The sequence below is a fragment of the Oryctolagus cuniculus genome, chromosome 8, assembly GCF_051225735.1.
Source record: "Oryctolagus cuniculus isolate XC-2025 breed Fujian yellow rabbit chromosome 8, ASM5122573v1, whole genome shotgun sequence".
NCBI lineage: Eukaryota > Metazoa > Chordata > Mammalia > Lagomorpha > Leporidae > Oryctolagus > Oryctolagus cuniculus.
Window position 1 is genome coordinate 73,388,249 of NC_142874.1, and position 121,896 is coordinate 73,510,144.

At 40.5% G+C, this 121,896-nt stretch overlaps 1 protein-coding gene across 1 annotated transcript; it reads left to right on the top strand.

The window, feature by feature from the left end:
- Positions 1-44,725: 44,725 nt before the first annotated feature.
- QRFPR (pyroglutamylated RFamide peptide receptor) lies at positions 44,726-102,825 on the top strand. Its single transcript, XM_051819817.3, has 6 exons — positions 44,726-45,355; positions 86,559-86,717; positions 95,331-95,392; positions 98,048-98,283; positions 99,725-99,822; positions 100,923-102,825. Exons 1-6 carry the CDS (start codon positions 45,016-45,018, stop codon positions 101,321-101,323), a joined length of 1,296 nt encoding a protein of 431 aa, XP_051675777.1. The 5' UTR covers positions 44,726-45,015; the 3' UTR covers positions 101,324-102,825.
- Positions 102,826-121,896: the final 19,071 nt, after the last annotated feature.

Consider the following 121,896-nt stretch of genomic DNA (forward strand, 5'->3'; position numbering starts at 1 on the left):
CACTGTATAACTCTGCCTGTCAAAAAAAAAAAAAAAAATGATGTCATTTAATCTTGGGAAAGTGTGTCTTGAAGAAACTATTATCTTTATCAAATGTTGCCAAAAAGAGGCAGGCGTTGTGGCACAGCAGGTTAACCTGCCACTTGCAGTGCCTGCATCCCATATTTAAGTGCTGCTTCAAGTTCTGCTTCCAATCCAGCTCCCTGCTGATGTACCTAAGAAGGCAGTGAAAGATAGCCAAAGAGCTTGGGCTCTTTGAGGGAGACCAGAATGGATAGAATTCCTGGGTTCTAGCTTTGGCCAGATCTAACCCTGGCTGTTTTCAGTCTTTGGGGGAGTGAACCAGTAGATATAAGATTTTTTCTTCTTTTCTTTCCTTTTCTTTTTTCTTTCCCTTTCTTCTCTCTTTCTTACCCTCCCTCCCACCCTCCCTCCCTCTCTCCTTCCTTCCTTCCTTCCTGTCATCTATTTATGATCAAAAAACCCTATTGCTATATAACTAAGCCACTTGCAACATAATCAAAAAACTTCAATTTTTTTTTTTTTGACAGGCAGAGTGGACAGTGAGAGAGAGAGACAGAGAGAAAGGTTTTCCTTTGCCATTGGTTCACCCTCCAGTGGCCGCTGCGGCCGGCGCACTACGCTGATCCGATGGCAGGAGCCAGGTACTTATCCTGGTCTCCCATGGGGTGCAGGGCCCAAGGACTTGGGCCATCCTCCACTGCACTCCCTGGCCACAGCAGAGAGCTGGCCTGGAAGAGTGGCAACCGGGACAGAATCCGGCGCCCCGCCCGGGACTAGAACCCGGTGTGCTGGGGCCGCAAGGCGGAGGATTAGCCTAGTGAGCCGCGGCGCCGGCCTTCAATTGTTTTTAAAAGGTGAAACTATCATCCAAGAGCAGCAGGGTTGGCTCTAGAACTGAGAGCAGAATGAAGTCAAGTGGGGCTGGCACAGAAGAGAGGAAAACATAGGTACAATGTGCTCATGGTAGTGGGACACAGATAATATCAGTTAGGATTCACTCCTGAGTAGAGATCTATGTCAAACTGAAATTCTGGAAACGTTTCAGCCCTGCTAGGCCTGAGCAAATTACATTAAGGAATCAAAAGGAAGGAGCTTAGAAAGCATATGAAGCAAGAGACAAGAGTGTCAGGAGCATGGTAGACTGTTTCCAAAGGTGGCCTTAGCAACTTCCCATTCCTAATGTCTTTTTAAAATAATTAGGCTATTGCATTCCTCTCTTCAGGCGATGTTGTTTGAATCTGGTTATGTATTGTGACTTTCTCTGATCAATAGAATGTGTGGAAGTGAGACTGTTTAACTTCTGAGACCAGGCCTGAAGAACCCCTGCAACTTGCATCTGTGCCCCAGGAGCTCTGAATCATCATTTAGAGAAGTCCAACTGCCCTTCTGAAAACTATATGAAGATTAAAAAGGACCTGGAGTTGGAAGGTCATAAGAAAAGAGAATTTCTGGAGAATAAAATCTCACAGTGAGAGAGAAGTTATAGAAACCCAGCCATCTTAACTGAGGGGCCAAACCCAACTTGGATCTTCCGATCTAAGATGCATTTATGTAAATAGACCCAGTATACACTATGAGAAACAGAGACAACCTGTCCCAGTGGAATCATTCCCAGCTAACCCACGAGGTCATGACCAAATAATGCATTCTGTGTAAACATTGTGTTTGGGGGTGGTTGGTTTTGCCGCACTAGACAACCATTACATGATGGTATCACTTCTGGGATAGGCAGGCACTTTGGAAGAAGGAAATAGCTCTGAATATTTGGTAGTGAAGAGAGGAACAGGGTGAATAAAGACAAAAGGTCCTGCAGAGGGGGCCAGCGCTATGGCGCAGCAGGTTACCGCCCTGGCCTGAAGCACCGCCATCTCATATGGGGGCCGGTTCTAGTCTTGGCTGCTCCACTTCCAATCCAGCTCTCTGCTGTGGCCTGGGATAGAAGTAGAAGATGGCCCAAGTCCTTGGGCCCCTGCACCTGCGTGGGAGACTCAGAGGAAGCTCCTGGCTCCTGGCTTCGGATCGGCGCAGCTCCAGCCTTCACGGCCAATTGGGGAGTGAACCATTGGATGGAAGACTTTCTCTCTCTCTCTCTCTCTCTCTCTCTCTCTCTCTCTGCCTCTCTTCACTCTGTGTAACTCTGACTTTCAAATAAATAAATAAGGTCCTGTAGAAACAAGAGAAAAACAAAAACAACAACAACAACAAAAATACAGAACAGAGATCCAAGATGGCTGAATAGTGAGAAGCTGCACTGAATTCAGCCACATAAATATACCAAAAAACAAAGGAAGGAACACATTCTCAGGGCACTGATTGATAGAAACTCTCGATAGAGAATGGACAAAATAAAAGAGAGACTTTGTGGTTCAGCGAGGAGAGAGGATAGATGCATCACTGCCAGCTGTGCCACCAGCCACTCCTGCATGTATGTGAATGGCTTCTGGCTGGGATATGCCATCTTTCCGAGATAAGGCAAGATAAGGAAGATGCCAGGAGATAGGAAAAATATAGTCCAAGTCCTAAAAGGAAGAAAAAATTGTCAACCCAGAATATTTTACCCAGTGAAACACTCATTCATAAATGAAGGTTTAATAACGTTCTTTCAAGACAAGAAAATTTGAAATAATTTGTCACCACCCAGCCAGCCTTACCAGCAGCATTAACTGAGGGAGAGTTCCAGTGTTCTGACTTCAAGTCAAGTCTGGGGAGCTGACAGGGGTTACAGTGACTACTTGGAGCCAAAGAGGGAAGCCACAGTGCTTCCTCCCTCTCCCCAGCCAAAGCACTGGACTCAGTTTACTGTGGTAGAGTTGCTGCTGAACTCTGTTCTGACTCAGGGGATGGCAGGTTGGCAGGTTGTTCTGCTGCTGCTACCAGCACACCCCAGGGCCAGAGCGACGTTTAGCGTGGAGAACAGAACCTCTGCTCCCTGTGGCTGTAGGAGTTCCTAGCAAAAGCCTCAGAGCTGAGGAAATCGCAGGCTGTGGCTTGGCCCCTGTTTATTCATCCAGCCTGACTGTGGAGACTCAGAGCGCCCTGCACACTGGGGCTGATCTCACAGCAGGTGCAGGAGACGCGCTATGGAGCAAATTGCTGCTCAGGACAGTGTGCACTCCTGGATGGATGAAATGTTCTGGCACTGTGAGCCCACTTTAAGCTATGAATCAGTTGGTTCACTGTGGCACAGAGAAAAGCTGGGACTCTGAACACACTAGCCGACTCCAACATCCCTTCCACTCACTCTTTATAGTCAGAGCATTTCACCACACCCATCTTGGGTGTCACTCTGGACTCACTCTGCACCCAAAAACAGTGGCTAGAGCTTGTTAGCCCCACCCAGAATACACCCCTAGAGTTCACATGTAAGCCTGAGGAGTTCCACAGAGCCCCAGAGGCAAATTTCTAGGAATGCAGCCTTCTGTCCAAAAAAAAAAAAAAAAAAAAGAAACCATCCTTCGGATGATACAGAAACAAAACATCCCTCAGATGTGCAAAAATCAATGTAGAAACACAAGAAACATGAACAAGGAAGGCAATATGAGTCCTTAAGAGAACAGCATACTACATTAATATTGGTTGTGAAGAACAGAAGATTGCTGAAATGCCTGCAGAAGAATTCAAAAGAATGATTGTAAGGTTGCTCAAAAATACAAAGAAACAGTTAAGTGAAATTAGGTAATCAGTATATGACATTGATGAGAAATTCACCAAAGAGATAGGCATTCGGATCTGGCTGAAAAGCCCATGAGAGTATTTCAGGCATGGAAAGCCAAGACACTCTGGCAAAAGATCTCTGTGAGTGAGATCCTAGTGGAAAGAACAGGTCTTCAAAGAAGGAGGTACCTTTCTCTGAAGGGAGGAGAGAGCCTCCACTTTGACTATGACCTTGTCTAAACAAGATAAGAATTGGAGAACTCAGAGGGCTTCCATAGCCTTGGAAACTCATGACTGGAGCATAGGGAGATTACTGATGCCATAGACAGGCGTGTCAATTGGTAAAGTCAACAACAGGAGTCACTGTGCACTTACTCCTCATGTAGGATCTCTGTCCTTAATGTGCTGTGCATTGAGATTTAATGCTATAACGAGTACTCAAACAATATATTTCACTTTGTGTTTCTATGGGGGTGCAAACTGTTGAAATCCTTACTTAATGCATACTAAACTGATCCTCTGTAAAAAAAAAAAAAAAAAAAAAAAAAAACAGAAAGGAATTATCAACTCCCAACTTGACTCTCACTGGGATTAAACATGACAATAGGTCTGATCTGATTTCATCATCATTTAAAAAAATCATCTATTATTTTTCACTTTATGTTTCTGTGTGGGAGCAAACTGTTGAAATCCTTACTTAATGTATGCTGGGCTGATCTTCTGTATATTAAGATTATCGAGAATGAATCTTGATGTGAATGGAAGGGGAGAGGGAGTGGGAAAGGGGAGGGTTGTGGGTGAGAGGGACAGTATGGGGGGGAAGCCATTGTAATCCATAAATCGTACTTTGGAAATTTATATTCATTAAATAAAAGTTAAAAAAAAAGATGAAGAAAAGAAAAAAAAAGAGATATTATTCAGAAAAAGCAAAAAAAAAAAAAGAAAGTAAAACATGAAGAGAATATCCTAAAATTTGTAAGAAAAGAACACTGTATCAACTTTAAAGGAGCTCCTAAAAGATTGATAGCATCTTCCTCAACAGAATCCCTATAGGCCAGGAGATAGGAAAAATATAGTCCAAGTCCTAAAAGGAAGAAAAAAATTGTCAACCCAGAATATTTTACCCAGTGAAACTCTCATTCATAAATGAAGGTATAATAACGTTCTTTCAAGACAAGAAAATTTGAAATAATTTGTCACCACCCCGCAAGCCTTACAAATGATACTTAAGGATATACTATACATAGAAACAGAGAAAGACAATCAGCATCAGGAAGAAATGTGAAGGCAGAAAACCTCTTGGTGAAAGATCAAAGGAGATTCAAAACAAACAGTAGGACTATTTATGGAAAAGTGGCAAGACAAAGTCATTGCTTTCCAATAATAAGCTGGATTGTAAATGGACTGAATTCCCCAATTAAAATATATAGACTGGGGCCAGCATTGTGGCACAGCAGGTTATGCCACTGCCTGTGATGCTGGCATCCCACATGATTGCTGCACTTCTCACCCAGTTCCCTGCTAATGTGCCTGGGAAAGGAACAGAAGTTGGTCCAAGTGCTTGATCCCCTGCTAATTCATGTTGGGAACCTAGATGGAGTTCCTGGTTCCTGGCTTCAGTTTGCTCCAGACTAATTTTCGTGGCCATTTGAGGAATAAACAAGTATATGGAAGCTTGCTCTCTCTCTCTTCCCCTCTTGCTCTGAAACTCCGACTTTCAAATGAATAAAGCATTTTAAAAATTATGCAGTGAAATAAGCAAGACCCAGAAAGACAAGTATCATGTTATTCCTTATTGTGAAAGTTATATAGAGAGCATAAAAATTATCTGTGTGTCATATCATTTGGTATTTAGTTTTCAATATTGCTTCACTGAAACATACCATGTAGTTGACAATCTACTCTTTCCTTCATGTTAGAAAATAAAGAGGGGGAATAGTGAGGACTTGGGGTATTAGTAATGTTTTATTCTTAATTTGGATATTGGTTTTGAGTGTGCTCAGAGGTGGAAAAAAAAGAAACTCATTTACCTGTATACTAGAGGTATTTCTTGGTATGAATACCATATTTCAATAAAATGTTTAATTAAAATATACATGAATTTTTAAAAATACTTTTAAGATCAGAAACAAAAAGAAGTCAGAAGGCGCTAAATTGCAACTTTAAGGTGGATGGCTAATGCCTTCTCATCAAAACTCACACAAATGTGCCCTTGTTTGAGGCAAGGAATGAACAGGAGTGTTGTCGTGGTGGAGAAAATCCATCTGGTGAAGCTCCCCCAGCATTTTTCTGCTAAGGCTTTGGCTTTCTCAGAACATTTTCATAATAAGCAGACATTATCATTCCTTGGGCCTCCAGAAAGTCAACAAGCAAAATGCCTTGAGCATTCCCTAAACAGTTGCTATGACCTTTGCTGCTGACTGGTCCACTTTTCAAACCGATGTATTAATCATCTTACTTCCTCATGTGAAATCCTTTTGAGACATTCTATAAAAAGTTAGTATGAGTTCATTTTAATGTGAAAAATTTTGAAATCCATGTATAGTTATTATGTATACACATTTTCCATGAAGTTTTTGAAGATACCTCATAAATACTTGGTGCTGTTTCTAAACTTTCTATTCTGTTTATAAATATGTTGATCTATTGGTATGATTTCCATTATCCTTTGAAAATTGTTGTTGATTTATGTTTTTTCAATGGCAATAGAAAGCTACTTTGTTAACTGAAATACCTTTCTTTCAAAAAGTGTGCAAGAATGCATTAGTACCTTTAAATCCCAGAGTCCAAAAAATACTGTTTTGTTAATACATTTGGTTAATGTGCACAGCATAGGTATTTCACTTTATTTCCTACTGTGCTGTTCTATTTTAAAAATAAAAATAATCAGAATAAATTTTTAAAAGAGAAAAATGCAAGGCAACAAAAGTACCACTTATTAAAGAAGCTGCATTTTATTATAACAACATTATCCAATACCCTTAATATAAGAAATTGAGTTAGTCATCTAAATTCGCTGGCCAATTCTGGTCTAAGAAATGGCAACACAAACAAATAGGAACAGAAACAGGAAACCATACCTAAAAATGCTCCTCACCCACTAATAGTTTTGATAATTATAGAGCAGAACATGACTACCAAAACATTTTGGTGAATGATAGCCAGAGATATAGACAAAGAGAAGAAAACTGAAGCAGAGAAACACTGTCACACAATTTTCTAAATTGAATTTAATGTCAACAAACAACAAATGACAGATATGAAAGGAGAGCATAAAGTATAATTTCAAAGGCTGAAAATAGAAATGGAAAGAAAAGCAAGATGAAAATATACATAGATGCAGGCCAGAATCAGGAAAGAAACTGAAAAACGACAAACATTTCAGAATGAACACTAAACTACAGAGTATTCAAGGGAGAATGAATGGGGACTAAATAACAACAAGTATTGGAAGATGAGAGGGGAAACAGAATTAAAGAATTAAACTCCGGGCAGGCATTTAGCCTTGCATTTGAGGCAGCAGTGCCCGATATTGGAGTGCCAGGGTTCGATGCGCAGCTCTTGCTGCAAACCGCAGCTTCTTGCTGATACAGACTCTGAGAGACCGCAGTCGTGGCTTAAGTAGCTGGGTTTCTGCCACCCACATTGGTCCTGGTTCAAGTTTCTCTCTCCTGGCTTCAGTCCAGTGCAGTCCCAGCAGTTGCAGGTATTTGGGGGAGTGAACGAGCAAATATCAACTCTTTCTCTCCGTGTGTCCCTGTCTCTCTCTTTTAATCTCTGTCTTTGCATCTCAAATAAATACATAAATAATCAAAACAATTAAATGTAATAAAGAAATATTTTTAAAAAAGAATGAACATGATAGATATAGAAGACAGGGAAAGAAGATCCTGTCTACGTAATATACTATTTTACATATGTATATGTATGTATTTATATATATTTCTGCATCCCTGAAAATAAGACATATACATATACAATTGAGAATATTTAAACTATAAATTTAAATCTAAATAGAACTTTCCAACACATACACACACACACACTCATACTTAAACCTACATGTTGAAAGTGTCATTGTTTCCATCAGGTAGTTGACTATTGGCTACTCATAGCCTCATAAAACTGGGACTTCAAAGATGTTGAAAAAAGAACACTCTGGACTTTCAAGGAAATAGATGAAATCCCTTAGAAAGGAAATCAAGAAAATCAAGTGGGTTTAAGAGTGCAATTCAGCATGGGAGACCAAGATAAGCACCTGGCTCCTGCCTTCGGATCAGCGTGGTGCGCCGGCCGCAGCACGCTGGCCGCGGCAGCCATTGGAGGGTGAACCAAAGGCAAAGGGAGACCTTTCTCTCTGTCTCTCTCTCTCACTGTCCACTCTGCCTGTTAAAAAAAAAAAAGAGTGCAATTCAGTAGCAACATACTAAGTAAGATAATGAGGTTTATATCAAGGCCCTAAAAAATAGTTTTAAAAATACAAGTACTGGAGGATGTATTTTATTTATATATCCTTAAAGAATTCACTACAATAGAAGTTGAACTTCATCAGGGTTGATCAGGGAAACTTCTCCAAAACCTGGTAATATGCATATCCGACTAAAACATACAGAGGTAGAAGAAAATCATAAATATTATATTCTTTAACAACTAAAACATAGAAAAGGGAAAGAGGAAGATAGATTAATTCACGAATTGGCCCATAAGTAACCCATAAATAAATAGTTAAATTTATTAGGTTTAAACAATATCGTTTAAGAGTAAAACCATAAGTAAAGAAAAAAAGCAAGGCTAGGGAATTGTATAAGGTTTTAGGATAGAAACCATCATTACAACAAAAATATGCACCTTCCTAAAAGCCAAAATATTTTTTTTTTATTTTTGACAGGCAGAGTGGACAGTGACAGACAGAGAGAAAGGTCTTCCTTTGCTGTTGGTTCACCCTCCAATGGCCGCCGCGGCCGGTGCTGCGGCCAGTGCATCGCGCTGATCCGAAGCCAGGAGCCAGGTGCTTTTCCTGGTCTCCCATGTGGGTACAGAGCCCAAGGACTTGGGCCATCCTCCACTGCACTCCCCAGCCACAGCAGAGAGCTGGCCTGGAAGAGGGGCAACCGGGACAGAATCCAGCGCCCCAACTGGGACTAGAACTCTGTGTGCCGACGCCGCAAGGCGGAGGATTAGCCTACTGAGCCACAGTGCCGGCCCAAAAAGCCAAAATATTTAAACAAAACAAACTATCTAATAAAAGCACAGGGAATATAACATGAAGTAATTGAAAAGATAGAGAAAAATTGTTTACATTAATAAATGCAAATGAATTCAATTTGCCTTTAAATTATAATTCATTTAAAAGCAAAGTCCAGCTGCATGTCACACACAGAAGACAAACTTAAAAGGAAATGAGTTAGGAAGTCAGGAAATAAAGGGGTAGACAGTCTATAAGGCAAAGGCAAAGGAAAGCACTTTATGGTCTTGACATTTAACCACACAGAAGTTGGCCACCTCATTAACAGAGATAAATTGAAGCTCTTATTTACAGTGGAGATACAAAGTTGTGGATATATATGCACCATATAATGCATAAAATATCTATATAAAGCAGAAATTATACAGAGGAAAAGACAGATGTGCCTTAAAAAGTGGAGATTGCAGGAAACTCTCTCAGTCCAAGATAAGTCAAGTGAACATTAACTAAGTGAGAATATCTGAGATATGAGCAGCATAATAAATAGTGGAGACTTTTTCAGCACACACATATATATATATGTAATTTTGAACAATAATAAAGAACATAGCCTTCTATTCTCACGTACATGAACTAATTAAAAATTTACCATGTAGAACTGTTACCTGGGGGGTTGAGCAAGACAGCTGAGTAAGACACTCCAGTGATAATCTCCCTACAGACACCAAACTAGACACACTTAACACCTTCACTAGAGCTAAAGAAGCCAGGTAAGAGACCACAGTGACTGGTTTCAGTATAATGATAAGAAGGCCGGCGCCGCGGCTCACTAGGCTAATCCTCCACCAGCGGTGCCGGCACACCGGGTTCTAGTCCCGGTCGGGGCGCTGGATTCTGTCCCGGTTGCCCCTCTTCCAGGCCAGCCCTCTGCTGTGGCCCGGGAGTGCAGTGGAGGATGGCCCAGGTGCTTGGGCCCTGCACCCCATGGGAGACCAGGAAAAGCACCTGGCTCCTGCCTTCGGATCAGCGCGGTGCGCTGGCCGCAGCGCGCCGGCCGCGGCAGCCATTGGAGGGTGAACCAACGGCAAAAGGAAGACCTTTCTCTCTGTCTCTCTCTCTCACTGTCCACTCTGCCTGTCAAAAAAAAAAAAAAAAAAAAAAAAAAAAAAAAAAAAAAAAAAGACACGCTGAAGAAATCAGGGAGGAAAGGGTTGCCTGTGCCGTTCATCCCCTAACTCCGAGCATCACAACATGGAAAAAGATACCTCCCAGTTGGGAGTCCAGATATTAGACTTGATACATAGTACCCTGGCCATGTGTGGGTCTAAGCCACACCCCTGAGAATACACACGTTTCTGTGGCACTGAGAACCTGGTGTGACCCAGCTTAGCGTCAGACTAGGCAATCAAGAGACGGTCTCTAGTAGCCACTCCAACCATGGGAAGACAATTAGGAATAAGACTCCATGTGCTTAGGAGAGGGTTAGGAAAATTAGCTCAAAACTATGGCTTGGAACTCAGTGGCAGGCTGGTGCAAACTAACAGTGGGACAATCCTAATGGTACCTGTCTGCAGGCCAGCAGCACCCGTGGAGGGAAACTCTGAACCTGTTCAAGTGCCAGATGGAAACCCACATCTCTGGTCAATTCACTGACCCAGTCAATGCTACTCAGCATCACCTGTGCATGATAGCAGTGTCCTTGGGTCATAACTATCTCAGTTGCAGGAAACCAGTAGTAGTTTGGGCCTTGGTCTTACCCCTACAGTGCACTAATCTTAACCGGCTTTGGACTCCGGGTATGATCTAGTATTGTAGTGTTTGCAGCCCTGGAACTGCCTACTTTGTCTCTCCCTCAACCCTAGGCAGCACAACATGGAGAGAGTAATTGGTTGCTGGTAGAGAGATGTGTGCCAAGTCATCGCATAGGAACTCAGGGGCTGGCCACTCCACGGTGAGGCACAGAACTGGACAGAATCCCATGATGCTTGACCAAAGGTCAGTGACTGTGCATGAGGTATTTGGCATACCTGGGCCCAGGGTAGAGGCTTGTGGAGACAAAATATCCCTTTTACACACTCCCCAGTTAATTTTGAACAATCCCCCAACTGTGGATTGGAATGGACTGGAACTTGGGGCCGTTCTCTAGTGCTAAATGGCAACAACAAACAAAGAGTAGATTTGGAATAAACCTGGACTTAGGGTTGTATCTAGTTCTGATATAGCAGAAGTCCCACAAACAAAAACCAAAACCGAAGAACAGACTACTTAGGATAGGAACAAACAAAGCCAGAGGATGAAGCCTGAAATAAACACCTAATTCTTCAGTGCCCAGATAATGTCATATGCCAACAAGTATCACTTCAGTCTAGAGCACTGTAAATTATTTGCCTTCACCTTTGTTTAGAAAAAAAGATTTGTTTATTTATTTAGGCAAACTGACACACACAGAGAAAGGGAGAGCAAGAGACAGAGAAATCTCATCCACTAGTTTCTCTCAGATGTGATCATAAAAGCCAGGGCTGGGACAGACAGAAGCAAGGATTCAGGAACACCATCTGAGTCTCCCACATGTGTGGCAGAGGCCCAAGTACTTGTGCCATCTTTTGCTGCCTTCCCAGATGCATTACCAGGGAGCTGGATCAGAAGTGTAACAGCTGAGATTTGAACTGGTGCTCCAATTTGGAATGCTGGCATGGCAAGCAGCAGCTCAACCTGCTGCACGATAATGCTCAGCCACTGTTAGTATTTTTATCTTCAAATTCTGTTTCTTTTCCTATCCTTATGATCGATGTTATGTTGCTACCACTTGAAAATGCCTTGCCATAACTAAAAATATTTTTAAACCACATGCTATTCACAAAATAAAAATTTATAATAGATACACCAAAAATAATAAGCAAGGAATTAAAACACAATGCTAGATAAAAAAATCATTTAACCACAAAGGAAGACTATAACAGAGATAGAAAGAAAGAACTACAATAAAAGAAGAAAACAAGTGTCAAATGGGAGTAGTAAGACCTTATCTATTACTAATTGCCTTAAAATTAAATAGATGAAGTTTTCCAGTTAAAAGATGTAATGTGACTAAGATGATTAAAAAAAATAAAAAGACCCAGCTGTATTCTGCTTACAAGGATACAACGATCCCCACTTTTACCACTTCTATTCAACATATACTGGAGGTCCTAATAAAGTAATTGGACAGGAGAAAGAAATGAAGGGCACCCACATTGGAAAAGAGGAAGTCAAATTGTCACTGTTTGCAGATGACATGATTTTATATGCAGAAAACCCCAGGGAGTCTCCCAAAATACTATTGGAGCTTATAAATGATTTCAGCAAAGTTGCAAAACACAAAATAAACATACAAAAATCAGTAGTATTGCTATACACCAATAACAAATTATTTGAAAAAGAAATAAAGAATACAACTTTAATCTAACAGTAACCAAACATATATCTAGGAATAAATTTAATGAACCAATGTTAACTATAAAACATTGATAAAAGAATTTGAAGAGGACACAAAGAAATGGAAAGACATCTTGTGTTCATAAACTGAAAGAATAAATGCTGCTAGAATGTCCTTACTACCCAAAGTGATGATTCACTGCAGTTCCTATCAAAATACCAATATCTCCCTTCTCAGAACTAGAAATGACCATCTAAAAGTTGTATGGGGCCACAAAAGAACCCAAATACCAAGTCAATCTTGAGCAAAAACAAACAAACAAACAAACAAACAAAAAAACAAAAACAAACAAAAAAAAAACCCGGAGGCCTTGCTCTACATGAATTCAAGATAAAGCAGAGAGCTATAGTATCAAAATGTTGTTTTAGCATAAAAACAGATACATATGCAGAGGAACAGAAAAGATAGCCTAAAACTAAATTCCCATATCCACAGCTAGTCTTCAACAAAGAAGTTAGGAGCACACAGTGGAAAAATAACATGTTTTACTTTTCTTTTTTTTCTTTAAATGGTGCTGGGAAAATTGAGTTAAATATCTACAGACAATAGTAAGATACTAGAATCCTATTTCTCACTATATATAAAACTCTACTCAAATGGATTAAAATCTAAAATTTAAGGCATGAAACTGAAACTACCAGAAGAAAACAAAGGAACAATTCTTCAGGACTTGGTAATGAGGAAAATTTATAGCCATAAATATTTGTGTCAATAGAATTAAAACTAAACATCTGACTCAGGAAGGTGAAAAAGAATATCAAAATAAACTAAATGAGCAAATAATAGAGTAGGTCTGGTTCTCTGAAAATATTACAGTGAAAACTACTCATAAGGGACTGGAGTTGTGACACAGTGGGTTAAAATGCCACTTGCAGCATAGGCAATCCATATTGGAGTTCCGATATGAGTGCCAGCTGCTCCACTTCCAATCCAGGTGCCTGGGCTTCTGCCACCCATGTGCAAGATCCAGATGGAGTTCCAGTCTCCTGGCTTCAGTCCAGGTCAGTCCCAGCTGTTGCAGTCATTTGGGGAGTGAACTAGTGGATGGAAGATCTATCTCCATCTCACTCTCTCACTCTTTCCCCCCCACACCTCCAACTTTCAAATAAATAAATCTTTTTAAAAAGAACAAAATTAATCAATTTTCTTATTCAAGTAAAAATGGGGAAAATAAATACATAAAGTAATAAATGAGGAAGGAGAAATTGCATAAATTATACAACTTTACATACATGTATTTGACATTTTAATGAGCTGGACAATTTTTTTTGAAAATATTGTTTTTTTAATTTTTATTTAATGAATATAAATTTCCAAAGTACAGCTTATGAATTACAATGGCTTTTCCACCCTATAACTTCCCTCCCACCCACAACCCTCCCATCTCCCGCTCCCTCTCCCATTCCATTCACATCAAGATTCATTTTCAATTCTCTTTATATACAGAAGACCAATTTAGTATATATGAAGCAAAGATTTCAACAGTTTGCACCCACACAGAAACACAAAGTGTAAAGTACTGTTTGAATACTAGTTATAGCATTAACTCATGATGTACAGCACATTAAGGACAGAGATCCCACATGAAGAGTAAGTGCACAGTGACTCCTGTTGTTGACTTAACAAGTTGACACTCTTGTTTATGATGTCAATAATCAGCCTAGGCTCTTGTCATGAGTTGCCAAGGCTATGGAAGCCTTTTGAGTTCACCAACCCTGATCTTTTTTAGACGAGGTCATAGTCAAAGTGGAAGTTCTCTCCTCCCTTCAGAGAAAGGTACCTCCTTCTTTGATGGCCCTGTTCTTTCCACTGGGATCTCACTCGCAGAGATCTTCCATTTAGGTTTTTTTTTTTTTTTTTTTTTGCCAGTGCCTTGGCTTTCCATGCCTGTGAGACTCTCATGGGCTCTTCAGCCAGATCCGAATGCCTTAAGGGCTGATTCTGAGGCCAGAGTGCTGTTTAGGACATCTGCCATTCTATGAGTCTGCTGTGTATCCCGCTTCCCATGTTGGAGCGTTCTCTCCTTCTTAATTCTATCAGCTAGTATTAATAGACACTAGTCTTGTTTGTGTGATCCCTTTGACTCTTAGAGCTATCAGTGTGACCAATTGTGAACTGAAATTGATCACTTGGACTAGTGAGATGGCATTGGTACATGCCACCTTGATGGGATTGTATTGGGATCCCCTGGCATGATTCTAACTCCACCTTTTGGGGCAAGTCCGATTGAGCATGTCCCAAATTGTACATCTCCTCCCTCTCTTATTCCCACTCTTATATTTAACAGGGATCACTTTTCAGTTAAATTTAAACACCTAAGAATAATTGTGTGTTAATTACAGAGTTCAACCAACAGTAGTAAGTAGATCCAAAATAATACTAAAAGAGATAAAGTATTAAGTTGAGCTGGACAATTTTCTAGGAAAATACAATGTATCAAAACTGATGTTCATAGAGATAAAAAGTTTTAAAAACCAATTTCCATAGAATATATAGAAAATTCTAAGAGTTATTCATGCATCCCCTACCCAAAGCAGCAGGCCCTTATGATTTCACAGGTGCATCTGCCAAGGCTTTGAAGACTAGATAATGCAAATGCAAAGTAAATTTTTGTGATAAAGTAAAATAAGTAAACATCTAAATTATTTTTAATAAGAAAAGCTTGGGTGGCACCGCGGCTCACTAGGCTAATCCTCCACCTTGCGGCACCGGCACACTGGGTTCTAGTCCCGGTCGGGGCGCCGGATTCTGTCCCGGTTGCCCCTCTTCCAGGCCAGCTCTCTGCTGTGGCCAGGGAGTGCAATGGAGGATGGCCCAAGTACTTGGGCTCTGCACCCCATGGGAGACCAGGAGAAGTACCTGGCTCCTGCCATCAGATCAGCATGGTGTGCCGGCCACAGCGTGGTGCACTGGCCACAGCGGCCATTGGAGGGTGAACCAACGGCAAAGGAAGACCTTTCTCTCTGTCTCTCTCTCTCACTGTCCACTCTGCCTGTCAAAAAAAAAAATAAGAAAAGCTTAACTTTGACATCTGATAAAACATTTTTTTCACAAATATAGATTAAAAATCCTTAAAAATTAGTGTTGGCAAAAAGAATTCACTAGTATATTAAGCAATCATGGAGCAAGTTGGTTTTCTTTAATTTTTGCAAGAATTTTTCTATATTAGGAAATCTATTAATATAACATTATTATTAGATAAAAGAAAAAAATAAGGTCATCCCATAGATGTTAAAAATGTATAGATAAATGAAAATATCCATTCTTGATAAATTAATAAATGTGAAAAGTGATGAATAACTGTGGATTCTCACTTAACAGGGGGAAAGTTAGAAGCATCCCTTCTGTACTGGTGAGCCTTTAGTTATTTAACATATCCTAGGGGAGCTCTTTAGCAAGGAATGAGTTTTATTTTGGCTTATAGTTTTGGAAAGTCACATACCAAGACTGGGTGACCCCATTAGTCTTGTGTATGATTCAAAACACATACAGAAAGACAATCACATGGTGAGCTAAGAAATAGAATGACACAGGGATTGTAGTGACTCTACCCTAACAACCTAGCCCACTATAGCACTTCCAAGATACCACCTTCAGACACCATAATCCAATTAAGTTCTATCTTTGATCCATTAATATCAGGGAGGGAGACCCTAAAAGTATTTCTCAAATCATAATACCTGCCAAAGCCAGTAGCAAATGTATTTATTTAGATTTTGTAGCCAATTGAGTTTACTGAACAGGAACCTTAGCCTCCAACCTTGCAAAAAAGCCATAAAACACAATTCAGAATACATTTACTTATCATCAAACATTATCCCTAAATTATACCATATACTATGTTATGTATTAGGAATAAGATTATTGAAAAAAATCTAGTTCTGGTTGGCAGAACTTTTTCAACCTCATGAAGAACAAGGGCCTAAATCTTCCCAAGTCAAAATTTCCCAGATTAGGAGACACATTAGAATTACCTGGGTGGTTATAAACTTCACCCGTCTCCAGGCCTCACCTGTTGGGATTCAGATCTAGTTAAAATGTGATTGGGTAACTCTACTATGCAGCACTATCTTAAAGGTGTTTGTGTAACGGTAATGGAAGGAAAAGCCTGTGGTGGAGACAATGGTAGCAGAAATGGTACCAAAAGAGAAAGATTTTAGGCAGTGGACATGAAAAGATAGAACATTGGAGTGGAAGACAAAGTCCAGAAGTATACCTAGGTACATATATATGGAAATCTAGCGCTTACCAAAGGTGGGCTTTTGAATTATTAGTTTGGGATAATTGGTGGCTTCTGAGAAAAAGAGAAAGTTAGATCTATACTACACTATACCTTTGATTAAATCTCAAGTAGATCGGAAAAGTAAATATTAGAAATGAAATTTTACAAGTTCTAACATTACACATGGGTAAATTTCTTTTACTTCTTAGGACTGAAGAAAGTCTAAGTGTGACTTCTTAAAATTGTAATCAAATACATAAAGTATAATATTATTTTCATCATGCTCCATATAGATGCCTTGAAAACTCTGTTTACTCAAGATTGCCTTAAAATAGAATATTTTCTATCTGAGCTGTGTTATATAAACACCAAGAAGCACTGGATTCTGTTTGTCCTACTCTTTTACTATAAATTCTAATACATGATTTTTGATTAGACTTTCTCTTTTTTAGGAAGTTAAAAAGCAACCAGTTTGAAATATTTGTAGTAATATAGTAATAGGTAATGATTTTATAAATTTTACTTTTGCAAAGAATAATTATACTTTGTTTTTTGACAGTGCCCAAATATTCCAATTCAGAGTAATAAAATCTCTAAGGATAGCATGATTATGAGATTTTATAATTATGATTTTATTCTTTTACTTCAGTGTTCACATTTACATTTAACATATTTTTGGGAGCTAAAGCTTATACAGAATTCACATACACATACCTTTCACTGAGAGACATGATCTAAAACTTATATCTGTAAGAAAATTGTCTACATATCTTTAAAGGGTAGGAAAAAAGTATTTCTCCTATTAGAGATAATAAAATATTTAGAAGCTATGATAATAGTTCTACCATGCCTGAGTAGTTATTTTATTAATTCATGGATGTGGCTAATACTTGTGTGCTACTGACTGGAATGTTTTGACATATATCTAAAAAATATACTTAAATTTAAACCTGTTTCCCCATTATAGCCTCCAGTGCTATTTCAAGATATAATGTTATCACATGGGCAGTTAAACATTTAGAATTAGGTTTGGGAATGTAGTCACACAACAGAAACTCATATTGTTAAGATAGTTGAAGAGTAATTGTGGCATTAGGATTCTACAAACACTTGTTCTCCCTTCTCAAAATATGGCAAAAATTAGGATAAGCCATTCAAGACAAAAGGTTTCTGAACCAGACTTAAAGTTAATTTTCTTTACCACCAATCCATCAAAATGAGTACGGCCAAGAGAACATTATTATTAAAAGCTATATTGTGAAGTCAAGTTAGCGCTAACCATTATGACCTATGGTTTGTTTCCTATGAAGCAATTTCCTTGTTATCATAGAGGAAAGACTTGTCTTTTTTGCTAGGCTACATAAGTGCTTTGTATGTTGTATTTTAGTAGGGTTTATTGCCAGACTGACTGGCTGATTCTGACAGGTCATTTTGCCCTATCTTGGAAATAAGACTATGGTAATTTTCTATTGGAAAACCTGAAGTCCAGATAGAGTATAAAAGTAAGTTGGAAATGATTGCTCCTAAGAGTTCACTGCAAATATTGTTTAAATTCCAGTTAATGAGGAAGCATCTGTCTTTAGATGGAGCTGCAAAGGAGTGGGTAGGATCAAGACAGCAGGTGGAACTAGACATCCTTGCACTGCTAGCCCAGGGTTCTAGCACCCTGACTCTGTCGCTCTTTACTGGGTTCAAAAGATTTTTCTCTACTGGGGGAATCTTTTAAAAGTTCATGGAAAATGAGTATTATGAAAAAGCTGTGCATGGATTTCAAGATCGTTTTCTTCAAAGTAAACTTATATTTTGCTTTCATCTTTTTCAAGAGCTTTTTGAAATACTTTTATGTATGTTCACAAGTAAACTCTGAAAGCACTAAATCTTTCAGGCACCCTATAAACCCAATAGAATGTAGATTATCTGAGGTAGCTTAGACTGTAGATAGCACTGTTTCTTTGCTGTCTTTTTTTGAATTAAAAATTTTGTGTATCTGACAGAGCCAGAGATAGAGAGCTGAAGAGCTTCCCTTTGCTAGTTCACTCCCCAAATGCTCTCAATGTCCAGAGATGGGCTGAAGCTGAGAGCTTGGAACTCAGCAAGGTCTCCCACATGGGAGTTAGGAGCCAAATTGCTTGAACACTCACCTCCTTCTTCCAAGGTCTGTATTAGCTGGAGTAAGGAGCCAGGTGTTGGAATAGAACCCCAGAACTCTGAAGTGAGACACAGGTATACTAACCTGCCTCTTCATTGGTAGGCCAAATCCCCACTCTTTTTGTCAGTTTTTATCCTCTTCATGCTCATGACACTAACCAAAATTATTTTCTCAAGCTAGACATTTATTACTATGTGTTCAGAAATTAAAAAGGAGAGAACGTTCCAACATCAGAAGCAGTCCACACAGCAGACTTATAGAAAGACAAATGCCCTAAACAGCACTCTGACCTCAGAACCAGCCCTTAAGGCTTCCTGGTCTGGCTGAAAAGCCCATGAGAGCATTTCAGGCATGGAAAGCCAAGATACTGTGGCAAAAAAATATTCTACACAAAGGAGATCTCTGTGATTGAGATCTCAAAGGAAAGAGATGGCCAGCAAAGAAAGATGTACTTTTCTCCAAAGGGAGGAGAGAACTTCCACTTTGCTTATGGCCTTGTCTAAATACTGAAGGAGTTTGTGGATTCAAAAGGCTTTCATAGCCTAGGAGCTCATATGAAGAACCTTGGGTGGTCACTGTCCTCAATGAGTTATATTATGAGAGTTAGCTGTGGTACTTGTTTTCAAACAGTTTTTTTGTGTATGTGCTTGTGTGTGCAAATTGTTGAAATCTTTACTTAGTATAGAGTTGGTCTTCTGTGTCCAAAGTTACTTGAAAATGAATCTTAATCTGAATGGGACTGGGAAGGGGAGGAGGGGTAGGAGTATGGGTGGGAGGGCAGGTTTAGTGGGAAGAATAACTATATTCCTAAAGTTGTACATATGAAATTTGTATTCCTTAAAAATAATAAAAATAAGAAAGATTTTAAAATAAAAAAATTGCAAATATAAAACAGCTTAAATAGGGTTTAAGTATAAAAATTCAGTCCAGGACATCGGGTATGTCCCCTGCCCATAGGGAATTCTTTTAAGACCAAGGAGAAGGTTGCAGTACAGATCTAGCTGGGGTTACAGTCCTGATCCTTCTTTTCCTATTTGAATAATCCAGTGCTGATTAGCAGAATTAACCTAGGTGGTTCTAAAGCTTAGGGCAAAAGACAGCTGGTTGGAGTCACTGCTGAGGACCAGAATCTTAGATGGGTAACTGAAATTGGAAGATAAAGGAAGGGAAAGTGGAGAGAGGCATGGATCTCTACAGATCATCAACCACATGTTTATATTCTTGTCACCCTTGGTAGTTGGAGATCTCCAGGGTTTAGGATAAGACTACACATGCAAAACTGGTAAAATAACTATAATAACAGGAATAAGTTATACTCTAACAAACTAAGATTTCCGTTTCCCCTTATGTTTTCTAGCACCTACAATTAAAAAAAAATGAGCTCAAATGCCTGGAAATTTTGTGGATGAGTGTATGCATGTGTGTGTACTTGTAGGCATACATGCACAGACGCAGTGTGTGAAACCTGGCTATTCCTTAACCACCTATATCAGGTATCAAAAATCTTGAATGTTCATACTGATGATTTGCACTCATCTTAGAAATCGACTGGTTTGAACTTAGGACAGTTCAGTGACAGACATCTTGGTAAGGGCAAAATTGCAAGAGAAATTTCTCTTAACTTCTCTGACTATTCAGGATTAGGGGTATGCTTCAATCTCTAAAATTACTTTTGTGTTGAGTAAGCCTGCAGAATGCTGGGTATAATTTGTTTACTTAATTGTATTTTTAAATATTTGTAAGGACAAGTACAAATTTCTTATAAAAATTCAAATTTACATTAAAAAGTTCAAAGTAACAGCTTTACTTTATTTCCTCCTCGTTCCCACTTTAGAGCGGTAGTTGCTGTTAAGATGTCTAAGTGAATCAATTGGATTTAGAGTTGAATTCTTAAAAGTAGTATATTAAAATTTAAACAAAAATACACACTGCAGCCATTACTCTGAGAAAACAAGTTTTTAAAAATTCCCAAATTAACTTCGTGCTTTATGAGTACAAAACAAGTATATTTGTGAATACAGAATGTAGGAAATTAGCTTTTACACTCTGGGACTGCAAACGATGATGGATGGGATTGGGAGAGGTACTTTAGACTGTGTTAAAGCCTATTTTCACTAATTACTGCCATTACTAAAAGCCATTCTCTGGATCTTAGATTAAATTTAACAACAGTGGCTCATATTTATTGAGTTTTTATCCTGTATCAGGTACAATACAAGGGCTTTACATGAAATGATTAAATAATTGCCTATGAGGAAGATACCATGATGATCTCAATTTGTGATGAGGACAGGGAGACAGAGATGAGAAACCCCCTCAAATTCTATGTGAAATAAATAAGATATGAACCCTGGCAATTTGACTTTATATCTTTAATAATGATGCATAAAAAATTTCTCCCTGTCTCCTTAGGAGAAGATACAAAGAAAAAATAATAATGTTTATGAAAGTATTCCAACATTGTAAAGCAATACATATGGTTATATGATGCATATGTTCAGATGCTAGAAATGATAATGAATGCGAAAAATGAAGGCAGCATTTTATCACTGTGTTCCAAAATGTACTTGGAATATCAAACCATTTTTTTCTTCACTTAAAGTGGTGGATAAATGTTTTAGTTAGATATATTTATGTGAACAAAGACAAATAGCCAATGAAGCAATTTTACCGTATATGTTTAAATATTGCTATTTTGGAAAATTAAGTAAAATATGAAATTAGGATTAAAAACTGTTTAGTGCAAATATTTTCCACTATTTTATTTTACTCCATACAAATATGCTTCTATTCTCTAAGGAAGAATGAGAACTTGCTGATTGAAAATGATGATAGTTTGCTTAGAATCTGGATGAGGACAATGAGCATAATATAAAAATAATGTGTGACTTTTTCCTGTCTTATTTCCAGTGGCTTGGGAGCCCACTAGGATTATCACCATAAGCAAGGAAATAGATATGGATAATGATTTAAAAGGGAAACTTCATGTCTAGAAAATAAAGTTTAGTAGGATGGGTTGTGCAGTCTTGGCACAATTTCCAATAGCCCTGATTCCACGGGCTGCCAGTCCATATTGGATGAACTCAGTAGACAACAGGCATTAGCATCCTCAAGGCCAACCCAAAGCAATCATTCATTCATCAAACTTAAGCATTCATTCTTTGAGTTTTAAAATTAGAATAAGATGAAATTTCAGCAGCTTTTAATGCAATACCCATTTTTTACATGATGATTTTAATATAAATCTCCCCGTCAATTCTAGCTGGAAAGAAAAGAGTAGCGAGAGGAGAAGCTCCAGTGAAGGCAGCATGGCTCTAGACCTAATGCTTTTCTTTTAAAAAAAAAATTATTTATTTCTGTGAAGGACAGAGAGAGAGAGAGGGATCTTCCTTTTGCTGGTTCACTCTTCAAATGGCCACAGTGGCAAGGGCTGGGCCCAGGGCAAGCCAGGAGCTAGAACTCCATCAGGGTCTCCCACATGGGTGTAGGGACCCAAGCACACCAGCCATCCTCTGCTGCCTTCCCAGATGCTTTATCAGGGATATGAATCAGAAGTGGAGCAGCAAGGTCTTGAACTAGCACCCACATGGGATGCTAGTTCACAGGCAGTGGCTTTACTGCTATGCCACAAGGCTGGCCCCGTAATGCTTTTCATAAAGATCCCCATGTTTCCTGGGATCTATGCTAAGGAAGCTTCTTACAGTGCTTGTCTTATACACATTAAAAATTAAAAAAATTAAAAACGTCAGTTTGGTGGGGTGGGGTGGTGGGTGACAGCATTGTGGTAAAGTGGGTTAAGCTACCACCTACAACACGAGCAGCCCATATCAGAGTGCCAGTTCAAGTCTTGGCTGCTCTGCTTCAAATATGTTAATATGCCCAGTGAAGCAGTAGAAGATGGACCAGGTGCTTGGAGCCCTGCTACACCCACATGAGAGATCCAGATGGACTTCCGGGCTCCTGTCTTCAGCCTGGCTCAACCCTGGCTGTTGTGGCCATTTGGGCAGATGGAACCATTCCCCCTCTCCTTTTTCCTCTCCCTCTCCCTTTCCTTTCCCCTCCCTCCCTCCATCTCTCCTTCTGTCTCCCTATCTCTCCCTCTCCCTCTGTCTCTCTGACTCTCTCTTAGTTACTCTGCCTTTCAAATAAGTAAAATAAATATTTTTTACTGTATATGGGTGAAATGGTCATTTTTCCATTCAGTTGTTTGTAGCCATTGTCTCTATCCCCACTAGGGTCTTAGCTCGAGGATCAAGTAAAAAGCATACTTGTTAAACTTTTTATTTGGTGAAGTATTAAGCCTTTTCACTGCAGTGTAAATATAAAATATATTATCTCAAAAACTAAAAAAAAAAAGCAGAAAAGGAGATGGAAGGAGGTTTGGAGACAGAGGAGGGAGGGAGAGAGGAAGGGAATATCACGTTTTTAGAATTGTATCTACAAATCACATTGAATGTTTAAAAACTAAAATTTTTGAAAAAATAAACACAAGTGGGGAAAGGAATGTCAATTGCATGTACCAACCAGAATCCTGGTGCTGTCCTGCATTTCTTCCCTATTGAGAGAGGTGCTGGTTAGGAGCATCTTCTTACTGTTATGTTCCTTAACCATTTTCTAAGAGATAGTGTCAACCATGTGTTGCTACTACATCTGCCCATATAGTCACTGGCCCATCAGAGACATTGATTTTATCCAGTTAACCAGAATACTTAGGTTGCAGGATGCCGCTGGGGGGAATCCATGAACACTTTGACCTCAAGGTACAGATACAGTTGAATTTGAGGCTCTACTCTGTGTAACAGAGAACTGCTGGCTCCCTAGGACTATGTGGCCCCAGCTGGCATTGATTTGGCTTTGGTGATAGACGCTGACCAAGACTTAATGTAAAGAACTATCTCTGTACCCTGAGGATTGCTAACCCCACAGCATTGAGAAGCATGCATACCTATGAATTCATGGCTCATGGTGCATCTCTTCCCAGACTTTGTAAAAGCTAACTATTAAACACAAGATTAAAAAAAAAATACTGGAAACTCAACTATCCAGTCAAAGGAATGCAAACATTGGATATAGTTTTCAGGATGAATCACATGTGCTGTTTGGCATTTTGGAAATCCAAAGATTTTTTTTTTTTGTACAGTCTATTTCATGTTACAAGGCAGTAACAGGCAAATCATACCCTTTTTGTGTCACTGTCATCCCAGAAATCTCCTAATAGGCTATTGTTAACACAATCTTCACTCAGGCAGATGGAAATAATTCTGAAAGAACCACTGCTTATCTTACTTTCTTCACTTCGGAATGTCAGGGTTGGGGTTTTAATTATCAGACACGATGTCCCTGGCTCACACATCAATACATAACAGAGTCAGAAAGGAATTTCTAATTTGTACTGCTGTGAAGATTTCTTTACTTAAGAAGCATTCCTGTGGCAGCATGAAGGCATTCTTGTAGGTGATTTATCAATATGAATTTGCTTAATCCCTAGGATAGTTTCTCAAGAAGAAGTGCTTTAATGGTTTCTACTTTATGGCTGAAGAAACTGAGCCCAAGTTTCCCCAATCAGTATGTGAGAGATCCAGGATTCAAACTGATGGCATCTGAACCCATCAGCTTACTTGTACAGGTGGCGTGCTGCCGAAACTGAATTTGAGAGAACTTCAAAAATTCATGGAAAACAGTTAAAAGATACATTTATTTTTGTACAAAAATAGTTTGATGTCCTAGAGTAGTTTTTTCATGATATACATTTTCCATAAACTTTTGGAAGTGCTCTTGTTTAATCCGTGATGGACATTACACGTATAAGCAAAACGTGTGACACAGAGCAGTTAGAGTGAGTGTGAATTGCCTCTGCTTTTCTCACTAAGAATAGTGATAGCCTCTAACCACTACGCCTAACCAACACTTCCTGTGTCACTGCCTGTCCAATGTAACAGTAGCTGCTCACTCCAGAAGTCCTTATACAAATTATAGAAAACGCCTCTGCTTTTGCTGACAGTGCCAAATCGATCTTTCAGTAGCATATGATCCATTTCTTCAGAAAAGATTGCTTCCATTCAAAACACTTCACAAAATTCTGTATGCCTGCCTTGCTGACTAACCTCAGGGAATCTGCAGCTCTCTGACCCTCCAATCTGAACATTGTCTCTGCATACTATTTCCTGGCCGTGTTCTCTTCCTGATCTTCAGTTTCTACTGCGTTAATGGGCAAAGCACTTTACTCTCCCTTTGTACTAAAGAACTATTTGCCACTCAGGCTCTAAGTTGAAATCTGATTTTCTTTTCCACAATACTTGGATTTTCTAGACAGTGTGCTATCAGTAACTATTTTTGTGAAAGCACCACCAAAGTGGCCCTGGGAGAAGTGCTGTTTAAACTAGTACTGTGTAGGTGACAGTAACATAGAAACATTAGCAGTTATATATTACCCTCATCACAAACCAACCCAGAGGGATTATAGGGGCTTCTGATCATAATTTCTGCATTAAATCAGCACAACATTCCAGGAAAGCAGACTTTCCCACTTGTGGTTCCCTTGACAAAGTGCTTGCTGTGTGGATCCCTCTCTCCATTAGCTTGGCAGCTGTTTGTTGGTTGGTACTATTTCATGGACATTCTCATAGCATGAGAATCCACAAAGCAAACATTATGGATTCAACACTATCACCTCCCAAAATTTGGCCACAAAGCTCATTGTTTCCAATCAGTTCTGTGTCTGCAGTTTAATTAGCTACCATTAGTGACTAAATTAGACTCATTTGTGATTTTATTATAAAAATTATCTATTTAATTCAACAAAATGCTCTCAATACTTAAACCAATGAAGTTATTATTTACATTAGTGGTTCTCCAACTTGATTACCCATTGGAGTTGTTAGAGAAGCTTTCCAATAGTTGATGCCCACGCTACTTCCAAATTAGTTACTTCAGTGTCAGATTCAGATATCACACTTGTTAAAGTTCCCTGGATGATTTCAGTGTGCAGTTGAATTTGAGAAGTATCAAATACATGGAGTTTTTTAAAAATTATAATGTAATTTAATAAGGCATAATAACAGGGAACATTTGTTATATTGTTCTAACTGTACACCAGGGCAGTGCAGAGCAATATAACAAGTACTCCTTAAAGTTTTATTTTATCTGTGTAATCTGCATTTTGTGAATATAAATTCATTTAACTTTCACTGTAAAATGTGATACTATTTATTGTTATTTCATGTTATAGTTGAAGAAAATAAGGAACAGTTATTAAACAGTTTGGTTAAAATTGCTCACATTAAAAGTGACAGGGTCGAGATTTTTCCTCTGTTGATATGACTATTAAACCCCTATATTATTCTGCCTCCTGCTGAATTTTTGTATTTTTCAAAAAGACTTATTTACTTATTTGAAAGATGGAGAGAGGGAGAGATAACTTCCGTGTGCTAGTTTAATCCCAAAGTGGCTGCAACAGCTGGGACTGGACTGGGTTGAAATCAGGAGGCAGGAACGCCATCCTCGTCTCCCATATGGGTGTTGGGGCCCAAGTACTTAGGCCATCCACTGCTGTTTGCCCAGGCCCTTTTGCAGGGAGCTGGATGGGAAGCAGAAAAGCTGGGACTTGAACTGGCACTCTGAGATGGGATGCTGGCACTGCAGATGGCAGTGTAGCTCAATGGACCACAACATTAGCCCCAAATTTCTGTGTTTTTAAGCAGTGTGGTTGTAGCAGCTATAGCAGTTGGTGTTCATAGAGCACTTATTATGAACTGAAATTCACTTCTACATGTTTACATAGAAATGAGAGACTTCCTGAGCAAATGTCATTTCTTACTAGTAACTGCCTGATATAAGGCTTTTTTTTTCCTCTGCTCTCAGAATAAATCTCTCCCTCTCGCCTACTGTCCCATTGTTAGGGAACTTGTAAGTTGCCCACTAGAAGCTCTTCCTTAGGCACCTTGCCTTACTCCCCCCAAGCTAATTGCCTTCCCGGCATTCATAGTTTACCTCCCTTCAGCTTCCTTGACTACTCATTTCTAAAGAAACAAACTACTCATGGCAGATTCCAGGAAGAGAACTTGCCTTACTTGGCTGTGTAGTAGGAGGCAGAGAGGGCCTCTCCTAGCCTTAGACCCTGAAAAGCAGGGGACCTCTGATCGCCCCCCTTTTACTTGGCACCTTCAGGTGCTTCTTGATTTCCACCAGGGTTATGTTCTCAGAACCCCATCATCAGTTGGAAATATTGTAAATCCAGGTTATTACCCCTACTCATGGACCATCAGAGCTCAGCCACACAGCATGATGCAGTGTTGCGTGTTTCCACTCATGATCGTGTGGTTGAGTGGGAGCTATGGCTCAGTCCACTGCTCTTTGTGGAGACAGTATCACGGGGCATATGGCTACCCACAGAAAACACCAAAACTCAAGCTTTGAAGGCTGATTTCTATTGAATACATATCACTTTTGCACCACCCTAAAGTCAAAAAATCAGTAAGTGCAGCCATTGGCTATGAGTGTCTATACTGCCTTGTAATGAATGGCTGGGTTTCCTGTCATGAGGCCCCCTTTAGGCCCTACAGCTGGAGCTCTTTCACTGCAGCCAAGCTGATACCAATAAACCTGGCTGCAGTCCCAGGCATCAAAGAGTCGCTCAGTGTAAAGTTGGCATATACAGTACATAGTCTTTGATTGTATTTTGACCTTTAGCCCACTCTCAAATAGCCTTTTTTTAAAATTACTTCTGCAACCAAACTCTCTAACAGTTTTAAAAATTGCTTCTGATTTTCTCTTCTCCATGTTAATCTTTACTCTCAATCTTCTGGCACACACCCCGACCACAGATAATGATTATTTCCTATTCATTTAAGCCCTACTGGAGTCTGATATCCGAGTCCCTAATTCCAGCTCTCAGCCTGCCACTCTATCTGCCTGACACACGTTGCCTGGTCTCACAGTCCTACACCTATTGCCAGGAGACTCTGATTCCATTTGCCTACCTCCCTTGAGACTTCTCACTTTAATTCTTCCTGTGTCCCCATGACCTCCACCCTGGAGTTCCAGTGTGTTTCTGGCTGTTGGCCTTTTCTGGCCTGACTTATCCCAAGGGCCACGTAAGCCTGAGGTTTGGCAGCCTTTTCTCCAGTGGAGCTGGAGTTTCTGGAAAATTATTTAGCCCACATGGAATTTTACATTTTAACGAGCTATGTCACAGTCTTCTAGCCAGTTATTGCACCTGTCTCAGGATGGTTGCCAGAGACTACTCATTAGTAAGGGACCCAAGTCTTTTTTTAGTAAAAACATCACCAAAAGCCCCATTGAAATCAAACACAAGCAGGCATACAATATTCCTTAGGGAATATTCTTAAAAATTCCTAAAAGCTAATATTCCTTAGCTTTCCTTCCCCTGCACAGTCCCTCCTCCAATTCCATCATCACTGACCACTCTCCACCCCTACACATCTCTTCCTTATAGCCCTCATCTGTCACGTTCAGTATCCATTTGGCAAACATTCTTCAGGATGTTCTGCAGGTTAGAGTAACTGAATCACTTTTAATTAGATTAGAATCCCTGTAAATAAGGTCTGGGCATTCATGGTGGCGTTTAGAGCTCCACAGTTGGTTTTATGACGGACACTTTAGACTGTCTCCAAGCCTAAGAATCTGTCTTAGGACAATTTAGACCTCTGTTTTTTTCTTATAAAGGTAAGAAAGCATTATTTCTGCCATTTGGGGCCTGTGAAGACCTACTGGGATCAGGACTTCTAAAAGGCAAAAATGTCTGAAAGACTGTGGTGCAAGGCCATTTTTGCTGGATAAAAGGAGCATATAAGAATCTCTTAAAATTGAAGGTGCTTATGCCTGAGATGATACTGAATTCTATCTGGGCAAGAAATGTGCTTACATGTTCTAAGCAGATGATGCACAGTGACTTCTGGTGGCAAACCTAAGAAAACCAAAGTAACCTGGGGAAAGGTAAGTGGCATGGTTCATGCCAAATTCTGAAACCATCAGACACATAATCCTCGTGATGCTGTATCCCTCAAGTATTTAAACTGTTGAAAAGTAAATAAAAGTGGGTCTCTTCCCTTGTTAAAAGAAGTGAAAATTAGATTGCATCTAATTTATCATTTTATTCCAAATATCTAATAACATAGCCTGTGGCATATCTGAGGAAAAACATCTATTTGAATATTAAATAAATGCAATTCTGAAGTATGTTTATGAGTTTTCCTAAGAATAGAGGCTAGGATTCCTGTCAACTAAACACAGTAGGCTTGCAAACTGAAACAAATGCATTCTGAGTGCATTCATATTCAATTACAAAAGTTTCAGATCTTGACAGTTTAAAAAACACTTATTTTCCTATTATTGGAAAGGCACAGAGACACAGAGGGGGACATACATACACACATGGTGTGGGGATGAGGGCTGGCATAGAAACAGAGACAGAGAGATATCTTCTGTCTACTGATACTCCTCAGGTGGCCATGATAGTCAGGGCAGGACCAGGCTGAAGCCAGGAGACCGGAACACAATCTAGGTCTCCTGTGTTGGGGGGCAGGACCCAAGTACTTCAGTCATCATCTGTTGCCTTCCAAGACGTGCATTTGCTGAACTGGAAGCAGAAGATCTGTGACTCTAACTAGGTGATGCAAAATGGACTGTGCCCAGCACAGTCTTTACATTCTTGATATATCTTTCAAAAATATTTTAAATATTTTGTCTTTCTCTTTCTGTGTATAGGAAAAGCTGAAAAATATCAAAGCAAAGAAATAAAAGTCTTGTACCACCCAGAATTAAACTATCAACCCTTTGTTTTCTGTCCATTTACTGTCTCTCTCTCTCTCTCTCTATATATATATATATATGCTACATATTTAAATTGTAACATATATTTTATAAATATAATAATATTATATTAATCTAGTGATAAGGTCTAGGTGTCCCAGAAGGGTCCAATGTGTTAAAGACTTGGTTCCCAAGGTGGTGGTATTGGGATATGCTAGAACCTTTAAGAGGTGGGGCCTCATGGGAGGTCCTTAGGTCATTGGTGGCATGAGGCAGTTCTTAGGTGTCTCCTTGGTAGTTCTCAAGAAAGAGTGGTTATCAAAAGAGCAAGTCTGGTTCTCTCTCTCTTTCTCTCTCTCTCACTCTCACTCTCACTCTCACTCTCACTCTCACTCTGTTTCCTGGTTTGTGACATGATCACTTGCTCTGACATGTGCTCCTACCATCTGCCATGAAGTCTTTATAGCCTCCAAAACTGTGTTAAAGAAATCTCTTTAACACAGTAAAGTTAGCTGCCTCAGGCATTTTGTTATGGTAAGAACTGCCCAATACATCTGGCTACTTAAAAAAAAATAATGTGGCTATTTGGGCAAAATTTGTTCTCACCAAAAAAACATACTGACAATCTCTCTCCCTTTATTAAGCCATTTGATAATTCTACTGGAGCTGGCCTAAATTCAGTTTTTAAAAATTCCCCATTTTCCTTTTAAAGATATTGGGAATTTACTCACATCTCATGGTCATTGCTTTTCTTGGACTTCTGAATTTCAAAAGATTTTTAGGCATGGTTCTTCAGTCAAGCTGGTTAAATTCTCCTCATGGTTTACCATTACATAGACTGTTGCCAACCTCTGTGCAGAATGGAGCAGTGCACTTGGACAGCTGAACAGCCCAACCGAGCCCCTTCTCCTTCCCCTCCTAACACATCTGCCCTGGCAGACACCTCCCATCCCAAGCATACAGATCTCGTTTCAGTCACCAGCAGAGATAATCTCATTTCTCTCAATTTACTCCACACTTCCTGTCCAAAGCCTAACAAAGACCTGAATGATTATATATACTATATACTATATATACTATAATTTACTATATACTATATATATACTATAATTTATGAGACCTGAATGATTATTTACTCACTAAGCTTCTCCTGTTGGGTCGAACCATCAGAAGGCAGCATACCTGCTCCCTTTAGAAATCACTTCAGTGAAATATAACCTGAATTATGTCATCTACTTACATTGAGTGTGTATTGGGAATGGATACATGAGAATTTCCATTGCTGTTGAAAACATGATCCATTAGTTATTTCACCGTTTCTTATTTAAAGACTAATGTGGTACATTCCTTGCAGTGGTCAGAGCTAGAAAATGTTGGTCTCTTTTGTCATGTCAGAACTTTAGATAATGGGGACTGCAATGCTCCCTTCTATTTTCCGTTATATTGGCCCTGATTCCTGAGCTGTCACAAGCTGATAGCTAAGTGCTCTACTCAGGCGCTGTAACTTCTGGTTTGAAGATCTGTTTGGCTTTCCTTATGTCTCCTTCCCTCTCTTCTCCCCCTTGTTTTTTTTCCTAATGGTTATACTTTCTTGGTTAGTAGTGAAGACATTATGGACTTCCTAGAGTGACTGCCTGGATTTTTGAGAAACAAACTATTAGTTTATAGCTGGGTGTACTCTATGCCTCCCTTTCTCATTTATAAAAGGAGGATAACAAGCACACCTACTTCATATGATTATTGTGAAAATTAAATAAAACAATGTAGGTTAAAGATTATTCAATAAATGTTATATTTTTTGTAGTCATCTTCTTTGTAAAAGTGTCATAAAACGCAGCAAACATGAAATTTGCATTTTAATCACTTGCATGTTAAATGCCCTCATGTTGTTCAACCAATTTACAAAACTTTTTTTTTTTTTATTTTGTAAAACTGAAACTCTTTATCCATCAAACAATAACTGCATCCCTGCCTCCTCCCAGTCTCCAGCAACCATCATTCTGCTTTTGTCTCCATTATTTGACTAATTTAGGTACTTCATATTAGTGGAATCACACAGTATTTATGTTTATATTCGTGTGATAAGAAGAAATTTTTATAGCATGATGTACTCTAGGTTTATTGATCTTTGAGCATATTGTCAGAATTTCTTTTTAAGGATGGATATTATTTTATGGTGCATATATAGTATAAAACATTCATAGACACTTGAGTTGCTGCCACCTTTTAGCTGTTGTGAACAATGCAGCTGTAGACTTTGTCTTCTATCCTTTTAGCTACATACCTAGAAGTGGAATTGCTGTAGCATATGGTGATTCTGTTTTTCGTTTGTTTGTTGTTTGTTTTGAGGCAACTCCTGCTTTATTCCATAATGACTGTACCAATTTACCTTCCTTCTAACAATGTACAAGGATTTCCTTTCCTCCACATCCTATCACTTTTCTTTCTTGATAATGGTCATTGCAACAAATATGAGATGATAACTCATTGTGGTTTGCATTTCCTTAACTCTTGTGTGCTTGTTGGCCATTTGTGTATCTTCTGTGGAGAAATGTCTGTTCAAGAACTTTCCTATTTCTTAATTGGATTTGGTTGTTAAAATACAGGAGTTCTTTTTATACTATGGATATTAGCTCTTTATCTGATAAATGGCTTACAAATGTTTTCTCCCATTCTGTAGGCTGCTTTTTCACTGTTGGATGTACATTTAAAATTTAATTTTTATTTAGTCCCATTTATCTGCTTTTACCTCTGGTGTCTAGCCTTTTTGTGTCACTCTCAAGAAATCATTACCATATCCAATGTGATTACAGTTTTCTTCTGTTTTTTTCCTAAGATTTTTATAGTTTTGGCTCTCATGTTGGATCTTTGATCCATTTTTAGTTAATTTTTGTATATAGTACTTGGTAAGGATCTGTAAGGATCTACCATCATTCTTTTACATGTGAGTATCCAGTTTTCCTGGCAACATTTGTTGAAAAAAATTGTCCTTTCTTCATTGAATGGTCCTGGCACTCTTGTCAAAAATTACTCGAACACATATCTGATGGTTTATTTCTAGGCTTTCTGCCTTACTCCATTTATTCCATATGTATGTCTCTATGCCAATGCTACGTTGTTGTGATTATAATTTTGTAGTAAGTTCTAAAATTAGTATGTGTAAAACCTCCAACTTCGTTCTTTTTCAAGATTGTTTTGGCTATTCCTTGAAATTCTACATGAATTTTATGGTGGATGTTTCAATTTCTGCAGAAAGAAAGGAAGAAAGAGAGAGAGAGAGGAGAGAGAGGAAGGAAGAAAAGAAAGAGAAAGTCACAGGGATTTTGACAGGGATTGTATCATTGGCACCCATAATATTAATTCCTGTAATATGTGAACATGGATGTCTTCACATTCATGACAGCTTCAATTTCTTCATTAACATTCTATAGTTTTCGGTATACAAGTCTTTTGCCTCCTTTGTCAAGTGTTTTATTCCTAAGTGTTTTATTCTTTTTGATGCTATTGCAAATGGAGCTGTATTTTAACATCCTTTTTAGATTGTTCACTACCAGTGCATGGAAATGCACTGAAAATTTTTTGTGTTGATTTTGCTATTTTGCTGAATTTGCTTATTAGTTCTAAGAGGATATGGAGACAATCAAGTGCAATTATTTTTTAACCCTAAATTACTCCCAATTCCCTCTTATGGTAATTAATGCTTATATAAAAGTATCCAGGATATGCAATTATATGATCTTCCCCTCTCTCTCTGTTTAGCTAGAAACATATTATGCAAAAAAAAAATTTTTTCCTCACCTTTCTGAAATCACTGTCCTTTCAAGTTTTTGTAACTATTCACATACTTCCTTTAATTAAATGAATATTTCAAATTTTAATGATTTAGTTTCTATGAGTGATTTGATTATTGTGTACAACCCTTGCTATTTTCTTTTTTTAAAAAATTGATTTAAAAATTTATTTATTGAAAAGAACAGTTAGAAAGAGAGAGAGAGGGAGGGAGGGAGAGAGAGAGAGAGAGAGCTTACATCTGCTGGTTCACTCCCCAAGTTGCTGCAGGAGTAGGGGCTGGGTCAAACTGAAGCAAGGAGTGTGGGGAGCAACTCGGACTAGACTAAGTTACTGGAATTAAGACTTATTCTATGCATCTGCTCTCCCACAATATGGCGCTGAGAAGGGAAACAGCTTCTACACAGCTGCCTCCAGTTCAACCAATAAACAGCAGGACCTGCTCCTGATTGGAGGAGAGCAGCGTACTCGGCGTGTGGGTAGCAGAGTTGGGATTGGTGAAGAGGACTATAAAGGAGGAGAGAGACAACATGCACAAGGAACATCTAAAGGGAACATCTAAGGGGAACATCTATCTGAAGGAACACCTGTGCAGCCCCCGAGAGAGCCGGCCGGCGGTGTGCCGCTCCCCCGCGGAAGTGGGGAATGTGGCAGGGGGAACTGCCCTTCCACGGAGGTGGAAGGGACGGTAGCCAACCCGGGAAGAACCAGCAGCAAACCCGGGGAGGGCCGAGCAGACAGAAGAACAGCGCAGGGTCCTGTGTCGTTCCTCCACGAAGACGGGGAGCGACAAGGAGCATGGAACTCCATCTGGAGCTCCCACTTGGGTGGCAGAGATCCAAACACTAGGGCTATCTTCTGCTGCTTTACAGGCATATTAGCAGGGTGCTGGATCAAAAATGGAAGAACTTGGACTTAAATTGGTGCTCATATGGGATGCTGGTATCACAAGTAGTACCTTGTTGCCAGTGCAGTCCTTAGCTATTACCTGCTGGACTATGATTTTTTATTTTTTTTTTAATTTCCAACTCTTTATTTAGTGGAGGTGATGACCTATGACTATAATATAACTTAAAAATGTAAACTTGTTGAAGTGAAATGGACACTATGAGAAACAATGACTTGATCAGCTCTTGTCCTGACGGTTGATGTACAATGTAATACTTTATCCATTTTAGTATTTTTTTTTTGTTCTAGTACCATTGGTTGAACTCTGTATTTAACACACAATTATTCTTTTTATTAATTTTTTTTAACTTTTATTTAATGAATATAAATTTCCAAAGTACAGCTTATGGATTACAATGGCTTCCCCCCCCCCATAACGTCCCTCCAACCCGCAACCCTCCCCTTATCCATTCCCTCTCCCCTTCCATTCACATCAAGATGCATTTTCTATTCTCTTTATATACAGAAGATCAGTTTAGCATACATTAAGTAAAGATTTCAACAGTTTGCTCCCACACAGAAACATAAAGTGAAAAATACTGTTTGAGTACTAGTTATAGCATTAAATCTCAATGTATAGCACACTAAGGACAGAGATCCCACATGAGGAGTAAGTGCACAGTGACTCCTGTTGTTGACTTAACAAATTGACACTCTTGTTTATGGCCTCAGTAATCACCCTAGGCTCTTGTCATGAGCTGCCAAGGCTATGGAAGCCCCCTGAGTTTACCGACTCTGATCATATTTAGACAAGGCCATGGTCAAAGTGGAAGTTCTCTCCTCCCTTCAGAGAAAGGTACCTCCTTCTTTGATGACCTATTCTTTCCACTGGGATCTCACTCGTGGAGATCTTTCATTTAGGTTTTTTTTTTTTTCCCCAGAGTGTCTTGGCTTTCCATGCCTGAAATACTCTCATGGGCATTTCAGCCAGATCCGCATGCCTTAAGGGCTGATTTTGAGGCCAGAGTGCTGTTAGGACATTTGCCATTCTATGGGTCTGCTGTGTATCTCACTTCCCATGTTGGATCATTCTCTCCCTTTTTGATTCTATCAGCTAGTATTTGCAGACACTATTCTTGTTTATGTGATCCCTTTGGTTCTTAGTCCCATCATTACGATCAATTGTGAACTGAAATTGATCACTGGGACTAGTGAGATGGCATATTCTTAGGTGTTTAAATTTTAACTGAAAAGTGATCCCTGTTAGGAATTTGGAAAACATTATGTTGAGTGAAATAAGCCAATCCCAAAGGGACAAATACCATATGTTCTCCCTGATAGGTGACACCTAACTGAGCACCAAAAAGGAAGCCTGTTAAAGTGAAATTAACACTATGAGAAACAGTGACTTGATCAGCCCTTGCCCTGACTGTTGATGAAAAACTTAATACGTTATCCCTCTTAGTATTTTTTTTTGTTTGTTCTACTTAATACTTTTGGTTGAATACTGTAATCAATACACAATTCTTCTTAAGTGCTGAAACTTAACTGAAAAGTGATCGCTGTTAAATATAAGAGCGGGAATAAGAGAGGGAAGAGATGTGCAATTCAGGACATGCTCAAGCTGGCTTACCTCAAACGGTAGAGTTAGAAACATACCAGGGGATTCCAATTCAATCCCATCAAGGTGGCATGTACCAATGCCATCTCACTAGTCCCAGTGATCAGTTTCTGTTCACAATTGATCATAATGATGGGACTAAGAACCAAAGGGATCACATAAACAAGAATAGTGTCTGCAAATACTAGCTGATAGAATCAAAAAGGGAGAGAATGATCCAACATGGGAAGTGAGATACACAGCAGACCCATAGAATAGCAGATGTCCTAAACAGCACTCTGGCCTCAGAATCAGCCCTTAAGGCATGCGGATCCGGCTGAAAAGCCCATGAGAGTATTTCAGGCATGGAAAGCCAAGGCACTCTGGGGAAAAAAAAAAAAAACAAACCTAAATGAAAGATCTCCACGAGTGAGATCCCAGTGGAAAGAACGGGTCATCAAAGAAGGAGGTACCTTTCTCTGAAGGGAGGAGAGAACTTCCACTTTGACCATGGCCTTGTCTAAAAATGATCAGAGTCATTGAACTCAGGGGGCTTCCATAGCCTTGGCAGCTCATGACAAGAGCCTAGGGTGATTACTGAGGCCATAAACAAGAGTGTCAATTTGTTAAGTCAACAACAGGAGTCACTGTGCACTTACTCCTCATGTGGGATCTCTGTCCTTAGTGTGCTATACATTGAGATTTAATGCTATAACTAGTACTCAAACAGTATTTTTCACTTTATGTTTCTGTGTGGGAGCAAACTGTTGAAATCTTTACTTAATGTATGCTAAACTGATCTTCTGTATATAAAGAGAATAGAAAATGCATCTTGATGTGAATGGAAGGGGAGAGGGAATGGATAAGGGGAGGGTTGCGGGTTGGAGGGACGTTATGGGGGGGGAGGGAAGCCATTGTAATCCATAAGCTGTACTTTGGAAATTTATATTCATTAAATAAAAGTTAAAAAAATGTTATCCAAAAAAAAAACCCAAATAACATATTTGTAAAGAAGAGAGAAAATGAGCTCCCTGAAAGCTGAACTTTTTTTTTTTTTTTTTTTTTGACAGGCAGAGTGGACAGTGAGAGAGAGAGAAAGGTCTTCCTTTTGCCGTTGGTTCACCCTTCAATGGCCGCCGCGGCCAGCGTGCTGCAGTCGGCGCACCATTCTGATCCGATGGCAGGAGCCAGGTACTTCTCCTGGTCTCCCATGGGGTGCAGGGCCCAAGTACTTGGGCCATCCTCCACTGCACTCCCTGGCCATAGCAGAGAGCTGGCCTGGAAGAGGGGCAACCGGGACAGAATCTGGCGCCCCAACCGGGACTAGAACCTGGTGCGCCGGCACCGCAAGGCAAGGATTAGCCCAGTGAGCTGTGGCGCCGGCCTTGAACTCTCCTTTTTTAAAAGATTTGTTTATTTATTTGAAAGTCAGAGTTACACAGAGAGAGGAGAGGCAGAGAGAGAGAGAGAGAGAGAGAGAGAGAGAGGTGTTCCATCCGATGGTTCACTCCTCAGATTTCTGTCCACAATGGCTTGAGCTGTGCCGATCTGAAGACAGGATCCTCTTCCCAGTCTCACATGTGGGTGCAGGGGCCCAAGGACTTGGGCCACCCTCCTCTGCTTTCCCAGGCCATGTTAGAGAGCTGGACAGAAAGTGGAGCAGCCAGGTCTCGAACCGGTGCCCATATGGGATGCCAGGGCTTCAGGCTAGGGCATTAACCCACTGTACCACAGTGCTGGCCCCTGAACTGTTATTACATCCTTGTGATCATGTATGTGTCACGAGTGTCTACTGCTTTGGATTAGCTGTAGCTCTAGCCATAGCGGCCATTTTTGGGGTGAACCAACGGAAGGAAGACCTTTCTCTATGTCTCTCTCTCTCACTGTCTATAACTCTGTCAGATAATAAAAAAATAAATAAAAAAAAGAATCTGTATTCCTCACTATGGCATTTTCGGGAAGTCAGTTCTAGTTGGAGGTGTTTGAGTCATGGGGGTAGAGCCCTCATGGGTGGATTAATGCCTTTCTCATGGAATGAGTTAAATATTAAAGGACTTTGGCTCCCATTTCTCCCTTCCTCACATGCTCACTTGCCCTCTGCTTTCTGCCGTGAAGTAAAGCAGCACTTGGCTCTCATGAGAAGCTAAACATATGCCATGGTCTTAGACTTGCATCATCCAGAAACTCCAGAGCCAAAGTAAACCTTTTCCTTTATAAATAGCTCAGGATCAAGTGTTCTGTTAGAGCAACGGACATGGACTAAGATGGCCTGTCGAGCTGCATGACAGTAGACACTCACGACAATTATTCAGGGCAACACTAATTCTATAGGACAGAATTGATATTGGTGCGGCTATGCTTCTCCAATCAGCTTGAAGGTCATGTAGCTAGGATAGCTTTCTAGGTGGTCCTAAAGGGCCTGGGCCACACCCAGGAACTGTTTACCTGATTGGCAATTACAGGGCCCTTTAACAGGGAGCAGGGTGGAGGGGGGAGTGCCTGGCGCTCCTGCCACCTGTCAGCAGTCAGGTCCTGGGGTCCTTCCCAGGAAGCATGGTGTGCAACACCCTCTCAACCTTCCGCATGTAAAAAGGCAAGCAGACTCCCCACCAGGTACAGGATCATCCACATATAGCAACATATATCCACACAGCACAAGGGATTAGATATGGTAATACCAGAATTACTCTGGCCTCTAAGACAGTTCTGAGATTTTTCCTCTGGGTCATGCAGTTCTGTTGCTGGCCTGCCTTGTTTGCTCTCAACACCAATGTACAGAGTGAAGGAGGAATTGTCGTCTACCCCTGTGCCACCTATATTATTTGAGAGTTGCCCTCTTGAACCCAAATCTTCAGTTCCCAACCCAGAGAACTGGTTTATAGATGTGAACCATTGCTCTTACAAGAGGCTTTATTACAGAATAAAGGGTGAAAAATCAGGTCTTTTGATGGGCTTTGTCCCTGCCTTGTAACTGAATATCAGTCAACATTGTGCTTAAAAACTCGACTGCCACAGACCACTTCAGGTTTTTTCCTCCCTTGTACTCCCCCTTCTATTTCTATGCCACTCTGGCTGGAGGTCTTTCATTCTAATAAAGCTTGCTTTTAAATCTAAAAGAGAGAGAGAGAGAGAGAGAGAGAGAGAGAGAGAGAGAAAGGGGCTATTATTGTGCTAACAATATCAGTACTTCTTCCCTTAGGCTTCCTTCAATAGTTACAATATTATCTTTTATTTATAACTTTTTGATTCAGAATTTTCTATATAGCAGTTTGACATTGTTATGTTCTTTCTAAAAATCTTTACAACACTACCAGATGAGGCATCTGTTTTATAGTAACATGCCAGTAGACATTAATTTTGGGTAACACCTTTCAATCCATGGAAGTAGCTGTACATTATAATACTTACACTATTATTTAAATGCTAAAGACTGGAAAGCAGTGATGGTGGTAATAATGGAGTAGAAATGATAAAAACCATATTCTATGAAATTTTGTAACTTCTTTCTCAATATCAGGAGCTATCAACTTGCATTACCAAAAAAAAAAAAAAAGCCCTTCTATTACAAAAGCAGGCAGGTAAATTTTCAAAATAAAATTTTAAATTTTTATGTTGTTGGACTTCCATTCTTGTCTGGCAGTAATGCAGTGCTACCCTCTATTTCTTTACCAGAAATGTCTCAGTGAAGGTTAGTAAAATGAGAATTAATTCATATCCAGAATCTCAAAACCTAATATCTCAGTTTCCTAGTTTTAGCAGAAAAATGACTCATTAAACCAATAAGCAGCAACATTTCAGTCCAAAAAGATATTGGTCAATATGAACACCAAGATAACAGAGGTATTGGAATTACCTGGTATGGATTTTGAAGTAGCCATGATAAAATCATTTCAACAATTATAGACTTTACAAGTAAACAAATTACACTTTACAGACTTTAAACAAGTAAATAGTCTCAACAATAAAATGGAAGACAGAAATAAGAACCAAAAAGAAATTTTAGAACTGAAAAGATAAAGTATAAAACACAATATCTATTCCTTTCAAATGTCCATGGAGAACATGCCAAAAAAGATAATATCCCTGGCTATAAAACACACTGAAAAGGACAATGATCATATGGATTATGTTCTTTGACGACAGTGGAGTCAAACTGAAATCAGATAGAAAAATTATCAAACACTGAAAACTAACATTTTAAAATAATTGATGGATCAACAAAAAATTTAAAATGCATTAAAAATACATTGAACTGAGTGAAAATGTAAATATAATGTATCCAAGCCTGTGAGACATATCAATGGCAGTGCCAAGAGGGAAATTTGTAGCACTAAGTGCCTACATTAGACAGCAGGAAAAGACTTGCGTGGATAATTTACGATTCCATTCCAAGAAACTATAAAAAGAGCAGCAAAATAAATTGAAAACAAGTATAAGGAAGAAAACAACAAGGAAAAGAGGAAATATTAATGAAATTGAAGTGGAAAAACAATAGAGAAAATCATTAACGCTAATAACTGGTCCTTTGTAAACATCATTAAGATTGCCAAGCCTCTAACAAGATGGTAGAGGAAGAGATAAAAATTAGCGAATCATAAACACTTCAGATATTAAAAGGATAATAAGAGAATGCTATTACTAATTCTATACACTGAAATTTGATAGATGAAATAATTTGAGGGCCGGTGCCACAGCTCACTAAGCTAATCCTCTGCCTGCGATGCCGGTACTCCGGGTTCTAGTCCCAGTTGGGGCACTGGTTCTGTCCCTGTTGCTCCTCTTCCAGGCCAGCTCTCCGAAGGCAGTGGAGGATGGGCCCTGCACCTGCATGGGAGACCAGGAGGAAGCACCTGGCTCCTGGCTTAGGATCAGCACAGTTCCGGCCATAGCAGCCATTTGAGGGGTGAACCAACGGAAGGAAGACCTCTCTCTCTGTCTCTCTCTCTCACTGTCTAACTCTGCCTGTCAAAGGAAGGAAGGAAGGAAGGAAGGAAGGAAGGAAGGAAGGAAGAAAGAGTTAACTTCTGAAAAAAAAAAAAAACCTCCAGGTCCAGATGGCATTATTAAAGAATTCTTGCAGACATTTAAAGAAAAGTTAACACAAATTTTACACAATCTTTTCCAGAAAACAAAATCAGAGGGAGCACTTCCTAATTCATTCTAGGAATCAATTATTATTTGTATAACCAAATCAGATAAGTACAAAAAGAAAAAGCTTAATAATAAATATCCTTTAAGAGAGACTCAGAAATTATGAAAATGTATAATTAATAGAATCCAGCAATTATAAAAGGGATTATAGACCCTGACCAACTGGGACTTATTTCAGATATTAAAGGTTGATTCAGTATTCAAAAGTCAATTAATATAATCCACCACATTAGCAAACTGAAGAAGAAAAACCACCTGATTATGTCAGTTGGTGCAGAATAAATGTTTGATGAAATCCAATGCCATTCATAAACTCTCTAAACAATTTAGGACTAGAGAGGATCTTTCTCAATTTTATAAGGAACTTCTGCAACTAATGTCATGCTTAATTACAAAAGAGAACTAAATACTTCCCCTTAACACTGGGGAAAAGGCAAGGATGTCCACTCTCATCACTGTCATTCAAGACAGTAATGGATTCTCTATAATCATTGCAATAAAGAAAAAAAAGGAAATAAAATATACATGAGTCAGAAAGGAAAAAATAAAACTGCCCCTCTTCTTAGATGACATGAGTGTCTACGTAGAAAATTCTCAAGAAGTTTACAAAAATAAGCCTCTGAATGTTGAGCTTATTAGCATTGCAGGATTCAGTATCATCATACAAAATAAATCACATTTCTATATGGTAGTCATGAACACAAATAAAATTCTGTATGTAAATGCTCCAAACAAATAAGCTACCATCATGGACGATATAGTGACATTTCAATCAATGATGGACCACATATACAATGCTGGTCCCATAAGATTATGATGGAGCCGAAGAATTCCCATCATGTGGTGACATGGTAGCCATTGTAACTTAGTATCTTAATGCATTTTATGTGTTTGTAGTGATCCTGCTGTAAACAAACCTACAGCACTGCCACTCTTATGAAAATATAGCACATACAATTATGTGCAGTACATGATCTTTAATAATGACAATAAGTACTGATGCTACTGACTTATGTATGCATAATTTAATACTTTTAATCTTCATTTTAGAGTATACTCCTGCTTATAATAATAAGTAAAAGTTTACTGTAAAACAGGATACTGTGTTACATCTGGCAGCAGCAACCTCATACATTTATACATCTAATGTTTTCATGAAAAAGCCACATTAAAGGATTGATACAATATTTGCACAGTGATGGAATTCCCTAAATGTATTTCTCAAAACCATATCCACATCATTAATCAATGCATGACTATACTCAGGTTCAAATCTAACAAATTAGGTACAGGACTTATATGATGAAAACTAGAAATGCCTTTGAAATAAACCAAAGAAGATTAAAATACAAGTGTGCTTCAAAAAGGAAGTAAAATTTGAATTATGGTGGCTGGTGATGTAGTGTAGTACACTAAGTACACTAAGTAGTAAACTAAGCCTCCACCTGTGGTGCCAGCATCCCAATTTTCCTATCCTGGCTGCTCCTCTTCTAGTCCAGCTCTCTGGTATGGCCTGGTCAAAACAGTAGAAGATGGCCCAAGTGTTTGGGTCCCTGCACCCACATCGGAGACCCAGAAGAAGCTCCTAGCTCCTGGCTTTGGATTGGTCTAGCTCCAGCCATTGCAGACATTTGGAGAGTAAACCAATCTGGATGGAAGACCTTTCTCTGTCTCTCACTCTCTCTCTCTGTAATGCTACCTCTCAAATTAATAAATTAATCTTTTAAAAAATGCATTATGAAATTAGAAGGTAAGATTATTTTAGTGTAAAAAGTTTGAATTCTGTGCCTAGTTTTTTTTTTTTAATAATGTGCACTTTCCAAGAACTTTCTGAGGGCCCCACATATTTGGAGAAACAATCTGCTCAACGTGGTAAAGATGTCAGTTCCAATCAAAATCCCAGCAAGGATTCTGTACACATAGACAAGCTTTTTGTAAAATTGTATGACTAAGCATGGAGACTACAGATGCTCCAATAATTTTGAAAACTAAGAGTAAAGTAAGAGAAACCAGTCTTAAAACTAAAAAGAACCCCAACTTGACAGCAAATGAACCAGATCATTCAAGGAGAAAATGGACAAAATCCTCAGAAGACATATCATTGAAGGAGGCACTGATGGTCTACAGACACAGGAGAAGTTCAATATCGTAGCCACTAGGGAAAGGCAAAATAAGACCCCAGTGAAGTGTCACTGCACACCTATTAGAATGGCAGAAAAGGAAAAAGAAAATAACACTACTGAGTGCTGGCAAGGATATGGAGATGTTGAATCTCTGATGCATTGCTGGCAGACAGGTCAAGTGTTAAAGCCATTTTGGAAAGTAGATTGGCAATTTCTTGCAAATTAAACATACACATCACAGACTCAACAACTGAATTTCTTGGCCTTTTACATTTAAATGAAAACTGTATAGGGGCCAGCTGCCATCGTGCTGCAGTGGGTAAAGTCCATGCTAGCTGCAGGTAACTCGAATGAGCACTGGTTTGTGTCCCCGCTGCTCTGCTCCTGACCCAGCTTCTTACTAATGACCTAGAAAAAGCAGCAGAAGATGACCCAAGTGCTTGGGCCTCTACCACTCTCATGGGAGACCCTGATGGTGTTCCTGGCTCCAGCCTGGCCAGACCCACTCATTCGGGCCATCTGGGGAGTGAGCCAGTGGATGGAAGATCTTTCTCTCTCTCTTTCCCTCTCTCTCTCTGTGCAACTCTTTCAAATAAATAAATAATTTTTAAAAAGACTGTGTACACAAAACGCTGCACATGGTTCTGTACAGCAGCTTGACTTGTAAAAAGCTCAGTCTGGAAATAACCCTAATGTCCTGCAATAGGTGCATGGTTAAGTAGACTGTGCTGCACTGCCAGACACAAAAGGAACAGCTGTTAATGCAGGCAACAACGTGAATGAATTTAAAGGGCATTATGTTGAATGAAAAAAAATATCAAAAGGTTACATAGGATATGATTCCTTTTACATACCCTGTGGGAAAAGACTAGAGATGGAGAACAGATTAGTAACTGCCAGGAGTTACATTTGGTAGAAAGAGGGACTGGACTGCCTATAAAGAGGTTGCAGGAGGGAGATCTTTGTGGCTATTTAAGAGTTTTAATTTTGGTGGTAGTTACATACAGTGAGGCAGAACTCCACAGCCGCATCGTACCTACGTGCAATTCCGGGTAGCAGCACGTAACCAACGGGGCAACCTCCACAAGACCTCACCCTACTCTCTTGGCAACTTTCTACATGCAAAAATTATGTTAAACTACAGAAAATGAATAAAACCTCTTTGTGCCTGGGGTAGCTGTGGCCCATACTATTTCTCAAAAAGAGAAACCATGAGACCGTGGGAGAGCCCACTATCCATTTTTCCCCCCAGAAACCTTTTATTTAAGGAATACAAACTTCATGCTTTTCATAAATACAACTTTAGGAACATAGTGATTTTTCTCACCATACTCACCCTCCCACCCCTCTACCTCCTCTTTCTCCTATTCCCATTCTTATTTTTTGCTAAGATCAATTTTCAATTAACTTTATACACATAGAATTAACGGTACTAAGTAAAGGCTTCAACAAATTGTATGAAAAAAAAAAAAAAGACTGTTCCTCAAAAGTGGAGAAAAAGGGCTGTTCAAAGGCATTCTTAGAACAGAAAGGTGCCTATATCAGAAAGGTGGAGACTGCGGTTGCCTTCCCTTGCTTGTAGGGAGGGGCGCGGAAGCGGTGCACGCACTGCGGGAGCCAGGAGCTCAGTGGCGGTGGCCCAGGTCAGCCCCACCCTCCGCCTCTCCCAGAGCGAGCGCCCGGTACTGCCTGGCCAGAAACCAGAGGCGCTCCCGGCCTCGCAGGGGCGCAGCGCTCACCTGGGGAGGGAGAAGAACTTTCTTTAAACCGCAAACATTTTTGGTCAGTGGGATTCAGTGTGCGGTGATTTGACTTCCCGCTGGATCCCGTCTCCACTTTCCTGCTTCCAAAGCTGCAGGTGCAGCTGGGCGCCGCCGCGGGAGTGAAGCGGCTGCCGGCTTGGTGACCCCGCCGTGTACCTTGCGCCCAGACGCGGATGGACAGGCACTAGGGAGCGGTGCTACGGCCCGTGGCGAAAACACGGCATGCAGGCGCTCAACATCACCCCAGAGCGGTTCTCCCAGCTGCTGCGGGACCACAACCTTACCCGCGAGCAGTTCATCGCGCTGTACGGGCTGCGGCCGCTGGTGTACACGCCCGAGCTACCCGGGCGCGCCAAGCTGGCCTTGGTGCTGACCGGCGTGCTCATCTTCGCCCTGGCGCTCTTTGGCAACGCGCTGGTGGTCTATGTGGTAACCCGCAGCAAGGCCATGCGCACCGTCACCAACATCTTCATCTGCTCCTTAGCGCTCAGCGACCTGCTCATCGCCTTCTTCTGTATCCCGGTCACCATGCTCCAGAACATCTCCGACAACTGGCTGGGGGGTAAGAGTTGGCTCCACGCTCCTTGGCCAGGAACCCGCGCTCTGGGGTCCCCAACAGCACACTCTGCGCTCACACACCACCCTTGTTCCTCTCTGACACTTCCCTCCGTAAGACATGCATCCTGTGCCTTTTCTTAGAACTTTCCCACCTGTGGTCACTTGGAGATAAGTTATTTTGGGTGGGGTGGGGGGGTGTCAGTTCTCATTTGGTCCAGCGTTTCCTCCTTGTCCCGGAGAGGCACGGGTCAGAGAAAGATTTTGAAAACGTCCCGAAAGTGAGGTGAGGAGTCGCACTCTCTCCCACTTATTTCTGCTCCCATTCTCATCATTGCCAGATTTTGCCCCCTATTTTTTAAAATGAAAGTAAAACATTTCAAATAATTTTTTTAAATTTGATTTAAAAATCTCATTTCTCTCATTCCCCTAACTTCCAGTGGCTTTCCAGTTGCTTGTGTGGCTACCAGTAAGTACAAGAATATATATGGACCCACAAACTTTTTAAAACAAATAGAATCCATTTGTGGAAAAATGTGTTGGATTAGCTCTTCTGAAAAGTCATGTGAAGTCACACAAACAAAAGGGCACAGAAGGCATATCCCCACCAGAATTTATTCTCTTTCCTTAGAGAGGCAGCAGGAGAGAGCCACTGGGTTAGGAGTGTGTAACCACTAGGGGAAAGAATAGGTGCTGTGCTTCTCCAAATCAGCTCTTTTCAGAGACTGCTAGAGTGTTTCCTGAGGTATCCTCACCGCTGCTCACAGAGCACCTTGGTGAGGAGCTGGGGGATGTGCCCCGTTTACACAGATGTATGTATCCTTGTGGATACTTCAAAATTCTCAGAAAGTAGTTGGGAATATGAGACAAAGGAGACCTTATTCCTTCAGGCTCTGTCATTTACAACCTTTGAACTCTCAGAGGGCTGCTTTGTCACCGCCATTCTAAGTGGGATCCGCACTTATTTCTCTGGCGTGTTTTTTGTTTGTTTGGTTGGTTGGGTTTTTTTTTTTGTTTGTTTGTTTCTTACCTGTTAACCTACATTGAGTTATTGTTCCTGGGTCAAGATACTAAAATCTCCTGTTCCCGTCTCATTTATAATGTAAGTATTTCCCAAAAGAACATTAAACATGGAGCACAATAGCCTTGACTTGAAAATGACACAGAATGTGGGATATTGTAAATTGTTATGGGACTTCTTATACACTCAGATTAAGTCTTTGCGTTTGGGCATTTTAAAATTGTCCAGTGCAACCAACTCAATAGAATTAGTGGGAGAACAGTGTTTTGATCATCACAAACTTGTTTTTTAAGAAAGAGAAGCAACAGTTATGTTGTACCTGTTTGTGAAGGCAGTGGTGTGAAGTCTGTGTGTACTGCTGGATGATTTTAGCATCATTGGAAAAGGTGAACATGACTAAATGAAGTGTGTCCGAAGACCTGGAAGACTACTTTGGTTCTAATGCACATTAATTCTGCATGCCTGAGTTTCATGTGTTCAATAAAGCATTAGGGATTAGAGAAGTTGGACAGTACGGTGAGGCAGACATGTTAGCAGCCAGCTGTTCTGAGGAATGGTACCCAGAGGGCCACAGAGTGAATCTCCAAGGCTTCTGTAGGCACTGCCAAGGTTGGTCTCAAGATTTCTCTTCTCCTTACATCCTCTTCGTGGGGGAACATTTCACTTGAGCTTGGAAATACCAAGAGAGGGTAATGTGTTGCTTGTGTGTTTTGTAGGGTTAATGAGAGCATAAAATGTGTCTGTGAAAACGCTTTAGAAAAATTTAGTCAAACCATGAAATCCTACAGTATTAGTTATTTTCATGGAGTGTTTAACTGGAGTGTCTTAATGTTAATCTAGGACCAAAGAAGAGGAGAGAGCCTGCAGAGAGGCTGGGGCTAGGTATGGAAAGAGAATCAAGTTACATGTTATAGAGTAGAATAATAATTACAGAATTCCTTGATAAATTAAAAAAGGGAGTTCCAGAGAAATGTAATTTAACAGGGAAAATTAGCGCATATAGTTTTTTATGTTATAAAGCTACTGACAATGTTCTTTATGGCAAACCATTGTAGCCTGGGAATGCAGAAATGAATAAATCTCGTCTTCACTCTTGAAGGCCTCAGAGAATAAGAGATACCTTTGATGAGCAAGAATAGGATTTTATAGAAGAGGATCTGCTTTGGCATAGGCACATGGAAATCAGGAAGGAGTCCCTAAGTGGGTGGTGTTTATTCAAGCTGTGCTTTGAAGAACAGCTGAGACTGCTTTCGGCAGAGAGGAATGGAGTATGTGTGTTCTGGGATCATATCCACAGTTGAGAAGAAAGAAAGAAAGATGATGGGTTCTAAGAACACTGTGTAAGGCAGTTCACCAACAGTGTATGTGTGGGGAATAGTGGGAAATGAGGCAGAGAGGTGGGTTAGTGTAACTGGGGAAGAGAATTTATATTGAAATGATGGGAAACCTAAAATGTGAATGCCATTCAGATGCCTTTAGGGAGAAGGTGAAGATCACCAGGAGGTAGAAGTAGCAAAAAGAAGACTCTCCCCTCTCCATAGAGGCTGGATAGCTGCCTGCAGGGGTGGCTGAGGTGGTGGTGGCAGTGGCTGTGGCCCTGGGGGCAGGGCTCTAGTGGTGTCACATCTTCTCTAGAGGTTGATATTGTTTCTTTCTCCACTTGCCACCCCCCATGGAGAAACGCTGAGAGTACGGACTTCTGTTGGCTTCTAACTGAAATTGAACAGGTAAAGTGGAATTGGGTAAAAGAAAAATAATTCAGGACTCTGAGTTTGTGACTTCTCTGCAAAGTCTCGCCTTGTCAGAAATCCCTGACAGTGGTTGGGCTGTAAAAGACTGGCTTTCTATCAGACCACATGTATCTCTTGCTAGGGATCATCAACACCTCCTGGGTCAGAACCCACCTGTTCACTAGATCACCAGGTAATCCATTTGCATATTATAGTCTGACAAGAACTCAAGTAGCTAATGGTTCTCTCGCCTGGCTACACGGAGTCTTCCGAAGGGCTTTAAACAGGTGTCTGTGCCAGTGCCAGTTTAGACCAGTTAAATGTGTACTGACTCACAGAGCCCACTAGTCATCGTTCAGATTGGCCCCAATGGGGGTATTTATTTCGTGAAAATCAGCAGCTACAAAGTAGGCCTAGTAAAAGATTTGAACAGTCATTTTCCTACACACCAGTGATCAATGACATTGAGGATCCTTGTGACAAGTGTGATAAAATTTATCTCTAAACATTCAACTTATATATATGAACTGATCCACAGCATCTAAGAGTTGCCTAACATGAAGGCAGCTGGAATATAAGCCCTCTTATGCACCTTGTGTTACCCTTACATTAGCAGCTTGTCTTTTATTTGCCAGTTGACTCTCACATCACTCCCCAGGACTTCTTCCAGCATGGCTAGAAGGAGTTGGTGATTCTGTGACCCAAATGCTGTAGCTAACATATGCTTCGGACTTTTCTTTCATCCATAATGAGAATATAGGGTTGTGTTGCCATGATATTTGGGAGTCAGGCCTGGGAAGTTCTGTATGTTCTCTCCTCTGATCTACTTGTTCAGATACCAGCAGTGATTTTTCTCTTTTGCCCTCTTAGGGCAACCAAATTTGCCTATCCCTATCTGCAGCCTGCTTCTCATTTTTAAAAGATATGTATTTATTTGAAAGGCAGTGTTACAAAGAAACAGAGGCAGAGAGAGAGAGAGAGAGATCTTCCATCTACGGGCTTACTCCCCACATGGCCGCGAAGGCCAGAGCTGGCCTGATCCGAAGCTAGAAGCCATGAGCTTCTTCTTCCAGGTCTCCCACATGGGTGCAGGAAGCACTTGGGCCATCTTCAACTGCTTTCCCAAGCCAAAGCAGAGAGCTGGATCAGAAGTGAAGGAGCTGGGACTCCAGGCGGCTACTTTACCCATATGCCACAATGCTGGCCCCTGTTTCTTCTCATTTTGACTTACAATCCCTCCTTGTGTTCTCTCTCTTCACATATCTGCATGCTCCTCCACATTCCATCGTAAAATGTGTTCTCTTTATCCCAGTTGAATTCAGAACAAATTCGGTTAATTAATGAGGATTGATTGGTTTTACTTCTGACCACTGCTGCAGAACACTGCCTTCTATGTTTCCATAAACTTCTATGTCTTTTTTGTTTGTTCTGTATTTGTCTTTATGTTCTACCTTTTGATGATTTTCACACTTGCTCTTATTTTTTCAAGTGAGTGTCTGATGAAGTTTAGTATGCAATGTCTTTTCTTTTATCATTAATTTTTGCATGGAGGCTATGATTAGGATTCCAATTGCTTGGCTAATGAATCTGAAATCAATATGTAATCATTATCTTAAGCCATAGTCTTTCACCAGATCTGAGGACAAGTCATTTACACATGATATCAGCATCTGAGTCTCTCATATTTTTTTTGCCCAGAGTCTAAGCTGTTATTAATGATGCTATGAGTCTTTTTTATATTCAGCAATTCCTAGGTAGCTATCATGGGTTGGGGGATATTGCAGGTGTTGAGAAAGCTGTATCCTTGTGGAGCAGCCAGGATTCTGTTAGGTCAAGAAGGGGACGGAAACAGCCGAAGGAGTGATGGGGAATTCAGGAGATTTTGTAGATATCAGAGTTGCAGGGTGCAAAATGCAAACCTTGGGTAGTAGGGAGCCTTGGGTAAGATTGGAGAATATCCAGAACCTGATGGGTTTCAGTCCAAGAGTCTAGGGAGGGTCTAGGAGAGTAGAACTCAAGATATCTTGATTTCAATGAAAACTTAAGGCAGAAGGGGGTTAATTCTGAAGACATCTGAGAAGGTAGAAAACTGTGTCTAATCGTTGCCTCCTTTGTGACTGAGCATTGCTAAGTTGAACTGTGGAGTACTTGGAGGAGAGTGTTGCATTAGTGGTCTTGTTAGGAGCCAGCATGGTTCTGTGCTGACTTTCACCCTGCCGTGGGTACAGCTAGAGTCAAGGCAAGGAATGGTTTTCTCTGCGGGTGCACATAGAGTTCTGTGGCTTTTCACACAATCCTGCTGTGGGCAATGAAAAGAATTTTCCAAATGGTAGCTGACAAATGGACTTAAAGCAATTCCAGAAGAGGAGTTCCAAAAATATCCTAAGTAATGGCAGCACCACTGGGAGAAATGCACAGCCTTATACACTTACACATATGAAGAATACTTGCTTGGATAAGAAAATTAACTTCTTAGAAGTTGATGAGAGAATTCTCCATTGGGTGGTGCTTCTCAATCTTGGTAATACGTGGAAATCCACTGAGCAGTTGTTAAAAACACACATACCTGGTTCTCACTCTGAGGGATTCTAGTTTAATCAGTCTGAGTGTGATGACTGGTATAGCATTCTCAAAATTTCCCCAAATTAAAAAAGACTGCAGCCAAGTTTGAGAACCACTGATGTAGTGTAAATGCTGACAGCATCAACATTAGGGCCACTAAAAAGGCTGAAGGAAACAATGGATGTGCAGTTTTTAAATGGCACAGTGCTAACCACATGTACCAGCTCAGTATAGGCATGATAGTCTGAAAAGGAGCAATGGGAATCAGCTAGCCTGGAAAATGCAGAAGTGGGTTGTACAAGAAGGAGTCCAACAGGAACTCAGAGGCAATTATCCCGTGTGTTGTCTGTTACATCTTTGCAAATGCCATTTGGAAAGGCATAACATGATGAAGAGGTAGGAATATAAGGCATACAAGGAAAGACTAGAAACTGTTCTCTTGTCTAGAGCCTAGAATTCCAGCTGTAAATGAGCACACCTCATGATAAAGTTTTCCAACCCGGTTTACTCAGGGTCCATGACAGGTGTCAGTGTGTGATGGAGTAGGTGAGACTCCCTAGCTTTGTCAGAACAGAACCCATCTCTGTTTTAGTAAGTCAGGTTTATTTTTTTAAAAGGATTTTACATTATATGACCAGGATTTTACTAGAAAGAAGGGAGAGAAAGAAATGGCATTTACTGTACACAGCATGAAAAGTTAGGTGTAGTTTTGAACTTCAGAGATGATAAATTGTGAAATGGGTTACAGGAAATTGTTGAATGTTTATTTGATGAAAAGATCTTAATTTTGGGGGGTAGTTTAGAGTGAAAGACTCAACCTGAAATTTCTAAAGTTCCATTTTATTGTTCTTTCTGTGATTAGAAAGCATCATTTACAATTATTATCATAATTTTCCCTTTTCTGTAATATTTCAGAGTTGCTAGGGAAATTCAAATGTGATGAAATCAATGTAAAATTGAAAGTACTGTGGGCTTTAGAAAAATCTTTTAACAGGAGTAATCAAAGCTACAGATAAAGAGTAGTGTCTTTAAAGTGGAGAAATATATATAAGAAATCAAAGAGAGGCCCAACAGTGATTGTACTTTAGAAGTAAAACCAGGAACTGTGCCACAGGGTTAGCCTCTGGGTAACATTCTATAGAATCAATTTTATGCACACTTTTGAAAGAAAAGATGCAGTAAGTCAGGAAAATCACTAAATTCTCGTGAGAGGTGAGAGGGTGACAGTAGCAGCAATGGGATTCATGGAAAGATCACAATTACCTAGACCAGCAGTGGCTTACATTTAAAATAATGAAAGGAAAGAATTTAGCAATAAGAAAGTGAAATTTTTTCACTGTACACTTAGGACGCATAAACAGAATCCTATTTTTAATTTGCTTTTCTAGAACATAGCTCAGCATGTTCCTTGGCCGATGGCTGGCTTATTAGAATTCTTGTTTACAAGCAGAGAAACTCAGCTTAAGCCCACAACCCATATTGTATAGGAGTGGCTGGCTTCAAGTCCCAGCCCCTCTTCCCATTCTTGCAATGCTCACTCAGAGGGGCAGCAGGTTACTGCTCAAGTACTTGGGTAGCTGCCACCTACACAGTGCACCAGGATTGAAGTCCCAGTTCCTGACTATTGCAGGCATTTGAAGTGTGAACCCAGTGAGTGGGAGATTGTTCTCTGTCTTTCATAGAAATAGACTTTGTTTTAAAAAGGCTAAAATCATACGTTTCATGTTATATGTTTTACCACAATGTAAATAATTTAAAATAAAATTCCTGAGCTCAGAACGTGAGAGAAGATACTTTCTGAAAATTCTGGGAGGATTCCCTCCAGTTTAGTCTCTATTTCTGATAGAACCAATCATTGTGGTCCAAGCTGTGAAATCCTCTGCTGATGCCTTGGTCGTGTGCCCCATAGTGATGGGTGCCTTGGGGGAGACAGGGAGGAGGATCATGGAGGGGGTCAGAGAGGGAGGGCAGAATCACTCCTACCTGAATGACCTGGACAGAGTAGGTTCACTATGGGAAAATACAGGGGACGCTCCATCAAGGCACTCTGGCACCCCACGTGTCTCCACAGAAACCACACAGGGAAGGCTTAACCACTGGCTCACCTCCTCACAGTTTCTTAACCCTGTCTCATGGAGACTGACTGGTTCTCAAACTCTGCTTAGTTTGGTTTAGGTTGAGCCCAGGACCTTCCACCTTGTATCCACTGAAGGCGCAGCTACAGGCTGGTGTGCACATCTGTAAGATTGCTTGGCTGTGGTTTACAGATGGCTGCTCCCCAGCAGAGTGACCCGTTACCCATGCTGGCTGTCAGTTTGCCCTTCAGATTTGGGGTCTTGCCTGTGGGACAAGGGACAGAGGAAGCTGACACTGTTTTGGTCTTGCTTTCTTGTATATATAAGTAATAAACGTACTGATCCATTTGGGCCCATTGTCTCTTGACTGACTGTATGGAAGTGTGAAAGCTTATGTTCCCCTTAGCCTCGAAACTTTGGGCACACTTGACCACCAGACAGGAAGTCCTCCTGGAGGAAGGCATGTGGGGCAAACAGATCTGTTTCATGGAGTCTGCCTCATATTTCTACTGTACTGAGTCCAGCTAATGGGAACTATAAACTCCCTGAGCTTATGTCCTCTATCTTTGATGTCTTCCCCTATCGCCTAAGCCCTGAACTAGGGTTTTCAGGATGAAGCAGATCAAAGAACGTTTCCTTGTCTAACCTTTCCTCATCTGAAATGGTGTGGGCATCTCCCTCTGCTGCTCCCATTATGTTTATATGTGGGTGCTTCAAAAGTTTCATGGAACCATAGATTTCAAATTAAACTTATGTTTTAATTCCATTTTCCATGAACTTTTTAAAGTGCCCCTGTACACTTCAAGATAGACCAGCTTCCATCCTGCCAGTGTCCCCTGGTGCTGGGACTGGACCCTCTCTCTCTGCTGAGGAATTATTAGAAAGCCTTGAATAGGCTTCAGGACTTCTTTTCAGGTCCTCTCAGTCTGCATCTCTAAAAAAGATTCAACAGAAGCTAAACCCATTTCTTTTCCTATTGTAAAATCAAGATGCCAAGTGATTAATTCTAAAGTACTCAAGTAACTCATTATTTTTATCTTTCTTTGCAAAACTAAATTCATTCTTCCTGTTGCTGGGTTTCTGAGAGGTACATTTCCCATCTCACAGGGAGAGCATTGACCTGTTAAGTATAATAGAAATCTTAAAAGATAACGTGTTCTTATATCCTAGAAGAAATAGAAAGATAAAAAGACAGTTTTGTGTAGTGGAAATGAACACATATGGTGGACTCAGTCCTAGGTTCTAATCTTGTTCCACCATTTATTAGTTACTGTGTTAACTCAGTTGTAAGTTACATTGCCTGGTGTCAAATCTGCTGTTAGCAGAACAAGCAGAGAAATCATAAAAATAATGTCTCCTGCTGCCCCCCCGTGGTCAATGCAGCAGCAGCCTTTATGACAAAGATGTCAATTAGTATTATGTTATGCTGTATTTTAAGAATATTAATGCATATCCAATTCTTAGGATATCCTGTGTGATTTCAATCTGAAGTATACAGTATTCATAAATTTTCACCCATAAAAATCTCAATCGAAAGTCTCTTTTAACACATTTCTGAAAAGGCATTAACATTTGCAGAAGTTTCCCATATGGAATTGAGACATATTTAATACCTGTAAATGTTGCAGTTTGGTAAACACAGTGAGAATTTAGGACAATTATTTAATTTCTCTTTGCTGTACTTTCCTTATCTGTAAATTTTGGGAAACTTGTGTTTACCTTGCAAGGCTGCTGTGAGAGTGAATGACCCCGGTTGTAAAAATGATATGGCATTTAGCAGTTACCCAATGAGTAAAGGCTGTTGTTGCTGTTCACAGCTTCAAGCTATCACTGTTTAAGGTGTTACGGCCATTTGTATGTAGAATAGATTTATATCCAGTAAGGATGGTATACAGTTTTAAAAAAACTCAAATTATCTCTAATACATGAAGTATACATTTATACAAAATGGCTAATACTGAAATCCCTTTTTGGTTAATATTGAAATGTTGAACAGTTTTCATGAAAATTAGCATTTCTGTACACATCAAAAAAGTACTTCATGGCCGGCACCGCGGCTCACTAGGCTAATCCTCCGCCTAGCGGCGCCGGCACACTGGGTTCTAGTCCCGGTCGGGGCTCCAGATTCTGTCCCGGTTGCCCCTCTTCCAGGCCAGCTCTCTGCTGTGGCCAGGGAGTGCAGTGGAGGATGGCCCAGGTGCTTGGGCCCGGCACCCCATGGGAGACCAGGAAAAGCACCTGGCTCCTGGCTCCTGGCTCCTGGCTCCTGGCTCCTGCCATCGGATCAGCGAGGTACGCCGGCCACGGCGGCCATTGGAGGGTGAACCAACGGCAAAGGAAGACCTTTCTCTCTGTCTCTCTCTCTCACTGTCCACTCTGCCTGTCAAAAAAAAAAAAAATTTAAAAAAAAAAGTACTTCATTTATTTCAGATGCAGTGCTATGTTTCTAGAAAAGGATAAGGTGGTTAAAAAAAAAGAAAGGAAAGAAAAGAAAGAAAGAATTTTTCAGACTGACACTGATTTTGTAGCTCCTTACAAGGCTCTGTGTTTTTCCAAAGCCACCCACGATGCTAGGCACAATGATGCCGTGCCAGTATTAATACAAAGCTGTCCTACTAACTCATGCCCCTGTCTTGTAATTTAAGGTTTCTTCCAGCCTCCATATTTCACCCTCCATTGTGAGCACGTGCAGCTAGTTATCATGTGGACATTCTGGTTATCTAGCTCATGGCATGGAAAGATGTATGAGGACACCTCAGTTTGGCCACCAAGGTCAGGGCCACTGTGAAGCAGTGATGTCAGTTCTGTGATTGTTGTCTTTTTCCCATGATGCTGTTAGTAGTGTGGTGGGATCTGGTCAATCTTGAACACTTGAGCCTTGCTCTGTGTATCACAGAAGGGGGAATAATAAAGTTGAAATGGATGCCAGTCTCTCAACATGGAGCTTACCATGTGCCAGGCATAATACAACCCTCATGTTACAGATAAGAAAATAGTTGCTCAAACAGAAGGTGTTAGTGAGTCAATTGTCGACTCTGCACAATAAATGCTCAAAATTTAGAGAATTAGAGCAATCTTTGCTCGTGGCTCTGCAGGGCACAGTTTCAGCCTGGCTCGCCTGGGTGGTTCCCATGCTAGCCTCTCTGCGGTCACTCATCTGGTGCCCTGATGGGGGCTTATTGCTTTAGGGGACATCAGCAAGGGCCAGGCCCTCTCTCTCTGCCCCCTGCAGTTCCTCCCCCAGGACTTAATGAAATAAAACAAAATTCTGAGCAAGATATAGATCCTGTAAAAACTTCATATTACCTGTAAATAAAATCATCAGGTATAAAATAGAGATCTCATTTTGTTTGCAAAATAGTAAAGCAGCTGGTTAATTCAGTGAACACATTCAATTAGATTTTCAGTATTGAACAGATAATGTGTCTGCATTTGATGACTTTGGAGACATGATTAGTTTGCTTGCTCTTTTTTTGTCTTCCTCTACTAGAATATATACTCCATAAGGTCTAAGACTGGTCTGTTTTGTTTGTTGCGCACTCAGTTTGTGGCTTAGCACATAAGAAATTCTCAATAGCCTGTAGGAGACTCTCAAAATTTTTTGGAATGAATTAGTGGATATTATTTCACTTGTCAGTGTAATAATGTCTGGAGCTTTTTTGGAATCAGATGTATTTATTTTAGTGACATACATAAGAGTGAGATTATTTCTTGGATATATGAGTATTATGTTTGTCCTTTTTTGGTTGCAAAGAACAAAAATTCAATTTACCTCAAGTAATTGGAGCCATGACAAACTATTTTGTGGAAGAATGAAAAGAAGGATCTCTTTTGCATTTGAGGACAGTAGTATGTTGGCCTCATGGAAACCGAATGGTGCCCAAAGCAGCAGGTCTGGAAAGTCAGCATGAAGAACTGGTGTCTCCCCAAGGCTCTGCCATGACTGTGACGCTGCTCTTCTCCAGCAGTGAGCAAATCCTGATTGCTTTTACTGCAACAGTGTGTTTTTGTCTGTTTATTCTGTATTTTTATTACCTCATCTTTTGCCTTCCTCTTTACTCTTTGTACACTAAATAAATCATGGTGTTCCAGGTGGCCTATGCCATAGATAGTGTCAAATTGAAGGAGACAGTACAGTGACCAGTTCTAGTGCAAAATAATTTTAAACTTTAATTATTTGTAACAGTATTTAAAATGTTCATGAAAAATGGAATTTATTTTTTTATTTTTATTTTTTGACAGGCAGAGTGGACAGTGAGAGAGAGAGACAGAGAGAAAGGTCTTCCTTTGCCGTTGGTTCACCCTCAATGGCTGCCACGGCCGGTGTGCTGCGGCTGGCGCACCGCGCTGATCCGATGGCAGGAGCCAGGTACTTCTCCTGGTCTCCCATGGGGTGCAGGGCCCAAGCACTTGGGCCATCCTCCACTGCACTTCCCTGGCCACAGCAGAGAGCTGGCCTGGAAGAGGGGCAACTGGGACAGAATCCGGCGCCCCGACCGGGACTAGAACCAAGTGTGCCAGCGTCGCAAGGCGGAGGATTAGCCTAGTGAGCCGCGGTGCTGGCCGAAAAACGGAATTTAAAAATCAGTTTGAATGCAAAGCAATTTGAGATCATGCAAATGAGACATCTTCACAAAGACCATGGACAATGTATATTATGAAAAAACTATGAATTTCAAAAATATTTTGCACTAAAGTAAATTTATTTTTAATTCAGTTTTTCTATGTGCATTTTTAAATATCTTTTAAACAAATATTCAGATTTCATTAATTACTTAAAAATTATTCTTTTCCAGCTGAGACACAAATTTTTATTTGGTTGATTGAATGTAACTTAAACATATTAAGTATTTGTAGCTACAGTGCATTTTATTGGTTGTTAGCAACAGTGTTCATGTTCTAAGAGCTCAGAAGAATAAAATCTCTTTCTCCCATTTCATTCAGCTCTTTCTGTTATAATTATTGGCACTGTGCAAAATTCTGTCTCACTTTGTAAGGTCTTTGTGTCTTTCCAGACCACCCCAGACTACAGTAGACCAGTATTAACACAAAATTGTGACTGATATCCCTGTCTTGTAATGCAGAACCTCAAGATCCCTCCTCTCTTTTGTTTCAAATGCCTCATCCTATCCAGCTGAATTTCCTTGATTATGAACAAGTTTAACCAGTTATCTTTTGGACCTCCCCTCTATTCTAGCACAAGCTTTTCTCTTTATGTTCTCTTTCTCTCTCTTCCTTCTTTCCTTCCTTTCTTTTTCCTCCCCTTCCTTCCCCTCTTCCTCCCTCTCTTCCCCCTTACTCCCTCTCTCCCTCCCTCCCTCCCTTCCTTTATTCCTACTTTCATCTATTATCTATCTGTCTATCTATCTGTCTGTCTATCTAGGCTCCATCATCTCTATATGTATCTTACTCATACAAATATCCCATCCCAATTTCTTGATACCTACTCTCACTGATGCTGTACAATCTGGCTAATTAATTGCTAGTAGAGGAAAATACTTAGCAAGCATTTCCCTTAGTTAAGGAGTGAACAGAGGAAGAGAGACAGGAGCTAGGGAAACTCATACAGTAAGAAACTTCATTCTTGTTATATTTATTTGTTTTTAGATTTTTTATATTTATTTACTTTTTATTTTTGACAGGCAGAGTGGACAGTGAGAGAGAGAGAGAGACAGAGAGAAAGGTCTTCCTTTACCATTGGTTCACCCTCCAATGGCCGCTGCGGCCGGCACACTGCATTGTCTTGATTACTATATGCCACATTGTCTTGATTACTATAACTTTATGATAAGCCTTACAGTTAGTTAGGAAGTGTCAGTTACCTACCTTTGTTTTTTTTTTTTTAAGGGAAAGGGTTTATCGGGGGAAGCCAAAAGACCGGAGGGAAGGGGCCAAGAAGGAAAAGAGGGAGAAGGAAAGCATAAGAGAGAGAGCGAGAGAGAGAGACCAAGAGACAGAGAAAGAGATTGAGAGACAGAGAGGGAGAGAGAGATCAAGAGACACACAGAGAGAAAGAGTGCCACGTGTTCAGGAATAGGTCCTCTTAAAACTTTGCCAGGGGGCAGGCAGGGAAGTAGGAGCAGCAAATCATATTAGGGTGGGGTGGAGCTGACACTGGTGGTTGGGCCATGGGTCGGTCACCTGGCTGCCAGCAATGTGGCAGGGGCTAGAGCCTGAGATGGTGCCTAGGACATAGATTGTACCTTAAATAAGACTGCGCCATTTTACTAACATTCCCCCCTTTTGGGTTTTATAAAGCAAGAGTTGTATGGGATTACATTAGCCCCAAAAGTCCAGAAGTGGTAGAGGGATGATGATCTGTCTTCAGAACTACTTCCTGCTGACATGGGGCAATGAGGTACTCTTTGCCGGCATGGGGTGATGTCTCAAGCCACTGTCTCCTGGGTGGGGAGCCAAGTACATCCCTGTAGCAGCATTTGGTTGACCACCTGGTTGGTGAAGTCCTTGGTTTGTTCCATTATCAACTCCTGTAAACACTTAAACATACATGGTAGTATAAAAGACAGGGTGAGAATAGCAACCAATGATCCTAAGAGTGGCATTAACCAAGTAATGAGAGGATTTCGTAGAGGAGAGGAAATGAGGTGGGTGGTCTCTGGACCCTTGTGAGGACAGTTTGATGGACGTGATTTAAAGCTGACCCCAAACAAGATCGATAGAAAAGTCATTCATCTTTTGCAGGTAAAGGGGTTTGTCTGTAGAGAAATTCTGAACAATCATACAACATTATGTGGGGGAGAGGACCATCAATACACACAGGTTGGGAGCAGAGCCATTGATGTTAGAATAGAGGCTATGATTACAAAAGAATGAGGACCCAGTTGGGCTAGACAGGGTCTAGAATAAAGAGCAGAGTCATTATTGGAGAATCTAAGAGAGCTGCTCTCTAAACACGAATAAGTTTTCTGATTGAGAGGCAAATAGAACCTGACAGAAGGGGCCTGATAGTAATTAGGTGGGCTTTAAGGCCTTGCCAGTTATGAGGCCCAGACCTATCCATCTCTTCACATGGGGTGGGAACCTCCTTGGGGAAGGCACCCTGTTGACTTTCATTACCTAGCTGGCCTGGGAGGAGAGCTGGCCAGGTAAAGGCAGGTGGCATCTTCTGCCTGCAATGTTACTGAACCTACTTGGCCATCCCCTCAGCAACAGTGGTTACTTTGGAAGCTGGGCCGAGTGAAGGGCTTTCAGCTTGGAGCCAGCAAGATCTGTGGCTCTGACCTTGGCATCCCTTCGACTCCAGGGCAGTTCCATTTCCAGTGATCCAACTCTTGGCTGGCAGAGCTGCCAGGGCTCTTCATAAGCTGACTTCTGTTGAAGTCCTGACTTTCCACATTGAAAAGCGATGCAGTCTACCTTTGTTCTTTCCTTCAATATTGAGTTAGCTATTCTGATTCTCTTGCTCCTCCATAAAACTTTAAGAGCAATATGTTAATATCCAGAAAATCCATAACTTGCTGGGACTTTGTCTTTCTCATAAAAAACATGCCCAAAACAGACTTTGTCCATAGTTAAAGTGTCTCTGACCTTGTCCTTCTCTCTGTAGATGAAGGTGTGTAATAAGCATACGTTCTTTTATTTTTAAGAATTTATTTATTCAAGAGATAGAGCTACAGACACAGAGAAGGAGAGACAGAAAGGTCTTCCATCTGCTGGTTCACTCCCCAAATGGCTGCAACAGCTAGAGTTGGACTGATCTGAAGCCAGGAGCCAGGAGCTTCTGGTCCTTCCACGCAGGTGCAGGGGCCCAAGCACTGGGCCACCTTCCACAACCCTCCCAGGCCATAGCAGACAGCGGGATAGGAAGAAGAGCAGCTGGGACATGAACTGGCACTCATATGGGGTGCTGGCTTAGCCCACTACACCAGAGCACTGGCCCCATAAACATATATATTCTTTTAAAGAGAGAAAATTAAGAAGTACACATTTTTTTTTTATCATTTTCAGAAAATCTTGACTTAAAAGATGTTACTGATGGATGGGAAAATGACTACATGAAAAAGGAATTTGATCACCTTTCTTTAAAAACCTTAAGGAAGGGGCCTGTGCTGTGGCATAGAGGGTAAAGCCGCCGCCTGCAGTGCTGTCATCCCATATGGGTGCCGATTTGAGTTATGGCTGCTCCACTTCTGATCCAGTTCTCTTCTGTGGCCTGGGGAAGCAGTAGAAGATGGCCCAAGTCCTTGGGCCCCTGCACCAGTGTGGGAGACCTGGAAGAAGCTCCTGGCTCCTGGCTTTGGATTGGCGCAGCTCTGGCCATTGTGGCCATCTGGGTAGTAAACCAGCAGATAGAAGACCTCTCTCTGTCTCTCCTCTCTGTGTAACTCTGACTTTCAAATAAATAAATAAATCTTAAAAAAAACCTTAAGGAAATCTTTAACATAAAAAATTCAGAGACTTAGGAGCCAAACTGTATACTGGGCTATGTGAGCTCTGAATGGCTTTTATACATTTTTCTTTCACCAGGTTCAGCTCTAGGTAGAGGCAATGCACAATATTTCATTCCATGGTAATTACTGGCTTTTTGTTTGAAAAGTTCCGGATATACAGAGGAAAGTAAAATAGGCTGTTTCATTGGCAGCAAGAAAATATCTTATTTTGGATCAGACAATACTGATCTGAAAAGGAAGCAAGAGCTCAATGTAGGAGGCAAAGGAGAAAGGACAATAAGGAAAGGAGAAGCTGCTCCTTTTCCAATAAACAATTCTGCCTCCAGTGCAACACTTCATAGGTCAAGTGGCTGGAGTGCCAGGTTGTAGCTCATTACCTTGGTAACAAAAATACTTGCTCCTAGGAAATAAAGTTCTCTAGAGGCAACATAGAAAGTCTCCATCTTGTTGTATATGTTTTTTTGTTTTGTTTTGCTACTTCAAATGTGGTCTGTGGGCCACCAACATGAGAATCACATGAAAACAACTTAGAAATATTATCTCCAGGAGGCTGGCATTATGGCAGAGCAGATTAAGCCACTGAGTCTAACATTGGCATTCCATGTAGGAGCACTGGTTAGAGTTCCGGCTGCTCTTCTTCCTGTCTGGCTCCCTGCTAATGTGCCTGGGAAGGCAGTAATGATGGCCCAAATAGTTGGGCCCCTGCCATCCACATGGGAGACCCAGATGGAGTTCCTGGCTCCTGGCTTCGACCTAGATCAACCTTGGCTGTTGTGACATTTGGGAAGTGAACCAGCAGATGGAAAATCTTTCTCATTTTATCTCTCTTGTCTTCCTCTCCTTCCTTTTCCCTATACCCCTCCTCCTCCCCTTCTACCTCCCTTTCCCTGCTTCTGTGTTTCAAAATAGATAAGTCCAAAGTTTATATATGTATAATATATATATATATATACAAAGTTTATATAAAGCCCTGTTGAGTAGAGTTATTGCACACAGAAATCAAGTTGTCAGGAAAATGCAATTGATTCTATATGCCTGAAGTGGTGTGGGATGAAGCCAGAAGACATATGTCATGTAGAGCCTTTTGTGTTATGTTAAAGAGTTTGAAGCTCGTTTTGGAGCAGAGGCAGCACTAGTCTGAGGCAACCTATTAGTGCATCATGAAGGCATTTGGTTACTTCACAGTGTAAAAAATCCTGAAATGTATTAGAATAGAAAATTCTATGGTAAAACTTTTGGATGCCTCCTACCCACATATCTATCTGTGTGTGTGTGTGTGATGATTTTTGTCAAAACCCCTTGAGGGGAATCAGGCTATGATCAGTTTGGTTGATCAGAAGCAACTTAAATGCATGAGAACTCAGCAGAGGTGTGAGCATGGTCCACTGCCACACAGTGGTGGTACTATGCTTTAGCCAGCTCTCATCACTGGGTTACCAAATTGGAGGAATTAATATTGCAATTTATAAGGTACACAACTAATGGAAAATTGATTTACCCATGGTTAGTTACTAATAAAACAATTAGTTTTTCTATCTTGTAATGCCCATGTGGGGTTGAGACTCTGCCACAAGCAGACTATTGAGATTAGATCGTGCCTGAAGATGGCAAGCGATCACTGAGTGGAAGAATGGCTCTCATCTTAACAGAATTATTGCCTGGGGCCTCATGGCTCTGTGATTCTTTTGGTGACTGCAATAAGTAGAAAATTTAGTTACTGAAACAAATGTCATGTACTCCTCTGGGAAATATATTTTAATTTTTTTTTACTGCTAAGTGCAGAGATTACTGTCTTGTAATACAGGAGCTTCACTGCTCAAAGAAGTTGTAGAGAAATCCTATGCAACAATATTTGAAAACAAATGCTGTTTAGAAAAACAGGGAAAGAAGCAGGGTTATGCCAAGAGGATAGAGAGAGATGCGGAAAAGAAGGGAAATGGTGGTAACTCACTATCTTCCAAGTCCAACTATTTATACAGGTAAAGAATAGAATTATAATGGAAGTAAAATAAGTTTATTTGACTCAGAAAGTTTTGAAATAAATACATGGTTTGTTCATAACATGTATTTTCCTTGTACTTTTTTTTAAAAAAGATTTATTTTATTTATTCGAAAGACAGAGTTACAGAGAGAGAAAAGAGGCAGAGAGAGAGAGGTCCTCTATCCACTGGTTCACTCCCCAGATGGCCACAATCGCCAGAGCTGCACCAATCTGAAGCCAGGTGCCAGGAGCCCCCTCCGGGTCCCCAACACAGGTGCAGGGGCCCAAGGACTTGGGGCATCCTACACCACTATTCCAGGCCACAGCAGAGAGCTGGATCGGAAGAGGAACAGCCAGGACTAGAACCGGTGCCCATATGGGATGCCGGAGCTGCAGGCTGGAGCTTTAACCTGCTGTGTCACAGCGCCAGTCCCTCATGTATGTTTTGAAGACACATAATTTTTTTGGCAAGTAGTAAAGTAATTTATTTACTTGAGAGGCAGAGAGTCAGAAAAGAGAGAGAAAGGAAGAGAGAGCTCCCGTACACTGGTTCATTCCCCAACTGCCCACCACGGTCAAGGTTGGGCCAGCTGAAGCCCAGTGATGAGAACTCTATCAAGGTTTCTCATGTGGGTGAAAGGGACTTAACTCCTTGAGCCATCACTGCTGCTTCCCAGAGTCTGCATTGGCTGGAAGCTGGAATCTGGAGCCAGAGCCAGAATCCAACCCAGGCATTTGTGCTATGTAACATAGGTAGGCATCTCAACTGCCAATGCCTGCTCCAGCAAAGTAATTTAAGAGAAATTGTACTTATGCTTCCAAACCATTGAAACACCTTCAATACTTAGTTCTTTCCTAAGGCACTTTCTCCTCACTGCTCATGAAGAGCTTGTGGTTTGGGGGCTGCTTTTCATGTTGGCTAACAGCTCAGACTGGCTTCATCACTTACTAGATAGGACCTTGGGCAAGCTACTTTATTACTTTCTGTTGCTTCCTACAGATGGAGATATTGCCACTTATCTTTTATTGCTGCCATGAGGACTTCATGCATTAATGCTTATTAGAACAATACTGAGCATATGGCAAACACCCAAAATGTTACCAGAGTGGAAGTTAGCCTTTTAACTTAGAACCTCATCATCACTATGGTTCAATCATGACCTAGGCCAGTTATGGTATGTTTAAGACATAAACAAGGACAAAGGATGAAACTGCAGAGAGAGAATTTTGCAGATGGCTGCAAAAGTCCAGAAGTAAATAAGATCAGGGCAGGGAAAGAGATGTAGATTAATCATCTACAAAACACAAACTCATGACTAATGAGTTGGTCAAAGAAAAATGAAAGTGATTGAAACATACAGAGACAAAGAATGGAAAAGAAGGGGAAAGAAAAAAAAAACAAAAGAGAAACTGCAAGTAAAAAACCTATGTGTAAATTAGCACCCATTTTACTTATTATCTGTTTGAATGGATTGAGCTATTTTGTGCCAGCCCATGAGAACTGGTAGTGTACATTTCTTCCCAACTCCCAGGTCATTGATACCCTGTTGACAGTTGAAAATCAGCCATTTCATGGGAGTATTTACCCAGAGAAATTGGCAAACACTGTGAATCAAGGGCTATTTCTCCCCTTTTTGATTTGGAGACCTAGATGTTAACATTTAACAGCACCCTGTTTCAGGTTTCCCCTGTAATATAGACAATAAGCAATACAAAATAGCATTCTGTGTATTGCCCATTGTCATTGCTTTTCTTTGGTCCTGTCTCAACTTTAACCTAGCATTTTTAAAGGTATCTTGACCCTATTATCCTTGTCTATATTCAGACAGAATTCTTTGGAGTACTATTTTGTAATTATGTGTTTATTTGTGTATTTATTGTTTTATGTATGTATTTATTGTTTTATGCCTGCACTCCTTCCAGGAAGAAGAGCAAGGACAAGTGTGTATTCTTTGCATAGCCTATATTCAAAGAGTCTAGAGAGTAAGTGAACAAACGCATGCGTGACTAGGAAGATAGACTATAAAATATAAAAAGCAGTGTGGCAGACTTCTCAAAGCCCCTGACCTTGCAGTGGGAAGTGTTATTAGAAAGGCAGACCTTTAAGTGAAGGCTTTCTCCAGCTCGGTGCTTCTCAAACTTTGCTGCATATTAAAATCACCTGGAATCTTCCAAAGTCCTAACATTCAAGGCATACACCATAAATCAGAATATCTGAGCGGGATCTAGGAATCAGTTTGAAAACACTTCTGGGGACCGGCACTGTGGCTCACTTGGTTAATCCTCTGCCTGTGGCGCCGGCATCCCATATGGGCACCAGGTTCTAGTCCTGGTTGCTCCTCTTCCAGTCCAGCTCTCTGCTATGGCCCAGGAAGGCAGTGGAGGATGGCCCAAGTGTTCAGGCCCCTGCATCTACATGGGAGACCTGGAGGAGGCATCTGGCTCCTGGCTTAGGATCAGCACAGTTCTGGCTGTAGCGGCCACTTGAGGGGTGAACCAATGGAAGGAAGACCTTTCTCTGTCTCTCTCTCTCTCATTGTCATAACTCTACCTGTCAAATAAATAAATAAATAAGCCAATTCTGTTTATTCTAGAACTAGTATTTGATAGGCCCTGGAACCTGGGGCTGGATATTGGAATTCCCGGTGCACTTGTCCTTGTTGTCTGGAAGGGATCTAAATATCCTCTTGGAAGCAACTGCTGGAAACATAACTACCATCAAGCAAGGATATGCTGGTTTGAAGTCTTAATTGCGACTTTAAAAATGGTTATTTCACCTTGTCCTTCTTGCAAATGCTTTTGTATGTATGTCTTTCTTTTTCTCCTCTGCGTTCCCTATTTTCTTACTTTTGCTTTCAGACTCTCTCAGGATTTCAGGTTCATAGAGTTGAATTAATTAATATGTTTCATTATCATCTAGACAATAATCATCTCTTGTTTCACACAAACACTTTAAAACCCCCATGCCCTGCTTTTATTTTTCAACCCTGCTACATAGTGATTATAATCATGTGTTTGATATGTACCCTAAAATTTTTATATCCTTGTTGTGTATGTAACTGCCATTTTAACTGGTAGGCCAAATGCCTGCTCCAGCAAAGTAATTTAAGAGAAATCGTACTTATGCTTCCAAACCATTGAAACACCTTGAATACTTAGTTCTTTCTTAAGGCATTTTGAATTGTTATTTTGTTCAGTGCTTTTTATTTAGTTTTTTTTTTTTTTTTTAGAAAAAACTTTTCATTTAATTGTTTGAAAGGTGGAGAGAAAGAAAGCTCCCGTCTTTTTGATTCATCCTCCAAACATCCCCAACAGCCACGGCTCGGCCAAGTTGAAGCTAGGAATCAGGAATTCAAGCTGGGCCTCCCACATGGATGGTGGGCACCCAAGTACTTGAGCCATCACCTGCTGCCTCCCAAGGTGTGCATTAATAGGAAGCTGGAATTTGGAGCAGAGTTGGGACTTGATCTCTGATATGGGATTTGAGCATCTTAACTGCCTTGCCAAATGCCTGCCCCTCCGGTTTTTTTTTTTTTTTTTTTTTTAATTTGACAGATAGAGTTAGACAGTGAGAGAGACAGACAGAGGGAAAGGTCTTACTTCTGTTGGTTCTACCCCTAAATGGCCGCTACGGCTGGTGCGCTGCACCAATCTGAAGCCAGTAGCCAGGTGCTTCCTCCTGGTCTCCCATGCGGGTGCAGGGCCCAAGCGCCTGGGCCATCCTCCACTGCCTTCCCGGGCCACAACAGAGAGCTGGACTGAAAGAGGAGCAACCGGGACTAGAACCCAGCGTCCATATGGGATGCCGGCGCCACAGGCGGAGGAATAACCAAGTGAGCCATGGCGCTGGCCCATTCAGTACTGTTTTTTAACATCTACTTTGCTGTAGTTATCTAAAACTCTTACTGTTGTCAGGTGATTTATCTAGTTATTTCACAATGGGCTATTTTTACATTCTGGGAATAATGGAGCCCATTATTTTTGATTTCTACATTATTGTCCTAATGTTTAACCTGGGATCATTTTATTCTAATATTTGAAAGTCTAATTTTTGTTCTCAGTGGAGAGTGGAAAACAATTCAGTTATCTAAAATAGCATTTTAGTTATTAGAATAATGCAAATTAGAAGAAAAATTTCAAAGTAGATGTAATTTTACTCCTGTGTACTTGTTTCCTGGCACACATAAGCATAGATAGTTCTTATACAGTAATTGAAGGAAGCATTCTGAAGAGTACAGGATTACTATGAGCTGTGCTCAACCAGGTATAAACCTCAAGATTTTTTATTTATGAGGCCCACAATGCAGAAATCTACTCATCCTAAATCCAAGCTTTCCGAGGGACAACTGTAGCCCATATACACAAAGCCTGGTCTCCCATGCGGGTGCAGGGCCCAAGGACCTGGGCCATCCTCCACTGCACTCCCCAGGCCACAGCTGAGAGCTGGACTGGAAGAGGGGCAACCAGGACAGAATCCGACGCCCTGACCGGGACTAGAACCCGGGATGCCGGCACCACAGGTGGAGGATTAGCCCCGTGAACTGTGGCGCAGGCCAAGTATCTGCATTTGAATCCTGGCTCTGGTTCTGAACTCCAGCTTTCTGACATGGAAGGCAGCAGTGATGCCTCAGTTGGATTCCTGCAACCTTTATGGGAGACCCAGATTGCATATCTGACCCTGGCCTAGTGCCAGGTTAGTGAAACTTGGGGAGTGAACTAGCAGATGGGAGCTCTCTCTGTGTGTATGCCTCTCAAATAAACAAAAATTTTGAAAATTAAAAATTAAAAAATCCAAGTAGGTGTTGGGAGGTGGGCAGAGACTGTCTTGTAATAAGCCTTCCACATTTAAACACATTCACACAATTCTTTGATTACAAATGGTTTTTAAGAAGAAGAGATAAAGAGATTGACTTTGTAACTGAAAAGCTTCTAAGAAAGAAATCTCCAGCTTTGGTGTTTTCACTGTAGTATTCTACCAAACATTTAAAAAAGAAGATGTCAATTTTGTACAAACTTGAAGAAGATAAAATGGCAGAGAATGCATCCCAGTTAATTTTATGACACTTTTTTAAAACTTTTATTTAATAAATGTAAATTTTGAAAGTACAACTTTTATATTATAGCAGTTTTTCCCCCATAACTTCCCTACCACCTGCAACCATCCCATCACCTACTCACTCTCCCATCCCATTCTTCATCAAGATTCATTTTCAGTTATCTTTATATACAGAAGATCAACTTAGTATATACTAAGTAAAGATTTCAACAGTTTGCACCCACACAGATACACAAAGTATTAAGTACTGTTTGAGTACTAGTTTTACCATTAATTCGCATAGTACAACCCATTAAGGACAGAGATCCTACATGGGGAGTAGGTGCCCCGTGACTCCTGTTGTTGATTTAACAATTGACACTCTTATTTATGATGTCAGTAATCACCCGAGGCTCTTGTCATGAGCTACCAAGGCTATGGAAGACTCTTGAGTTCACCAGCTCAGATCTTATTTAGACAAGGCAATAGTCAAAAGTGGAAGTTCTCTCCTCCCTTCAGAGAAAGGTACCTCCTTCTTTGATGGCCCATTCTTTCCACTGGGATCTCACTCACTGAGATCTTTCATTTAGGTCATTTTTTTTGCCTCAGTGTCTTGGCTTTCCATGCCTGAGAAACTCTCATGGGCTTTTTAGCTGTATGCAAATGCCTTAAGGGAATGATTCTGAGCACAGGGTGCTGTTTAGGGCATTTGCCATTCTATGAGTCTGCTGTGCATCCTGCTTCCCATGTTGGATTGTTCTCTCCTTTTTAATTCTATCACTTATTATTAGCAGACACTGGTATGACACTTTTTTTAAAAGATTTATTTGTTTATTTGAAAGTCAGAGTTACACAGAGAGAGGAGAGGCAGAGAGAGAGAGAGAGAGAATGAGAGGTCTTGCATCTGCTGGGTCACTCCCCAGTTGGCTGCAATGACTGGAGCTGTGCTGATCTGAATAGGAGTCAGGAGCTTCTTCGGGGTATCCCACATGAGTTCATGCGCTCAAGGACTTGGGCCATCTTCCACTACTTTCCCAGGCCATAGTAGAGAGCTGGATCAGAAGTGGAGCAGCCAGGATTTGAACCATCGCCCATATGGGATGTTGGCACTGCAGGCAGCACTTTTACCCACTATGCCACAGCGCCAGCCCTGAGACTTTTTTTTTTTTGCCCTTACCTTAAGCCAGATGAAGACAGTACCAAAAAAAAAAAAAAAAAAAAAAAAAAAAAAAAAAAAAAAAAACACTGCAGAACAGTATCTCTCATGAATTTAGACACAAAAATCCTCAATATATTAATGGGTAAAATAAAAATGCATAGAAAGGATTTTACACAATGACTAAGTGAGTTTTATCCCAGGTGTACAAAGATGGTTCAACTTTCAAAAGTGGAATATGGTCATGTCAGTTGATGCCAGAAAAGCAAAGCAAAAGGGGAATGAACAAGCCTAGGCAAGATCTCTCTCTCTCTCTCTCTCTCTCTCTCTCTCTCTGTGTGTGTGCATTTTTCAGATAAAAATGAAAATAAATACAGTTTTTTAAATTTCATGAAAAAATGCTATGAATTATAAAAAAGCTATGAATTTCAAAAAGATTTGCACCAACATAAAGCTATCTTTTGATTCCATTTTTCCACAGACATGTGGAAGTACCAGCATAGAGCAATAAAGTTCCCAAATCACAGAATAACTTAAGAGTGCTTTGTAATGGTCTTATGCTAAATAGAAATAATTATCAGAGGGCTGGGATTCTGGAAGAGGAAAAAACCACATGCCTCTCTCAAAATATTTAGTAGTTATGATTCTCATCTTCAGTCTATACAGTTTAAATTGGCAGATTTTTGATGGATGTTGTGTAAGTCCATTTTGGGGGTTGTAACCTCTTCTTTAAAGTTGCAGATGGTTTGCATGTTGGAATCCCAGCAAATTAAACTAGATGCAGTTGGAGCTGCTGGAGTAGAAACAGGGCTGGAGCTTGAGCCCACCAGCCTTCTCCGCATTGGGTCTGCCCTTCCATTCTCTGCAGCTCCTGAAGCTTCATGTAGAAGTACAGTACTTAAAACAGTGATTAGAAACCACCAGCCAGGAACCTTCTGTTGAAGAATTCCAGAGTTCTTTCCCCCGTGCGTCTTAATCATGACTTGTGGAATGATTACAATTTTACTTATATTTCACGTGTTAACTCTCCCACTATAGGATGTGGTTAAGGGGGAATGAGGGAATGAATAGGGTTCAGGATTTGATAAATGTGTTCATTGCCAGCTGATTATGAAGCACATAATTTATCAGGTCACTATTTCAGATAGTGGTTGCATACAGTAGCACTTTTATTTTAAGCTTGTTTATTATATTTAATGTTTATTTCTTTTCATCTATTTGAAAGGCAGAGCAAGACAGAGGGAAGAAGGGAGGAGAGGAGGGAGGGAGGGAGGAATGGAGGGAGAGAGAAAGAAAGAGAGAGAGAGAGAGAAACACTTCCATTCACTAGTTCACTTCCCCAAATGACACAACAGCCAAAGTTGGGCAGGCCAATGCCAGAATCCTGGAACTCCATCCATGTTTCCCACAAACATGGCAGGATCCTGAGCACTTGCACCATCATCTTCTGCCTCCCAGGATGAAGTAGCAGGAAGCTGGATGGGAAGTGGAGCAACTGGGACTCCAACACTCAGATATGGGATGTGTGCAGCATCCCAAGCAGTTGCTTAACCCATTGTGTCACAACACTCACCCTGCCTTTCTTTTATAAAATAGAAAATGTCTATTCTTTTTATTTTTTACCACCCTTCAAACAAATTCTTCACAGAGTGGTTATTATCATTAGAGACTTTTATGCAATTTTAGCTCATAATGTCACTTTCTAAATTAATAGAACAATGTTTTTAATATCTTCTACAAATGGATACTTCATTGCTTTCACCCTGTCCTTACATGTAGATTCCTTTTAAAGTCACTATGACACTAGGTAGACTATAAACACTAATCAAAATGATTTCAGTTCCCCAGCATCATAGTTTGAAATGATGAGATTTTGAATCATTTGAATTATTTAGACTATCTCTGTGTGAGGTAGGCAGAATGATAAGATATTGAACACCATTCTCATTACAAGCAAAGGATTTATATTTTAAGAAAAAGATAAGTTAGAGATAAAAATTAAAAATAGTAGGTATGGCCGGCGCCGCGGCTCACTAGGCTAATCCTCCGCCTTGCGGTGCCGGCACACCGGGTTCTAGTCCCGGTCGGGGCGCTAGATTCTGTCCAGGTTGCCCCTCTTCCAGGCCAGCTCTCTGCTGTGGCCAGGGAGTGCAGTGGAGGATGGCCCAAGTGCTTGGGTCCTGCACCCCATGGGAGACCAGGAGAAGCACCTGTCTCCTGCCATCGGATCAGCGCGGTGCGCCGGCCGTGGCGGCCATTGGAGGGTGAACCAACGGCAAAGGAAGACCTTTCTCTCTGTCTCCCTCTCTCACTGTCCACTCTGCCTGTCAAAAAAAAAAAAAAATAGTAGGAATTAGCCAGCGCTGCAGCTCAATAGGCTAATCCTCTGCCTGCAGCGCCAGTACCCCCGGTTCTAGTCCCGGTCGGGGCGCCGGATTCTGTCCCTGTTGCCCCTCTTCCAGGCCAGCCCTCTGCTATGGCCTGGGAGTGCAGTAGAGGATGGCCCAAGTCCTTGGGCCCTGCACCCACATGGGAGACCAGGAGAAGCACCTGGCTCCTGGCTTCGGATCAGCGAGGTGCACTGGCCGCAGCGCGTCAGCCACAACGGCCATTGGAGGGTGAACCAACGGCAAAGGAAGACCATTTTCTCTGTCTCTCTCTCTCTCTCTCACTGTCCACTCTGCCTGTCAAAATAAATAAATAAATAAATAAATAAATAAATAAATAAATAAAGTAGGTATTAAACCAAAGCATATGTTTCCTATCTAGTATGTAAAAAAAAATCTATTGTGGTTTCTTATGCAAGAGTTAGAAGAAATGGAGGTAAATTACTGTAGTAGGAGTTAACAGTATACACAGAAGGAATATCATCAAGATGGTATAAATATATATGCTACATTTTAGGAAACCTACCTTCTAGGAAAAAGGTGGTAAAAAAAAAGAAGTATATCAAAGAAGTTACTTGATTACAAGCAACTGTAGATAACTAGGTAGCTTAAGAGCAGGAGGCATCTTGGAAGGATGTTGGAGGTTCACAGGTTTAGTGTGAAGCTGGTGGAGTGGAACAATAGCAGACATGGGTCCAAGACTGCTCAGAGGAGAGCAGAGATCCTAAGCGGAGATTTGTGAGCACTTGTGGTCTGGGGAGCACATGACCACACCCTTCCCAAACCTTCCTTCCGGCTGCATATCACTCTTTCCAACCTGGGGAGAAGCTTGCCTATTCCTACCTTGTTTTCTTCAGTAAGCTGTCTCTTCCCTGCCCACAGTGTGGGAGATCAACGTTCCAGAACCAATAGCATTAAGAGGAATATAGCTAGATTCTAGATCATTACAATATGAGCAATTTCCATTGCAGGCAGGCCTTAAAAAACATAACTCTTATATTAAAATCAGAAAATCCTATGAGGAAAAGAAAGAGAAAGCCGAAGAAACCAGTGTCCTGCACAAGGCATTTATGATGAACCCATTTTAAAAATTGCCATTTGTGGGAAGCAATGTCAAAAAAGGACACATTCTTGGAAAATAGATTAGACCTATGTAGTTTATGTGAATGGGTAGGCTAGTGTGTAGAGCAGGCTAACTGAAGAACCACAGAGAGAGGTAAGAAAGAGCTGAGAAAGAAAGGGAAGTTCTGTGACTGAAACTTGGTGGAGGATAGACAAAACCAAAAACTCTTCAGTGCCTGTTTTGCTTTAGGCTTCTAGAACTTGAAAAATGATCTCCCCATTGAAAAGGACAAAGATGATTAGAATGGAAATAAAAACCCAAGATAGGCGAGTAGATAGTAAGAGAGCATCTACCTGTAGGGTTTTTCAAATGAGGAGACAGGACACGGGAGCCTCCATTCTAAGAGTGCACCCCTGGATAGCCATGTGCTCCCACTTTTATTTAGAGGATACCATCAAGTCCACAAGTCAGCAGGCACGTAGGCTAGGTTATACATCAACTTAAGGATTTGGGAAAAGGAATTTAGTCTGGTGGTCTAAAATAGGGATTGGAGCTGTGTTGTAAATCTTCAGGGGCAAGCCCATTTAGATGCTCCTGCAAATTTACAAAGTCTTGAAAATATTCCAGGTACCAATTAATTTCCATTAGCCCCCTGCTCCTCTTGCCACATTCCTTTGGGGAGGGTGTACCCATCCTCAGCCTATTTTGGCTTGAGCAGAAACTGTGGCCATGCATTTATGCAGCATCACTACACTACCTGTTTTTGAAAGAACTCAAATCTACACCCCAGATAAATTATATGCCAGAACATTGAAGAAACTTGGAGGTCCAATCAGGGAAACACTGTCAGTAATTATTTAAAGTTGGTTGGAGATATGTTAGAAATAATGAGTTGGGCAAATATTGTCTGTGTTTATTACATGGGTAAGATGACAGAATACCGAACTACAGCTTAATGCAGAATTCTCAAGTGAGTTATTAAGTAGATGATTTGTGAACCTGTAAACAAGAAAACTCCCTCATTGTGTGGGTGCATTAAGATAAATGAGAGTGATGGAACAGAAAGAACTGGAGCCAGATGACCTGGACTCATGCTCTTTCTGTCAATTCATAGCTATGCAGACATGAACGTTTCATCTAACTCCTTCGAATTGCATTATCTTTATCCAAAATATTAGGCAATTAAATTAAATGGGGTTTAATGATTAGATTAGCCACAAAGACTACATCAGCCTTGTGTACTTAATTTACCTCAGTTCTTTTACTTGGGCTATCCAATGATGAGAGAGCTGCCATTTATGCAAGAACACATTCTGTGCTGGCTGTTTTTTCTTATTTTATGAAATACATAAGTCCTATGACAGATGATTATTAACCCCATCTTATAAATGATGAAATTGAGACTCAGAGTGGCTACCTAATAGATCTGATGAGTCAGGGTCAGAGTGTAACTTGGTATCAGGGAATCAGTCAACAAGTCAACTATGCTGTTATCATAGGCAAAATAAATATAATTAAAAGGGGTAACACTGTAATGAGATAATCTACACTGCAACAAAAATTCTTATTTATTTGGATAGTTATATTTGAAATAGAATGATACTGGACCCATGTACATTTTGTGAAAAGTTTCTTCCCATGTTCCTTTAGCCTTGAACAGCCAACATTTTTCTAAACAATTTGGTCGGAAGAATAGGGAAAAAAATATGATCAAATTTGCAAGAGAAGAAATGAAAAACCTCTGAGAAATATACAGATTAGTAATTTACTCATATATTCATTTATTCAGGTATTCCATCCAAAACAGGATTTGAAGTTAGCTAATCACTCACTGTATAATAGATATTCAAGCAGTGAGATTAATAACATTGAAAGTAAATCTTCTCTCTTGGCATCTTAACTATCTTTCTAAACAAGGGAGACCGACCTGCTGAACCAAACTGGAGGAATTGGATCATAGCACTTCAAGTCTGCAATAAAATATGACCACCAATGAAGCACAATAGAAAGAATAAAAAAAGTCAAAGAGGAAGAAGAATTTGTGGTGGAAGAATGCCAGACTGACATGTACTGAATGGGAAGGCTGAGTATTTCCTGAAGAGGAAGGGATTTCCAGATGCCAACAGTTCCTAGGAACCTGAGGAAGATTTATATTGTTCACAGTTAATGGAATCATTTCTTAGTTCTTAAAAAGCTGGTAAGGAGAAAGATGGCACAAAATGAAAATCTTTCTCTGATAGTGAATCTGATGATAATAAATCAAAGAAAGAGATGCTGCTGACAAAACAACTGGCTTTGCCAGAGGTCTTGATTCTTATCAAATAACTGGTATCCTAGACAGCAGTAGAGAATTGATGTTCCTCATGGAATGGAAAGATGCAGGTGAGGCTGATGTGGTACTGGCCAAAGAACCATACAGAAAGTATCCTCAGTTTGTAATGGCATTTTATGAAGAGGGAATGACATGGCATTCTTGTCTAGGAGATGATAAAGCTCAGTAGTCTAGATTTGAGTTTTAAATTCACTAGTGAGAAGAAATAGTGGCTTTTAATGAAGATCAAATTTGATTTTTTTATTTGTATTTATTTATTTTTTTATTTTTTGACAGGCAGAGTGGACAGTGAGAGAGAGACAGAGAGAAAGGTCTTCCTTTGCTGTTGGTTCACCCTCCAATGGCCGCCGCGGCCGGCACACTGCGGCCGGTGCACCGCGCTGATCTGATGGCAGGAGCCAGGTACTTCTCCTGGTCTCCCATGGGATGCAGGGCCCAAGGACTTGGGCCATCCTCCACTGCACTCCCTGGCCACAACAGAGAGCTGGCCTGGAAGAGGGGCAACCGGGACAGAATCCGGCGCCCTGACCAGGACTAGAACCCGGTGTACCGGCACCGCAAGGCAGAGGATTAGCCTAGTGAGTCACGGCGCCGGCCAAATTTGATTTTGAAAGTGGTATCGGGAGTGCTGTGGGGATATTGTGGAGTTTTGTTTTGTATCAGTAGTACTGGTCACTTCCAACAGTAAAATAAAAGCTTTCTACAAGCACAAGCCTTAACTTTGAACAGGTTTGAGATTTGGAAAACTGGAATAGGGAATGGGAAAATATAACATTGGATCTTGGGTTGCCATTTGGAACTCCCAAAAAGGATTTTAAAAAGGAGTATCTAGAGTGATCTTTAAATATATTTTCCCCCTAAGTTATTGGATAGGAAGTGAAAGAATCTGGAGTGAACACAAATTTCTGTTGTTTCAGTTCATTTCAAGTAAATTGCACATTCAACAGAAGTAACACAAAGGCCAGCACAGAAGACTTTCATAAACATATTTAAGAAGAATGTGTTCCTTACCTTTAAAATAAATAGAGTTTTAAAATAAAATAACAAAAACCAAATCCTGTCTCTGCTCCCAACAACAGCTTCCGCTAATGTGCACCCTGGGAGGCAGCAGATGATGACTCAAGTAATTGGGTCCTTGTCAACAAGATGAGAAACCCAGTGTGACTTCTTAGCACCTGGCATCAGTCTGGCCCAGCACTGGTTGTTGTAAGAATTTGGAGACTGAATCAACAGAAGGGAGAGCTCTCTTATCTCTGCACCTTTCTATCTCTTTTTCCGTACCTTTGAAATGACCTAAATGAATACAATCTTTAAAGCTAAATTTTTAAATAAAATAAAGAAGTATGTGTTCAGATCCAGGGTGGCAATATAGTTCCACAATTTCTGTCTAGCATAGGGCATGAGCATGGTGGATTCCCTTCTCTGTGGTCCACGGAGTTAAAAGATCCAAAAAGTGATCAATTTCAGTTCACAATTGATCATAATGAAAGGACTAAGAGTCAAAGGGAGCACATAAACAAGTCTAGTATCTGCTAACACTAACCGATAGAATAAATAAAGGGGAGAGTGATCCAACATGGGAAGTGAGATACTCAGCAGACTCATAGAATGGTGGATGTCCTAAATAGCACTCTGGCCTCAGAATCAGCCCTAAAGGCACTCGGATCTGGCTGAAAAGCCCATGAGAGTATTTCAGGCATGGAAAGCCAAGACACTCTGGCAAAAAGATCTCTGTGAGTGAGATCCCAGTGGAAAGAACAGGTCTTCAAAGAGGGAGGTGCCTTTCTCTGAAGGGAGGAGAGAACCTCCACTTTGACTATGACCTTGTCTAAACAAGATAAGAGTCGGAGAACTCAAGGGGCTTCCATAGCCTTGGAAACTCATGACTGGTGCATAGGGAGATTACTGATGCCATAAACAGGAGTGTCAATTTGTAAAGTCAACAACAGGAGTCACTGTGCACTTACTCCTCATGTAGGATCTCTGTCCTTAATGTGCTGTACACTGAGGCTTAATGCTATAACGAGTACTCAAACAGTATATTTCACTTTGTGTTTCTATGGGGGTGCAAACTGTTGAAATCTTTACTTAATGTACACTAAACTGATCTTCTGTTAAAAAAAAAAAAAAAAAAAAAAAGAAACTATCAATTCCCAACTTGACTCTCACTGGGATTAAACATGACAATAGGTCTGATCTGATTTCATCATCATTTAAAAAAAAATCATCTATTATTTTTCACTTTATGTTTCTGTGTGGGAACAAACTGTTGAAATCCTTACTTAAGGTATACTAAGCTGATCTTCTGTATACTAAGATAATCGAAAATGAATCTTGATGTGAATGGAAGGGGAGAGGGAGTGGGAAAGGGGAGGGTGGTGGGTGGGAGGGACGGTATGGGGGGGAAAGCCATTGTAACCCATGAGACGTACTTTGGAAATTTATATTCATTAAATAAAAGATAAAAAAAAAAAAAAAAAGATCCAAAAGGCCTTTCAAGTGAGGGACGATTCAAGGTACTAGGAAAGAAAAGACTTAGGAGTGACATGAAAGCTTCTTTCAAATGTATGAGGATCAGCTGTTTAGGAAGGGTAGTTGGTTCATTCTGAGACTCTCTGAAAAATAATAGAAATGGATAGAATTGTACACTTCCCACTTTCTACAATTTTCAACCTTCTCCAAAGTTGAGTGGGGTGCTTTTGGAGGTTAAAAGCCTCCTGGGCATTCATTCGCTTCATTTCTACGAATATTTGTCAAGGGTCTACTAGGCACTACTTTAAATGCTGAGAATACACAGTGAAGAAAATAAAAATTCTTGCTCTTTGGGTGTTTACATTTTACTAAGGATAGGAACACTTTTAATAAATAATAATAGGAAGATATTAGTAAAATTTAAATATACTATCAATGTGTTAAAGGGTAAAAGAGTTATGGAAAAAGAGTGAGTAGAATAAGAGAGATGATGAATGGGAAGAGATGGAATAAGACAGGCTGCCATTACAAATATGGTTGTTAGAAATGTGGGCCTCATTGAAAGGGGGACTATATTCAGGTTCTCCAGAGAAACAGGAAAGAGAGAGAGAGAGAGAGAGACAGACAGACAGACATAGACATTAAAAGGAAGTACCTCATAGATGAACAGTCTAACAATCTACTGTCTGCAAGCTAGAGGCCCAGAAAGCCCAATGAAGTAGCTCCAGTTCAAACCCAAGGGCCTGAACTGGAGAAGCCAATGAAGTAAGTCCACATAGTCCACATCTCAGTCTGAAGACTTAAGAGCTACTAGCCCTGCTGTCTAAAGTTAGGAGAAGATGATATTCTCAGGTCAAGCAGAGAGCAAATTCAGTCTTGCTCTGCCTTTTTGTTGTATTTGGTTACTCATTGGATTGGTTGACTCCCCACCTGCATTGTGAAGACAACCTTCTCAACTCAGTGTGTGGATTTACACATCCAGAAAGTTCATTTTACCACTTGTCTGGGTATCTACTAGCCCAGTCAACTGAACACATAATGTTAACTTGACATATAACCACCCTGGTGACATCTGAGCAAAGACTTCAGTTAAGGATATAAGAGTAGATGGCGGAATAGAGAGGGAGGGAGCACAGCGAAGCTCCACTAAGGGAAAGTTCAAAGAGGGATGAAAATTTGTAGTTTTTAAGCCCTTCCTCAAACTGAGGTGTTGGGGTGGACACGCGGGGAGGACGCGGACGCCTGGGACTCAGGACACCAGCAGGAGCTTGTACGCACCAGCGCTGGAGGCCGAGGTGAGACGGGGCACTCGCCCAGCACCGCGGCACAGCTGCCGCCGCCCCTCCCCCAACACATCCTGGGACGGACACTGGGACGTGCACGACTGAGTGGGAGAGGAAATAGAGAACGGGAACAGAGTGAGTGGCGCCGGCGGAGAGAGTGCACGATTCAGGGACACTAATTGAGAAATTGAGAGACTGAGTAAGCCAGTGTCTCTTGGCGCCTCCCCGGAGCTCCAGCGGGCGGGAAGCAGCCATTTTGTTTGTTTACATTCGGGCTTAAAGGAGAACTATCTTTGCCTCCACACTAACCTTCGGAGGCGGAGCCCAAAGGTGGAGCTGAGGGTGCTCGAGGGAGGGCAGCCCGAAGCCCTGAGACCCGACTACTCAAGTTACTGAATAGCGCCTCCTGGTGGGGAAAAAGCACAGGATCCAGAGCTGCAGTGGGCAGAGAGCAGCCATCCTGTCTGTTTACCTGCGGGCTGTGTAGAGCAGCCTGGTTACACAGGATATTGGTAGAGACTCACAGCAGCCTATAGTAGAGGGAAATCAACCCGAAAAATCACCCAGACGGAATGCCAAAAAACAAAACCAAAAACCAAAAAAACATAGAAGATAATATAAATTTGCCAATGGAGCAGGCTAAACCAACAGAGGCAGAAGAAGAAGAAGTTGAAAACATGCCAGAAAAAGAATTCAGAAAATTAATAATCAGAATACTTAGAAATAATGAGAAACAGTGTCAAGAGCTGAATGAAAAACAAGCCCAAGGATTAGAGATCTCAAAGAGAAGCCAGAATGAGATACTAGAACTGAAAAACTCAATTGACCATATAAAAAACACCATGGAATCCCTCGGAAATCAAACAGATGAAATAGAAGACCGAATATCAGAATTCGAAGACAAACTTCCAGAAATAATACAGTCAGTTCAATCGCAGGAAGAAGAAATTAAAAAATTAAAAAACACAGTCGGAGACCTGCAAGATTCAATCAAACGGTGTAATGTTCGGATAATAGGAGTCCCTGAGGGGGTGGAAAGAGAGAATGGATTAGACGGTGTCGTCAATGAAATAATATCAGAAAACTTTAAACAAAGACAGCTGGATAACAACACACAAATACAACAGATAACCAAGACCCCAAACAGAGTAGACCAGAAGAGAAATTCACCACGACACATTGTGGCAACACTCAGTTCAGTGACACACAAAGAACAAATCCTAAAATGTGCCAGAGAAAAGCGACAAATCACATTCAGGGGTAAGTCAATCAGACTCACCCCAGACTTCTCATCGCAAACACTACAGGCAAGGAGACAATGGCATGATATATTCCAAGTTTTAAAAGACAAACAATGCCAACCTAGAATACTATATCCTGCAAAGCTATCATTTGTGAATGAAGGGGAAATAAAGATCTTCCACGACAAACAGAAACTGAAAGAATTTGTATCCATGCGTCCAACCCTACAACACTTGCTCAAAGACGTGCTGCACACAGAAATACAAAAACAAGAACTTCACTGCAAAAAAAAAGCGAATGTAGAGTAACCCACAAACAAAGTTCAAAATACGTAAACAGCTCGTTTCAGGAAACATGAAGGGAAAAAGACAGTACTTAACAGTAATCACACTGAATGTGAATGGTCTTAATTCCATGACAAAGAGGCACAGACTAGCGGATTGGATAAAACAAGAGGATCCAACTATATGCTGCCTTCAGGAGACACACCTCATCAGCAAAGATGCATGCAGACTGAAAGTGAAAGGATGGAAAAAGATACTCCAAGCTAATGGAAATCAAAAAAGAGCTGGTGTGGCCATCCTAATATCGGACAAAATAGACTTTAACATAAAAACTATTAAAAGAGACAGAGAAGGGCACTATATAATGATTAAAGGATCTATCCAACAGGAAGACATTACTATTATAAATGTATACGCACCTAATTACAGGGAGCCTGGCTACCTGAAAGAATTACTAAAGGATTTAAAGGGAGATATAGACTCAAATACAATAGTAACAGGGGACTTCAACACCCCACTCTCACCAATGGACAGATCAACCAGACAGAAATTCAACAAGGAAACAACTGAGCTAATTGACGCCATAGACCAAATAGACCTAATAGATATCTTCAGAACCCTCCACCCCACAGACACAGAGTTCACGTATTTCTCCCCAGTACATGGAACATTCTCTAGGATTGACCATATACTAGGCCATAAAGGGAGCCTCAACAAGTTCAAAAAAATTGAAGCTATACCATGCAGCTTCTCAGACCATAGTGCAGTGAAACTTGAAATCAACAACCCAAGAATCTCTACACCATATGCAAATATATGGAGAATGGACAACATGATCCTAAATGAACAGTGGGTCATCGAAGAAATTAAAAGAGAAATCAAAAGATTTCTAGAAACAAATGAAAATGATAACACAACCTATCAAAACCTGTGGGAAACAGCAAAAGCAGTGCTAAGAGGAAAGTTTATAGCAATTAGTGCCTACATCAAGAAGCTGGAAAGGAACCAAACAAATGAACTCTCTATGCACCTCAAGGAACTAGAAAAACAGCAGCAAATCAAGCCCAAATCCAAAAGGAGGAAAGAAATACTAAAGATCAGAGAAGAAATAAGCAGAATTGAAACCAAAAAAAACAATACAAAAGATCAACAAAACCAGGAGCTGGTTCTTTGAAAAAATAAACAAAATTGACACACCATTGGCCCAACTAACCAAAAAAAGGAGAGAGAAGACCCAAATCTGTAAAATCAAAGATAGTAATGGAAATGTAACAACTGACACAATAGAAATAAAAAGAATCATCAGAAACTACTACAAAGAGATGTATGCTAACAAATTGGGGAACCTGGAAGAAATGGATAGATTCCTGGACAAATGCAACCTTCCTAAACTGAGCCATGAAGATATAGAAAATCTAAACAGACCCATAACCATGGAAGAAATTGAATCAGTAATAAACGCACTACCGAAAAAGAAGAGCCCAGGACCGGATGGCTTCACTGCCGAATTTTACCAGGCATTTAGAGAACAACTAACCCCAGTTCTTCTCAAATTATTCCAAACGATTGAAAGAGAGGGAATCCTCCCAAATTCCTTCTACGAAGCCAATATCACCTTAATTCCTAAGCCCGGAAAAGACACAGCAGAGAAAGAAAACTACAGACCTATCTCCCTGATGAACATAGATGCAAAAATACTCAATAAAATTCTGGCAAACCGAATCCAACTACACATCAGAAAGATCATTCACCTGGACCAAGTGGGATTTATCCCTGGTATGCAGGGATGGTTCAATATTCGAAAGTCAATCAACGTAATCCAGCACATTAACAAATTGAGAAACAAAAATCATATGGTTATCTCAATAGATGCAGAGAAAGCATTTGACAAAATACAACACCCATTCATGATGAAAACCCTAAGCAAATTGGGGCTAGAAGGAACATTCCTCAACACAATTAAGTCAATCTATGATAAACCAAAGGCCAGCATCATATTGAATGGGGAAAAGTTGGAGGCATTTCCATTGAGAACTGGCACCAGACAGGGATGCCCACTCTCACCATTGCTATTCGATATAGTCCTAGAAGTCTTAGCCAGAGCCATCAGGCAAGAAAAAGAAATTAAAGGGATACAAATGGGAAAGGAGGAAGTCAAACTATCCCTGTTTGCAGATGACATGATACTATATATAGAGGACCCAATAAACTCCTATAAGAGGCTACTGAAACTCATAGAAGAGTTTGGTAAAGTAGCAGGATACAAAGTCAACGCTCAGAAATCAACAGCCTTTGTATACACAGACAATGCCAGGGCCGAGGAAGAACTACTAAGATCAATCCCATTCACAATAGCCACAAAAACAATAAAGTACCTTGGAATAAATTTAACCAAGGAGGTCAAAGACCTCTATGATGAAAATTACAAAACACTAAAGAAAGAAATAGAAGACGACACAAAAAAATGGAAAAACCTGCCATGCTCATGGATTGGAAGAATCAATATCATCAAAATGTCCATTCTCCCAAAAGCAATTTACAAGTTCAATGCAATACCAATCAAAATACCAAAGTCATTCTTCAAAGACCTAGAAAAAACGATGCTGAAATTCATATGGAGAAACAGGAGACCCAGAATAGCTAAAGCAATCCTTTACAATAAAAACAAGGCCGGAGGCATCACAATTCCAGACTTCAAAGCATACTACAGGGCAGTTATAATCAAAACAGCCTGGTACTGGTACAAAAACAGATGGATAGACCAATGGAACAGAATAGAATCACCGGAGATCAATCCAAACATCTATAACCAACTCATATTTGACAAAGGACCTAAAACCAACCCCTGGAACAAGGACAGCCTCTTCAACAAATGGTGCTGGGAAAACTGGATGTCCACATGCCGCAGTATGAAGCAAGACCCCTACCTTACACCTTATACAAAAATCCACTCAACATGGATCAAAGAACTAGAGTTGCGCCACGACACCATGAAACTAATTGAGAGCATAGGGGAAACCCTTCAAGATATTGGAATAGGCGAAGAATTCCTGGAGAAGACCCCACAGGCACGGGTAATCAAAGATAAAATAAACAAATGGGATTACCTAAAATTGAAGAGTTTCTTAACAGCAAAGGAAACAGTCAGGAAAGCGAAGAGGCAACCAACAGAATGGGAGACGTTATTCGCAAACTACACAACAGATAAAGGATTAACAACTAGAATCTACACAATGATCAAAAAACACCACAGAATCAAAACAAACAACCCAATAAAAAAATGGGCCAAGGACCTTAACAGGCATTTTTCAAAAGAGGAAATCCAAATGGCCAACAGGCACATGAAAAAATGCTCAGGATCCCTAGCCATCAGGGAAATGCAGATCAAAACCACAATGAGATACCACCTCACTCCAGTTAGATTGGCTTACATACAGAAATCAACCAACAACAGATGCTGGCGAGGATGTGGAGAAAAGGGGACACTAATCCACTGTTGGTGGGAATGCAAGCTGGTAAAGCCACTATGGAAGACAGTCTGGAGAGTCCTCAGAAACCTGAACATAGCACTACCACAGGACCCAGCCATCCCACTCCTTGGAATATACCCAAATGGAATTAAAGGGGTGAAAAAAGCCATTTGCACCTCAATATTTGTTGCAGCTCAATTCACAATAGCTAAGACATGGAATCAACCTAAATGTCCATCAACGGATGACTGGATAAAGAAACTATGGGATATGTACTCTATGGAACACTATACAGCAGTAAAAAACAACGAAATCCGGGCATTCACAACAAAATGGAGGAAGCTGGAAAACATCATGCTGAGTGAAATAAGCCAGTCCAAAAGGGATAAATATCACATGTTCTCCCTGATTGATGGCAACTAAACGAGCACCTACAATGATACCCATTGAAGTGAAATGGACACTATGAGAGACAATGACATGAGCAGCCCTTGTCTAGACTGTTGAGGAAAAACTTACTATTTTGTTCCTTTAGTATTTTTGTTGTTGTTGTTGTTGTTGCTCGGTATGCTCTACACAAGACCACTGGTTGAACTCTGCAATCAATGCACAACCATTCTTAAGCGTTTAAAAATTAATAGGAAATTGATCTCTGTGGAACATGGGAGTGGGAATAAGAGAGGGAGGAGATATATAGGACGGCACATATTCAATCAGACCTACCTCCAATGGTGGAACTGGAAATGTGCCAGGGGATTTCAACTCAATCTTACCAAGGAGGCAGGTTCCAATGCCAGCACACTTGGTAAAGAGACAAATATAAATACACAACTGATCCAAAAGATAGGGTAAGTGTCGAAGAGAGTACACAAATAAGACCAGTGTAAGCAAATAATGAAAGATAGAATCAAAAGGGTTGAGAATGATCCTGCGGGGGAAGCAGGTCACACAGCAGACTCATAGAATGGCAAATGCCCAAAACAGCACTCCTGCCTCAGAATCAACCCTTGGGACATTCGGATCTGACTAAAAGGTCCATGAGAGTCTCGCAGGCATGGAAAGCCATGACATGGTGGCAAAAAACAATCTAAATGAAGGATCTTGGCGAACAACACTCCAGCAGAAGGATCAGGCCATCAAGGAGAGAGGCGCCTTTCTCTGAAGGGAGGAAGGAACCTCCACTGTGATATGGCCTTGACTAAACAAATTCAGAGTTGCTGAACTCAAGGGGCCTCCATAGCCTAGACAGCTCATAGCAAGAGTCTCGGGTGATTGCTGACGTCATAAATAAGAGTGCCAATTGTTAAATCAACAACGGGAGTCACTGGGTTCATGCTCCCTTCGCAGGATCTCTGTCCTTAATATGTTTATCTATGAAACTCAAAAACAACACTACTAGTCGAACAATACCCTATACCTGGTTCGGTTGTGTGAGTGCAACCTGTTGAAATCCCTGCTTAGTATATACTAAATTGATCTTCGGTATATGAAGGTAACTGAAAATGAAACGTGATGAAGGGGGGAGAGGGGAGAGGAAGTGGGTGAGGGGAGGGCCACGGGAGGGAGGGAGGTCGGGGGGAAGCCACAACAATGCAAAAGATGCGTTTTATATTCTACTTAAAACTATTGGTTGAGCTCTGTAATTAATACACAATTACTCTTAGGTGTTTAATTAATGCTATAACTAGTACTCAAATAGTATTTTACACTTTATGTTTCTGTGTGGGAGCAAAATGTGGTAATCTTTACTTAACATACGCTAAATTGATCTTCTGTATATAAAGATAATTGAAAATTAATTGTGATGTGAAGGGGAAGGGAAGAGGGAGTGGGAGAGGGGAGCGTTGTGGATGGGAGGGAAGACACGGGGTGGGGGGAGGAGGCTATTGTGGTCCATAAGCTGTACTTTGGAAATTTATGCTCATTAAATAAATTTAAAAAAATAAAAAAAAAAGGATATAAGAGTGTTACCTTAAGGAACAGTATGCCTACTTGGAATGAGAAGGAGAAGCTGCGTAAATGCTTGTGCAGGAAATATGCAAGCAAGTAGGCTTCCTCTGGAGGTATCTGAGTAGAGTTGGCAGAACCTTTTTGAGAGAAATTGAAGAAAGCACCCCTGCTTTGGGGGCAAACTTGGACTGCATGACATCTGAGCTGTCTTAATTCTTTATATTCTCTGAGTTCAGTGTTCTCTTGTAGTCAGAGATGTTTAATTTGGAGCGATGAGCAGGATAGATTCAGGAGCTTGACATTTCGGCATTATAGGAAGTAAAATCAGTTAATATCAGTTTATATAGTCTTGAGCAGGAAGTTAAAGAAGGATTAGAAAATAAAAAGAAATCTGGGAGTTTTTGATGGGAATTATTCTTCTGTTGTAATTTGACAGGGTACCAAAACAGGAAAATGATCAGAGGTACTTTTGTAGTTTAGATACCAGGCATTCAGTTCATGCTTACTTTGATCTTCCCCAAGCAAAAGTCGCATTGATTTTTTGAAAATGTAGCATCAGTGTCTAGATATTCATGTATCTGATTTGCCTTATTGTGCACAGTTACACATTTAGAAACTTAAAATCCTAGTTATAATGTGTCTATAATTATAGTTCAGAAACTTTTGAACAAGAACTCATAATTAACTGTGATCATTATAAAGAGACAAAAATTTTACTCTTTCTGATATATGACTTTTCTTCTTTCTTCGCTATAGGTGCCTTCATTTGCAAGATGGTTCCCTTTGTCCAGTCTACTGCTGTTGTAACAGAAATTCTCACTATGACCTGCATTGCTGTGGAAAGGCACCAAGGACTCGTTCACCCCTTTAAAATGAAGTGGCAGTACACCAACCAAAGGGCTTTCACAATGCTAGGTGAGGCCACCAGGTGTGCCCTTCTCAGTGCCAACGCTGTTTTTCACTGCAGAGCAAAAAGAACCATATTTATCACAGAGCAGAGTAGCTTCTTGTCTAGCTTATGGACATTGGGGTGTAATTTGAGAGTTTCAGTTCTCTCTTTATTGGACTCCTTTAGACCTACACTGGTACTGAAAATCTATGATTTTGTGTGTACTTCTTCAGTTTGTTTTAAATTTTTAAGAACTTTATTCAGCAAATCTATGATAACCCACCACTAGTGTTATTGCCACATTAACTTTACTTTGTAAGATTTATTTTAGGAGCCAGTGCTATGGTGCAGCGGGTTAACACCCTGGCCTGAAGCGCCAGCATCCCATATGGGTGCTGGTTCTAGTCTTGGCTGCTCCTCTTCTGATCCAGCTCTCTGCTATGGCTTGAGAAAACAGTAGAAGATGGCCCAAGTCCTTGGGCCTCTGCATCCGCGTGGGAGACCCAGAAGAAGGTCCTGGTTCCTGGCTTCAGATTAGCGCAGCTCTGGCCATTGTGGCCATCTAGGGAGTGAAACAGCAGATGGAGACCTCTCTCTCTCTCTGCCTCTCCTTTCTCTTTAAAAACAAGATTTATTTTATTTATTTGAAAGAGTTTCAGAGAGAGGTAGAGCCAGAGACAGAGGTCTTCTATCCACTGGTTCACTCCCCAAATGACCATAATGGCCAGAGCTGAGCTGATCTGAAGCCAGGGACCTGGAGCTTCTTCCAGGTCTCCCACACGGGTGCAGGGGCCCAAGGACTTGGGCCATCTCCCACTGCTTTCCCAGGCCATAGCAGAGAGTTGGATTGGAAATGGAACAGCTGGACCCAAACCAGTGCTCAGATGGGATGCTGGCACTGCATGTGGCAGCTTTACCTGCTCGCTATACCACAGCGCAAGCCCTGCTTTAACCAGCTGCACCACAGTGCTGACCCCACATTAACTTTCTTTTTTTTTTCTGACAGGCAGAGTTAGACAGTGAGAGCCAGAGAGACAGAGAGGAAGGTCTTCCTTCCATTGGTTCACCCCTCAAATGGCTGCTTCGGCTGGCCCACTGCGCGGATCCGAAGCCAGGAGCCAGGTGCTTCCTTCTGGTCTCCTATGTGGGTGCAGGGCCCAAGCACTTGGGCCATCCTCCACTGCACTCCCTGGCCACAACAGAGAGCTGGCCTGGAAGAGGGGCAACCAGGACAGAATCCGGCGCCCCGACCGGGACTAGAACCCGGGGTGCTGGTGCCACAAGCAGAGGATTAGACAAGTGAGCTGCAGCACCAACCCACATTAACTTTCAGTATGATTACTAAACTTCCCTCCTGGGATCAGAAGGCTCTAAGCTAACCAAGGGAGGTATATGCTGACAGTGGGACAAGAAATGTAATTTAAAATGTAGAAAATAGGAGTGCTGACCAAAGATAGGCCTGGTGGTAAGTGTATAATACCACAAGGTCACAGAATGTGTGAGGATATTAGGTACTAACCTCAGGAGATGCTTGACAAAGATAATACCACCCACTTCATAATTTTGCTTCAGGCATTTGTGGATCCTCAGCTTGCCATGTTTCTGATTCAGCAAGTCATGATGAACACATATTTTATGGCAAATGACAAATTTGAAGCAAAGTCCTAAAGCCTTGCACAGAAAAATGGAAACATTTTTATTTCAGTAATTACAATTGAGTCATCAAAAACCTATTGTGCTTCACTGTGATTTAAATTAGTTATAGCCAAGTAATTAGAAGATAGTAAGCAACTAATGTAATGATCAAAGAAAGCATTTTTTTTCTATCCTACTGGAGAAAAAGAATAAACATTTAATTCTTCTGTAAGAATTCAACCAGCACTGATTGGATTTTAGTTACCATAAGAACCTCCAAAGGCTTTGCGATGCCAAATTCATTTTTAGTTTGAAATGAATTGGTAAATCAGTAGGGGGGAATTGTGAGTGTTGGTCAATCATTTTCAAATTTGTGACACATCTTCCCTGCAAAATAATTCAAAGATTTCTGACCTTTTAATAATTGAAATCCTTCTAGCATCAGAACATCTGAAAACTGCCTGTGGTTGTGAAAAGTGGATAAGGAAAGGAATGCATGCAGGAGAGGAGTTATTAAAAACCAAAAGAGAATTAAAGAAAGAGGGTTTCAGCATCTAAAAGCAAAGTTGTTAATAGACGGTCAAAGTGGTTCCTACTCACAAAAGTCATAGGAAGACAAGAAGGCTTTAAAATAAAGTAGACCCATCTCCTCCCAGGGCCTCTTGTCCATTGTTTCCTGCCACCTGTGTTACACTGGCACTCAGTCCTGAAAGTCTGTATGTCATGCCCCAGACCTTGCAGCGGAGGTATGCCATCTGAGCATCCCATCCGAGCACTGGTTTGGGTCCAGCTGTTCCATTTCCAATCCAACTCTCTGCTATGGCCTGGGAAAGCAGTGGGAGATGGCCCAAGTCCTTGGGCCCCTGCACCCGTGTGGGAGACCTGGAAGAAGCTCCAGGTCCCTGGCTTCAGATCAGCTCAGCTCTGGCCATTATGGTCATTTGGGGAGTGAACCAGTGGATAGAAGACCTCTGTCTCTGGCTTTACCTCTCTCTGAAACTCTGTCTTTCAAATAGAGTGATCAGAAGTGACCACTGATGGCACGATCATGTCCATCCAGCCCTAGACAGGCTGACACTGGACAGTTAGGGGCCTAGGAGGGTTGGCAGTGAGTTAGGTCAGTTATACTCTGTGCCTCCAGAGTTTGTACTAATGATTAAAAAAATGATTGGACCTAACAACTCTGCATGATTGTATATGATGACAGAGAGAGTGTGAAAGGGGTGAGAGGCCTGCGCCGCAGCTCACTAAGCTAATCCTCTGCCTTGCGGTGCCGGCACACCGGGTTCTAGTCCCGGTTGGGGCACCGGATACTGTCCCGGTTGCCCCTCTTCCAGGCCAGCTCTCTGCTGTGGCCAGGGAGTGCAGGGGAGGATGGCCCAAGTGCTTGGGCCCTGCACCCCATGGGAGACCAGGAGAAGTACCTGGCTCCTGCCATCGGATCAGCGCGGTGCGCCAGCCGCGGCGGCCATTGGAGGGTGAACCAATGGCAAAGGAAGACCTTTCCCTCTCTCTCTCTCACTGTCCACTCTGCCTCTCAAAAAAAAAAAAAAAAAAAAGAAAGAAAGAAAGAAAAGAAAGGGGTGAGAGGGAGAGAGAGAGGAAACTGACTTATGTGCTCACTGATCCAGGATCATTGGATCTTGTTGACTTTACCTAGACACTGCCAGTTATGTATTTCTTTATAATAAATCTTAATTATGGCTAATTTGAGACTCAAGTCCTGGAAATCCAAAAACAATGCATTGTTTGCTAGATAATTCCACCCAATATAGAAAGAACGAGTAGAATTTGAGCTGAGAAAATTTCCCCTAAATCAAAATTGGTGTTCTTGGTTTTGTCTTCCTCTTGGTTTGTGATGATTCATAGGTTGAATGCCCCATGGAACTTAATTTCATTTTTTAAAAAGATTTATTTATTTATTTGACAGTAAGAGTTACACAGACAGAGGAGAGGCGGGGGGGGGGGGGGTCTTCCATCTGATGGTTCACTCCCCAGTTGGCCACAATGGCCAGAGCTGCACCAATCTGAAGCCAAGAGCCAGGAGCCAGGAGCTTCTTCTTCCGGATCTACCACATGGGTTCAGGGGCCCAATGACTTGGGCTGTCTTCTACTGCTTTCCCAGGCCATAACAGAGAGCTGGATCAGAAGCGGAGCAGCTGGGTCTCGAACCGGTGCCCATAAGGGATGCCTGTGCTTCAGGCCAGGGCATTAGGCCACTGTGCCACAGCATTGGCCCCAAATTATTTTTTACTTTGTCAAGAGCACATCATTAGAGCAACTCCTCTCAACTTGTAGAGGATAGGGAATGTGGAAAGAGCACCTAGTTTCTGAAGTTATTTGTATTTATTTTCCAGATAAAGCAATTCCCATATTTTGATGTTGAAGAACACTGCAGTTTGGATTTTTAAAAATTTTGATTAATGTTAAAAAAAAACAATTTTATGCATATGAGAGGTACAGCTCTAAGAAAACAACCACACTTCTCTCACTCATCTTCTCTACCGATCCTCCTTCCTCCCTCCCTCTCTTCTTTAATTTCTGCAAAGACAAATACTCACAGGCTTAATTCACCAATAATCATATCCAATGAATAAAAAGTAGGAAGACCGCAGTTCCATAGGGGTGTAAACAAGTGCTAAAATGACAATCATATTCCAAAAATGACCATTTCATTCCTATGCAGTTTTTTGGTATTCTGTATTAACTTCCACACATCACAGAAAACATATGACATTTGTCTTTTTGACACTGGCTTATTTTGGATTTTAAAAAGAAGTGATGGGTATGGCACTGTGGCATAGCGAGTAAAGCTGCCGCCTGCAGTGTTGACATCCCATATGGGCACCAATTCAAGTCCCAGCCACTCCACTTCTGACCCAGCTCTCTGCTATGACCTGGGAAAGCAGAAGATAGCCCAAGTCCTTGGGCCCCTGCACCCATGTGGGAGACCCAGAAGAAACTCCTGGCTCCTGGCTTTGGATCAGCCTAGCTCCGGCCATTGTGGCCATCTGGGGAGTGAACCAGCTGATGGAAGACCTCTCTCTATCACTGGCTCTGATGCTGACTATCTATAACTCTGCCTTTCAAATAAAAAATATATTTTTTAAAAAAATGGTGTAGGCTGGTCTTTGTCATGTTTAGAAGTTATTCATTTAAGAAACATGGATGGGCTCTTGCTGAGGACTGGGAATTTTCCTTGAAATCTTATTTGAAGAAGCAAACAAATAATAAATGCCATTGTCCTTGCCCTCAAGGAGTTCAGAGGAAGTTACGAAGAAATGAGCAAGAGTAATAAAGGTGCTTCACTGGAGGGCACATGTTCACTTGGGAATGGTATAGCCTGCAAGGGTTCCCTAGAGAAGGTGACTCTTGAGCCACAACCTGCAAGATGAATATATAGGTAGACAATGGGTGTGGACTGGCCAATCGATAGTAAAAGCAGGGTAGATGGCATGGAGTAGCACAGTACATTCATTGAATCAAATGCTGTTAGGTCTTTCAGTAAAGTACTGGAGTGGGATGAACTGAAATAGGAGAGAGGGAGGCAAATGAAATTGTAGAGAATCCCATGGACAAAGCCTTGGGATTTAGTTTTATGCCATAAGTAGTTCTCCTAGAACATAATTAAAGAGTTTCAAGTGTACAAATGCATTTTTATTTACATACATTTCATAAATACAGCTTTAGGTACATAGTAATCCTTCCTACTGTACCCACCCTCCCACCCACACTCCCACCACTCTTTCTCTCCCCGCTCCTGTTCTCAGTCTTGTTTTTCACTAATATCTATTTTCATTTAACTTTATACACAGAAGGCTAACTCTATTCTAGGTAAAAATTTCAGCACTTTGTATGAGAGAGAAAAAGAAAGAAAAAAATCAAAACAAACAAAAACATAAAATCCCTAAAAACAAAACCAAACAAACAAACAAAAACAAGAACAAAAGCTATTTCTCAACAGTCCAGACAAGGACTGTTCAAAGTCACTACATACCAGTAGTAATTTAGCTTTTCTTTTCTTTTCTTTTCTTTTCTTTTTTTTTTTGAAACTTAATTATCTTTAAAGAGGAACCCAAGAATGATACATCTTTTGTGAGTACTTATATATAATTTGTGTGACATAAGAATATCCTCCATTTAATACACTAAAATGAAGTAATTCTTTGAGAATTACTTTTACTATTAAGTCTCATAATACAGCTTTTTGAAGACAGAGGTCCTGAATGGGAAGTTAGAGCACAGCGACTCCTGTGTTTATTTAATAGTTAACACTCTTCTGTATGACATCAGTGATTACCTAAGGCTCTTGACAAGAGCTGCCTAGGCCCTGGAAGCCTCTTGATTCCACAAACTTCTTCAGTATTTTTACAGGGCCATAGGCAAAGTAGAAGCTCTCTCCTCCCTTCAGAGGAAAGTACATCCTTCTTTGGTGGCTGTTTCTTTCCAATGGGAAAGAAGAGTTCCTTCATGTAGAACATTTTTGCCTCAGTGTCTTGGCTTTCTATGCCTGAAATGCTCCCCTGGGCTTTTCAGACAGACCAGAATGCTTTAAGGGATGATTCTAGGCCGGCACTGTGGTTCACTAGGCTAATCCTCCGCCTTGCGGTGACGGCACACCGGGTTCTAGTCCCGGTCAGGGCGCTGGATTCTGTCGCAGTTGCCCCTCTTCCAGGCCAGCTCTCTGCTGTGGCTAGGCAGTGCAATGGAGGATGGCCCAAGTGCTTGGGCCCTGCATCCCATAGGAGACCAGGAGAAGCACCTGGCTCCTGGCTTTGGATCAGTGAGGTGCGCCGGCCGCTGCGCACCGGCTGCAGTGCGCCGGCCGCGGAGGCCATTGGAAAGTGAACCAATGGCAAAGGAAGACCTTTCTCTGTCTCTCTCACTGTCCACTCTGCCTGTTAAAAAAAAAAAAAAGGGATGATTCTGAGGTCAGAGTGCTAATTAAGGTGTTTGTCATCCTATGAGTCTGCTATATGGATGGCTTCCCATGTTGGAAGTTCACTCCTTTATAATTCTGTCTATTATTATTACCAACCATTTATCCTGTTTATATGATCATTTGAACACTTGATCCTATCTATATGATTGCTTTAACACTTAATCCTATCCATATGATCTCTGTAACACTTAGAATGCTGTTTTTACTACCTAGCTTAAGGGGATTTGTGGTCCCATGGCAAGTTTTTAAGCTGTTCCCTTAAAAGTAAGTCCATAGGAATTTGTGCAGAATTATACTGCTTTACAGTTACAAACTTCATACATTTCACAATTACAACTTTAAGGTCATGGTGATTCTTCCTTCTGTGCCCACACTCCTGCTTCCCTTCCTCTTCCCTCTCTTATTCTGACTCTTATTTTTAATTGAGATCTATTTTCATTTAATTTTATACACATATGGTTAACTCTATGTTAAGGAAGGAGTTCAACAATTAATATGAAATAAGAAAAATGTAAGTAAAATAAGATAAAATAAATGAAAAAGGGGGGAAATAAAAAATACAAAAAACAAAACTGTTCCTCAACAGTCTAGGCATAGGCTATTAAATGTCATTGTTTCTCAAAGTCTCAATTTCACTTCTACAGATTAAATTTAGGTACTCTATTTGTTATCACAGGTCAGGGAGAACATACAGTATTTGTCCCTATTGGACTGGCTTGTTTCACTAAATATGATGTTTTCCAGCTTCATCCATCTGTTGTAAATGACAAGATTTCATTTTTTACTACTGTGTAGTATTCCATGGTATATTTATTGCATAATTTCTGTATCTGGTCTTCAGTTGATGGGCATTTGGGTTGGTTCCATGTCTTTGCTATTGTGAATTGTGATAAAGCCTATAAGACATTAGCATAGACAAAGAGTTCTTGGAAAAGACCCCAGAGGCATAGGCAATCAAAGCCAAAATCAACAAATGGGATTACATCAAAATGAGAAGCTTCTGTACTGCAAAAAGAAACAATCAGCAAAGTGAAGAGGCAACTGACAGAATGGGAAAAACTATTTGCAAGCTATACAACTGATAAAGGATTGACAACCAGAATTTTTTTTTAAACTTTTATTTAATGAATATAAATTTCCAAAGTACAGCTTATGAATTACAATGGCTTCCCCCCCATAACGTCCCTCCCACCCGCAACCCTCCCCTTTCCCACTCCCTCTCCCCTTCCATTCACATCAAGATTCATTTTCGTTTCTCTTTATATACAGAAGATCAGTTTAGCATACATTAAGTAAAGATTTCAACAGTTTGCTCCCACACAGAAACATAAAGTGAAAAATACTGTTTGAGTACTAGTTATAGCATTAGATCTCAATGTACAGCACACTAAGGACAAAGATCCTACATGAGGAGTAAGTGCACAACCAGAATTTATAAAGAGATCAAGAAACTCAACAACAACAAAACAACCCAGTAAGAAATAGGCAAAGGACTTAGACATTTTTTGTAAGAGGAAATCCAAATGGCCAATAGACACATGAAAAAATGCTCAGGATCACTAGCCTTCGGAGATATGCAAATCAAAACCCCAGTGAGGTTTCACCTCACTCCCGTTAGAATGGCTTTCATACAGAAATAGACAAAAAACAATTGCTGGAGAGGATGTGGGGAAAGAGGTATCCTTACCCACTGTTGGTGGGAATGTAAACTGGTAAAGCCACGGTAGAATACAGTATGGAGATACCTCAAAAACATGAATATAAGCCTACCATATGACCCAGCCATCCAACTCTTGGGAATTTACCCAAGGGAAATGGAATCAGCAAATGTACCTCTATGTGTTTTACAAATGTTTTTTTAGAAAGACTATTCCAGCAGCAGTTTTTAAGATAGTGAGAGAATGGAAGCAAGAGCCCATGAGGAAAACATTGTGTTACTGTTGGGCAGAGGTTACAGAGTGCACTGAATACAGGGAGTGCTCACAGTTACAGAAATAAGTATCTGTATATTATATATACTGATAATTTTCAGTTATATGATGAAAATTTTCATTTTTTGCAGGTGTGGTCTGGTTGGTGGCAGTCATCGTAGGATCACCCATGTGGCATGTGCAACAACTTGAGGTAGACTGAGGACTGGGATTGATAATCATATTATTGAAATAGTCTCCTATACTTCTTAATTATAATCATTATACTCCTTAATTATAATAATTTTCCTTCCAGCAAGAGCATTACAAAAAATTGTTGGCCGCCACCGCGGCTCACTAGGCTAATCCTCCACCTAGCGGCGCCGGCACACCGGGTTCTAGTCCCAGTTGGGGCGCCAGATTCTGTCCCGGTTGCCCCTCTTCCAGGCCAGCTCTCTGCTGTGGCCAGGGAGTGCAGTGGAGGATGGCCCAAGTGCGTGGGCCCTGCACCCCATGGGAGACCAGGAGAAGTACCTGGCTCCTGCCATCGGATCAGCACGGTGCGCCGGCCACAGCGCGCCGGCCGCAGCGGCCATTGGAGGGTGAACCAACGGCAAAGGAAGACCTTTTTCTCTATCTCTCTCTCCCTCACTGTCCACTCTGCCTGTCAAAAAGAAAAAAAAATTGTATAACCTCAGTTGTTTCACTGGTGGTCTTTCAGATAGAATAATATAATTTGTTTTGGAAATTTTTCCCCTCCACTTTAATCTAGACCTCCTTGGTATTAAGACCTTAATGCTTAAAATAAAACTTACTAAAAGTACCAAGGTCAGTTCCTACATTTACCTGCAAGTGAGAAGCCTTTTCTTAATTACCTTTAATGTTTTGCTATATTTTAAGAGTTCAATTATTGCTCTGGATTCTTTTGTTATTTTAAGTGGCATAGAAATTCATAATAAATTGTCTACTTGTTAGTTGTTTCTCCTTCATAATTCCCTTTTCCCCCTATTTCTTTCCTATTCCCTGACAACTTAAATTCAGATTGGAAATGTTTCAGAAGATCATCTTATTTGACCTCTTCCCTTTTTCAAACCTTCATTACATGGGCCCAACCACGCATGAAGATTCACAATTAAGGCAGGACTGTGGGCTTTAAGTGGCTCAGCCTGTCCATTGGTGATTACCTTAAGCTGTCTTGCTTGGGTGGTCTTGCACAGTTAGTAGTCTTCAAAGACATTATGGGGTTGCTCTGATACCTGCTGAGATAATTTATCTAATGACATGTTCCTTTGTAACTTTTGAAATAGAAATAGGCAACTGTGAAACCCTCCTGGGCATGCTATGCCCATCAAAAAGTGAGCTGTCAAGTAAGAGTGCATTTTAAAAGTAGCTTCAGTTTTTAAAAATTTAAGTGGTATACTGAATGAGCTGTAAGCTTGTAGGTGAAAGCAAAAAGCAACTTTCTAACATCCCTTGCTACCTATAAAAATGTCCTCTGAGGACTTTCTTATCCTCAAGATAAAATATTATGATGAAACCTAGAGCACACCCTATAGCTTCTCCAGTCATTCAGACAACAATTCCTTGGGTCACTTTCAGTCACAAGAATAGCACTAATTTTGTTATTAAAATGTGCAGTCCAATGTCTAAGTTAGGAGGATGATTATGAAAGAGGAAGTAAGAATGGAACCTCAGCCTGATGCCTCAACCTGCAGCACTGACTTAGGCAGGAGAACTTTAAAGAAGCATGTACTTGGAAATAGAGGATCTGAATTTGGTTTCCATGAAACCATCTGAGTGTACTTGGAAAGTCTGGGCTTGTCCCAAGGTCTATGTAATCCTGTGTGTGGAGACTACCAGTCTGGCATTAGGCTTTGGGATGTGTCAGTACTTGACCTCTATCGTCATGGGCCTGTTGTAGACTCTGCCTACGTGGAGTCAGGAAGAGTTTAATCTTAACATCCTATTCCTAGGGAAATTGGAGCTTGAAATTATTTTACAATATGTTTTCTTGATTGTATTGTTGTAAATAGTTGTATTGTAAATAATACCTAGAATTTTCTTACCTTTGATGAGTGACCAGAAAGTTTCTCCCCCTCATTCAATTTAAATTGAATATTGGTGATAAAACTGAATATTGGATATTAGTAATAAAATTGGGGTTATAGGCAGTAATATCTCTAAAATCTAAGTATTCATCTGGAAAGTTCCAGAGTGATAAAAAGGACAGTAGTTTTGATAAATTTATCACTAATCTACTGATTTTTTTAAAATAAAGATTTATTTATTTATTTATTTGAAAGGCAATGAGAGAGAGAGCGAGAGCGAGAGAGAGAGAGAGAGAGATCTTCCATCCATTGGTTCACTCCCCAAATGACCACAATTCCTGGAGCTGGGCCAATCTGAAGCCAAGAGCAGGAACTTCATCTGGGTCTCCCATGAGGCTGCAGGGGCCCAAGATCTTGAGCCATCTTCTGCAGTTTTCCCAGGCGTATTAGTTGGGAGCTGTATCAGAAGTGGTGCAGCAGGGATTCAAACTGGCGTCCATATGGGATGCTGGCATTGCAGGCAGCAGCTTTATCTGCTGCACCACAGTGCCAGCCCCTCTACAGATGTTTTGAAGTATGTGGGAGAATATTTATAGGTTATATGCAAATATTATACCATTTTGCTAAGGGACTTGAGCATCTATAGGTTTTGGTGTCTGTGGGGGTTCTAGAAATATACTCTCTGGTTAACAAGTTAAAGCTGCACATACCCATGGCAAATTTGAAATGACTTAAAAATGCTGCATTACAATAACACTTGACTGTTTTCTGTGTTTTGATGCTAACTACTGGTTCTTAATTGGATTATTCTTTTTACAAAGATTAAGTATGACTTCCTATATGAAAAAGAACACATCTGCTGCTTGGAAGAGTGGACCAGCCCTGTGCACCAGAAAATCTATACCACCTTCATCCTTGTTATTCTCTTCCTCCTGCCCCTTATGGTGATGCTCATTCTGTACAGTAAAATCGGTTATGAACTTTGGATAAAGAAAAGAGTGGGGGATGGCTCAGTGCTTCGAACTATCCATGGGAAAGAAATGTCCAAGATAGCCAGGTATGTCTAATGGAAGATTCACCTGTGTTCAAAATAGTTTTAATGAGTTTTTGTGGAAGGGATGGTTGCAAGGGATCTCAGAACTCCTAAATAATTTATTCAGAGCATCATTTGTAATTCATGCTGACAGCATGGACTGACTTGAAACCCTTGAGGGTTTTGTGTGGCAGGAAAAAGGGATAAGATCATCAGCTTCTAAATCAAAGGGGATGTGATAGCTAGAGAGAGGAACTTACTTGGAATGTAGAACAGGGTTGCATTTTCTTCTGTATATAAATAGAACATGGAAGGAAGCTCTGTGGGCTGTTGTCAGGACTCTGCGGTCCTGTGTCGGTCTCCTCTCTGCCATTCATCGCCATCAGATATAGATCAGTCTTGTTACCAAGATCTCTGCTTTCCTTATATATCCCAGGGACCATAACATCCGTTCTTACTTCATCCCAACCAAGGATGATGCCAAAGTACGTGAGATTGTATGCTGGCTAATCCTCTGAGAGTCACAGCATGCCATTCATTTCAAATTCTTATTATTGATATATTTTATTTTTATTTTGTTTCCGATCTTCTTCATGAATTGCAGTTTTAAAACATAGTGTGCTGCTATGGTTCATGTGGTCCATATAGTTTATTTTATTATCTATGACGAGTGCCTATTATAAACAAAACCCTAGATGAAGTCTAGTGATTTGATGGGATTTTATGATTTCTTCAAGTGTGCAGTGACCTCTAGTGCTCAGTTGGTATAAAGAAAGCCTCCCTCTTAGTGTACAGGGACCTCAGGGCTATTGAGTTAGTGCTCCCAGCTCCTCAGAAGAAAAAGCCATCATTTTGAAATAAGAGAGAATGAGTGGGAGCTTTTGTAAACTTAAAGCATCATGCAAATGTATAGATCCCTTGTAAATGTAAATTTCCTTTATAAGAATGTTTGATAAAATTAAGTCTCTGGTTAATCATATTATTTAGATGTAGAAAGTGGATTGCATTTTAACTCTACTATGAGGCTTCTCATAGTGTTGCTATTTTGCTATCACAGACATGCATGTTCTCCAATATAAAGCTAATAAAAGCTTAGTCACTGAAGTTAGACTGCCTAAATTCAAATCCCAGGAACATGTTTTTAGTAGCCTTCTGATTTTACAACTGTGTGTGCATCGCAGCTTTTGCATCTACCAAATGGTTCCTTGGGAAGGTGAATAACATCATCCATGCCAAGCATTCAGTGGCATGCCAGACCTGCAGTGTACCCTATCCTTGAAATATTCATGATGTAAGAAATATAAGGATGAGGGTAATAGCAATGGGAAAACATGATGAATGGTCCACAATTCGCCTATCATAAACTTTTATATGTGAAAAAGTATGGTTAAGTAGACTAGGCTCTATATTTATTCGATAGCTCTATAATCAGTTTAACCAATACAATACCTGCTTCTGGGTCTAGGAAGAAGAAGCGGGCTGTCATTATGATGGTGACAGTGGTGGCTCTCTTTGCAGTGTGCTGGGCACCTTTCCATGTTGTTCACATGATGAATGAATACAGTGAGTACTTGTCGTTCTCACTTGATAAACATTCTAGTTCATTTCCTGCTAGAATGGACAATGAATTAGTGGAACTTGTTGTTATTCATTTGAATAATCAAATATCAGATACCTAATGTTCCCATCTTTTTTTCAAGATCAACAGTTCATTGCGGGGTAAATAATTATGAACAATATGACTAAACCTTTACTAATTACAAAGTAAAGAAAAGCTTTGAGATTCTTCTCCCAGGTTTCTCCTTCTGTTCTCCCTCAGCTATTTAAATACTGGGAAGGTGTAACATCTTATATATGTTCCCTATTTAAAACTCTGACTGGAATCATATGAATTTAATCATACACTTTGGTTTCAGTCTGACCTGCAATGCATTCTCTCTAATAACATGGCCCTCGACGTGATTGTGTTTCTGTAATGCAAATGAACATTTGAAAGGTGACTGTGACTTACAGTTTACATGAAGCTTGGAGTCATCCAGTTCAAATGCTATGCCTCCTAGGGTTGGCATTAAGGTGTAGTGGATAAAGCCTCTGCCTGCAACGCTGGCATCCTATATGGGCACCGGTTCTAGTCCTAGCTGCTCCACTTTCGATCCAGCTCCCTGATAATGCGCCTGTGAAAGCAGATGAGGATGGTCCAAGAGCTTGGGCTCCTGCACCTACATGGGAGACGCGGGATAAGCTCCTGGTTCCTGACTGACATAGCACAGCACAGCTGTTCTAGCCATTTGGCAGTGAACCAGCAGATGGAAGACCAAACTCTCTTTTTCTATTTCTCTCTCTCTCTTTCTCTCTCTCTCTTTCTGTGTGTAACTCTGCCTTTCAGATAAATAAAATAAATCTTTTTAAAAAATATTATGACCCTAATATGTGCCAGGCACCAGGCTATCCTTATAAGCCTAGATTGTCTAACTATGAAGACTCATCCTAAAGGTTATTTTTGTTGAGACATCAAGTGCCTCTCTCAAAATGCTCTTGAAAACTTTCCACATTTTTAACCCCTTGTACAAGGGTAAGTTTTTGGTAAAAACAGATGATATGCTGAAATTGTATTCTATGTTCATTAAAACCAATATGAGTTCTAAAGTGTTTCTTTACTTCAGGTAATCTTGAAAAGGAATATGATGATGTCACAATCAAGATGATTTTTGCTATAGTGCAAATAATTGGATTTTCCAACTCCATCTGCAATCCCATTGTCTATGCATTTATGAATGAAAACTTCAAGAAGAATTTTTTGTCTGCAGTTTGTTATTGCATTGTAAAAGAAACCTTCTCTCCAGCACGAAGGCGTGAAAATCCAGAAATTGCCTTGATGCAGAAGAAAGCAAAGTTTTCCAAGAGAGAGAACCCAGTGGAAGAGAGCAAAGGAGAAGCATTCAGTGATGGCAACATTGAAGTCAAATTATGTGAACAGCCTGAGGAGAAAAGAAATCTCAAACGACATCTTACTCTCTTTAGTTCTGAACTTTCTAAGAATTCTGCTATAAGCAGTGGCCATTAATTGTATCAATATCTTCATAATGAATGCCATTCATTTGTATTCCAAAGAGGAAGTGATTCTGAACAAAGTTCAAAGATTTTTTTTATTCTTCAGCGGTCGACACGAAGAGAGCAAATCATTTTTCCACTGAAAATGGCATTATACATGAAATTACAATTTTGAAAAGTTACTAAACCAAGCCATACAGAACTCATTTCTATTGATTAACAGTTTTTCCCCATGCAGTCAGTATTATGTGACTTTCTGTTTATTGCTAAATTGAATGAGAAATTTACTTTAAAATCATATCTTCTCCCTTGGATATTAAGTTGTTAATCGGGCACTGTAATGTAATTTTTAGTGCTCTATTAGAGTTAGGCGTTATAGTTTCTTGCAAATGGGCTCTGTGCTATAATCATAAAATCAGAGAAGGTGGAGAAGCAGAATAATAGCAAATAAATGAGACTTAGAGGTGGATGCCTGCATTGGAGCTTCTTTCAGCCCTCATGGTGACTGTTTCTGTAATGACTGGGAAGTCATAGATCCTTTTCCAAGCCTCTATTTTTCTTTTGTTAACTGGCGGTGACACTTTTTCTACTTCATAGAGCTGCAAGAACAAAATGAGGCAGAAGCAGAAAAGCCCTTGGTATTCACAAGCACCTTTGTGTTCTAAAACACCTTCACATTCTGGAGAATTATGGAAGCTCTTTGGCTTCCCCTTTCTGTTGCCTTTTCTTTCTGAGACACCCAACCCTGCCCAGGTTTCTTCCTTGTGCCTGTTTTGTCGCTGATTTCTATAACCAAAAGAAGGATGCTTGGGGAGCCTTATGGGTTGACTATAATATACTTAGACCAATCCATGTCAGATATTTATAGTGTTAAGTCTCTATTTTCACTGGCGGGGTGAAAGTTTCTTTTTGTAAGATTTTATGCAGAGTTCAGAGATAACAGAGTGAAATGATTCCAAGCCCAGGAAATGTCAGGTAGAGTGTTCCCCACCCCCCAGTCTCCCTTAACCTCCAACCTTCTCTCCTCAGGGCTGTTTCTGATGCCCCAGCCATCATGGACCCAGAGGCCACCAACACAGGATCCTATCTTTGCCCTTCAACATCTGCAGTTCCCTAAGTCCATTCACAGCTAAAATGCTGCTCCTGTCTCTAACATGAATTCTTCCAGCCAGGTAACAGAAAGGAAGAGAAGCCCAGGAACTCTCAGGAGATTTCACTGGTGAATTTTCAAGATTTGGGAACCAAGGAACTCAGGCAGTTGTTATCCTAAAGATACAGACATTTAATTTTTTATGTGTCAGTGAAGCGTGCATGAAAAAGACAAAGATAAAACAGTTTGTGATATTAGGAAAATTGTCAGTATGATACAGGAAAAGTGTCAGAGCAAAGAATGAGACCCATTATTTGGTTTGTATGGAAGAAGTCTAATTATGGATTCCTTATGTAAGCTGTCTACCTGTTATGTATAGTTATCGTGTACCAAAACAATGATTGTCATTAAACATTAAATTATTCAAAACAGATTCACTATACACTGTTTGAGTTATATTTATTTATCAGTCATTATTCATGTTATACTTGATCCAAATGTGATAATGAAAACTAAATAAAGGAACAGCTATTGACCATTTCAATATTAAGGTTAGTGGCTTTAAGATTCTTAAATATTGCAGAGCATCATCTAAACACATTTAGATACCACAATAAAACATTACAGTAAAATTTCCAGACATTTTTTGTGAAAGCTTTTTTTCCCTTTTGCTCACATGGGGTTAATGCTGTTTTAGAAACAGAAATATAGGCCGGCGCCGCGGCTCACTAGGCTAATCCTCCGCCTTGCAGCGCCAGCACACCGGGTTCTAGTCCCAGTTGGGGCGCCGGATTCTGTCCCGGTTGCCCCTCTTCCAGGCCAGCTCTCTGCTGTGGCTGGGGAGTGCAGTGGAGGATGGCCCAAGTGCTTGGGCCCTGCACCCCACGGGAGACCAGGGGAAGCACCTACCTGGCTCCTGCCATCAGATCAGCGTGGTGTGCCAGCCGCAGCACACTGGCCACGGCGGCCATTGGAGGGTGAACCAACGGCAAAAGAAGACCTTTCTCTCTGTTTCTCTCTCTCACTGTCCACTCTGCCTGTCAAAAAATAAAAAAAAAAATTAAAAAAAGAGACTGAAATATTTGGGGTCAGGACTGTGGCATAGCAGATGAGGCCACTGCCTGCAGTGCCTGCATCCTATATGGATTCCAGTTCTAGTCCCGGCTGCTCCACTTTCAATACAGTTCTCTGATATGGCCTGGGAAGGCAGGGGAGGTTGGCACAGGTCTCTGGGTCCCTGCACCCATATGGGAGACCTGGAGGAGGCTCCTGCAGCTACTGCAGTTGCGGCCGGTTGGGGAGTGAGCCAGTGGATGGAAGACCTCTCTCTCTCTCTACCTCTCCTTTTCTCTGTGTGTTAACTCTGACTTTAAAATAAATAAATAAATCTTTAAGAAAAAAAGAAACAAATAGAGTGCATTTTATTTTAATCCTTCAAACAGGTAAGCCTTTGCTGTGTTATGAAAGTTCAAAAGAGCAATATGGTGTGCCTCTGTTACTGAGAAGTTCCTACTAGCAAACACAGGAGCTCTGGAAATAGTTCACATAGCTTGTGAATCCATAGGGAGATACCCCGATTATTGCCTTTTTTTCCCCTCTTCTTAACTTCACAGCCCCTTGACTCTTTTTTTTTATCTTTTATTTAATGAATATAAATTTCCAAAGTACGACTCATGGGTTACAATGGCTTCCCCCCCCATACCGTCCCTCCCACCCACAACCCTCCCCTTTCCCACTCCCTCTCCCCTTCCATTCACATCAAGATTCATTTTCGATTATCTTAATATACAGACGATCAGCTGAGTATACCTTAAGTAAGGATTTCAACAGTTTGTTCCCACACAGAAACATAAAGTGAAAAATAATAAATGATTTTTTTTTAAATGATGATGAAATCAGAGCAGACCTATTGTCATGTTTAATCCCAGTGAGAGTCAAGTTGGGAATTGATAATTTCTTTCTTTTTTTTTTTTTTAACAGAAGATCAGTTTAGTGTACATTAAGTAAAGATTTCAATCATTTGCACCCCCATAGAAACACGAAGTGAAATATACTGTTTGAGTACTCGTTATAGCATTAAGCCTCAGTGTACAGCACATTAAGGACAGAGATCCTACATGAGGAGTAAGTGCACAGTGACTCCTGTTGTTGACTTTACCAATTGACACTCCTGTCTATGGCATCAGTAATCTCCCTATGCACCAGTCATGAGTTTCCAAGGCTATGGAAGCCCTCTGAGTTCTCCTACTCTTATCTTGTTTAGACACGGTCATAGTCAAAGTGGAGGTTCTCTCCTCTCTTCAGAGAAAGGCACCTCCCTCTTTGAAGACCTGTTCTTTCCACTGGGATCTCACTCACTGAGATCTTTTTGCCAGAGTGTCTTGGCTTTCCATGCCTGAAATACTCTCATGGGCTTTTCAGCCAGATCCGAGTGCCTTTAGGGCTGATTCTGAGGCCAGAGTGCTATTTAGGACATCCACCATTCTATGAGTCTGCTGAGTATCTCACTTCCCATGTTGGATCACTCTCCCCTTTATTTATTCTATCGGTTAGTGTTAGTAGATACTAGACTTGTTTATGTGCTCCCTTTGACTCTTAGTCCTTTCATTATGATCAATTGTGAACTGAAATTGATCACTTGGAATAGTGAGATGGCATTGGCACATGCCACCTTGATGGGATTGAAATGGAATCCCCTGGTATGTTTCCAACTCTACCAATTGGGGCAAGTCAGCCCGAGCATGCCCCAAATTATACATCTCTTCCCTCTCTTATTCCCACTCTTATGTTTAACAGGGATCACATTTCAGTTAATTTTCAACACTTAAGAATAACTGTGTGATAATTACAGAATTAAACCAGTCATATTAAGTAGAACAGACAAAAAAAATTTTCCCAAGGCTGATGGCATGGCTCTGGCTCTTCAGCACCAGCCTTTATTTTTATATCATAAGTCAAATAATGATTCTTTTTATTCTCATAATAACAAGTATGTTGTCCATTTTTTTTCTAAGTACAATTTCTTTGATTTTCAAGGGCTTATTCAGAGCATGGGTTACAATCAAAGACAGGTGCGAGATAACAGGCTGCCCACACAAGGCAAGGCCTGGAGTGCTGTCGAGCTATGCAGAAATTGGCTACACAAGCTAGAATAGTACCTTCCTAATCCAAGTTCAAAGCAGGCCCTTTTTTTAAAAAATGTATCCCCTCTTTGCAGTTCTTTCTTTAACTCTAATTTCTTTATTGGACTTATTTAAAGGTTCACTTAGATCTGCTCTATAGTTTTGACATCCTAACCATTGCAGTATTTGTAGCATATGTTGAATTTAAGCTTTAATAACATTTATCTTTATTCTAGTGGGAAGTATTTACCAAGGAGCCTGTTGTCTTTTAATTCTTTCCCATAAACAGCTCAACCTTGCATAAAGCATTAACCCTTTCGCCTACACTAACATTCTGCTTAATTAAAATTCTACAAAGCAAAGGACATTTTGGGGATAATGAGACTAAGCGTTCTTCCCTAAAATTAGGAATACCGCAATCATTAGCAGGACCACCAGGAAGCTCCGACTTTCTTAAGCAGAGTGTAGTTCCCAAAAAACCTAAAACCACCTTAGGACTGCAGCTGTCCTTCACATGCCTTGCTGAGATTTTTTTTTTAACTTTTATTTAATGAATATAAATTTCCAAAGTACAGAATATTGATTACAATGGCTTCCCCCCCATAATGTCCCTCCAACCCGCAACCCTCCCCTTATCCACTCCCTCTCCCCTTCCATTCATATCAAGATTCATTTTCGATTCTCTTTATATACAGAAGATCAGTTTAGCATACATTAAGTAAAGATTTCAACAGTTTGCTCCCACACAGAAACATAAAGTGAAAAATACTGTTTGAGTACTAGTTATAGCATTAAATCTCAATGTACAGCACACTAAGGACAAAGATCCTACATGAGGAGTAAGTGCACAGTGACTCCTGTTGTTGACTTAACAAACTGACACTCTTGTTTATGGCCTCAGTAATCACCCTAGGCTCTTGTCATGAGCTGCCAAGGCTATGGAAGCTCCCTGAGTTCACTGACTCTATTCATTTTTAGACAAGGCCATGGTCAAAGTGGAAGTTCTCTCCTCCCTTCAGAGAAAGGTACCTCCTTCCTTGATGACCCATTCTTTCCACTGGGATCTCACTCATGGAGATCTTTCATTTAGGTTTTTTTTTCCCCCAGAGTGTCTTGGCTTTCCATGCCTGAAATACTCTCATGGGCATTTCAGCTGGATCCGCATGCCTTAAGGACTGATTCTGAGGCCAGAGTGCTGTTTAGGACATTTGCCATTCTATGAGTCTGCTGAGTATCTCACTTCCCATGTTGGATCATTCTCTCCCTTTTTGATTCTATCAGCTAGTATTTGCAGACACTATTCTTGTTTATGTGATCCCTTTGGTTCTTAGTCCTATCCTTATGATCAATTGTGAACAGAAATTGATCACTGGGACTAGTGAGATGGCATTGGTACATGCCACCTTGATGGGATTGAATTGGAATCCCCTGGTATGTTTCTAACTCTACCGTTTGAGTTAAGTCTGCTTGAGCATGTCCCAAATTGCACATCTCTTCCCTCTCTTATTCCTACTCTTATATTTAACAGGGATCACTTTGCAGTTAAGTTTCAGCACTTAAGAAGAATTGTGTATTGATTACAGAATTCAACCAAAAGTATTAAGTAGAACAAACAAAAAAAAATACTAAGAGGGATAACATATCAAGTTGCTCATCAACAGTCAGGGTGAGGGCTGATCAAGTCACTGTTTCTCATAGTGTTCATTTCACTTTAACAGGTTTCCTTTTTGGTGCTCAGTTAGTTGTCAGCTATCAAGGAGAACAAGTGGTATTTGTCCGTTTGAGATTGGCTTATTTCACTCAACATAATGTTTTCCAAATTCCTAACAAGGATCACCTTTCAGTTAAAATTTAAACACCTAAGAATAATTGTGTGTTAATTACAGAGTTCAACCAATGGTACTAGAACAAAAAAAATACAAAATGGAAAAAGTATTACATTGTACATCAACTGTCAGGACAAGAGCTGATCAAGTCACTGTTTCTCACAGTGTCCATTTCACTTCAACAAGTTTCCCCTTTGGTGCTCAGTTAGTTGTCACCAATCAGGGAGAACATATGATATTTGTTCCTTTGGGACTGGCTTAATTCACTCAGCATGATGTTTTCCAAATTCCTCCATCTTGTTGCAAATGACTGGGTTTCGTTGTTTTTGACTGCTGTATAGTATTCTATAGAGTACATGTCCCATAATTTCTTTATCCAGTCTACTGTTGATGGGCATTTGGGTTGGTTCCAGGTCTTAGCTATTGTGAATTGAGCTGCAATAAACATTAATGTGCAGACTGCTTTTTTGTTTGCCAATTTAATTTTCTTTGGGTAAATTCCAAGTAGTGGGATGGCTGGGTTGAATGGTAGGGTTATATTCAGGTTTCTGAGGAATCTCCAGACTGACTTCCATAGTGGCTTAACCAGTTTGCATTCCCACCAACAGTGGGTTAGTGTCCTTTTTTCCCCACATCCTCTCCAGCATCTATTGTTGGTAGATTTCTGAATGTGAGCCATTCTAACTGGGGTGAGGTGGAACTTTATTGTGGTTTTGATTTGCATTTCCTTGATGGCTAGTGACCTTGAACATTTTTTCATGTGCCTGTTGGCCATTTGGATTTCCTCTTCTGAAAAATGTCTATTGAGGTCCTTGGTCCATCTCTTAAGTGGGTTGTTTGTTTTGATGTTGTGGAGTTTCTTGATTTCTTTGTAGATTCTGGTTATCAACCCTTTATCAGTTGCATAGTTTGCAAATACATTTTCCCATTCTGTCGGTTGTCTCTTCACTTTCCTGACTGTTTCTTTTGCAGTACAGAAACTTCTCAATTTGATGCAATCCCAAATGTTAATTTTGGTTTTGACTGCCTGTGCTTCTGGGGTGTTTTCTAAGAAGTCATTGCCGGTACCTATATCTTGCAGGGTTTTTCCAATGCTCTCTAATAATTTGATGGTGTCAGGTCGTAGATTTAAGTCTTTAATCCATGTTGAGTGAATTTTTGTGTAAGGTGAAAGGTAGGGGTCTTGCTTCATGATTCTGCACATGGAAATCCAGTTTTCCCAGCACCATTTATTGAATAGACTGTCCTTACTCCAGGGATTGGTTTTGGACCCTTGATCAAATATGAGTTGGCTGTAGATGTTTGGATTGATTTCTGGTGTTTCTATTCTGTTCCATTGGTCTATCCATCTGTTTCTTCACCAGTAACATGCTGTTTTGATTACAACTGCCCTGTAGTATGTCCTGAAATCTGGTATTGTGATGCCTCCAGCTTCGTTTTTGTTGTACAAGATTGCTTTAGCTATTCGAGGTCTCCTGTGTCTCCATATACATTTCAGCATCATTTTTTCTAGATCTGAGAAGAAGGTCTTCGCTATCTTGATTGGTATTGCATTGAATGTATAAATGGCTTTTGGGAGAATGGACATTTTGATGATATTGATTCTTCCAATCCATGAGCATGGAAGATTTTTCCATTTTTGGGTATCCTCTTCTATTTCTTTCTTTAAGGTTTTGTAATTTTCATCATAGAGATCTTTAACGTCTTTGGTTAAGTTTATTCCAAGGTATTTGATTGTTTTTGTAGCTATTGTGAATGGGATTGATCTTAGAAGTTCTTCCTCAGCCATGGCATTGCCTGTGTATACAAAGGCTGTTGATTTTTGTGCATTGATTTTATACCCTGCTACTTTGCCAAAATCTTCTATGAGTTCCAATAGTCTCTTAGTAGAGTTCTTTGGGTCCCCTAAATAAAGAATCATATCATCTACAAAGAGGGATAGTTTGACTTCTTCCTTCCCAATTTGTATCCCTTTATTTTTCTTTTTCTTGCCTAATAGCTCTGGCTAGAACTTCCAGAAGTATATTGAATAGCAGTGGTGAGAGTGGGCATCCCTGTCTGGTACCAGATCTCAGTGGAAATGCTTCCAACTTTTCCCCATTCAATAGGATGTTGGCTGTGGGTTTTTCATAGATTGCTTTGATTGTATTGAGGAATGTTCCTTCCAAACCCAGTTTGCTTAGAGTTTTCATCATGAACGGGTGTTGTATTTTATCAAATGCTTTCTCGGCGTCTATTGAGATAATCATATGGTTTTTCTTCTGCAGTCTGTTAATGTGGTGTATCACATTGATTGTTTTGCACACATTAAGCCATCCCTGCATACCAGGGATAAATCCCACTTGGTCTGGGTGGATGATCTTTCTGATGTGTTGTTGCATTCTATTGGCGAGAATTTTATTGAGGATTTTTGCATCTATGTTCATCAGGGATATTGGTCTGTAATTCTCTTTCAGTGCTGCATCTTTTTCCGACTTAGGAATTAAGGTGATGCTGGCTTCATAGAAAGAATTTGGGAGGACTCCCTCTTTTTCGATTGTTCTGAATAGTTTGAGAAAAATTGGAGTCAGTTCTTCTTTAAATGTGTGGTAGAATTCAGCAGTGAATCCATCTGGTCCTGGGCTTTTCGTTGTTGGGAAGGCTTTTATTACTGTTTCAATTTCTGTCTCAGTTATGGGTCTGTTTAGGTTTTCTGTGTCTTCCTGGTTCAATTTAGGTAGGTTGCATGTGTCCAGGAATCTATCCATTTCTGATAGGTTTCCCTGTTTGCTGGCATACAAGTCCTTGTAGTAATTTCTGATGATTCTTTTTATTTCTGTGGTGTCTGTTGTTACATTTCCTTTTTCATCTCTGATTTTATTGATTTGGGTCTTTTCTCTTCTTTTTTTTAGTTAGTTGGGCCAATGGGTGTCAATTTTGTTTATTTTTTCAAAAAACCAGCTCCTCGTTTGGCTGATTTTTTGTAATTTTTTTTTTGATTCAATCCTGTTGATTTCTTCTCTGATTTTAATTATTTCTCTTCTCCTACTAGATTTGGGACTGGTTTGCTGCAGTTTTTCTAGGTCCTTGAGATGCGTTGAAAGCTCATCTATTTGGTGCCTTTCCAATTTCTTGATGTAGGCACCTATTGATATAAACTTTCCTCTTAACCCTGCTTTTGCTGTGGCCCATAATTTTGGTATGTTGTGCTGTCATCCTCATTTACTTCCAGAAAATTTTTGATTTCTCTTTTTATTTCTTCTATGACCCATTGTTCATTCAGGAGCATGTTGTTCAATCTCCATGTGTTTGTGTATGCTCCAGGGATTCCTGAGTTGCTAATTTCCAACTTCATTCCTTTATGGTCTGAGAAGCTGCATGGTATGATTCTAATTCTTTTGAATTTGCTGAGACTTGCTTTATGGCCTAATATGTGGTCAATCCTAGAGAAGGTTCCATGTACTGCTGAGAAGAATGTAAAATCTTTAGCTGTAGGATTGAAAGTTCTGTATATATCTGTTAGATCCATTTGGGCTATAGTGTCATTTAAATCTACTGTATCCTTGTTGATCTTTGTCCTGTTGATCTGTCTATTTCTGAGAGTGGAGTATTGAAGTCCCCCAGTACTATTGTATTGGGGTCTAAGTCTCCCTTTAAGTCCCTTAACAAATCTTTTAGATAAACCGGTGCCCTGTAGTTAGGTGCATATACATTGATAATTGTTATATCTTCCTGTTGAATTGATCCCTTAATCATTATATAGTGTCCCTCTTTGTCTCTCTTAACAGTTTTTGTGGTAAAGTTTATGTTGTCCGATATTAAGATGGCTACGCCCGCTCTTTTTTCATTTCTGTTGGCATGGTATATCTTTTTCCAGCCTTTCACTTTCAGTCTGTATAGATCTTTGTTGGAAAGATGTGTTTCTCGTAAGCAGCAAATAGATGGGTTTTGTTCCTTAACCCAATCAGCCAATCTGTGTCCTTTAACTGGACAGTTCAGGCCATTAACGATCAATGTGACTATTGATAAGTAGTAACTTTGCCCTGCCATTTTCCCGAAGTTTTTTCTAATATATGCCTTGAATTCCCTGTGATCTTTTGCTGTGAGTTTTCCTTCCTTTACCTTCTTTCATATTGATGACCGTGTTTCTGTGTTTTCTGTGTAACACATCTTTAAGCATCTTTTGCAGGGCCAGACGAGTGGCGACAAATTCTTTCAATTTCTGTTTGCTATGAAAAGTCTTTATTTCACCCTCATTCACAAATGAGAGCTTTGCAGGATATAATATTCTGGGCTGGCAGTTTTTCTCTCTTAGTACCTGGGCTATATCTCGCCATTCCCTCCTAGCTTGTAGGGTTTCTGATGAGAAGTCTGCTGTGAGTCTGATTGGAGATCCTCTGAGAGTAATCTGACGTTTCTCTCTTGCACATTTTAGGATCTTTTCTTTATGTTTCACTGTGGAGAGTTTAATTACAATGTGTCGTGGTGAGGATCTCTTTTGGTCATGTTTATTAGGGGTTCTGTGAGCTTCCTGTACTAGGATTTCTCCGTCCTTCTCCAAACCTGGGAAATTTTCTGCTAATATCTCACTAAAAAGGCCTTCTAATCCTTTCTCCCTCTCCATGCCTTCAGGAACTCCTAGAACCCGAATGTTGGGTTTTTTAATAGTATCCTGAAGATTCCCGACAATATGTTTTAGATTTCTAATTTCCTCTTCTTTTCTTTGGTCTGACTGTATCCTTTCCTGTTCTCTGTCTTCTAAGTCCGATATTCTCTCTTCTGCTTCAGCCATTCTGTTCGTAAGGCTCTCTATTGTGTTTTTCATTTGATCTATTGAATTCTTCACTTCATTATGATTTCTCGTCACTATCACAGTTTCCTGTTGTACTAGTTGTTTCGTTTCATTTTGATTCCTCCTTAATATTTCATTTTCACGAGAGAGATTTTCTATCTTGTCCATTAAGGATTTGTGTAGTTCCAAAATTTGTTTTTGAGAACTTCTTAATGTTCTTATCAATTTTTTGAGATCTGCTTCTTGCATTTCTTCTAACTCATCATCTTCATAATCTTGAATTGGGGTGTCTTTTTCATTTGGGGGCGTCATGGTTACTTCCTTGTTTTTATTACCTCGGTTTTTGCTTTTGTTATTTGGCATATTGGAGATATTTGGTTTCTTCACTGTGGTGCTTTTTCGTGTTATACTATGACTCTAGATTAAGTGGACTGTCTGTTTTTTATGGAGCCTTAGAGGCTTGAGATGGGTGTGGCCTGAGAGCTCTGTTTGGTGTGCCAAAGGTGACACTCCCAGGTTAGGCGTGGTAGATCTCTCTCTCTCTCTTTCTTTCTTTTTTTGATTCAAAAGGGAAGTAATTCTGCACAGCTGAACAAAGTTGGAGGTAGTTAGCAGGCAAATGATATACCCACAGGAGCCAGAGATCGGAAGCTCTTTCCCAAGGACCACACAGGGAATCTGTTCTGCCCTCAGGGTGGGCTCAGATTCTCCTTCAGTCTCCCACTGGGTTGCCAAAGTTACAGAATTGTAGCATCTCTGGAGAGTACTCACGTGAAGTCCGTGAGTTCTCTCCCCCACCGTCTCTTTTTTCACAGTCTCAGTTCAGTAGCACCACAAATTTACTAGGTCCTAATGTCCTGTTATTTCGCCCCGCCCAGAGTCAGGTTTTTCTGCTAGGCTCAGGGCCGGTCAGACCTGAGGTCGCTCTGCTTATGACGTATGTCCAAGATGGTGCCTGCTCTTTGTCTTGCTCGCCCTTGAGAGGTGAGCGGATAGAGAGAAACCAGTGCCGTATCAGTCACCTTTTTTTTTTTTCTCTCTCTCTCTCTCTTCCAGTTAGCCTGGTGAACTTTTCCCCCCCGGGGGTCGTTCCCTCTAGTCTCCTCTCTCCGCTTGCCTGCCGGTGTCTCGGGCTATTGAGGTTCGGCTCACCTCACGTTCCAGCACTGGTGTGTTGAGTCTGCCACTGGTGTCCCGAACTGTGGGCTCCCACGCTCTCCATGCAGGTCCACTGTGAATCACGCGTTCCGGAAGAGTTTCTTCTGCTATTTCCTCCCCTACTCTTCCTTGAATCTGCAGTATCTCCACTTTATTAAACTGTCTCTCCCCGGACTATCAGTGTGCTCCCTTCCTATTCCGCCAACTTGCCTCCCCCCAGCCCCTTGACTCTTATAACCTCTTTATCAGGCATCTGTTTGCCCCTTATTTTCTCTGCCATAGGCTGTCACTCATTTATTCCATCCAGTTTTTCTTTCCCTTGTGCTTAGAATGAAAATTGAAAAGATTACTTTTTTTTTTTTTGACAGGCAGAATGGACAGTGAGAGAGAGACAGAGAGAAAGGTCTTCCTTTGCCGTTGGTTCACCCTCCAGTGGCCGCTGCAGCCGGCGAATCATGCTGATCCGAAGCCAGGAGCCAGGCACTTCTCCTGGTCTCCCATGCGGGTGCAGGGCCCAAGGACTTGGGCCATCCTCCACTGCCTCCCCGGGCCACAGCAGAGAGCTGGCCTGGAAGAGGAGCTACCGGGACAGAATCCGGTGCCCCGACTGGGACTAGAACCCGGTGTGCCGGCGCCACAGGCAGAGGAGTAGCCTATTGAGCCGCAGCGCCGGCCAAGATTACTTTTGATCCAGGACATAGGGTTTGGGGAAAGGCATGGAAATCCGTACTTCCATTTATTAGCATTTGGGTAAATGCCTATGGAATAGCAGAAAAGTTTTATTTCACAGCTTAGCTCTCTAAGCCTCTAAACCTCTAAACCTTTTGAAAAAAGAAGAAGCTTTGTATGATTTCTGCCCTCCACAAAGAGCACTCCCGTCCTCTTTTCATAGTATGGGATGGGTCAGGACACCGGCAATATTCATTCTAGTTTAATTAAAGATGAATTACTAACTCCAAATCCATCTTAAAAATAACCCTGTTGCAGGTCTTATAATATCTTACTTGAATTCTTACCATAAAATACCATAATCAATAGAATGTGAAGTTGGCCTAAGAGTAGATATTTTGCTAAATGTAAAACAGATATGAGAAGTAGGTGCACAAATATATGGTCAATTTACTTTGGTAGAGGTGGCAATTCAATGGGAGAATTCATGGGGTAATTCAATGGAGGAAAAGACAACCTTTCTAACAAAAGTTCCTTAAATAGTTGGATACCCAAGTACTACAATAAGATTTTGATCCTTTTTCTGTATACCAGTGTTAACTCATAAGGCATCATAGAAGGAAATCCTTGTGGCCTGCATTAGGCAAAATTATTTAGAACACTAAAAGCAGGAAACATAAAAGAGACAATTATTAAAATTAACACCATCAAAATTAACACTTCTTCTATTTGAGAGATACTTTCATGAAAATGAAAAGATAAGCTGCATATTACAAGAACGTATATACATAATGTATCTGGTAAGGAACACATAACACCTTTTGTGTAAAGATCTCTTTCAACTCAGTAATAAGGTTGGCAAATTATTTGAATGAAAATTTTACATAAAAGGATACACAGATAGCCAAGCATATAAAAAGCTGCTCATCATTAGTCTTAGACATGTGCAAAACAAAGGTATAACAAACCATTGCATACCTACTAGGATAACTACTTTAAAGAGTATTGCAAGGATGTTGAGCAACTGGAATTCTCATATATGGCAGGTGGGAATACCAGTGATACAGCCAGCAGGAAAACAATTTGCTGGAAAATAAACTATACAATTATTCTACAAGCTAGAAATTCTGCTTCTAGATGTTTTCCCAAGGGGAATTAAAACAAACATTCATATACCTTACATGAATATTCATAGCAGCTTAATTGATAATAACCAAAACTGAAAACAACTCACATGTTTATCAACTGATGAATGGGTAAATTGAGGTAAAGCTATCCAATTGAATGTGACAATATAAAAGGAATTAACTATTGATCCACACAACAAGAAGTATCAATTTCAAAAGAAGTAAGCTAAGTGAAAGAAGCCAGGCAGAAAATCCAGTATACTCTGTGATTCCATTAACATGAAATTCCAGAGAAAGACAAAACTGCATTGGGTAGAAAACAGGTAGGTGCTTGCTAGGAGCTGGTTATGTTTAGGCAATTGAATGCAAGGGGCATGAGGGGCATTGCTGGTTGTTAGGAATGTGTTTGTATCTTGATTCTGGTAATGATTACTTGATGCATTTGTCAAAATTCTTTGAATTGTATACTTTAAAAAGGATGGATCCATTGTATCAAAATGTACTTTGATTTTTCAGAGTACATAGGGGAGTTTCATTTTGTAGTGTAAAAATACCAACTGTTCATAGTGTTTCTTTGACATATTTATCATCTGAAAATCAAAAAATAATAAATACTGTTGAGGATGTGCAGAAAAATGTACCCTAATACACTGTTGGTGGGAATGTAAACTAGTACAAGCATTTATGGAAGACATTATGAAGATTCCTCAGAAGTCTGAAAATAAATCTACCATTTGACCCAGAAATCCCACTCCTGGGAATATACCCAAGGGAAATGAAATCAGCATATGAAAGAGTTACCTGTACCTCTATGTTTTTAATAGCTCAATTCACAACAGCTAAGATATTCATCAACTGGTGACTGGGTAAAGAAAATATGGTGTATAGATACACTATGGAATACTACTCAGCCATAAAAAGGAATGATTCCTGTCTTTTACAACAAAATGGATGCAAGTGGAAAAAATAATGCTTAGTAAAATAAGCCAATCCCCAAAAGAGAAATATCAAATATTTTCTTTGATATGTAGCAGTTTAATATTGAATACAAAAATATTTAGGAATTAAACAGATATCTTGTGATTTGATGGTTGTTTTTAACCCTTGTTTATACTCTTGTAGAACTGTTGTGTTTATCCTTTTAGCTTGTTGAATATTATGGTTATTAGTGCATTAAGCCTGTGATTGTAGAGTGGAATGAAATTATGTATTTGGAAATATTAAAGGAAGGAAAAGAGGGGGATTAATAGAGGGAGTGGGCAAGGGACGGCATTAGGGTTATCTTAGAATTGTACCTATGAATTAGATAAACTCTGTTCTCTTTATATTAATAAAAATTTTAAAAATTAAAAAGAAGAAGATCTGCTATAGTAAGAAAACCTTGGAAAAGCCTCATTTAATTAATCACTCTAATTTCTGGCGGAATGCCAGTAGACTACTAAAACTTTAGGAGTTCTAAGTGCTGTGCTGTGCTGGTTGTAGTATCTTTACTAGAGTAAGTGCAACATCTATTGATCAGGCAAATACATTGTTTTAAATGCCTATTAAAGGATAATCAGTAGTAGTTAACATTGCATGGGATAGGTAACACTAAAGAGTCCATTGTGTCGACTAAGATTGTGTTTATTGTTCTGTTCTTTCACAGTATGGTCCAAAGAGACATGACCTTTATGGATGTTACGCAGAAGATCATATTGGTTCACTATATTTATGACCTTATATTACATAGAATTGATGAGGAAAAAAGTGCAAGGTTTTGTCAGGATACATGTACCCAAGAGAATGGGAGAGAAAGAAGACAGAACTTAGAGCCTGCCACATTGGTGAATTCTTTAGGGGTTTTATGCTCCAGGAAATGCCAGGACATATCTTTCAAAGTAAACAATAGGTTTTTATACTTTGAACTTCCAACCAAGATCAAGACAAGATCTAGATCTACTGTCATCAAGATCTACTGTCATGCTCAGTAGACTTCTTTGAGTTTGAAAGGCATTATAATCTATTTTAGGGCAATCTGCTTCATTATTGTATTGGTGAAGTCATAGGCTGCTGGATCTCAGGATGTCCCAGAAAGGCTCTGCTCATAATAAAAGCAGCCCTATCACTTGGACCTTATGATCTAGAAGACCCAAAAGTTCAGATAGCAATATGAGAAAAGCCTGTCTCTGGATAATATGGCCATATAATCCCGCAGTACTAAGGAATCCATGTTAGATCAAGAGTCCATGTGGGACCTCGGACAGGTCTCAATTTAGGAGTTAAAGGATGTATTCCTGGATTTGCAACAGAGAACTATCTACCATCAAAATGAAGCACCTCACATGCTACTGGGTCCCGGAAGAGACTAAGTGACTTACTATCTAGTGACCACGTGTCCCAAACTTCTTACCATCAACTGGGTACCATCATACCTAAAAAAATCATATGGTTAAGCAGTCTCAGAAGTAATTCATGCAAAAATGGTAGTTGTACATCCAGGATCACTCACAAGGGTCCCAAGGGCACAGGTAGCTGCATAAACTAGAGGCACACCCCTTCCCCACATCACTCATACTCCTTCCCCCATGCAATACTTAAGTGCCCAGATGTGATGACCAAGGTCCCACCAGCAGCCTGCTGCCTGCAGCCCATGACACGGAGCTCTTGTTTAGCTTCACCTTTCTCCATTCCTCAAGGATAATTAGGCACTTTAGAAAACCCTAATAAATGAAGGAATGTGATTAAGATAAAGAGATAGAAAGCTAGCTGGAGAATAATTGAACAGCTCAGGGAACTAAAGAGAACTTTAGAATGAACTTTTTAAAAATATTTGTAAAGTTATTTAAGAAGATATTACTGTCATGGAACCCTTAATACAGTGCATTAATAAAGCAAAAGAATTTGATTAATAAAGCTCTTAGAAATTAGAAATAGACTGCTGAAATTAAAAATAGGTTATTTACTCATCCTTACTTCCCATATATTTGATAGGTGCCTCCATAACACTTTTTTTAAAAGTGTTTTCTGAAGCATGTTTGTGTGTGAAACCTCTTGAGACTATGTTTGTTGTTCAGGACGCTGTCTGGAAACAGAAGGCATGTTCAGGCTGAGTAACTTGAGGAGAGATGAATACAACTGGATGTTTGAAAAGGAGTGAGCAGAGTACAGCCAAAAAGATTTCTGTAGTACATAATCTCTAACAATAAAATAAAACAACACTCTCTTACTCCTAGGCCTGAATGAGAGACAAGAATAAGGTGAAAGAGTAAAAGAGAGATGAAGGGATGGTGAAGGGGGAAATATTAAGAGAGCTGAGTGGACGGAAATACCTCATGGGAGCTCTAACCTGAGGTGGAGGAATGCAGTCAGCACATGCTTCTCGTTATGGCACGGGCCATGAACATACATATGGTAGGCTGACTCCTTCTGCCCTCTGATCTGCTGTGGTCTCCACTCCCCAAACTACAAAGGAGCTCCTAGGTCCAGACATGAACATGATGATGTAGGGTAGACAGTTCTGGGCGGGAAAACTGGAGATAACTGGTGTTTATTTATCCATCAGCTTTTCATTACTATAGCTAAATTATTTGAGAGGAGCCACTTAGGTAGGAAGAAAGCTAAATTAGTATTTATGGCTTCCAGTTTTGGAGGTTTTCAGTCCTACACTGGCAGCACCATTGGTCTGCTATCTGTTGAGGGCAGAAGGTGTGCAGAAGGAGGATCACATGAGGATTCAGAAGCAGAGAGAGACACAGGAAGCTTGCACATCTTATATAACCAATGCTCTTATGGGAATGGCCTTCCAAGGCCACATCCTCAAGGACCTAAAGACATCCTACTAGGCCCACCTCCAAGACACTATAATTAGAACAAGTTTCCAACCTAAATACACTAACATTAACCATTAATCTATAAGACTCTGAGGTTTAATTTTTTTTTTTTTTTGACAGGCAGAGTGGACAGTGAGAGAGAGAGACAGAGAGAAAGGTCTTCCTTTTGCCGTTGGTTCACCCTCCAATGGCCGCCACGACCGGCACGCTGCGGCCGGCGCACCGCGCTGATCCGATGGCAGGAGCCAGGAGCCAGGTGCTTTTCCTGGTCTCCCATGGGGTGCAGGGCCCAAGAACCTGGGCCATCCTCCACTGCACTCCCTGGCCACAGCAGAGGGCTGGCCTGGAAGAGGGGCAACCGGGACAGAATCTGGCGCCCCGACCGGGACTAGAATCCGGTGTGCCGGCGCCGCTAGGCGGAGGATTAGCCTAGTGAGCCGCGGCGCCGGCCAAGACTCTGAGGTTTAAACATTAGCTTGGGGGCCGGCACTGTGGCATAGCGAGTAAAGCCACTGCCTCCAGTGCCAGCATCCCATATGGGTGCTGGTTGGAGTGCTGACTGCTCCACTTATTTTTTTTTCAAGCTAAATAGCTTTTTATTTATTTATTTATTTATTTATTTATTTATTTAAAACTTTATTTAATAAATGTAAATTTTGAAAGTAAAACTTTTGGATTATAGCAGCTTTTCCCCGAAAAACCTCGCTCCCACCCACAACCATCCCATCTCCCACTCCCATCCCATTCTTCATCAAAATTCATTTTCAATTATCTTTATTTATATACAGAAGATCAACTTAGTATATACTAAGTAAAGATTTCAACAATTTGCACCCACACAGACACAAAAAGTATGAAGTACTGTTTGAGTACTAGTTTTACCGTTAATTTGCATAGTACAACACATTAAGGACAGAGATCCTACATGGGGAGTAAGTGCACAGTGACTCCTGTTGCTGATTTAACAATTGACACTCTTATTTATGACGTCAGTAATCACCCGAGGCTCTTGTCATGAGCTGCCAAGGCTATGGAAGCCTCTTGAGTTCAGAAACTCTGATCTTATTTAGACAAAGCCGTAGTCAAAGTGGAAGTTCTCTCCTCCCTTCAGAGAAAGGTACCTCCTTCTTTGATGGCCCATTGTTTCTGCTGTGATCTCACTCACAGAGATCTTTCATTTAGGTTTTTTTTTTTTTTTTTTTTTTTTTTTTGCCACAGTGTCTTGGCTTTCCATGCCTGAGAAACTCTCATGGGCTTTTTAGCCAGATCCGAATGCCTTAAGGGCTGAGTCTGAGGACAGAGTGCTATTTAAGGCACTTGCCATTCTATGAATCTGCTATGTATCCTGCTTCCCGTGTAGGATCATTCTCTCTTTTTTAATTCTATCAGTTATTATTAGCAGACACTAGTCTTGTTTATGTGATCCCTTTGACACTTAATCCTATCATTTTGATCAATTATTAACAGAAACTGATCACTTTGATTAGTGAGATGGCTTTGGTACATGCCACCTTGATGGGATTGAATTGGAATCCACTGGCATGTTTCTAGCTCTACCATTAGGGGTAAGTCCGAGTGAGCATGTGCTAAACTCCATCTCCTCTCTCTCCTATTCCCACTCTTATATTTAACAGGGATCACTTTTCAGTTAAATTTAAACACCTAAGAATAATTTGTGTTAATTAAAGAGTTCAACCAATGGCATTAAGTAGAACAAAAAGAATACTAAAAGGAATAAAATAGTAAGTTGCTCCTTGACAGTCAGGACAAAGGCTGATAAAGTCATTGTTTCTCATAGTGTCCATTTCACTTCAACAGGTTTCCTTTTAGGTGCTCGGTTAGTTGTCACCGATCAGGGAGACAATATGATATTTGTCCTTTTGGAACTGGCTTATTTCATGGGATATGTACTCTATAGAATACTATACAGGAGTGAAAAAAATGAAATCCGGTCATTTGCAACAAAATGGAGGAATCTGGAAAACATCATGCTCCACTTCTGATCCAGCTCTCTATTATGGCCTGGGAAAGCAGTAGAAGATGGCCCAATCCTTTGGCCCCTGCAACCACGTGGGAGACCTGAAAGATGCTCCTGGCTCCTGGCTTTGGATTGGCACAGCTCTGCCATTGCGGCCAATTGGGGAGTGAACCAGAGTATGGAAGACCTCTCTCTCTGCCTCTCCTTCTCTCACTGTGTGTAATTCTGACTTTCAAATAAATGAAATAAATCTTTTAAAAAAAATAAATAACATTAACCTGACTTCGGTGAACCAGATTGATCAAATTGTAAAAAGGTGTATGCCTAGACATAGGATGGTTATGCCCTCATATTTTAAGGGTAGTTTAAAAATTTTTAAGTACATTTCCTTCAATGCATCTGAATCAGTCATATTTTATCTTTTTGATACCCATGTGTCTAATTAAAATTCTGATGTCAGTCTTAGACATCATCTTTCTCTTTGGCATCTCAGTCATTGTCTTAGATCTAACACAAACTCACATGTTTGGGTGTGTGCTGGCTTCCTTCAGTACTCTTTGAGTTTGAGGATTCAGCTTGAGGACTCTTTACTTTTTAAGTTATTTATTCAAACATTTCCTTTATTGTATTTTTCTAGGTTCTTAAAAAGTTTGTTTTTATTTATTTTAAAAGGAGGGAGGGAGAATGGAAGTGTGTGTGTGTGTGTGGGAGAGAGAGAGAGAGATCTTAAATTCCTTAAATGGGATATATCTTCCATCCACTGTAATGGCCATGGCTGGACCAGGCCAGGAACTCCAGCCAGGTCTCCTACATGGGTGGCAGTGACCCAAGTACTTAAGCTGTCATCTGCTGCCTCCCAGGATGTGCATTAGCAGGAAGCTGAATAGGAAGCGGAGGCAGGATTGGATCACAGGCACTCTGATATGGGACGTGTCTGTGTCCCAATTGGCAGCTTAACCTGCTGCACCACATTTGCCCCTTTCTTCTATTTATTTTATTTTCTTCTAGAATTTCTATTATGTGCACTCAACACTGC

Coding starts and splice junctions, on each gene's coding strand:
- QRFPR (XM_051819817.3), top strand. CDS start 45,016: ATGCAGGCGCTCAACATCACCCCAGAGCGGTTCTCCCAGCTGCTGCGG. Junction 95,393..98,047: donor GGCATGTGCAACAACTTGAG/GTAGACTGAGGA, acceptor CTTTTTACAAAG/ATTAAGTATGACTTCCTATA. Junction 98,284..99,724: donor GAAATGTCCAAGATAGCCAG/GTATGTCTAATG, acceptor TTCTGGGTCTAG/GAAGAAGAAGCGGGCTGTCA.